Source organism: Sinocyclocheilus grahami, unplaced genomic scaffold, assembly GCF_001515645.1.
Source record: "Sinocyclocheilus grahami isolate Dianchi unplaced genomic scaffold, SAMN03320097.WGS_v1.1 scaffold854.1, whole genome shotgun sequence".
Lineage (NCBI taxonomy): Eukaryota > Metazoa > Chordata > Actinopteri > Cypriniformes > Cyprinidae > Sinocyclocheilus > Sinocyclocheilus grahami.
This window is the reverse complement of record NW_015506033.1, coordinates 335,633-463,922: the sequence shown is the minus strand read 5'-3', so window position 1 is coordinate 463,922 and position 128,290 is coordinate 335,633. Positions and strand designations below refer to the sequence as shown.

Here is a 128,290-nt window from a genome sequence, read left to right as displayed (position 1 = left end):
AAAGAGTACTTTAAAGTAGCTTGTGTCTGGATTTTTACAAAATCGTTTATAGCATTCAATTCAGTAAGACAAGAAAAAGACTTTGAGGCAAAAGTCTTTATGCTATGGGGCTGTTTTCACCAGAAGGGACAGGAAGTCTTGTTAAAATACAAGAGCGGATGCTGGAAAATGTTGCTCAAGTTTTTGGCTGCTAAAAAATGCACTCAGGAAAACAAAGCCAGATTTGTATTGGAATGGCTCCAGATCAAAAGGTTAATGTCCTACAATGGCCATGTCAAAGCCCTGATCCAAAATACACTCTCTGTTTAATATAAACAGTTACAGTTTTGTTCTTAGCAGACAAATATGAAAGTGGCATTTGCAAATCAATTACAAAAAAAAAAAACCCTATATTGTTTCGAGTAGAGTTTAACAGCTTTGGCACTACATTCACATGAAGCTAAAGCACTTTTCTAAAATCACTCACATGGCCAAATGTAATAAATGTTAGTATGTTTTAGTTTAGTTTTTTTGTGTGTGTGTTTTTGTTGCCAGGAGTATTTTTCCTGCCACAGTAACTTTTACTGAGGTTTTAAAGACATTAAGGCTTAAAGCTGCTTTGAAACAACATGGAAAGTGCTACACAAATAAAATGACCTGCCTTGACTTATTAATTCATCATGCTCTTATGTTGGACAATGTTTACATGAACAGGGCTTGGTCTTAAACTGCCATATGCGTTAGATGAGATGACATTGAATGCATTTTGTAAAACCATGCTGTGCTCTCTATGATGCTGTCAACTTGCAGTTCTGTAATATTACCACAACAGTGCTTCATGCATCCAGTACAACAGCTTTGAAAACTGCCTTGTCACAGCATTTACAAGAGCTTTATGAGTAATGCATATAACGTAACAGCTCACACGAGCAACTTTCTAACAGGACTCTTCTCATTTGTATAAGCCCTTTCTTTGTGTGAGTGGGGATAATTATTTTGAGGATATTTTTAAAGAGTGTTTCTTTTTGTACATGTGAAAATCAATGTTATTTTGGACCCCACTGACCTTTCAAAGACAGATGAAACACTTTTCAAAATATCTTCTTTTGAGCTCTGCAAAAGCAACATGAGTTTGGAACAACATGAGTCTGATAGAATTTTCAGTTTTGAAAAGCTTTATCCCTTTAAAAGCATACAGTGTTTTGTCAAAGCACTGCAATGAGGAAATGTGACCTTATGAAAACAAACCACACAGTGTCACGGTGGGCTGCGAACTGGGAGGAAGGCAAATGAATGGAAGAACGGGAAGAACTGGTCGGAGCAGATTTAAGCGTGTTTGCTTGTGAGTTTCAATGAGAGTGAGGTTATATACACAGCAAGACAACATCTGAATGTTGGCAGCCTGCTATTGTGAAGATGTGTGAAGATCTACTCAAACTACCACTTTCTTTCACGTACACCCAGGTGTTGCCGTTTATTCCCAGGTGGATGTTGACAGATTAACTGTGCCTATAAATTGGAATTTGGCATGAATCTAAAGCACCAAACTGTCATCGGCTAAAGTGTGCTGATTATCTTTTGAGATCCGCTCTTCAAAAGGATGAAGACTCAGATAATTTGGGATAACATCTACATCAATGGGGCTTAGTTGTGTTAACCGGACATAAAATGTCACGTGTTATGTATTTGGCATGTAAAGGTCACAACAGGAGTTTTTGCCTCATTACAAAAATCAATAGCAATTGTTTAACAAAGATAAGAAGTATCACAGGATCAATCAGTTATCTACACTCATCAGGCAAAGCATGATACTGAACATTTCAGAAACACTGAAGACTACTGTTCTTGAATCAGAGCGATTCAACTTAAAAGAATAGTTCACTGAAAACTGAAAATTTGCAGACTCACACTCAGGCCATCCATGATGTAAATAAGTTTGTTTCTTCATCGAAAGAAATTGCTCACTTGCTCACCAATGGCTCCTCTGCAGTGAATGGGTGCCGTCCGAATGAGAGTCCCAACAGCTGATAAAAACATCACAATAATCCACAAGTAATGCACACCATTCCAGTCCATCATTTAACATCTTGTGAAGTGAAAAGCTGCATGTTTGTAAAAAACAAATCCCTCATTAAGACGTTTTTAACTTCAAACTTTCTTAGTCCTCTATCCATTGCTTTCGGCAGTGAAAAAGTCATCTTGTCTTCTCAAGAGAAATATGCACAGATCAAACACTGTTTACAAGCAAAACCAGCCCAAAACCGTTCTAAACAATAACATGTCGGTGGCTTTTGATGTGATATTTTTACTGGAGGCCAGAAGCAATAGTTTAAACTTAAAATGCCTTAATGATAGATTTATTTCTTACAAACCACAGCTTTTTTTACTTCACAAGACATTAATTGATGGTCTGGAGTACACCCGTGTACACACATCGTGTGGTTTGCTTGTGGATTATTGGGATGTTTTTATCAGCTGTTTGTACTTTCATTTTGTCGGCACCCATTCACTGCAGAGGATCCATTGTTGAGCAAGTGATGGAATGCTACATTTCTCCAAATCTGTTCTGATGAAGAAACAAACTCATCTACATCTCGGATGGCCTGAGGATGAGTACATTTTCAGCAAATTTTCATTTTGGGGTGATCTACACTCGAGAACTCGAGAGACAATCAAATCTGAAATTCATGAACACATTTAACATTCAGACGAAAACACATAGGTGGTACACTTAAAAAACAAGATAATCTCTCAGATCACATATTGAAATTTTCACGTTTGGTGTTGCTAGAAATGCTGATGCACATGGAAATGCTGTTGCACATGTTTCTGGGTGGGTGATCTAGCCGGTGGCGACACACCCAGTTGTACCAGTATTTGTTTTACAAATGAAATGCTTGTTTTTTTGCAGGATTATCTGAGAGAAACAACACATTGTTTGCTGTTAAAGAAACTGCATTGATGTGTTAATACTTGTAGCAAGTTTGTGGGTCGGGAAGAAGGAAGTGACTCAGGTGGGCGGTTAGAGACTTGTGGATCTTTTATTCATTCACTCAAAGTTAAACAAACACAAAAGTGGCGCTTCCAGTGCGTTTGCAATCTGCCCAGGGCATAAACTCAGTTCTGCCGGTTCTCCTTCTCCAGCTAAGAGATGGCCACGAGTCCCCGTCTCTCTCTCTCCCCTCCACCCTCTCCAGTCTGCCTTTTATCCGGTCTCTCCAGGCCAATTACTGCAATCAGACACAGGTGTTCATCATTTTGCACTTGACCTACTTACTCACCGCTCGTCTCCCATCCCTCTCTCCCGCTGCAGACTTCGCTGAACCACGCCCCCCTTGCCACATACCCCCACCGCCCGACTCAGGCCGGGGAGCCCCCCGGCCTGCAGCCCCCCCCCCTCCATTTCTGGAGAGGAAGTCGGCTACAGCCATCTGTGCACCCGGCCTGTGGACCACCTTGAACTTAAAGGGTTGTAATGCCAGATACCAATGGGGGATCCGAGCGTTGGTATCCTTCATGCAGTGGAGCCACTACAGGGGTGCACACAGGTGAAACGAGCCACGCCCGTCCCCTGCCTCTCTCTCCCGGTGCAGACCTCTCTGAACCACACCCTCCTCGCCACATACCCCCACCGCCCGACTCAGGCCAGGGAGCCCTCCGGCCTGCAGCCCCCCTCCATTTCTGGAGAGGAAGTCGGCTACAGCCATCTGTGCACCCGGCCTGTGGACCACCTTGAACTTAAAGGGTTGTAATGCCAGATACCAATGGGGGATCCGAGCGTTGGTATCCTTCATGCAGTGGAGCCACTACAGGGGTGCGTGGTCCGAACAGAGAGTGAACTCCCGACCCAGGAGATAATAGCGGAGGGTGAGAACAGCCCACCGGATCGCCAAGCATTCCTTCTCAATGGTGCTGTACATCGTCTCTCTCTTAGAGAGCTTCCGACTGATGTTCAGCACCGGCCGTTCCTCACCCTCTATCTCCTGGGCCAGGACGGCCCCCAGCCCCCTGTACGACCCGTCTGTCTGCAACAAGAAGGGGAGAGAAAAGTCAGGAGAGTGTAAGAGCGGCCCCCCACACAGAGCAGCCTTTACCTAGGTGAAAGCCTGCTGACACAGCTCTGTCCACTGGACCGGATCTGGCACTTCCTTTTTAGTGAGGTCAGTCAGCGGGCTGGTAAGGTCAGAATAATTAGGTATAAACCTTCTGTAATATCCTGCCAGCCCCAGGAACTGCCTCACCTCCTTTTTGGTCTTGGGCCTCGGACAGGTTGCAATTGCCGCCGGCTTACTAATTTGGGGACGCACCTGTCCTTGACCCAAGTGGAAGCCCAGATATCTGACCTCCACCCGCCCAACCGCACACTTCTTCAGGTTGGCCATCAGCCCGGCCCCTCTCAGAGCTCGTAGGACAGCCCGCAGATGCGCCATATGACGCTGCCAGTCCTGACTGTAAATAATGATGTCATCTAGATAGGCAGCGGAATAGGCAGCATGCGGGCAGAGGATTCTGTCCATGAGCCGCTGAAAAGTGGCCGGTGCCCTGAACAATCCGAAAGGAAGGGTAACAAATTGGTGTAATCCAAACGGCGTCGTGAAGGCTGTCTTTTCTTTGGATAAGGGCGATAAGGGGATCTGCCAATATCCCTTGGTTAAGTCCAGTGTCGAATAAAAGCGAGCTGCGCCCAGCCGATCCAGCAACTCGTCAACCCACGGCATTGGATAGGCGTCGAATTTTGACACTGCATTCACTTTGTGATAATCCACACAGAACCGAACCGAGCCGTCCGTTTTAGGTACCAAATCTATCGGGCTCGCCTAATCGCTGTGGGATTCTTCTACTACCCCCATCTCCAACATCACCTCTAATTCTGCCTGGACCACTTTCTTTTTGTGTCTGGCAACCGATACGGTCGGCTGCGTACCACCACGCCCGGCTCCCGTCTCAATATGGTGCTGGATGAGATTCATTCGACCAGGCAGGGGAAAGAACACATCTGCAACCTTGGCTTGCAATCTTGCTACATCAGTGAGCTGGGAGGGCGAGAGGTGATCTCCCCCTGGGGCCAGAGCGAGGGATTGGATCTTATTGGTCACCTCTGGCCCGAGATCTTCCTCTCCACTCACTGCCGTCGCCAGCATCCCGGTTCCACCTCACTCTATTTTTTAAGGAGGTTAAGATGGTAAATTTGACGTGCCCCACTCCTGTCCGATCGAATTACCTCATAATTAAGATCTCCCACCCGCCGTGTGACCTCACAGGGTCCTTGCCACTTGGCCAAAAGAATCGGGCCATTAAACGGTTCAAAGTCGCTGCCTGTCCCAAATGTCCTGCCATAGGATTACAATGAGCCGCCTGGAAAAGCATTTCCCGACGGCCTTTAGGAACTAACAACTGGGTTGTATCCTGTTTTGTCTGAGCGTCTTGGGTCACTCGATACAACCTATCTTTTAAAATAGCAAAATAGGGATAAGAAGGGGGCCGTGCCGGCTGGAGCAGCTGTCCGTCGATGGAGCAGACTTGTTCAAACGCATTTTTCAGCGTCTCATCCCGAGACTGCTCCAGGGGAAAATCATCACTCTCCGGGAGGATTAGCCTCTCGGCAGCGCTCGGTTCCCCTGTCGCAGGCTCAGGCAGCTGCGGTACCGCCTCCCTGGCCTGCACGGCTGACTCCCCTCCTTGCTTCTCCTTTTCCCAAGAGACATCCACACACAAATGCCGCAATAAGTGATTAAAAGCTGGCCAATTGGTTCCCAGAATTAGCGGATGCCTGAGGTGCGGGTTAACTGCGACCTCCACTTTATGCTTCTGACCCCGGAACTGGATAGCTAGGAGCACTGGAGGATACCTCACCACTTCCCTGTGTACGCACCGCACCCGAACCACACAGCTCTTATCCAATGCCGCTGGCTGAATTAGGCTATGATGGATCGAGGTCTGGTTACATCCTGAATCCACCAGAGCCCAATAAGTACCCCCCTTAATACTCACAGGTATTTGGTACATGCCGGCTGGGTCGGGGGCAGCCTGTGGGGCGTCCGGGACCTGGATCAGTGTCCCCACCTCCATCACCGGACACGATCAAGAAAGTGCCCTGGGTCCCCGCAACGCCAACAGGCCGGCCAAGACCTCCCCGCTGCCCTGGTGGCAGGAAGCGGATCAAGCATTTGGCCTGGAGAGAGCAGAGGAACGTTAACCCCCGAGGCGCTCAAGCTGGCCGGCCCCACCGCCCTGGAGAGGGGCCTCAGTCCCGCGGACTCCGGTGCCGGACCGCCCCTCCACCGGGGCTGTGCTCGCGGTGGGAGATTCACCCGGGACCTAGGGAGAGGGACAGGTTTAGAGGTAGAAGAGGGGGGGAGAGAGAGAGAAACAGAGGGCAGGGTTTCGCCCCCGGCACGCCACCATCTGGTCCTCCGCCAGTTGAATGGCCAGGTCCAGCGACGCCGGCCGGTGGCACTGGACCACTGTGCGGTGTTCTTCGGCAACCGCGCGGCGAGCTGTTCCAGCACCACACGGTCGATGATCTGGTCGACGTCGCTTCCCCTGGCCAACAGCCATTTGCGGCACGCGTCCCGGAGCTGTTGAGCCATCACGAAGGGCCGGCCATGTTCCCCCAGCTCCAGTGATCGGAAACGCTGATGGTGTTGTTCGGGGGTTCAGGCCGAACCGCTGGAGGATGGCTCGCTTGAGGTCGTCGTAGACCAGGAGGTTCTGAACTGGCAGCTGCTGTGCAGCCATCTGGGCCTCCCCTGACAGCAGCGGGATGAGGCGCACTGGCCAGTTCGTCCGGGGCCACCCACATGCCTCGGCGGTCCTCTCAAAGAGGTTGATGAAGGCCTCCGGATCATCCTGAGGGCTCAGTTTGTTCAATGGCAGGTGGGCTGGCAGGGCCGGGGCAGATGGACTTCCCCCAGCCCGAACCTCCCGGTCCATCCAGCTCCGGAACAGCTCGCGTTCCTCCTGGTGTGTCTGGACGAGGGCCCGGAATCGACGTTCCTGATCCTCCCTCATGTCCAGCAGCACTTGATGGTGCTCTTGATGGAGGCCCGCGAGCGAGTGGATGACCTCCGCAAACGGCGAACTTGACGGAGATGACATGATGGCAGCGGCATTATCACTTCCTTCCCGGGTTTCGGCATCAGTGTAGCAAATGTTTGTGGGTTGGGAAGAAGGAAGTGATTCAGGTGGGCGGTTGGAGACTCGCAGATCTTTTATTCATTCACTTAAAGTTAAACAAACACAAAAGTGGTGCTTCCAGTGCGTTCGCATTCTGCCCAGGGCATAAACTCAGTTATGCCGGTTCTCCTTCTCCGGCTAAGGAATGGCCACGAGTCCCCATCTCTCTCTCTCCTCCACGCTCTCCAGTCCTTTTATACGGTCTCTCCAGGCCAATTACTGCAATCAGACATAGGTGTTCATCATTTTACACTTGACCTACTTACTCACCGCTCGTCTCCCATCTCTTTCTCCCGCTGCAGACTTCGCTGAACCACGCCCCCCTCGCCACAATACTGTCACAGTCAGCCAACTGAAGGGGAATAGAGCTTGGACTACTCAAAGATAATTGGGGAGTGGAAAGGAAAATTCTAGGAAAAAGACTTAATGTGCTCAAATTCTGGAGAGACACATTGAGTTTGTATGTGAAGTCAAGCTTAATTACTGTAAAATCAAAGTGATTCTAAATTTGCATCCTGCAGTGACACATTCATTGTACCTTGAATTTAATTAGACCCTTAAAAATAAAGGCTCCAAAAGAGGTTTTTCACAGCAATGCCAAAGAAGAACCACTGGTTCCCAAAAGAACCTTTCAGTGAACCGTTCTTAAAACCATTTTTCTTTGTATGAATACCTTTTTACACTATAAAGAACCTTTTGTGGAATGGAAAGGTTCCATGGATGTTTAAAGTTCTTCATGGAAACGTCAATACCAATAAAGAACCTTTATTTTTAAGAGTGTACAGATGAAGAAAATACAATTGAAACCACAAAAAGCTCAAAACATTGATAAGAAATAAAAAAATGTAATTGACATTAATTGTATGGTCTTTCTTAGTGTGCGTGACAGTCATGTATGCTTGTTCTTGTGGAAATGGTTTTAAATCCATTCAAGTATGATTCAGCAGGAACACTGTAATCTTCTGTAAGAAAGCACAAGCTGGGCTGACGCTCAGGCTGTGTTACAGCATCTCAAATGCAAGCCAGCTGGAGCCCAGATTTCATTTGTAAAATCGTGCAATAAAGCATCAGGAACATATTTCAAGTCAATAATGAGAGAATTATTTCAAGATATGCACCAAAGACTAAAATTATTCCTCACATAAGCTCCTTTGTTTGTACTGGAGCTTGTGGGGTGTCATTTAGTTAGAAGAGAATGTGTTTTTGCAGACGGTTCGGTCTGAACATGTGTTGCTTATATTACCTTATTCAAATCACCACAATGCAACATTTACTCAGACACATAACCTAGTGATGTTGCCTCATGGTAACAAACTCAGGGTACCTTTTGAGTATTTATGCAACTTCAAGAAACATTTAAATATAAAGTTAACCTAGAAGCCAATTCTCTTAGATTCTGTCATTATACATTATGTTTTTAATAGTATTTGATTAATTATTTTTTTCAAATTGCACATTATGAACACTGAATTAAACCCATTATTTCAATTTATTTTAAAAGAATATGCATGCAATAGAGGGTTTTTACTAAGCCTTTGTTTGCACATTCCTATGGTTCACAGTGTTTTCTGCCTTTGGCACTTCACATCAAGTGTACTGTGACCAGGGCAGGTTTCTGCAACTCTGAGATAACTGCAGCACCTTATAGGGCAATAGTCCTGAGATTTCCCTTAAACCACTGATGGGGGTCAAAGCAAATGTTACAGGGGACACAAAATGTATTTGCATATACACGTTCTGTAAGACTTTTCTAGAAGAAATTAATACTCTTATTCAGCAATGATGCATGCAATTGATCAAAAGTGACAGTAAAGACAATGTTTCAATTCATCCTATTCCCAGAATTCTTTGATTTCATGGTTTTTACAAAAATATGAAGCAGTTCAACTGTTTTTGACATTGATAATAATAATAAATATTTTTTGAGCAGCAAAACAGCATATTAGAATGATTTCTGAAGGATCATGTGACACTGAAGACTGGAGTAATGATGCTGAAATTCAGCTTTGCATCACAGGAAGAAATTTCATTTTTAAATAAATTCAAATAGAAAAGAGTAATTTTAAATAGCAATAATATTATAGAGTGTTATTGCGTTTACTGTATTTTTGATTAAATCAATGCAGTCATGGTGAGCATACTGTAAGAGACTCCTTTCTAAAACATTACAAAATCTTACTGACCACAACCTTTTGAATGGTAGTGCATATTGTGCTGTGTAATGCAACGCCACTCATATTTTCAACTGCTCAAATACTTACTGGGACTATTGTACATGTAGTAGTCTTTTCCTAGTTTAATGCCAACAGTTTGTCTGCAAGCTCACACATTATTCCCAAAATTCACAGGTACACAATAAAAATTAGTTAATGCTCAGAAAGTATTAGCAACTGTTCCTTTCCCTCCCTGGCAACAGCAGTGGAAAAGTGAAGTCTTATATTCCACAGTTCATTCTAATTAACTGGAAGCCCAACAGCAGCATGCAGCTGGATGGCTATGGCGCAAAAATATTGGACATGTGTGAGATATTGGCTTATGTTCCTCTGTTGGACTGCATTTGCAGAACGGTTCCAACAACGGACCTTAAAAGGGCAACTAACTCCTGCAGACAAGCTGAGACAAGCTCTAAGAATATTACTTCAGTATATTTTAGGATATCAGACTAATCTGGGGAGCAAGTCATGAACGTGGACCAGTTTTGGAATGATTTTAGACTTGCATTAAAACATAAAGATGTCAGCATAGGAAAACACTGACAAAACGATGCACATATTTTAGATTTCAAGTATGCACATTTATGTACACTTAAAAATAAAGGTTCCAAAATGAGTTTTTTGTAGTGATGTCATAGAAGAACCTTTCAGTGAACAGTTCTCAAAAGAACCATTTTTCTTAGTGTGAAGAAGGTTTTAATGATCTAAAGACACTTTTTTTTCTTTTCTGAAGTGAAAACATTCTGCATGGAACCATCGATGCCAATAAGGAGCCTTTATTGAATGTACAAGCACAAAACAGAAATGGCAAAAATGGTAATTGCAGAAATTAGAAAGTAATCATTGATATGAAACCATATCAACCCAAAAAGCATTCCTCAGCATTAATTCAACCAAAAAAAAAAAAAAAAAAACATTTTGCAACAATATCTGACAGCAGAGTGTGTGAATGAAGCGGGCGAGTGATTGATGGGAGGGCGTAGGTCACTGATAGCAGCTTTTCTGCTGTCATACCTATGTTTACTATGCCAAACCCTGAGGGAGAAGGAATGAAAGAATCTGTCCCCTAGTCTCTGGATGTTACCCAACCTGCACTTCGAATCATTCCGACACACCCTCTGTTCTCATACGCTCACCTGAGGTTTACGGGCCACATTCACAGCAAGAAACAGAAGGACAATATAAGCATTCCACAAATGAAAAACATAAAAAATTATAATTGGCAGCTATTTAAATTATGTGCATGGTTTGACAAAATGTCAGGATGTGCAGAGATTCACAAAGGTTATGGTTTGTACAAACAGACACTTTGTTTCAACATAATCCCAATATAAACAATTGACTCAGTTATGACTCACAACATTCTACAGAATAAAAGAGTCGCTTTATGAACAAATGCCATGGACAGGTTCTCACAGTTGTCTTCTTTCTTCTTTCCGGTTAGAAGTAACTCTGGTTCATTCTGAATTGTGTTCACCGCAATTGTAGTCTTTGAATATTGTGTAGGTGTCCTATTATTAATAGGACTACAGTTATGTTGTTATAATTACAGACAATTCAGTTACAATAAAACAGATGAATATCTGAGATACCAATTTTGTATTTTTAGTTACATTTATACTGGTATCCTCTAAAACAAACCCAAACTTGGTCTTTGTAACAGTGTTAATTTCGTCGACGAATAATTTTCGTCATAATTTTGGTCTGACATTTTTTCACTGACGAAAACGTGACGATAACGAATTAAAAACAAATTTTGAATGACAAAAACTATGACGCAAATCTATTGAAGTTTTCTTTTAAACTGATATTAAGATGATTTTGGGAAGCGATCTTGTCAGAACTAATCTCCTGCATGGTTGGGAGGTTAGATCAGAGATTTGGTGAATCCGAAAATCAAATGGAGTAGGTACTACATTTGAATTTGAATTTACTTCACGATGGTTAAAAAAGTACATTCTATACAGTATGAATATGCGTAGTATGAATTAAATTTGGACGTACTACATCCGCCATGTTGTTACTGTCACATGACCTACTATTGTCACTTGTGTCGCTTCACGGCCATTCATAAATCCTCTCCCGTGGCCTCATGGGATAGTAAAGTGTCCATTGTATGCACAATTTAGAATCCGGGTGGAAGAATAGGTCATCCGGTTACATTTCACCTACTGTTTTTCGAATACTATGATTTTGGACATACTACTTGCCTCACATAATAATTTTGCATACTATATAGTAGGGAAGTATGTGATTTCAGACACAGCAAATGTCTTACTATTGGTAGATGAGAGGGTCTGTATTATTTACTATTGGAGAAAGCATAACGGTCAAATTGGATCGCGTGTGCCTTGATAACCAATAACATTGTAGCCTTGACGTAATTGAATTTCAGTCAGAGTTGACACTCAATCGCCATTTATGGATACCCACCTGTTGCAAAAAGTCTGTGACTTCTCTTATAAAACAACTTTTTTTTTTGGTGTCAACTCTAAATATAGTTCAATCCAAGACTGTTGTTGAGTGTAAAACAAGCAACTGAAGCAATTGATGAAGAATTTTGGAAGAAATAGTGCAGCACCTAAAATCATCAACCTGCCATCTTGACACACTTCCCACATATTTTTTCAAAAGGGTGCTTAACTGTTTGAAAGCAGATCTCTTAGAAGTGGTTAATGCCTCACTTCTTTCTGGGATGTTTCTAAACTCCCTGAAAACTGCAGTTGTTAAGCCCCTTCTGAAAAAGAGCAATCTTGATAACAACATTTTGAGCAATTATAGACCAATATCAAATCTTCCTTTTATAGGCAAGATTATTGAAAAGGTAGTTTTTAATCAGCTGAACAAATACTTAAACTCAAATGGATACCTAGACAATTTTCAATCTGGTTTCCGACCGCATCACAGCACAGAGACAGCGCTCATTAAGATAATAAATTATATTCGGCAAAATATCAGTGCTGGTACTAGTAGATCTCAGTGCTGCATTTGACACTGTCGATCATAACATACTTCTAGAGAGACTGAAAAACTGGGTTGGGCTTTCTGGGATGGTACTTAAATGGTTCAGGTCATACTTAGAAGGGAGAGGTTATTATGTGAGTATAGGAGAGCATAAGTCTAAGTGGACGTCCATGACATGCGGAGTCCCACAAGGCTCAATTGTTGCACCACTCTTGTTTAGCCTGTATATGCTCCCACTAAGTCAAATAATGAGAAAGAACCAAATTGCCTATCACAGCTATGTTGATGATACCCAGATTTACCTAGCCTTATCTCCAAATGACTACAGCCCCATTGACTCCCTCTGCCAATGCACTGATGAAATTAACAGTTGGATGTGCCAAAAAAAAATTCAGTTAAACAAGGAGAAAACTGAAGTCATTGCATTTGGAAACAAAGATGAAGTTCTCAAGGTGAATGCATACCTTGACTCCAGGGGTCAAACAACTAAAAATCAAGTCAGGAATCTCGTTGTGATTTTGGAGACAGACCTTAGTTTCAGTAGTCATGTCAAAGCCCTAACTAAATCAGTATATTATCATCTCAAAAACATTGCAAGAATGAGATGTTTTGTTTCCAGTCAAAACTTGGAGAAACTTGTTCATGCCTTTGTCACCAGCACGGTAGACTATTGTAATGGTCTCCTCACCGGCCTTCCCAAGAAGACCATTAGACAGCTGCAGCTCATCCAGAACGCTGCTGCCAGAATTCTGACAAGAACCAGAAGATCTGAGCATATCACACCAGTCCTCAGGTCCTTACACTGGCTTCCAGTTACATTTAGGATTGATTTTAAAGTACTTTTACTTGTTTATAAATCACTCAATGGCCTAGGACCTAAATACATTGCAGATATGTTCACTGAATATAAACCTAACCGACCACTCACATCATTAGGATCACGTCAGTTAGAAATACCAAGGGTTCACACAAAACAAGGGGAATCTGCTTTTAGCTATTTTGCCGCCCGCAGCTGGAACCAGCTTCCAGAAGAGATCAGGTGTGCTAAGACCTTAGTCACATCTAATTCTAGACTAAAAGCTTTTCTGTTTAGCTGTGCATTTATTGAATGAGCACTGTGCAATGTCCGAACTGATTGCACTGTATTTTATGTATGTATAATCATTTTCTATTTTTAACTGTCTTAAATTCATTTTCAATCCATTTTTAAATCATCTTCAAAGTTTTAAAATTCCTTGTTTTATTTTTGTGCTTATAATTTTTTTTTATGATTAGTTTACTTTCTTTTATGTAAAGCACTTTGAATTACCATTGTGTACGAAATGTGCTATATAAATAAACTTGCCTTGCCTTAAAACATGTTTAAGATTAGTCGATAGACAGACAGCGCAGGACTACTGGCTTCAGTTCTCTTTCGCGTCTTATCGCACATGAACGGAGGAATGCACGCAAAATAATGTCAAATTGTCCTTTTTGACGAGTATTCACGTAAACACTCTCGGTTACGTCTTGAGTGAACGTAAACAGTTGGAGAATGTCGGATGTGTATCAGTATATTACATCCGTGCATTCGTTTTTAAAGGGACAGCGGCCTAATTTAGTTGCTGTTGTCTGTGTCATTAATGTTAATCAAGCAACAAAAGAAAGAAAGAAAATCACTCTCTGCTAAAGAGAAGTGGTTTTAATTTAATATAAAGGCATGTTGTGTGTCACAGCAGTTAAATCTGTGACTATATTGCATGTTCAAACTTTAATATCATTCATATTACCAGGTTAATAAATGTTTTCTCCAGGAATATATTTTAGAGAAATGCTTAATAAATGCATTACACTGTAACTAAACCTATTAGATTTTAGTTAGCTACAATCTTATGATATTTAGTCGACTTAAACTACACTAAAACAATTCAGCAAGTGACTAAAATATCACTAAAACTAAATGGCATTTTAGTCAAAAGACTATGACTAAAAGTAAATCAAAATTTGCTGTCAAAAGGAACACTGCTTGGTAAACTAATCTTGTAATATCCTGTTTAATAGCATCATGGTAATTTGGTTCTGACTGGTGAATTTAACCCTGTTTACACCAACACAGGGTCACAACTTTGGTCATTATCAGTTTGCTTGTTTATATTGAACAAGTCTATGTAAAATATCAATACTCTTGAGGAGGAAACATGCAGCAAGGGTTAAACTCCAGATTTGTGCCTGTACGCCTCAGTAATGTGAGCTTCGGTGGGTGGAGTGGGGTGGGGATTGGGTGGTCCAATAAAACTAAAGCAAACTGAAATCTCTGTTCAAAAAGCCCCGTACTCTCAATGCTTTAAGACTTACGTAATAGGTTACAGATGAAAAGCTCTTTAAACTTAAGAATAAAAATCAAGGAATTTAGTGTCTTTTCCCCTTAAACTCAGACGTCATGTGGAAAGACAGAAAACATCTAAATACTTGTTGAAACATTCTTGCTAACTTTATGTAACCAAGAATTATTTAAGATTACTGTTATTGGAAGGCACACTTTTGTCAATGCAACACACCCAAACCTCTTCTTTGGTTAATGATATGGTGGTTTCTCACAAGCACGAGTGTTAATGAACCTCTTGACAAGAACACATTTTCCCATTCAGCGACGCCATCAATTTCTGAAAACCACATAAAAACAAAAACTCCCAGCGCAGTCAGAAGGATCAGGTGAAAAGGGAAGATCCTCATTGGTTGAGGGCGAGCAGAAGACTGCATGATGGGCCTGTGCTAGCCTTTGTTTGCACATTCCTGATATGTGTCTTCAGTGCCTCATAGTCAAGACATTCTGACAGACAAATAACACTGAAACAAACGTCTCAACAAGGATTTTAAGTCATAATGTGTAAGGAAAATGTATAGTTTAGTTAAGGTGGCTTCCCACAAATTCCACACAGTTTTTTATCCATTTTAAATCACCTTTTGGCCTTTGACGTACATTAAAAACAATGCTGCAGAAACAAATTTCACTTAGCAATTGCTAGTAAATTTAGCAAAGAAAGACATGTCAGGTAACACACTGAATTAAACATTAAAGTTTGAAGTAGAAAGACTGAAATTATATTTCCCCGTAAAACTTACTCAAGTAATCTTGGTTTTATTTACAACTTTGAAAAATTATTTTTTACAGTCTATATTCCATTTAGTGTCTGGATATATTGTGAGGTCATTATATCTGCATGTACAATAACTTTAGAAAAGGTTCCAATTAAAGAAGTATTTTGTAGATCTCTATCTTCTGCTGTCATGCCTATGTTTACTATGCCAAACCCTGAGGGAGAAGGAATGAAAGAATCTGTCCCCTAGTCTCTGGATGTTACCCAACCTGCACTTCGAATCATTCCGACACACCCTCTGTTCTCAAACGCTCACCTGATGTTCACGGGCCACATTCACAGCAAGAAACAGAGGGACAATATAAGCATTCCATAAATGAAAAACATAAAATAAGATTATTGGCAGCTATTTAAATTCTGTCTACTGCATGGTTTGACAAACAGTCGGGATGTGCAGAGATTCACAAAGGTTATGGTTTGTACAAACAGACACTTTGTTTCAACATAATCCCATTGTAGTAAACAAATGACTCAATTATGACTCACAACATCCTGCAGAATAAAAGAGTCACTTTATGAACAAATGCCATTGACAGGTTCTCACAGGTGTCTTTTTAGATTTTTTTTTTTTATCTTCTTTCCGGTTAGAAGCAACTCTGATTCATTCTGAATTGTATTCACCGCAATTGTAGTCTTTGAATATTGTGTAGGTGTCCTATTGTTAATAGTACTACAGTTATGTTGTTATAATTACAACCAATTCAGTTACAATAAAACAGATGAATATCTGAGATACCAATTTTGTATTTTAGTTACATTTATACTGGTATCCTCTAAAACAAACCCAAACTTGGTCTTTGTAACAGTGTTAATTTCGTCGACGAATAATTTTCGTCATAATTTTGGTCTGACATTTTTTCACTGACGAAAACGTGACGATAACGAATTAAAAACTAATTTTGAATGAAAAAAAACTATGACGAAAATCTATTAACGTTTTCTTCAACGAATAAAAACGAGCCAAAAACATTAGGGAGGGATGATTTTGGGAAGAGATCCTGTCAGAACTAATCTCCTGCATGGTTGGGAGGTTAGATCAGAGATTTGGTGAATCCGAAAATCAAATGGAGTAGGTACTACATTTGAATTTGAATTTGAATTTACTTCACGATGGTTAAAAAAGTACATTCTATACAGTATGAATATGCGTAGTATGAATTAAATTTGGACGTACTACATCCGCCATGTTGTTACTGTCACATGACCTACTAGCGTCAGTTGTGTCACTTCACGTCCATTCATAAATCCTCTCCCGTGGCCTCATGGGATAGTAAAGTGTCCATCGTATGCGCAATTCAGAATCCGGGACGGAAGAATAGGTCATACGGGTACACTGTAAAAAAAAACTGTACAAATGTTACAGTAAAAACCTGTTAAATGGTTAATGGTAAATTCCCTTACTATATACGGTGAAAAACTGCATTGGACATTACATGTATTGGACATTAATTTTACGGTAGTATACCATTTTTGTAAGTGAAAAAGACAGTATAATTGACAGTGAATAACCGTAAATTGACATTCCCAGAATTTCCTGCGTTTAATTTCAAATTTGATTTTTGTTGAAATAACTATGTTTCTTCTTAGTTTTGTCTTATCAGTTTTGTATATTAGGGTTGTGTGTTACACCTATGTTGTTAAATGAATGTTTATTGCATTATTTTAGTTTCATGTGTGTTACCATGATGGTGTTTAGTGTCTGTGTGAATGACACTGTGCACCTTCTATATATGTTAATATTTAAAAGCTGCTTGTGATGGGCTTTGGTTCATCATGTGACTTTCTCATCACCACCTGCATTTGATGATAATCAGTGTATTACAAATGTACAAAACAGATTTCAATACTTCAATAGGTTGGTATATTAACATTATATCAGTTAATGAAATTACAGTATTTAACTGTAAATGTAAGTTAAAACCGTAAAATCAAAAGACTATGACTAAAACTAAATCAAGATTTGCTGTCAAAAGGAACACTGCTTGGTAAACTAATCTTGTAATATCCTGTTTAATAGCATCATGGTAATTTGGTTCTGATTGGTGAATTTAACCCTGTTTACACCAACACCGGGTCACGACCTTGGTCATTATCAGTTTGCTTGTAAAATATCAATACTCTTGAGGAGGAAACATGCAGCAAGGGTTAAACTCCAGATTTGTGCCTGTACGCCTCAGTAATGTGAGCTTCGGTGGGTGGAGTGGGGTGGGGATTGGGTGGTCCAATAAAACTAAAGCAAACTGAAATATCTGTTCAAAACGCCCCGTACTCTCAATGCTTTAAGACTTACGTAATAGGTTACAGATGAAAAGCTCTTTAAACTTAAGAATAAAAATCAAGGAATTTAGTGTCTTTTCCCCTTAAACTCAGACGTCATGGGGAAAGACAGAAAACATCTAAATACTTGTTGAAACATTCTTGCTAACTTTATGTAACCAAGAATTATTTAAGATTACTGTTATTGGAAGGCACACTTTTGTCAATGAAACACACCCAAACCTCCTCTTTGGTTAATGATATGGTGGTTTCTCACAAGCACGAGTGTTAATGAACCTCTTGACAAACACACATTTTCCCATTCAGCGATGCCATCAATTTCTGAAAACCACATAAAAACAAAAACTCCCAGCGCAGTCAGAAGGATCAGGTGAAAAGGGAAGATCCTCATTGGTTGAGGGCGAGCAGAAGACTGCATGATGGGCCTGTGCTAGCCTTTGTTTGCACATTCCTGATATGTGTCTTCGGTGCCTCATAGTCAAGACATTCTGACAGACAAATAACACTGAAACAAACATCTCAACAAGGATTTTAAGTCATAATGTGTAAGGAAAATGTATAGTTTAGTTAAGGTGGCTTACCACAAATTCCACACAGTTTTTTAACCATTTTAAATCACCTTTTGGCCTTTGATGTATATTAAAAACAATGCTGCAGAAACAAATTTCACTTAGAAATTGCTAGTAAATTTGGCAAACAAAGACATTGCAAGTAACACATTGAATTAAACATTACATTTTGAAGTAGAAAGACTGAAATGGTATTTCCTCGTAAAACTCACTCCAGTAATCTTGGTTTTTTATATACAACTCTGAAAAAAAAATTTTTACAGTCTATATTCCATTTAGTCTCTGGATTAATTGTGAGGTCATTAAACCTGCATGTACAATAACTTTAGAAAAGGTTCCAATTAAAGTAGTATTTTGTAGATCTCTATGTCTGCACCTATGTATGTATACTAATATAGCAAAAAAAATATCTTAAATGTAAAAAAACAACTTTATGTTATAGAAACTGATCAAACTGACAGCAAAAATATAATGCATTCTACTTGAAGCAAAGATCAGCACTTTTCGACCAAATAGTTGGAACACATGTGCCCTTACAAAACTATACTTAAATAATCATGTTATTGCACTCATACACTCTAAAAAATGCTGGGTTGTTTCAACCCAACTTTGGGTCAAATATGGACTAACCCAACTGTTGGGTTAAATTTTTACATTACATTTTTAACCCAAAAGTTGGGTTAGTCCATATTTGACGCAAAGTTGGGTTGAAACAACCCAGCATTTTTTAGAGTGTAAGAAGAACAAAATAATTTCTCAAGATCACTTATGAATGAGCGATTGATAGGAGGGCGGAGTGCACTGCTAGCACAGTTTCCCTCATAGTTGCGTATACTTGTCAAACCCTGAGGGAGAAAAATGAAGAAATCTGTCCCCTTGTTAGTCTCTAGATGTTACCTAACCTGCGCTTTGTATTGGTCTGACACACCCTTTGTCCTCAAATGCTTTCCTGGTTCAGGCTCACAAAGCGTCGTATTCACTGTAAGGCTTGGCACAATAGTGCTGCAATAAAAATCTAAATAGAAGGCAAAGAAAGAAAGATTGATTGAAACGCATTCAAAATGCATGCTTTTGTTCAGAGGAAACAAAGAAAAACAAATGCTGCACAGCGAGATATAAAACTATAAACTTATTTTTTTGTCGTTTGACTATGCGAGTCATGTTTAGATTATTTAATTAATGCAATACAAAAGATTGTTAATATTTGTATTGCATTAACAATCCAAATATATGACTCACAAAGTGCAATATATTACAACCATCGCAACATTTTGCAAACACAACACTGAATAAAATTTCACAGGTGTTTCTCCTGTGCATTATGACTATTATAACTAACTTATGTTTACATAAATATTTAATTGTACAGAACAACTACAAAGGAATAAGTCCTATTTACCAGCTGCACACAACCAGCTTTGAATAATTCAGAGAGGAATGACAAATTACTGAAGTGTTAATATGCACATAATTACTATGTTGCACTTAATAGGGAGCAGGCATTCGACTTTAGAGTTTATTTGTCTCAGTTCACGCAACTTTATGTCACGCTCCTCTATTTGTCATGCTAAATGTGCTAGCCTACCATAAAACAATATATCATCCAATAAGCACTTTGCTTGTTTACAGTAAGCGAGTGTTTGTAAAATATAAATAGCCCTGCAGTGAAGCGTAAAACTGTGGTTTCTGGCATGTAAGCTGAAATAATGTGAGCCAGAATGGGTGGAGCAGAAGTTTGGGAGCGGAAAGCCATGCAGACCAACTTAGGCAATGCACTTCAAAACCTCTCAACCTCATTTCAAAACCTATTCGTAAAACAACTGAATTAGATAAGATCCAGTTGCTTGAGTTAGTTTTTTTGTTTAGGAATTATTCAATGCATCAAGCATGATGATTATCAAATAATAAAGAGTTAAAAATGCTTCTGAATCTGTTCACTCACAGTCTCTTCTCCTGCTCAGTTTTTATACAAGGCGTTTCATATCCAACTTTTATTTCTTCACTATAAAACACTCCCTGCTATCAGCCGAAGCTTAATTATTAAAGGGGTGTCTTGTTCTCATGTCAGGCCATCAAAATTTACTGTCTTAACGCCTGTGCTAAAAGTTATTCCCTTTTGTTCTGGTTGCTAGTCTTTGTTTTTGTACTTTGTTCTTGTCACCAAGGCAACAACATTAGGGCTTGCCTTTATACTCTATACAAGCATAGTGTAAAGAATGATTTCATCCTAACAAAATGCATCACTTGAGATGAATAAATAACTGGGTTTTGAATGCTTGTAAAATTTTATTTTTTTTAAATAATAAAGATATTAAACATTCTATTCTATATTCTTATATGTACATAGGATAAAGCTTATTTTCCAATAAAAAGTTATGAAATGTTCTATTCCATATTTGTGTTTGTATATAACTGACACAGTAACCTTTGCTTTGCTGCAGCTTGTTTTCTGGGTGTGTCTCAGTATTGGCACCCTGAGGGCAGACACTCTTACTTTCTAGTTCTTGAATAGTCAATATTTCCTATAAAGTTATCTTATAACTCATCCTTTTAAAACCACTACACACCAAAAAGGGTGGAATTTGAGTGCACAAATGGTCTCTCAAATAAGCGATTAGACCAAGAACAGTGCTGTGCGAATCAAAAACGTATGCATACTGTTTTGGTACCGAGTCATATTCAAACATACAGTTGGCTGAATGCTGTGTGAGTGTGTGTGACCATGTTTGTTTGCCTTGTGTTTGGAGAGCGAGGTAGTTGTTTCTCACTCCACCTCCTTGGCTAACCATCGTTCCCTCCCTCGTTTATCCACATAAAAGGATCACGGGTCATCTGTTCCTCACTTCTCACTCTCTCCAGTCAGAGAACAGAACAACAAGCCTCCTCTACAATCATGTCTTCTTCATACGCTCGTAGTTACATGTCCTCTGGAGGATCCAAGGGAGGATCCCGCTTATCCATGTCCGGTGGTGGTGGTGGAGGTAGTCGTACATCTGGCATGTATGCAGGCAGCATGCACGGGGGAGCTGGAGGATATGGGACACGTATCTCAAGCAGCTCTTCTTCTCTTGCCTTCTCTGCTGGAGGTGGTGGCGGCTATGGAGGTGGTGCTGGTTTTGGTGGCGGTGCTGGTTTTGGTGGTGGTGCTGGCTTCAACCAGTCTGATTCCTTTGATGTGTCCGCAAATGAGAAAGCCACCATGCAAAACCTCAATGACCGTCTGGCCTCCTACCTGGAGAAGGTGCGCTCCCTTGAGAAGGCCAATGCTGATCTTGAGCTGAAGATCCGGCAGTTCCTGGAGAGCAAAACATCCCCCTCTGCTCGTGACTACAGTGCCTATTATGCTACGATCAGTGACCTCCAGAACAAAGTATGTGGTATTGTCAGAAAGAAAAAAGTAAACAGTATTTGTAACTACTGATATATATTTTTGTTAGCTTATCTTCATATGAATACTGTGCTATATGATATAACCATATAATTTTTGTATATAAACATATGGAGATGGATGTAATTAGGACAAATAAGAGATACCACTAAACTCATATAATTCCCAAGAGATATCTTAATTGTATAATATTACTGTTTCCTGAAGATCCAGGATGCCACTCGTATTAATGGAGGCATCTATCTCAGCATTGACAACGCCAAGCTGGCCGCAGATGACTTCAGGGTCAAGTAAGTCCACATAACTAAGAGAATAGCTTACTATAAACATCTAAAATGGGCCTAAGTGTTTACTTAAGGGTTTGATTTCTGCGCAGATATGAGAATGAGCTGAGCATGAGGCAGTCTGTAGAGGCAGACATTGCTGGCCTGAGGAGGGTGCTGGATGAGCTGACAATGTCCAGATCTGACCTGGAGATGCAGATTGAGGGTCTAAAAGAAGAGCTGATCTTCCTCAAGAAGAACCACGAGGAGGTAAGTTGGTGCTTGATTGATAGTCTTCAATAAACCCGTTATTCTTCCTGATGAGGGACATGCTCAGTGGTTTGTTATTGCGTCTTTAGGAACTCTTGGCAGCGCGCGCACAGATGAGCGGACAAGTCAACGTAGAGGTTGACGCGGCACCACAGGAAGACCTGACAAAGATCATGGCTGAAATCCGTGACCAATATGAGGCTGTTGCTAACAAGAACCGCAAAGAACTTGAGGCCTGGTTCCAGGCTAAGGTAAAATGACATTGGTTTGTCTTAAGAAACCAAAACCAAATCAAAACTAAGTGACTTATCTGACTGCTTTCTTGTGCTTTCACAGTCCGAAAACCTCAACAAAGAAGTCGCTGTGAGTACAGAAACCCTTCAGACATCCAAAACAGAAATCACAGAGCTTAAACGCACACTCCAGAGTCTTGAAATCGAGCTACAATCACAACTCAGCATGGTAAGTAGGTCACCAGGTCAATCTTGTTTTTGCTGTTTTGATACATCACACGGCCTTTAGAATAATGACTTTCCCCTCAACAGAAAGCGTCATTGGAAGGCACTTTGGCAGACACACAGGCCCGGTACTCCTCCATGTTAAATGGTTACCAAATGCAAGTGACCAGCATGGAGCAGCAGCTGGTGCAGCTTCGTGGCGATCTGGAGCGTCAACGGCAAGAGTATCAGATGCTTCTGGACATCAAGACCAGACTGGAGATGGAGATTGCAGAGTATAGAAGACTGCTGGATGGAGAGGCTTCTGGGTGAGACATTAACATTAAGACATTTATGTCCTGATTTGTGAGATTAAGATTCTGAGTAGTCTATAAATTTATGTTTTTCCCCATCCTCAGAAGTGTTCAAACCACACAATCCTCATCCACAAGCTCAACTACACGCAAAGTGGTCACCATTGTAGAGGAGGTGAAGGACGGAAAAGTGATCTCCTCCACCCAGGCAGTGACCAAGTCCAAGTGAGATTTCAAACAAGAACAACCAGCCTAAGAACACTCGAGATGAAGCAACCCAACTCAGAGTGATGAAAAATCAATAAACTGGTTTAAATGTACTTTTGTGTTTGAGTCTTATTTTGCTCTCAGATGTTTTAATGTGAAACACATTAATTATTTGAAGGTATCGGAAATGTTATTTGCCCCATTCCAAAAATTTGCTTCACCAGGAATGTTTGCCTTGCTTTTTTATGCTAAGATAAAAGAAAATGAAGCTAAATTAAGCTAATTAAATACATAATACACAGATATACTACTTTCTACTCATCAAAGAATTCTGGAAAAATTAAGCAATGCTTCCAACAATGATAATAAGAAATGTTTCTTGAGCACCAAATCAGCATATCAGAATGATTTCTGAAGGATCGTGTGACACTGAAGACTGGTGTAATGACTAATGGCTAAAATTGAAATCAGTTATTGTAAATTGTAATAATATTTCAAAATAATAATGTTTTACCATATTTTGATCAAATGAATAGCCTTGGGGAACATAAAAGTCTTCTTTCAAAAATGTTAAACCAAAATAAAAACGTACCGATCCCAAACTTTTGAACAGCAGTGTGCTTATTAGTTACATTAAAAAACAAACCAACAAAAAATGTGTGTGAAAGTGTGCAGATCCAGTCCCCCATTTCAATACAAATGACAGTTTTACACTTTTTTTCATTAATACACTGCCTATCAATAATTTATATATGTATATATATATATATATATTTAAATATATATATATAAAAAAACAGTGTGAATTGTGTTAACAGAAAGTCCACTTATATTATCAATGCACTCAATGTTTTACATAAACTATAGCTTTTGGGCTACTATGGACAGTACACTTACATGCCTTTGTACCTTATCTACCCCTAAATAAGGTGTGTATACAGTAAGAAATATGCACCTTTTAGGGGTAGTTAAGGTACAAAAATAGAAACACAACTTCTGCACATTTATGCAGTGCAGGTAGGTATTTTATGTAAGGTTACGTTGGGTTTTAACATTCTCAACACAGACATTTTCATTTCAATCCAATGAGAAACTGACCTACAAATCAATCTTATCTGTAGATATCTATCTATCTATCTATCTATCTATCTATCTATCTATCTATCTATCTATCTATCTATCTGATCTTATCTGTATATCTGCATGCATTAGACCACTGGGTTAGGATGAAGGCAACCTTTGGCATTATAGAGAAGAGGTTTACCTTTGTTTTAGCCCCGCTGATTTATTCAGCGTCTTTTTGGGGGAGCCACCTGATTCTTCAATTTCAGTATGCTTTTGTAGAGTTTGATGCAGGGTTCAGTTTGCGAGATGATTGCAGCTGTGCATTTACATCTTCAACTGCCTCAGAATCCACAATGTGTGCTCATCATATTCGTCAAATATCAACATATTAAAGACATTAACCATGCAGCCATATCACCCTGCAGCCCAAGACTGGTCGCCCACTGAAGCTAAGCAGGGTTGAGCCTGGTCAGTACCTGGATGGGACACCACCTGGGAAAACTAGGTTGCTGCTGGAAGAGGTGCTAGGGAGGCCAGCAGGGGGTGCTCACCCTGTGGTCTGTGTGGGTCCTAACGTCCTAGTGTAGTGACGGGGACACTATACTGACAAAAAGCACCATCTTTCAGATGAGACGTTAAACCGAGGTCCTGACTCTCTGTGGTCATTAAAAACCCCAGGATGTCCTTCGAAAAAGAGTAGGGGTGTAACCCCGGCATCCTGACCAAATTCACCCATTGGCCTCTGACCATCATGGCCTCCTAAACATCCCCATATCTGCTGATTGGCTTCATCACTCTGTCTCCTCTCCACCAATAAGCTGGTGTGTGGTGGACGTTCTGGCGCAATATGGCTGCTGTCGCATCATCCAGGTGGATGCTGCACACTGGTGGTGGTTGAGGAGATTCCCCCCTTCTATGTAAAGTGCTATATATATATGTAAGGAATGATTATTATTATTATTAATAAAGAAAAAAGACATAAATAAATACAGTAGATACTGACCCCTGTGTGGGACCAGCACCCTGGATATAATCCATAATGGTAATCCTACTCTGCCACAGTGTAGTCTGGACTCGCTTTCCTCCAGTTTTGTTTATTCCACACTTTCCCATTTGTTGCACATGATATGTTTGTAATAGCCACAAAAGAAGAAAAAAGAAGTACTATGAACTATATTTTTGGATATTTTAGTCTTTTGCTGTTGCAATCTCTTGGTGCTGGCCTTACATCTTACAACAATGAAAGCCTAGCTTAGTCTACAAACCCTAGGGCTTGTCGGGGCTAATGCATTACACTTGAGAAGTTACATTTTACATGATTATATTAGGCTTGTGACCACAATAACCCATAAATGTCAGCAAAGACCACATCAATCAGATAAGGCCTCAGCAGATACTAAGCGAAGACTGCAACGAGATGAGGTTCCTTGCCGCTGTTGCCTTTGACTTGCTTAGTTGGGGGACACTTAGTACTCAGCAATATGATTGATATGACTGCACTGATACTATCAGATGAGAAGAAAACTTGAATTGAACTAAGTTGAATGACGTCACTGTCCTCTGTAGATCTGCTTTAGAGCTGAATCACTTCTTGTAACATTGACAGTGTTATCCAACTGAATTGAAGCAACATTAAACTTCAGCTGAATAACACCATTGCTGGCTTCTGTTGAGCTACTTAGCTGAATAGAACTCGTTTCAAAACTGATGAACTTTATACCCTTATTCAACTGATCTGAACCAACACTGAACTGACTGGTGCCCAATAGTGACACTGGTGTCTTTTAGAGCTGCTTTACAGAAGAATCGGAAATGTCTAATTGTCGCAGCCATATCACCCTGCAGCCCAAGACTGGTCGCCCACTGAAGCTAAGCAGGGTTGAGCCTGGTCAGTACCTGGATGGGACACCACCTGGGAAAACTAGGTTGCTGCTGGAAGAGGTGCTAGGGAGGCCAGCAGGGGGTGCTCACCCTGTGGTCTGTGTGGGTCCTAACGTCCTAGTGTAGTGACGGGGACACTATACTGACAAAAAGCACCATCTTTCAGATGAGACGTTAAACCGAGGTCCTGACTCTCTGTGGTCATTAAAAACCCCAGGATGTCCTTCGAAAAAGAGTAGGGGTGTAACCCCGGCATCCTGACCAAATTCACCCATTGGCCTCTGACCATCATGGCCTCCTAAACATCCCCATATCTGCTGATTGGCTTCATCACTCTGTCTCCTCTCCACCAATAAGCTGGTGTGTGGTGGACGTTCTGGCGCAATATGGCTGCTGTCGCATCATCCAGGTGGATGCTGCACACTGGTGGTGGTTGAGGAGATTCCCCCCTTCTATGTAAAGTGCTATATATATATGTAAGGAATGATTATTATTATTATTAATAAAGAAAAAAGACATAAATAAATACAGTAGATACTGACCCCTGTGTGGGACCAGCACCCTGGATATAATCCATAATGGTAATCCTACTCTGCCACAGTGTAGTCTGGACTCGCTTTCCTCCAGTTTTGTTTATTCCACACTTTCCCATTTGTTGCACATGATATGTTTGTAATAGCCACAAAAGAAGAAAAAAGAAGTACTATGAACTATATTTTTGGATATTTTAGTCTTTTGCTGTTGCAATCTCTTGGTGCTGGCCTTACATCTTACAACAATGAAAGCCTAGCTTAGTCTACAAACCCTAGGGCTTGTCGGGGCTAATGCATTACACTTGAGAAGTTACATTTTACATGATTATATTAGGCTTGTGACCACAATAACCCATAAATGTCAGCAAAGACCACATCAATCAGATAAGGCCTCAGCAGATACTAAGCGAAGACTGCAACGAGATGAGGTTCCTTGCCGCTGTTGCCTTTGACTTGCTTAGTTGGGGGACACTTAGTACTCAGCAATATGATTGATATGACTGCACTGATACTATCAGATGAGAAGAAAACTTGAATTGAACTAAGTTGAATGACGTCACTGTCCTCTGTAGATCTGCTTTAGAGCTGAATCACTTCTTGTAACATTGACAGTGTTATCCAACTGAATTGAAGCAACATTAAACTTCAGCTGAATAACACCATTGCTGGCTTCTGTTGAGCTACTTAGCTGAATAGAACTCGTTTCAAAACTGATGAACTTTATACCCTTATTCAACTGATCTGAACCAACACTGAACTGACTGGTGCCCAATAGTGACACTGGTGTCTTTTAGAGCTGCTTTACAGAAGAATCGGAAATGTCTAATTGTCCCTGGACGTTTATGTTGAAGTGTTTCCCGTGCCATGTCTGTAGTCAGTTTGTAGTTTTCGCCCTTGATTAGTCTCAGGTGTCTCTAGTGAAGCTTGTTCTCCCTTGTGTATGGCTGTGTCCCAAAGGTGAAAAATGCTGCCTTCGGAGGATGCATTCCAAAGTAGGAAGACATCAAGACACGTCGAAATCCAAAGTCAGCTTTACTTACTGTCTCCTGAGATGCCGTCATCTGATCAATTTTTGAAGGCAGCATAGATGTTATCCTTCGCTGCCTTTGATATCCCACAATCCTGTGTGTGCCATTCCATGATAGATGAGCTAAAAAATAAAGATGAATGTTGTGGTTGGTGGTCAGTTTGTGTAAATGTTTCTGATAAACCCTTTTTCCACTTTTAATGTTATTTGTAACGAGAAATTGCTATTATAGTAACATTTACTTACCAAAGCTCGCTTTGTTGTATTTTGTTGTAGATCAGGGGTTCTCAATTCCAGTCCTCGTGACCCACCGCTCTGCACATTTTGTGTGCAGTTGCTGCCTTAACATTTTGTTAAATCAACTTCAAAGTACAAGTCATTTCAAATCCCTATTTTAAAGGGTGCATCGGATGCCCATTTTCCACAAGTTGATATGATTCTTTAGGGTCTTAATGAAAAGTCTATAACATACTTTGGTTAAAAAACACGCTTTTTACACTGTCAAAATCAACTCTGATTTCAGCCCGCTGTTCTAGTCCATGTTGCTTTAAATGCTAATGAGCTCTTCTGACCCTGCCCCTCTCTTCCGTGGGGTGACGAGCAGACTGTAAACTTCAGCCGAGAAATTGGCTAACTAGCACGTTATTATGAAAGGTGATTTGCTAAGATTCATAAAAAACCCTTATACTCACTTCTTCTGTAGATGAAGCTGGATCACGAATGATTCGCACGAACGTAAACGCATTTAGGCAGATCGGGATTGGCGGATCCCCTTCAAAAACTAAAGTAACGTTAATCCACTGCGTCTTCAGCGGCTCAGATGTCGGGATTAAATGACGACTGCTTTATTCATTATTACATCCAACAACAAAACACCTCAATCGCTTAGGAGACATTCTTGTCTTCCCCTGCACCGGAGTCGACACAATGGCGGACAGCTCACTCAGGGCGGGTCGAAGGTTAGACGGCCTTGTCAATCAACTATCGTGGGATCGGCCTGTGCAGAACTACGTCACTCTGACAGGAATCTCAGAACAGCCTGATTTGAGAAAGGGGATTTAAAAAAAAAACACTGGGTGGATTTTTATCATTATAGGGTGGATGTGTACACACACTTCCAACACACATTTATGTTCAAACAACAACAAAAGTGAATTTTGCATCCGATGACCCCTATAAATCTTGGCTAGTGCTGAACTGCTCTCTTTACGTTAAGTTGACTTTACAATATTTGCAGTTTCAACTTTTTAAATTAATTTCAAATTTTTTAAATGAACTTTCTAGTTATGATAATGTAAACTTTATTTTAGAGATACAGATAAAAATGTACAACATTTGTTTGAAGCAACACAAGCGTCCATTATCCATGAGCCTTTAAAATCAGAAAATAACCTACCTGTAAAAACAGTGTTGCAGAAAAGTACCCAGAGGTACGTATTTTTATGAGACCAGGTTGCAAATAACAGAGTAAGAATTACAAATGGTTGGTTACTCTAACACAGTAGACTGATAAACTGCAATATATACAAATACTTTGATTCAGAAACCCATTCGATATTTTGATTAAAAAAAAGTGATGGTTTAAAGCAGGGGTGTCCAATCCTGCTTCTGGAGGGCCACTGTCCTGCAGAGTTTAGCTCCATCCTTAATTAAACACATCTGAATAACTAAGGTCTTACTGTAGGCAAACCAGCAACTTCCAGGCAGGTGAGTTGAGTCAAGTTATAGCTAAACTCTGCAGGACAGTGGCCCTCCAGGACTGAGTTTGGACACCTCTGGTTTAAAGTTTCCTATGCTAATTGTGTGAGTAATAGGGATGTAATCATGTACTCGGAGTTGGTTGAAAATCGATGCAAATATGTGATGATTCAAGTTGATTGTGACATTAAAGGGGTCCTATGATGCGATTTCAAGTTTTCCTTTCTCTTTGGAGTGTTACAAGCTGATTGTGCATAGATAAGATCCCTGAAGTTGCAAAGACTAAAGTCTCAAAACCAAAGAGATATTCTTTATCAAAATTAAGACTCTGCCACGCCCCCCTAAAACGGCACGTTCTAACACGCCCCCACATATCTACCTCACTATGTGGAAATATTTGCATAATGCGCCCAAATGTTCACGCAGAGAAAGAAGGCGTGGTTTCAGGAACAGCAGTTAGTGTTGAAGCAGCATGTCAGGGAGACGCTGTGTGTTTCTAGGCGAAAGCAAAAGCACTTTATTTGGCCTTCCGAAAGTAGATGCATTTAGGAATCTTTAAGATGACTTACAACAGAACAGCAATGCATTTTATGGACGACCGTTTCGTGAACCTAGGAGAGGAGGTCATTCTGACTTTGCTATGACAATCTGGCGCTTCTGAATCAGCTACTGTTTTGTTATTAGTTTAAGTATTTGCTATTGACTGTTCAAATGCGGAGTTTTGCGCATCGTGTGTGTGTGTGTGTGTGTGTGTGCACGCGCGCGTGTGTGTGTGTGTGTGTGTGTGAGGGGGTTTGTTGAAAACGAAGCGTTTGAGAGAGGTGGGGCATATACGACCAACAATAATGTACAGTATTTAAAAAATAATGTGTTTTTTGAACATTAAAGCATGTCAACATATTCTGATACACCAAATACACAAAATAATGATCTTTAAAAAAAGCATCATATGACCCCTTTAAACAAATCATGATACATGTTTTAAACAGCAGGGGCTGCTGAAGCTGTATGCTGTGACCTCGCTTTACAAGGACTATAGCATATTTTATTATAAAATAAATAAACTCAAATACTGTAGAAATGGAAAGTACTTCCATTGATTTTTCTTTTTCTTTTATTTGGTAGATTATTTAGTAAAAATACACTTAACTTTTAAATGAACTGCCCCCAACTGACTAATATTAAATGCAGCTTGCAGGCGCAATTAAACTTTAAATAAGGTGTTCCTGAATTATTTTTAAATCTCATGATATTGTTTTACCTCAGTCAGTTTATAATATCTAAATATTTTATAATTAAATATTCTATTCATAATAAATTACATTTACTTCCTCACATTAACATATCGTAGGAGAAGCGCTTGAAGCCCTTGAAGCGCTACTTGCTAAAAGGAGCTTGTGAAGTAATCCAAAGGTTTAAAGGTGCTCTTTGGTTGGGTTTGAAACAACTTTTGAAAAAACCAAATCCAAGGCACTTCTTCTGGTCCAAAAAAGGTTTAAAAGCCTTTATTCACATTCTGGCCATCACAATATAGGCATTAAAAGTTCTTAAAACTCTGCACACTGATGCATTTCACCCTTCGGCCTTCCTCAGAGTGTGTCAGGTCACCTTTAGGTCCTTTTTAGTTTTTTTTAGATTAGGTACTTTTAATGTCTATATTGAGATGGAATAATTGCTTTTTTAACTTTTTTGGACAAGAGGAAGTGCCTTGGATTCTCGTTTTCCTTTTTTTTTCTTTTTTAACATATTGTAAGAATTTTTTTTTTTATACATTTAATACAGCTGCATTTTGGACTACCTGTAGCTTGTTTATTGAGGATGCAGGACAACCAGCTAGCAGTGCATTACAATAGTCCAGTCTAGAGGTCATGAATGCATGAACTAGCTTTTCTGCATCAGAAACAGGTAACATGTTCCATAGCTTGGCGATGTTCCTAAGATGAAAGAATGCTGTTTTTGTAACATGAAATATGATTTTCAAAAGACAGGTTGCTGTCTAATATAACACCCAAGTTTTTGACTGTAGAGGAAGTAACAGTACATCCATCTAGTTGCAAATTGTAATCCAAGAGATTCTGTGTACTGCCTTTTGGTCCAATAAGTAATATCTCTGTCTTATCCGAAAATTATTGGTCATCTAATCTTTTACATCTTTAACACACTCTGTTAGCTTAAATAATTTAGAATTTTCACCTGGCCTTGTTGAAATATATAGTTGAGTATCATCAGTATAACAATGAAAACGAATCCCATATTTTCTAATAATTGAGCGTGCACATCATTAAAATGTGATCGGTTCATTTGAGCGTCAAGCTGAGAGACGTATCGAAACACAGGAGGTTATTATCAGCTGGTTCTGATCAGTGTCCAATCATCTGGAATTAGAAAAAATATTATACGTATTATTATAATTATTATATGAAATGTAAGTTTTAGGCTTACAATCAAGATTAGGTGCTTCTACACCCTTGTTAATCAGCTATCATTTCCCTTTGTTTTTAGGAATAAATTATGGGTAAGGTTAGGTTTAGGGGTGGGGATTGGGTTAAGTCTATATTTTTGGACAGTAATGTTGATCCAGGAACATGTCTTACTTGACAAAATCATGGCGACCATGTTTTATTCTAAACAAAACTTTTGGATTGAACTATTTTTACAGTTTACACCGAAAAAAATGTTTTGTTTTATAAGGGCAGGTGCGACAGGTGGGACTCAGTTTACGGTACTTCTCATTCATTACTATGGTATCCGTAAACGGTGATTGAGTGTCTTTTTGTATTTATTTAAATGCAGTCATATTACAGCCAATGAACATAACAGTAGTCATTTCCAACATATAGTATAGAACAATATTGAATATATACTACAATATGTAGAAAATGAGAATATACAGTAAAAAAAACTAATACAAGTAAAAATGTAAAATATAAAATAAGAAAAGAAAAGAAAAAAGAAAAATAAGAAGAAAAAAATGAAAAAGAAAAGAAAGAAAGAAAAGGTATTACAGAGATTGAGTGTCGCACAACTCTGACTGAAATTCAATGAAGTCAAGGCTGTAATGTGATTGGTTATTAAGGCACCGTGATCCAAGTTGACATTACGATTTCTCCAATAGTAAAATACAGACCCTCTAATCTCCCAATAGTAAGATAATCTCTGGCCCTACTTCCTCATTTCCTCGCTCCTATATCTTCCAGCCCATGACCCGGAAACCGATCGAACTCATCTAATGATACAAAAAAACAAAAAAAAACTTTAAAGTGGTTCAACTGTTGACTTATCTTAATAAGATATAGTTTATTTAGAACAGAAACACCAAATTTATCCTTCATCCAGGCTCAGACAGTCAAACAACATGTGCCTATAAAAAAAGAAAAACAATTATGTAACTTAATTAAATATACTTGTAAACAACACACACAAGCAATGATATTTCCTACACAACAGCCTCCTAACCCATTAATCATTCATCTGAGCTGCCTAAAAAATGACTAAAATGACTGGTGATCCTCACTGCAATGTGCTCAGCCATAGCCTACAAAAGGAGGTAAACATGAAATTGTTGGTTACTTGCTAATTACAGTTATGCCCAAAAATTTACACAACCCTTTTACAGACTTTTTGTTCATGATTAAAATATGACCTATTCATTCAACATATATATATAATTTTTTTTTTACTTGTAATCTGTAATCTTGTAATCTGTTACTTGTAAGCAATTTGCAATCGTAAAAACATAAACTTGTATATGAAATATATGATGGCCAATAAAATAAATGGCACTGAAAACGAGGTTGTGATGAGTAACACAGTGCGTTCAATGGATTGCACAGTTTACCAAAATGTAGTTGTTCGGCTGACAAAAACATCTTTAAGTCACAAAAGAAAAACGTTAACAATTGTTTGAATCGTAGTCTCTTAAGTTATATTAAGAAGTTTCTTGTGTTCATCTAGTTTAAATAGAACCAACTTTACTGAAAAAACTGGCGAAGTTTAGTTCATGCTTCGTCAACAGCCATAGAAAACAGCTCTGGGGCCTGTACCATGATGGTGGCTGAACAAACTTGGGGTTACAGGATCAGTTTTGAGTTGACAAAACCAAACCAGTCCAATCCGGCTTTGTTGGTACCATGAAGCTCATCATCAACTTTCTCTGTCAACTAAGGCTTGATCCTGAGTTAATGGAGCATGTGCACACGAAAGAGTGGCATCAGTAATGAACAGCCAATCAGATGCCTTGAAACTGTGATTCACTTCTTGAGAGAGAGTCAGTGCGATTCACTACCAAAGATTAAAATATTGAATAATATGAAGAATTTAAACACATTTACAAGATTAAACGATCTATCCATGAAAGACGAAAACTTAAAGAAAACATCTTGCCTTATAAGTGCAAGAAAAAGTTGTAATGTTAGTTCATAGAGTTGATAATAATTATAGGTATAAAAACAATTAACAATCTAAGCTCATATGTAGTCATGTTTAAAGCTATTGATTCTAAAATGTATTTATATAGCATATTATCTATATGTTTATATAATTTAAAATAAAAGCTTACTAATTACTATTAAACTAGGATTAAGGGTATAATAATTATATAAATCATATAAAATAATTGTAAAAAATAATCAAATTATTTGAAAAATCTGAATTCTGACAATTTTATCTTTAAAATGTTTTACTATGTAGTGTCCTTTAATTTGGCGTAAGAGAAACTGGGGGAGTGGCTTTATTGCGTCAGACATGTGTCACTTTGCTTGAAGCTGATTGGTCAAATTTCACTTTGAGATCTCTAAACCAGAACGTAACCTGCCCCAGAGCAGGTTAGCTGTGGAGTGTAAATTACTAAGGCAATGAATGCCGCTAAAAGCCAAGCCACTTTCATGGTACCTAAAACCCAGGATTGGTGCAAACTAAACTGAAACTTACCTGGCTAGCCAGCCAATCTGGCTTCATGGTACAGGCCCCTGGTGTCGTCTAACTCTAGATAACTCACTTACTTTACTCAGTAACGAATACCAACTCATATGCACGAGGCCTGACTGACTAAACTGCCAGTGGGCAGGAAAATGGCGAGCCTGCTCAGCAAAGCCAACTGATTACACACTTTAACAGGAAAATACACATTTAATCGCTCAAATTTCCCATCTTAACAATGTTTAACAGGCGGAGAAACACATTTTTGTCAAATGGGACTTGTACATTGCAATCTGCAGTGCTAATGCAGCAAAGCATCGTATCAAATGCAAAACTTGAAAGGTAAACACACTTGGAAAAACAATGAAAGAACATACTGAAACTCAGTTTATTTTCTTTATTCACAAGTTGATTCTGCTAAAATGGATGATTATCTCCCTAAAATTATGTTACACAAGTATTCAGATCCTCTTCCACGACACGTTGAATATGTTTCTTTGTGCCAACCCAACGGACAGTTTCAAATTCATGAGTTGTTCATCTGAAATTCCTCCGCCATTTAGTTAGTTCGCTGTATAGTCTGCCCGTGGTGCCTTGTTTGATGTAGCAATGAGATATCTAAGTATAAGTCTAGATTTGCTGAATATGTTTTTTGTTGGTGGAAAGCACTCTGATATTGAATTTACAAATTTGACTCCTGCGCATTAATCCATGTTCAGAGATCTGGCCATTAGTGCCAATAAGTTAGAAATTAAAATGTTAAGTTCATTGAATTAATTTGGGATCCTTGAATTTAAATTACATTAAAGGGGTCATATGATGCTTTTTAAAAGATCATTATTTGGTGTATTTGGTGTAACAGAATATGTTGACATGCTTTAATGTTAAAAAAACACATTATTTTTCAAATACTGTACATTATTGTAGGTCCTCTATGCCCCGCCTCTCTCAAACGCTTCATTTTCTACAAAGTCCCTCCTTCCGACAAGCGCAGTCTGCTCTGATTGGCCAGCTGATCCAGTGTATTGGGATTGGCCGAACACCGCAAGCACTCGTCGGAAATGTAACGCCCCTTACCATAATCACGAGCTTCAGCTTTCAAAATAAATGTAAAGACAGAGCCCGAAAGGGGAACAGAGTCGCGTGACAGACACAGTGATGAAGCTGGTATGTGTTTGCAGTACACAAGCCACGGTTAAGACAGCTGACTCCACTGTGACGTAACCCTCTCTCTCTCGCGCGCGCTTGCTCTCTCTCGCGCTGTCTCTCTCGCTCTCTCTCTCTCTCTCTCTCAATAGCAAATACTTAAACTAATAACAAAACAGTAGCTGATTCAGAAACACCAGATTGTCATAGCAAAGTCAGAATTACCTCCTCTCCTAGGTTCACGAAATGGTCGTCCATAAAATGCATTGCTGTTCTGTTGTAAGTGATCTTAAAGATTCCTAAATGCATCTACTTTCGGAAGGCCAAATAAAGTGCTTTTGCTTTCGCCTAGAAACACACAGCGTCTCCCTGACATGCTGCTTCAACACTAACTGCGGTTACTGAAACCACGCCTTCTTTCTTTGTGTGAACATTTGGGTGGCATTATGCTAATATTTCCACATAGTGAGGTAGATATGTGGGGGCGTGTTAGAACTTTGTGGGGGCGTGTTAGAGTCTTAACTTTGATAAAGAATATCTCTTTGGTTTTGAGACTTTAGTCTTTGCAACTTCAGGGATCTTATCTATGCACAATCAGCTTGTAACACTCCAAAGAGAAAAGAAAACTTGAAATCGCATCAGATGACCCCTTTCAACTGACTTAAAAAAAAATCAAGTCTCATATAACTTATTAAAAAAAAGGTGAAATTGCTTAAAATATTTGTATGATTTAAAGTAACTTAAAAACATATGTTGTCGTGACTTTTTCATCCTATCATAGGGAGCAATGAACACTGTGTAGGGAGCCTGTCAATCGGAACACAGCTCTCTTCTAATGAGCTGGTTATCTAAATCAGGTGCGTTAAGAGAGACATGCAAAATATGCAGAGTGGTGGGTCGCCAGGACTGGATATTGAGAACCACTGTTGTAGATCATTTAACCATTGCTGCCTCAGAAGCCTGTCCGAAATCAGTTTCGTGAGGTACCTTTGTGCATAAACGCTGCCTGTAAAGTCATTGCCTGATAAGGCAGCAAGGCAAGAAGTCAGCAAGTTTGGTGTTAGTTTCTTGTGCCCGTTCCCTCTGAGTCCCATGTTGTTGTTTCATTTGGACTATTAATAAACCCCTTTTCACTTAGTTCCTCATTTTGTCCTGCATTTCTTGTTGCCCACATGACTACCACTATCTATAGACAAAAAATATGTTTCTCCATGTAAGGACATTTACTGTATTTAAGTGAAATAAATGTTTTTGCAAGCAACATATAAATTGGAAAAAACATGAAATGGCCCAAAAATGTCTCCATGAGTGGCTATGAAATGACGGCAGCATTCAAGTTGTGTACGGCTGCATGCACTGCCATTGCAGTGAATGGGATGCTAAACAGACCGCTTTCTTCAGGTATTTTAGACCTCCTTTGTTTAATCCAATGATTTAAGCACTCAGTGGAAATAATGGCATGAAAATGTGTTTCATTTTCATTAACAAGTTCAGTAATAGGCGAATCCTGGTGGCAGAGCAGTGATATTGCAAACTTGCATTCTTAGTGTACTTACCACCGCAGAAACAACGGCAAATAGTTTTTTTGAATGCCTAGTAATTAATGACTGCACATCGTTTTCTTCAGCAACCTTGTTGATCCTGCCTGTAAGATAACACAACATGGCAGAGATACAACAGGTCAGTGCTGAATACTTATACAATCCCATGAGAGTCTGTTACATTGTAGAGAATTGTATAGTCTTTCATTCCATTTGTGAACATCACTCCTGGTCTACTTTAGAGAATCTGTGGAGCTGTGTGGTATTCTTCCGGTTTGGCAGCTGTAATCTGATGCCCCAAGCATTTTTCCTTTAATTAATGACAACTGTTCTTAAAAGCACTCTGCTACACTGACATCTCTACTCACAGTTGAATTATTTTATTTTTATTTTTGTTTTACAAAAGAACTTAAGAAATATTTATACGTTTTATATAGCATTATAAATAAAGTTTAACATGCATTTAATCTTAATATCATTTCAGACCAAGGAAATCCCAAATGTTAAAAAAATTTTAACACATAATTTTAGTAATTCTCTGGCTGCTAAAAATGCATACACAGCAGATTCAGGGCATTGATAAAGCTGACTTAGGCTAAACATTTCATTCAGATCTACAGCGAAAAACAGCTGTTTGTTTAAACTAAAACCGTTTACGTATGCAATATATGGGTTGCATATCCAAATTAGGTTTATGATGATTTATAACTATCTTTGATGTTTCTTGCACGATCACAAGTGAAATTTCAGCATAATTTAAAGGCTTTTGGAGTTACATTATACCTGCCTGTTCACTTTCAACCTGAAGACTAACTCTAACACTTCCTTGTCTGTTTCTGTCATTAAGTTGGTCAGAGTTATTTGCCCAGTGGGTTTATAGGCTGAGGGGTAAGCAATTTAATACATATTGAACAAAAACAGATTAAATCTAAGTTATTCTAATCAATGCATTATGTAACTGAAATAACACAGATAAAATCTAGAGGCCCACATTGTAATGAATCTAATGAAAAGAAAAGTGTTTGTTGTACTGTCATCCTACCGCATTCTCTACAGATACTACCCGTATAAATGATCTGCTCTGGAGTCAAACCTTCACGATGTACACTCAAACATAATGAAATGTGATGTTCAGTAGATAAAACAGGTTTAGCATGCCTGAGGCGGGTTCTGTCTGATCTGATAAGTTTTCTACAAAGGGTGGAAATGGTTTCATTCCAGGCAGAAATTGTAGTTTTATGTGTGACAAATGCTAGAAATTTTGATGTGCAGTTGTTCATTTTCTAAAGTTCTAATTTGAATGTAATTTTTAATTTTAAACGGAAGTGCATTTAACAATTCTACAATCCATTAATTTTAATATCTCTGGATTTTTCATATTTGTCAGAATTTTAAGAAATACAAATAATAACCTACCTACTATGCAACAGAGCAGTGGCTATTACGCATGACGTTACATTTATATAATATATTTTGCAGAGACGGAAAAGTCACAGCAGTGTTTAGACTGACAAGAGGTGACAGGTGAAACTCACATAATTTTTTTCTTGGGAAATTCTAAATGATAACATACCATTCAAATCTGTCTTCAGCCACGCCTACTGCCTTGGGGAACGGAGAAATAGTTTCACTCTCCATCACCTAAGGCAATCTTTACAGTCCCTCCCCCATTTGTCCAGATAAAAGGAACAGGGGTCGTCTTCTCCTCACTCATCCGCTCACTGATTCTCCAGCCAGAGCAGACAACGACAGCAAGCCTCCTTCGAAACGATGTCTTCTTTTTCCACACGTAGCTACATGTCCTCAGGAGCATCTTCTCGCTTCTCTGTCTCTGGTGGCGGAGCTATCACAGCCATGCGTGCCGGAAGTGTGTACGCAGGAGCAGGAGGATCTGGGGTCCGTATCTCTAGTGCCTCTGCTTCTCGTTCCTTCTCTGCTGGTGGTGGTGCTGGCTTCAACTTGTCTGATGCCGTTGATGTGTCCGCAAATGAGAAAGCCACCATGCAAAACCTCAATGACCGTCTGGCCTCCTACCTGGAGAAGGTGCGCTCCCTCGAGAAGGCTAATGCTGATCTTGAGCTGAAGATCCGGCAGTTCCTGGAGAGCAAGGCGACTCCTGCTGCTTGTGACTACAGTGCCTATTACGTTACAATCAGTGACCTTCAGGCCAAGGTATGTGACTTAACTATTGAACATTTTAGTCAAGTCAACCATTAAACTGCCTTTAGACAAAAGTTAACCAAATGCCAATATCCCAACTTTCTTCTTATTAAATTACATGTATTCAAATAGTGTCAAATACATTTCTCAAGTACTCAGGAAAGAGTGATCTAAAACTGCATCTTCATTCTGTGCCCCTGAAGATTCAACATGCCACTGGTGTAAATGGAGGCATCTACTTGAGCACTGACAATGCCAAGCTGGCTGCAGATGACTTCAGGGTCAAGTAAGTCTGCTACTTTAAGGCTTGCACTATAAAAAAAAAACAACAACACATTTTTATTAATGATCCAAAACATTTATAATGAATTCATTTTTGCGCAGATATGAGAATGAGCTGAGCATGAGGCAGTCTGTAGAGGCAGACATTGCTGGCCTGAGGAGGGTGCTGGATGAGCTGACAATGGCCAGATCTGACCTTGAGATGCAGATTGAGGGTCTAAAAGAAGAGCTGATCTTCCTCAAGAAGAACCACGAGGAGGTAAGTTGGTGCTCGGTTCTCACGCGATAGCTGTGAAATGAATGTCAGGCAAATGCTCAGTGGTTTGTTATTGCATCTTTAGGAACTCTTGGCAGCGCGCACACAGATGAGCGGACAGGTCAACGTAGAGGTAGATGCAGCACCACAGCAAGACCTGACAAAGATCATGGCTGAAATCCGTGAGCACTACGAGGCCATTGCTACCAAGAACCGCAAAGATCTTGAGGCTTGGTTCCAGGCTAAGGTAAAATGACAATTAGTCCATAAAATTTGCAAAGTAATATTGTATGCAAATCCAACAAAAGACTTATCTGACTGCTTTCCAATGGATTTCCTCTCATAGAGTGAAACCCTCAACAAGGAAGTTGTTGTGAGCACAGAAACCATTCAAACATCCCGATCTGAAATCACAGAGCTTAAACGCACACTCCAAAGTCTTGAAATCGAGCTACAATCACAACTCAGTATGGTAAGCAAGCAGAGATGACTCTTGTAAACGTTGGTCAACACATTGCATAGAACGCAGAGTAACTAACATTTCCCCAATAGAAAGCATCGTTGGAAGGCACTTTGGCAGAAACACAGGCCCGCTACTCCGCAATGTTGTCCGACTACCAGTTCCATGTGACCAGCATGGAGCAGCAGCTGGTGCAGCTTCGTGCCGATCTGGAGCGTCAACGGCAAGAGTATCAGATGCTTCTGGACATCAAGACCAGACTGGAGATGGAGATTGCAGAGTACAGAAGACTGCTGGATGGAGAGGCTACAAGGTGAGACACAACTACAATACAAAATCTATTAAAATAGCATGTAGATTAAACATTAACTTTATAATTTTTAAGTGAGCATTATTTAATACTCTTTGTTTTCTACCTCTGCAGTGTCACAAGCACAAGCAAAACCTCAACTACACGCAAAGTGGTAACCATTGTGGAACAGGTGGTGGATGGCAAAGTGGTCAGCTCATCCTCACAGTCTAGCGAGTCTGTGTCTCAAAAGCTCTCTTGAGCAAAAGCTATCTACATAAGAGTGATGAAAAGCCAATAAACTGGTCTAACTGTGCATTTTTGTGTCTGTCTTGTTTTGATGTCATTTGCACCCTACATAATATCTACTCATATTTTGACAAATATGAAAATCAATAACTCATATAAATAGGTTGACACAACTAACTCAAAGGGGAGGGATGTTCGTGCGCTTACGCGTGCCTCAAAAGAGGGCTTACAATGACTTACAAAGATACATAATAGCTACAAGTGTATGCACTACTTGCTTTATGCAAGCACTATATAGGATAAATCACTATACAGGATTTACCCTATTATACTTTATCGACACGAATTGATAGGTGAAACAATAAACAGCCAACCACAAATAGTCTATAAACAAAGCATCAGGCTGTCTTTGAGTTCACATGAACAACGGTTAAAGTTACTCATCGTCAGGCTACAGAAGAATACCATAATTCCTCCGTTCAATTAGGCTTAAGACATCGAGAGTCACGCAGACTTCTAACACCCCAGCCACAACACATAATTGCGAATAACATGCCTTACCTTAAAACAGAATCGACCACAGAGTCCAGCATTTATATTTTTTCTACGAACCTTTGAGTTAACATGTACTAAACATGAGTGGAATTTGCACCGCAGCGCCCCCACACCTTGATGCTCATGACAAGAATAGCATGTATAGTTATCTTTATTGAAGTGAATTAGGTTTAAATCGCCGTCATGCATGAATGAATGATATTTTTGCAATTTTACACATAATAATCCACGATGATCACATTACACAAAACTGAAATTGCACGTCAAAATAACACATTGTCAATATTTTTTGAGACCCCCCCCCAAATTTCACAAATCCCGTTTTCAGGAGAGCCCATGTCTTATTAAGGGGAGCCGAGCTCCCCCTAGCTCCCCCGTAGTTGGCACCCTGCTCTAAATCATAAACATCTTAAAGACATCTTCTAAACGTCTATTTGACATCTGATAGGAAGCGTCCAATAGACGTATTGCAGACGAGCAAACACTTTAAAAAAACAAGTCTTGCAGACGTCAAATAGACGTCTCCGTGATGTACAGGGTATCAGGGTATAAACCAAATCATGATATGCAAAACTGAATTCTTTCTACAATTTTTGTCAATTAAGCCAAATCTCATAAATAATAACAATAATAATAATAATAATAAATCTCTGTTCTTCTCTCTATGTTAAATGTCATATGTCAAATGTCACCTGACCAAACCGGAAAGCAAGTCTGTTCATATCCGCTTATCGGGGAAAATATTAACAGCAGTATGAACTGATGGTGATATCTATGCACTTTTAAGGTAATCAGCTAACATACTGTAGCTACTTGGTTTTATTGCTGGCATTTTATTCCATTTTAATATCAGAATGTTAGTGAGAAAAATTAAAATAAACTTTTAGATATCTTTCTGCATACAGTATGTCATGGGTATCGGGTATGATTATCTTTGGTATCTCATTTGAAGGCATCTGTATCTTCAATACATAAGTTTGTTGCACATCACACCCCATCTATTATCATAAGTCTAGCTAACTCTTGACTCATAGTATTGCGCTACTGCAAATATCAATACTCCTGTATGATGTCTCAGTCCCATACATAATGTATGGGAGTCATCACTCCAATGTGATAGTTTGTTTTGTTCTTAATTCATAAAACAAAGTTGTACAAAAACATCCGCGAAATAATTAAATAAAAACTTAGTTGATTACTGGATATGATGAAGACAGTGTTTCACAGCTATACATCACCAGTGTTTAGTAATTTACATAATTACTTGTTTTTTACATGGTCTAATTGCTTGAGGGATGTTTTTTTATCCCCCCAAATTCAGAAACATGGATCGCAAAATCATTTACATTACGTTAACATGGCCACTCTATATTAAGAATATATAGTCAGAGCTAAATGGTATGACACACAGTAAGGTATTTGAAAGGAAGCTTTAAAAGAGAAAAAAAAAATTGAGGAGAATCAATAAATTATGAATAATTTACTGCCATTTTTAGAATATGTAATCCATATAAAAGTAACTGTAACCTGATTATAAGCATTTTAAAATGTAATATAATCCAGTTACAGATTTTTTTAAATTTGATTACATAATCCAGAACATGTAATCAGTTTCTACCCAGCACTGATCTAAGTTTCTCTGATCCTCATCAAATTAAATCAGGTAATCAACAGACCAAGGATGGAAGAAATTAATCAATATTAACATTAGCATGAAGTATATTTAAAACTGTTTGCCTATAAAAGCACTGAAGGTATGTTAGCAATACTTCTGAATTGACATAGGCTGGTAAAGGTTGCAGGGTCAAACCTTAAAGGTCCCCTGAAATGCTTAGAAACACGCAGCGTTACTTTATGTGTTGACGTCATTTTAACTGAAACAGGAAGACAGGGCGGGACATATCAAGCAGCCCCGCCCCTTTTTAAAATAGCCAATAGCATTTATTTACAGGTACATCTCAATAAATTAGAATGTCGTGGAAAAGTTCATTTATTTAAGTAATTCAACTCAAATTGTGAAACCCATGTATTAAATAAATTCAATGCACACAGACTGAAGTAGTTTAAGTCTTTGGTTCTTTTAATTGTGATGATTTTGGCTCACATTTAACAAAAACCCACCAATTCACCATCTCAACAAATTAGAATATGGTGACATGCCAATCAGCTAATCAACTCAAAACACCTGCAAAGTAGTGTTGGGTCGTTCTTGATCTTTAATGTGACTCGGGAAGAACGAATTGTCTCGGGGAGTGATTCGTTCAGTCACGCATGCGCAACATCCTATAGGTTCTAAAGAAATATCTTGGCTTGTTTTCTCAGCTTACAACAAACTTTTTAGTTTTGAGGTAATTAATGCACTATTTTTAATTTGGGAATCAGGATCAAAGGAGCTGGATGATATCTTAAAACTGTTAACTCTTTTTGGCCTATTTCATCTTCACAAATGTAAAGTTACTGATTGTATGCCCAATTTTAGGATTTTTTGTATTGATTTGAAATTATTTTCTTAATCTCTCTGCTCATCACTTAATAAGAAAGCTGTTAAAACTACTGTACTGATGGAAAAAAATATTGACTTTGATGTAAGGGTTACCTCCTGTGTATTCTTTGAAGTTGACATTTTGTGTGTAATTTTCCATTTAAGTTATTTTGTATTTTCATTTATTTATGATTTATTTATATTAAAAAAAAGATGTTTAACTTTTTAATTATTTGTTTTTGTTCTGTTTATATTTCATTTTTATTATTCTTTATGTATTTATTGTTTTGTATTCTGGGTGTGTGTATTTTATTGCTATGACTGTATCCCCTGTGAATGTTATATCTTCAATAAAAATAAAAAAAAGAACTAATCAATTCTCTTTCCGGCGCAGACTGCATTGGTTAAAGCTTACGGGGCTGTCACGTGATGAACGAACAAATCGGAAAACCCGAAGACTTGTCAGATAAGAGGTGAGGTAAACAAATCATAGACTGAAGACTCAGGTAAACAATGAATTAATCTTTTCTGTTACTTATTGCAGTTTTGTATTGTTTGTAGTGTGATCAACGTTTGCGTTAGTAGATGTGTTAGGGAAGTAACACGTAACATTTTAATTGTATTTTGCTAAAATGAACGAAATGACTCCAAAAAAAGTGACTCAAAAAAATGACTCAAAGGTCCGAGTAGGTAAAATGATCCGAACTTCCCATCACTACACCCAAAAAACTTTAATTTTGATTTCATGGGGACTTTAAAGGGTCATAACTCTGTGGCCTTCAGCAAAGGACATAACCCTAGGTAGTGCTATAGGCAGTGTTCGAACTATACCGTGGACTTTGGGACTTTGATTTTTTTTTATAACTGGGTGAGGGGGTGTCGTGCGCTTGCGCGTGCATTTTGAGGGCTTACAATGTCTTATAAAGATACATAACAGCTACAAGTGTATGCACTACTTGCTTATATGCAAGCACTATATATAGGATAAATCACTATACAGGATTTACCCTATTATACTTTTTCGATACAAATTGATAGGTGAAACAATAAACAACCACCCACAAATAGTCTATATACAAAGCATCAGGCTGTCTTTGAGTTCACATGAACAATGGTTAACGTAAAGTTACTCGTCGTCAGGCTACAGAAGAATACCATAATTCCTCCGTTCAATTAGGCCCAAGACATCGAGAGTCACGCAGACCTATAACAACCCAGACACAACACATAATTGCGAATAACATGCCTTACCTTAACACAGAATCGACCACAGACAGAGTCCAACGTTTATATTTTTTCTACGAATCTTCGAGTTAACGTACTAAACATGAGTGGAATTTGCACCGCAGCGCCCCCACACCTTGATGCTCATAACAAGAATAGCATGTATAGTTATCTTTATTGACGTGAATTAGGTTTAAATCGCCGTCATGCATGAATGAATATTTTTGCAATTTTACACATAATAATCCACGATGATCACATTACACAAAACTGAAATTGCACGTCAAAATAACACATTGTCAATATTTTTTTTGAGACCCTCCAAAATTTCACAAATCCCGTTTTCAGGTCTTATTAAGGGGAGCCGAGCTCCCCCTAGCTCCCCCGTAGTTCACACCCTGGCTATAGGCTATCACCAACAATTTCAAACTTTTCCTCAATATAAAAAACCTGATTCAACAATGTGCCTCCAGAAACAGGGTTGGGAAGCTGTAACTGTCTCTAGGTAACTGTCCCTGCAGCAAGTGTTGTGCAACAAAGTCCATTTTGTTGCATGACCACAGTACATGCCGAGAGGGACCCAGCAAAGTTTCTGGACACTGCCTCCTGTTGGTCAAAAGGTGTAACGTAGGGTTGATTCTGTACCTTGAACATAATATGAGTCAGAATAAACTGAGCAAAATCTAAATCACTCAAGAATTAGTTCTAATTGCAAATGTTAGGAATTGATATAATATAACCCCACGCTCAAAATACTTAAAAGTTGCAAAACACAACATTGTTGAACTCAAATATAAAACTTTCTATTTGCCTATTGAAATATAAACATTCCAACCTGTAACAACAAGCCTGATTATCATTAGCAGGTCATCCGAAACCCACTTCAGACAAGCTAAACCTGCTTTTAATTGCTTGGTTTTTAATATAGCTCATTTTGATGCAACAGTAAGGACAGTAGGTAACAAGTGCACTGTTTAAATGTAGTATCTGTAAAAAGGAATTCATATAAAACACACGCAAACTAGGTAATGGATTTTTAATCAATGCCTAGAACTGATCGTTTATATTATTAATAAAATATTCAAAAAAATACTCACTTTGGAAGTCCACATTTGTACATGCTTTAAATGACAGCAACCACCATGCGTAATGGAAAACGGATTTTTATTTTAAAAGAAGTCCAACATTTACCCCACAAATCATTTAAAAATTGGCCAATTATGAACAACTGGAATAAAGAAATGATGAATACCTAGCAAAGAATAATAAAATGTCTGTGTCCAACACACACACACACACACACACACACACAAATCGTATAGGCTTTGATTATGCTTTTTATTTATGTTCAACAACAAAGTGATATATGGGGTCCAATGACTGTTTGCTATATGTATTGAATATATTTAAATATATGACAACCAATATACTGTGCATTCCTAAAGCAAACAGTAAAAGTTTCATTGAAGTAGAAAGAAAGAGTTGATTTAACAAACTAACTTATCCAAAAAAAAAACATTTGAGTCAATCCATGATATCATGCTGATGGCAATCTTTAAGGAATTTCAGAAGAATTTCAGTGAAACTCTAAAACGTTAACATACCATGCAGACCTGTCTTCAGCCACGCCTACTGCCTTAGGGAAAGGGGTAATAGTTTCTTGTTCCACCCCCTTAGGCATTCCATCTAGTCCCTCCCCATTTGTCCATATAAAAGGACAGGGGTCGTCTTCTCCTCACTCATCCGCTCACTCATTCTCCAGTTGAGAACAACAGCAAGCCTCCTTCAAAATGATGACTTCTTCTTCTTCCAGCCGCACCTACATGTCTTCAGGAGGTTCTTCTCACTTTGGTGGTGGAGCTGGTCGTGTCACAGCCATGCGTGCCGGTAGTGTGTATGGAGGAGCAGGAGGATCTGGGGTCCGTATTTCTAGCGCCTCTGCTTCTCGTTCCTTCTCTGCTGGTGGCGGTGCTGGTTTCGGAGGTGGTTTCAACTTGGCTGATGCCATTGATGTGTCTGCAAACGAGAAAGCCACCATGCAAAACCTCAATGACCGTCTGGCCTCCTACCTGGAGAAGGTGCGCTCCCTCGAGAAGGCTAATGCGGATCTTGAGCTGAAGATTCGCCAGTTCCTGGACAGCAAGACGGCCCCCTCTGCTCGTGACTACAGTGCCTATTACGCTACAATCAGTGACCTCCAGGCCAAGGTACATGACTTACCTATAAAACATGATAGTCAAGTTAATCATTAAACTACCTTTAGACAGTAATTAACTAATTTGCAATATCCCATGGTTCCTCATTTCAAAGCATATATTCAAACCATTTGATGCAAATTGAATTTCTTAATTATGCAACTGCAAGAGAGATCTAAATTTGATTACCATAGATTTTCATTTATTAATTTTTTACCAACATGCATCATTATCTCATGGTTCCTAATTTGCAAAGCATGTGAAAAATACTGTATTTCTCAAGAATGTAATTTGACCCTTTTTTTCCATTCTGTGCTGCTGAAGATCCAGGATGCCACTCGTGTTAATGGCGGCCTCTATCTGAGCACTGATAATGCCAAACTGGCTGCTGATGACTTCAGGGTCAAGTACGTATAGCAACCTAAACAAAAAACATTTGTAAAGGGCCCAAAGTATTTAAATCCGTTTCTTTTTTGCGCAGATATGAGAATGAGCTGAGCATGAGGCAGTCTGTAGAGGCAGACATTGCTGGCCTGAGGAGGGTGCTGGATGAGCTGACAATGTCCAGATCTGACCTGGAGATGCAGATTGAGGGTCTAAGAGAAGAGCTGATCTTCCTCAAGAAGAACCACGAGGAGGTCCGTTGGTGCTTGGTTCACACTCGATAGTTCATCTTAAAATGTGTCAGGCAAATGCTCAGTGGTTTGTTATTGCGTCTTTAGGAACTCTTGGCAGCGCGTGCACAGATGAGCGGACAAGTCAACGTAGAGGTAGATGCAGCACCACAGCAAGACCTGACAAAGATCATGGCTGAAATCCGTGAGCACTACGAGGCCATTACTACCAAGAACCGCAAAGATCTTGAGGCTTGGTTCCAGGCTAAGGTAAAATCAGATGTTTTTAAAGAAAGGGCAATATTTTAATGTAAAACAACAGACGACTTATCTGACTGCTTTGCTATGGATTTCCTCTCATAGAGTGAAACCCTCAACAAGGAAGTTGTTGTGAGCACAGAAACCCTTCAAATATCCCGATCTGAAATCACAGAGGTTAAACGCACACTCCAAAGTCTTGAAATCGAGCTACAATCACAACTCAGTATGGTAAGCAAGCAGAGATGACTCTTGTAAACGTTGGTCAACACATTGCATAGAACGCAGAGTAACTAACATTTCCCCAACAGAAAGCATCGCTGGAAGGCACTTTGGCAGACACACAGGCCCGCTACTCCGCAATGTTGTCCGACTACCAGTTCCAGGTGACCAGCATGGAGCAGCAGCTGGTGCAGCTTCGTGGCGATCTGGAGCGTCAACGGCAAGATTATCAGATGCTTCTGGACATCAAGACCAGACTGGAGATGGAGATTGCAGAGTACAGAAGACTGCTGGATGGAGAGGCTACAAGGTAAGAAACAAATAAAACACAGTCTCTTAATAACAACATTTAAATAGTGTCACATTTTTGGTTTATTATAATAAACAGAATTAAAGTGAGATGGAGATTTCTGTAATATTCTTTGTTTTCTACCTCTGCAGCCTCTCTACTTCAAGCACAAGCACAAGCACATCCTCGACTACACGCAAAGTGGTAACCATTGTGGAAGAGGTTGTGGACGGCAAAGTGGTCAGCTCATCCTCCCAGTCTAAAAGCGAGGTCTCGTCTCAGAAGCTCTCTTGAGCAAAAACAGCCAAACTTAGAGTGATGAAAAACCAATAAACTGCACTAATGGTGCACTAACTTTGCATTCCTAGCGTTTGTCTTATTTTCTTCTGTTTTGTTGTCATATTTTATGACACAGTGTGAAAAGACATGCAAAAAGATTTTAAATTAAACTACAGATCTGCTAGTATTATAGCCTAGTTGTGTGTAATATTAACAGTTACAAAAATGAATGAACGTTAACTATAAAGACCAAATTACATTTCTGTTCTCGATTATCAATACAAAACTTGAAATTAGAAAAAGTTGCTGATGCATTAAATGACATTAAATCAGGCTAAAGTTCATTTCTCTACCAAGGAAATGTCTTTTTAATAATTAAATCCAATTACAAAAATAAGCTAAATTTTCACATTTAGAACAATTATTAAATCTCTCTCTAGTGTGTACACATCTTTGAAAACATTTATGCATTACTGGTACAAGAACAGGCTGGGAAATCTGAAATATGACAAATGTCGTAATGCTGTGATATGAGGTCATTTACTTTACTGTGCTGTGCGGGGCAAACACTTGCAAAGGCAATAAAATAAAAGCAAATATAAGTTACACAACCATTCTGTTCACTCGGTACCACCGGTACTTAAAAAAACCTGGTTCCGTAACGTTTTCATTTGTTTAGTACCGACTTGGTACCGAAGTACCGGGTCTTTTGGCAATACTAAGTGATAGAAATTAATCTACCAATAAGCTTATATATATATATACACATATATATTTATTTATTTATAAGCATTTTTACATTTATAAAGCCATTTTTCTTAAAGTGTGCATCATCTTTTTGAGTCAAATTCTTGCATATAATTTGTCAGTTAGAATAACGAGACATTTAGGCTGTTACCAAACAAATGGTATAATTATCAACTAAATTAATCTTTGGAATGCAGAGGAAACACAGAAGCTGCATCTGAAGTGGCATTTAGATATCACACTGTTCAGAGGCGCAAAACAGTGCTGTGGCTTTGTTTGGAGTTATTTTTGTTGTCGAAATAGAGCAAAAACAGGCAATATGGTGTCTAAAACTTAAGTCTCTTAATTAACTTTTTGTTTATTGAACTGTATATTAATATCACATCATTTTAATATCACATTTGAAATCATGTTGATTTTTGAAGAAAATAAATTGCATTGATATATAAATGAGATTTATATAAACTATATTAACTGATATAAATATGATGATATTTGTGAATATGTTTTTTATTTGCAAATCTCATTTTATTTATTTGTGAATTTAATTCATGTCTGTGAAACTTTAAGATTTATTTGTGGATCTCATTCTATTTATTTGTCAATATGTTTCATTTTTGTTAATCTCTTTACATTTATTTGTGGATCATAATCTATTTATTTGGAATTAAGCAACAATTCTATCTCCATAGTCCTATCACATGCATGTTTCACTTTGTGTGTCGGAAAGTTCGAGATGGTCCTCATTGCAGAACACAAGATCCAGGAGGCGTGGTTGGATCCAGCTCTCCCACCTACCAATCTCCACCCCCTAGATGTGGATCCAACCACGCCCCCTGGATCTTGTGTTCTGCAGTGAGGGGCTACTGGAAAGTTCGCACCCCCAGCTATAATATGCCCTGCTATTTCTTTTGCGCACGAGGATTCCTAAACGCACCAAAAGCAGACCTGTGCACATACCATTCTGAGCTCTGCTTAAAGACAGCGCAGCACAAACACTGTTTACTCGCTGACTGATCTCGATCACACGACCACTGAACAGCGCTGTGAGGTTTGGAGCAGAGGTCTGATACAAACCACAGATGTCGCGGGCAGTGTTGGGGAAAGTTACTTTTAAAAGTATTGCATTACTCCATAAAAAAAGTAACTAATTACGTTACTTCGTTACTTTTTTGTGGAAAGTAATGCGTTACGTTACTTTTGCGCTACTTTTTAAATCTGGACAGGGCTTGCTTGTTTGTTTTTAAAACAAAAAAGTTCTATTTTTGGCAAATATAAAAGCCTTTTCGCAGCAAAAGTGAAATGAATAAGCCTCAGGCTGAAGGGAAAGTACATTTACGTGCGTACAGTAGAATGCAGAAGAAGACATTTCAACACACTTCAGCAATAAACAAAGACACAAATGTGTGTCTAGAGTAATTTGTGCTTATTAGTACGGTTGAACTGGATCATCGAAGGTCAGAAGCAAAGACATTTCTTAATAGAATGCGAATAAATACATAAAGGATATTTGTGTTGTTTAACATTTAATTATTGCGGATTTGCGTCATATTCTGAGTTGCATTATTTTTATTCATTTTGAGGAATACTGAATCTGTGTGTTTTTGTGTGAGTGAGATGAATTAATGCATATTCATATTTATTTTAGAACTGCAGTAACATCTTCTGATTTCTCTCAACATGGGGACAGGAGAGCTGTTAATCAATAAATTGGAAAAAAAAGTAAATTGCGTTACTTATTTGAAAAATATTCTCTTGTAAATTAAAAAGTAATGCGTTACTTTACTAGTTACTTGAAAAAAAGTAATCTGATTACGTAACTTGCGTTACTTGAAATATATTACCCCCAACACTGGTCGCGGGGTGATTTTAACTAGTTTAAAGTCAGATGAAACAGCGCTGATTCTCCACAGCACTGACGCGGAAAACAGGAGAAACTTTGTGCGACAACAATCCAAAAATACTTTTCAATCCACAAATCACCAATATTTTCAATGGATTTAATATAGTAACACTGGCTATAGTCATGCCAATTTTTATTATAGCTATTATTAATGTAGACATATAGGCCTATTGAATGTAATGTAAGGGATCAGTAAAATAAGTTAGGTATTTTTGTTATAAGCAGTTTTGTGCATTTCTATATATACAAAATAAATGTCTAAATAGACTAAATAATATAAAGCCATTTTAGATGTTATAGCCTAATTATTCAAAATTCACCTTCAAAACAAGGTTGTTAAAATATTTACAGATTGTTACATCCTCAACTCAACTCAAGCTACTGCTGCTGCAAAAGTCTGGAGACCCCTGATCTATGGAATGTGTGGCTACTTCCTTCAAAGGCTTTTGACTGCTTAATTTTTTTTACTAACCACCAGATAGCGCTGTTTCGGACATTCTCGGAGCTTTGTATTTGCCCATCACTACTCACCTCGTTGAAATGCGCCCCCCCCCCCCCCCCCTTTTAGCAAGGTGCAGTGGTGCCCCCAGAAATTTGTAATAGGGGTGGCCAGAGGAGCCCACAGCAAATCTTGGGGTGGTAAACCAAAATAAATAAATAATATTCAGTGTAATGTGTGTTATCCTTATTTACTTTTGTTTCTGGTTAATGTAACAAGTTTAATAAGCAATGAATGGCTCTTTAAATAGCCTAGTGTAGTTCTTTTCCTTAGGCAAATAGGCATAATTATACATCAAATATATGAGCAAACCAAATAAAATGACAATATTTAGTTTAAAAACAATTTACAGGCCAATTATTTTCCACATACCTTTACTGTACACAAATGCAGCATAGGCCATGTCTAAAATGAATAAAGAAAAATTTATTAATATATAGACAATGTACATTTTAACAGAGTATACTCACAACCAATCCATATTCATTTTTATTTCATGTTTTACTAAGCCACAATCTTATCACTACAGCTTTATTCTTTTACTGCTGTGTCTTTTTGCAAACACATCCACAAAATCATCAAGATTTATGGCCCTTGCCCTGCTTGATACACTTAACACCCCCAAATTGCTCAATCGTTCATCGCTCATTGTATTTCTCAAGACAGTCTTGATTATCTTTAGCATAGAAAAACTGCAAAATTGACATAGCACAGTGTGACTAGTCATAGTTTGAAAGCTAACTTTGCAGCTTAGCAGCGCTAGCATTAATTTTAGCTAATGTTAATTCAACACTGTAAAAGCTTTACTGAGTAACGTTTAGTTAGCAACAAAAAAAAAGTCAACTGAGAACGCTCTGGTTACTAACCTCTGTTCCCTGAGATAAGAGAATGAGCTTTGCATTGTATGCTAATGGAGAAACTCCTGTTTACACTGATAATGAAGCCTGATTTGTTCACGTTTGTGTAGCTGCACAAACAAATGGCGCTTCAACCCGCCAAAAGGTGCTATGTGAGTCAGCTCTGAGTTCCATTTCATCAGAATCTTTCGACTGATCGCGACAGTCATCGACTCGCGTGCAGCCTTATAGTATGGCAGCTTACGCAACGCTCGTTCTCTTATCTCAGGGAACCGATGTTACCAGAGCATTCCCTTTCGAACGGTTTCTCCCATTGCGTTGTATGCTTTTGGGGAATGCATCCAATAGCGCCGTGCAGGAAGCAAGTGCAGAACAAAGCCACTCTGCGAGCCCAGCCCCAGAGCGCCCGTATTGACGGCTCATGTAAGCATGAGTTAATTATGAGACCCAAGCCACTAGACTGTGGTCCATATAACAAAACCTTCTCCACTCACAGAGGGGATTAGGTAAACTTAAGAAGACAAAATCTGTGCCTGAAGGGCCAGGACGTCCAGGTTCTAAGAGACTGAACCGGGCCGAGTAGAGAGCACCTTAGGCACATAACCGTGTCTTAGTTTGAAGACGACTCTACAGTTGTTAGGCCCAAACTCAAGGCATGAAGCACTGACTGACAGTGCTTGTACACTCTTAAAAATAAAGGTGCTTCCCGATGCCACAGTGTGAGGACGAGGGGGGTTCAACCTCCGAGCTCCCCTTAGAACTTAACGACCAGGTCGTTTTTGCCGACTTACTGGCCAGCCACGAGAGCGTGATTCGCCACGATGGCTGCCGCATATGCTTTGAGCTTGGAAGGGATGTGCCCCTTGTTCAGCAGCTCTTGCAGAAAGGTTAACACAGACGACACGTCACAAGAGGACGGGTCTTCGTTCTGTGCTGCACACCAGTCAGAAAGACTGACCATTTGAGGGTATAGAGGCATCTCGTAGATGGGACCCTGGCTCCTAAATGGCGTTAGTCACTCTCGCGGGGAGCTGTAAAGACTCCCGTCAAGGGGCCAAACATGAAGGCTCCGCAGCTTGGGCTGGGGATGCCAAATCATGCCTCTCACTTGAGAGAGGATGTCCTTCATCAATGGTATCGGCCATGGGGCTGCCGACAGCAGCTGAATCAACTCAGGGAACCACATCTGATTCCTCCAGAGTGGGTCCACCAGAAGGACAGAGCACCTGACTTCCCTGACCCGTCTGATGACCTGAGGAAGCAGGGCAATTGGGGGGGAAGGCATACAAGCGAGCGCTTTGGCTTGGGCCATTCGTAGGCAAGGGCATCTTGCTGCCTTGAGTAGTAAATTGGGCAGTGAAATTTGTCTTCTGAGGCAAAGAGGTCTACCTAGAGGAGGTTGCACTGTGCCCATAAAAGGAGGCACTGAGCCATCCTGCAAGGCGAACGTGACATAAGAAAAATTGCACTCTGCCACCCCTTTTGACGGGTTGAAGCGTTATTTGATCCCGCAGCTACAAACAAATCAGGCTTCAGTATCAGAGTAAACAGGAGTTTCCCCCATAAGCGTACAACACAACGGGAGAGACCATTCGAAAGGGAACATACATTCATGTCTTCACTATAAGTCACTATTTTATGGCATACATAACCCATTGTCGTCTCTCCAAAATATGCAGGTACTGTGCTGTGATCAATGAACTTGAATCAGTCCTGCTTCTTGCACTGTGCAGTTAATGATGGGAGGGGGGAGGCCAGTGAAACAGCTACTCCTTGGGGCTGCCCCTGACAATGTGGGATTAGCATTCGTCAAAATCATGTTGTTTTAAGTTGAGTGAGTTAATAAATAAATATTTTTTTTTATAACATATTTTCTATAATTTGTTGAATTATGAAAAACGTGTTTAGAATAGTATCATTGTTTTAGACTTTGAATTACTTTAAAATTGTAAACCTTTTGATTATTGGTAATAAAATATAGCATTCCTAGTGTGTACACTGGTTGTTGGACACAATAAAGATTGAATTATGGATATACAATAGTGAACCATATTTGGGGAATTAATTTATTCACTCAGAACAACATTTAGACAACACTATACATGGAATAGGGACCTTCTGAACAGAGTTTATGACTTGTTGAACATATAATAGAGAGAGGTAACAAAAAAGGGAGGGGTCAGACACTAAATTCCTGCAGCTCAAGCACGATGAACTCTACATTTTTTTAATTAGGGCACACACTTTTTATGGCTATTAATGAACATGAAATTGAGTATAAATACTGACAATGTTGTATTACATTTTCTTAATTACTATTATTACTGAATAATCTTAATTTGAGTTTTAAAAACTGGATTCACGGTATCATCAATCAAATGTACATTCAATTTTTTTTTTATACTAAATATCCATCCATTGAACACTTTTGTGGTGAACTAGAGGCAAACAATAACTAATCAAATGTAACATGAATATCTTGGTAATACAAAGATCTGTTCTTCAGCTCAACAGCCTAAGGAAGGAATTTAAAGTGAAGCTGAACTTGGTGGGAAACATCCTGCTTCATTGTGTAGCGCACACAGGTACATGCACAAACTTGAGTTGTTTCAAACAAGCATCCACTGTTATTGCCCCTTTATAGTAAAATTGTTACGTAATAAGTCGCTGTAGGCAAATCTTAAACTGACAATGAGATCAGCACACCTCCATGTAATTTCATATCTTGTCCAGTTTTATCCGTTTACCCTTTGATAGACTTTCTGCAGTCAAACTTGCTTCTTTCAACACAGCTACATCACTTGCATGATGCAACTGGTGTTCAAATTCTGTAGTGAACTTTTTGTGGCTCAGATTTTAGAGTAATAATCAGTTTTAAATGAGTACATCATTAAAGGAATAATTTCGTCTGCTGGACACAATAGGAGATATTTTGAAGAATGTGAGTAACCAAACAGTTTCTGGTCCCCATTGACCTCCATATCAAAAAGTCATTGGGCACTATAAACTGTTTGGTTATCCACATTTTTCAAAATAACTTCTATTGTGTTCAGCGTAAGAAAGAAACTTGAGGGTTAGTAAATAATGACAGAATTTTCATTCTTGGGTGTACTATCCTTTTAAGTTAACAGTTAACAGGCTATAAGGGTGTTTTAGATTAGAATATTCAAGTTTTAGAGTGCTTAACTACAGTAAAACCAGCAGTGAAAAACAAGAAACTTCCACAAATGTGTGAACATGTACAGAGCTGCTCTCATCTGAGAAAAGTTTGGAGGAGGAATGCAAGCTTCTATCTTACTTACTTCAGGGGCCGATCAATCAACCAATCTTAACTCTTAGCGTCACCTTTCACTTCAGGTGACTGAAGTTGACAGAATTCCTTGGTGTCAGCAAGTTTTTGATGAAATGATGTCAACACGTCCTCCTTTGTAAGCGTCAGTCTCAGTTCCAGCACATATAAGGACCCCGAGTTGCTCTATTTTACTCACTCTCCAGCCAGAGCAGAGTAAGACCACAAACCACCGTCCACATGGCTACCACCTTCTCCAGCGGCAGCTTCATTTCCAGCAGATCCTCAATGGGCTCCTCACGCTTCTCCTCTGCAGGTGGAGGAGGTGGCCGCATCAGCACCATGAGGGCTGGCAGCGTGTACGGAGGCGCAGGAGGTTCAGGGGTCCGTATCTCCAGTGCCTCTCGCTCCATGGCCTCAGCAGGTTCAGGAAGTGGCTTTGGCTTTGGTGCTGCAGGAGGTGCTGGTTCAGGATTCGGTGGTGCTGCAGCTGGAGGAGGATTCAGCATCAGTGGTGGAGCAGATGACAGCATCATTGGCAATGAAAAGCTCACCATGCATAATCTCAATGACCGTCTGGCTGCTTACCTAGAGAAGGTCCACTCCCTTGAAAAGGCCAACACTGACCTTGAGTTGAAGATACACCAATTCCTTGATAACAGAATCTCTCCTACTGGTGCTACTCATAACTACTCTGCCTTCGAAGCTACTATTGGTGACCTCCAGGCTAAAGTAAGTCTAACTAGGTAGATACTTTGTGGTTACTGCTATAAGAAAATAACCTAATAATCTTCATTACCATGAAATAAAGTAAAAAATTTAATAAATTCAAACAATGTTTACTTTTTGTTCGCAGATCTTGAGCGCCATGCAGGAAAGGATCACAGTCCACCTCAGCATTGACAATACCAGCTTGGCTGCAGATGATTTCAGAATGAAGTAATATTTTTCATTTTTTTAATAAAAATTCTGTCATCATTTACTCACCCTCCACTTGTTCCAAATCTGTATGAGTTTCTTTATTCTGCTGAACACAGAAGAACATATTTTGAAAAATGTTGGTAATTAAACAGTTGATGATAGCCATTGACTTCCATAGTATTTTATTCCCATACAATGGAGGTCAATGGCTACCATCAACTGTTTGGTTACCAACATTACTCAAAATACCTTTAACTAGTAATGAACTAGTAAAACTAGTGGGGAAAAACAGCCAATCGTTGCAACAAAAATCTTCATGTTGGTGAAGAAAAAGAACTTGTAATGTTCCTTTCTATTGGACAGATATGAGAACGAGCTGACAATGCGTCAGTCTGTGGAAGCCGACATCGCAGGGTTGAAAATTTTTCTCAGCGAGCTCAACATGAGTCATAAAGACCTCAACCTGCAGATTGAAGGGCTCACCGAGGAGCTGGTCTACATAAAGAAGAATCACGAGGAGGTAGTAAATCATTGCAAAACCTTCAGAATGAAGTAAAGCAAGTTTAAGACACAAGATGTATGCTACGAACTGTTCCAGTGAAACATTTTAGACAGGAGGTCAGGTCACGTAAGGTGCTTTATAGCTTTTAAGCTCTAGATGTCACTGTTTTGTGACATATTTCCATGCCATGACATCTGAATGCAAGAATGAACAGGCGGTTATGGGAAGATGGACATCTGAAAATCATATATGCTATATCTTTAGGACCTCTTGACCTCTCATGATCAGATGAGTGGACAGGTCAACGTGGAGGTTGATGCCGCACCACAGGAAGACCTCATCAAAATTCTAGCTGAGATGCGTGAGCACTACGAAACAGTCGTAGCCAAAAGCCAGAGAGACCTTGAAGGCTGGTTCCAGCAGAAGGTTAGTTCAGTGCAGAACTTCACTCTGTATATGACAAACACAACACGCAGTCAAAAATGTTGGAAATAAAATAATAAAGATGGTCCGATTAATAGTTCAAGAAAGAAAAGGAAAACATCAATACAGAACATCAATGCAAAGATGACGTGTTTTGGAAAGGAGTAGTATGTATATCTCACAAGTTTAAAACATTGTCACAGCTAACCCTATGTTGGGTTTATACATGTATTAAATGAAACAATCGTTTTATGCAATCATTTTTAAACACTTCTTTTGCAGTCCGAGACCTTGAAACAAGAGGTGGTAACAAGCACAGAGACCTTGCAAATTTCGAAAACCGAGGTCAACACAGTGAAGAGCACAGTACAGTCCCTGGAGGTGGAGCTTCAGTCTCTCCTTGCCATGGTGCGTATGTGCAGAAGAAATGTACAGTGGACCCAAAAACTATTTGGACACTTAAGTGACACTTAAAAAATGCATGCCAATTGGTTTGATTGGTTTTATTATCTAATGGGGTGCAGTGAAAACAAGACCAATCGAACAAGTTGGCACACAATTTTCAAGCAAAATGTTTTACATAAAATAAATTTGTTACACTCAAAACCATTTAAAAGTAAGAAAAAGTGTTTGGACATTTTAAAATGAATAGAAAATGTACTATTTTGGTCATTGCTAACATATGTTTCTCTCAATATCCCCACCTCACAGAAATCATCCATGGAAAGCACCCTAAGCGAGACTCAGAATCGCTACGCCCTGAAGCTGTCTGGCTACCAGGCACAGGTGCGTTCCTCAGCATAAGACTATGAATCTCATCAATCTTACAGACAGATCTCTTACTGTAGCCATTTTAAAATGGCCTGTGTTGGGGTTCTCTCTTCTCCCCTCGGGCTTGTAGGTGAGTGGAATGGAGGGTCAACTGGTGCAGCTTCGTGGCGATCTGGAGCGCCAGAGTCAAGAGTACCAGATGCTTCTGGACATCAAGACCAGACTGGAACTGGAGATTGCAGAGTACAGGAGACTGCTAGATGCAGAAGCCAGCGGCAGGTAAATCACAGAGCATGTTTATATAGAAATAAAACAAGCAGTTTACATGCTTTGCTCCATAGTTATTGGAAAATTCTTGAATACATGCAGACTGAGTAACATTCTTTTCCTGCTATGCTATATATATATATATAAAACTATATAATGAACTTATTATTCTTCATATTATAAACAACTATTCTTATTCTAATAATTGCAAACAACACATGAAAGTGCATACCAGAAGTCTGTAGTTCAAAAATTGTTCTTTCACGGAGTTGCTGTGAAAATGCCCTTGGGAATCTTTATTGTTAAAGGAGTAGCTAGTTAGTTTGGGGTTCTGTGGAAGTTTGTGGTTTAAAGCTTGAAAGACCACATCTGTAGTACAAATGAAGCGTTGCAAGTTTAACTGGTTGGGTATTTTTGTTTCCAAACAGCCTCACAATCTCAGGCAACTCTGGCTCCAGCTCGATCACTACCACCAAATCAGCAGTGATCACTGTTGTGGAAGAGGTGGCTGATAGTGGGACGGTGGTTTCTTCAACATCCCTTGTTAAGTGAAGCGCACCGCTCGTGTTGGTTAGAGAACGGAGTTGTAGCTCCTCTCATGCTGTCAGAATATGGTGGTCGTCTTTGAGCATTTACAACAATAAAACTAATGTCAAAGACAAAATGTGTGTGGTTACATCATCTATTCTACATGGATGCAATTTAGAGATTTTTCACTTAAAGTGAGTGAGGGTAGTCCAAGTCCAGTAGTCCAAAGAGGGTATATTAGCATTAGCATTTTAAACAAACAGGTTACCCTCAAATGAAAATGTACTGAAAATGTACTTCCTCTCATGTCATCCAACATCTAGATGAGTTTGTTTCATCATCAGAACAGATTTGGAGAAACCAATGAATCCTCTGCAGTGAATGGGTGCCGTCAGAATGAGAGCCAAAACAACTAATATAAAAATCACAATAATCCACACAACTGAAATCAAATCTAGCATTAATAAGTTTTAACTTTAAAAGGTTTATTCCAGCTCAAATATAAGCCCTCTATACATAATATTGTTTTCTCCAAGTGAAAAAGTTGTCTGAATCAGGAAAGAAATGTGCACAGATAAAGCAGTTTACGAACAAAAACAGTTCTAAAGAAATATGCTGGTAGATTTTGATGTGAGAGGATAGGCAGGACTTTTCACGGTTTGAAGTTAAAATGCCTTAATGATGGATTTATTTATTACAAACATACAGCTTTTCATATCACAAGACTATTTTGATGTCCTGTAGTGGTGTGGATTATTGTGATGTTTTTATCAGCTGTTTGGACTCTCATTCTGACGGCACCCATTCACTGCAGAGGATCCACTGGTGAGCAAGTGATGGAATGCTAAATATCTCCAGATCTGTTCAAATGAAGAAACAAATTCATTTACACCTTTAATGGCATGAGAATTAGCACATTTTCATTTGGAGGTATTCCTTTAACTTGTGGGTAACCAATGCGCATCATTAAACATATCCAATCCCAATCCAATCACATCATCAAATAAATCCAGATGAGAAACATTTACATTACATTAAGTGTATAATGTTTTCAAATGACTGCTTCTCAAATAAAGCTGACTGTCTTTACTTTGTCAAATAGTTTTAAACCACACATAGCGGACAAACAACATTATGAGCTAGGTTAGCATATGTATCAGTACACAAACTATGTAAGCAAGTTACAAAAGAATATACCCTTAACGGACCAGTTTAGCAACACACTTGCACGGATGACAGCATCTGCTGCCTGAATAAATATGAATGTGAATGAACGAAAACTAATGGTAGTGAGAGTAAACATTCATTTCAAGCAGGAATGACTAATCTCACGTTCATGTGTTTTGACGGTCCACCCAAGAAGGCCTGTACAAAACCTGGAGAAATCTATCCATTAACATTCTCAATTCTATTCATCTTACCGGCATTTCTCACCTGTAGGAGACCTCCAAAAAACTGCCATGGATAAAACATCAACTATAATATGTGACCAGTCAAAAAGGTCAATTTTTTTTAAATTGAGATGTATACATCATCTGAAAGCTGAATAAATAAGCTTTTCATTGATGTATGGTTTGTTAGGAAAGGACAATATTTGGCTGAGATACAACTTTGTAAAAATCTGGAATCTGAGGGTGCAAAAAAATCAAAATATTGAGAAAATCACCTTTAAAGTTGTCCAAATCAAGTTCTTAGCAATGCATATTACTAATCAAAAATTAAGTTTTGATATATTTACAGTAAGAAATTTACAAAATATCTTCATGGAACATCTTTACTTAATATCCTAATGATTTTTGGCATAAAAGAAAAATCAATTATTTGGACCCATACAATGTATTTTTGGCTATTGCTACAAATATACCCCAGCGAACCAATGCGCATCATTAAACATATCCAATCCCAATCCAATCACATCATCAAATAAATCCAGATGAGAAACATTTACATTACATTAAGTGTATAATGTTTTCAAATGACTGCTTCTCAAATAAAGCTGACTGTCTTTACTTTGTCAAATAGTTTTAAACCACACATAGCGGACAAACAACATTATGAGCTAGGTTAGCATATGTATCAGTACACAAACTATGTAAGCAAGTTACAAAAGAATATACCCTTAATGGACCAGTTTAGCAACACACTTGCACGGATGACAGCATCTGCTGCCTGAATAAATATGAATGTGAATGAACGAAAACTAATGGTAGTGAGAGTAAACATTCATTTCAAGCAGGAATGACTAATCTCACGTTCATGTGTTTTGACGGTCCACCCAAGAAGGCCTGTACAAAACCTGGAGAAATCTATCCATTAACATTCTCAATTCTATTCATCTTACCGGCATTTCTCACCTGTAGGAGACCTCCAAAAAAGCTGCCATGGATAAAACATCAACTATAATATGTGACCAGTCAAAAAGGTCAATTTTTTTAAAATTGAGATTTATACATCATCTGAAAGCTGAATAAATAAGCTTTTCATTGATGTATGGTTTGTTAGGAAAGGACAATATTTGGCTGAGATACAACTTTGTAAAAATCTGGAATCTGAGGGTGCAAAAAAATCAAAATATTGAGAAAATCACCTTTAAAGTTGTCCAAATCAAGTTCTTAGCAATGCATATTACTAATCAAAAATTAAGTTTTGATATATTTACAGTAAGAAATTTACAAAATATCTTCATGGAACCTCTTTACTTAATATCCTAATGATTTTTGGCATAAAAGAAAAATCAATTATTTGGACCCATACAATGTATTTTTGGCTATTGCTACAAATATACCCCAGCGACTTGAGACTGCTTTTGTGCTCCAGGGTCACATATAATAAAATACTTTCGATTTATACATTGCTCACAAAACATTTCATTACAATATGCAGCTACTTCTGAATGGCTGTCAATAGAGAAATATGCCTTTTGTCCACAGCATGGTACTAAACCAGCAACAAGCAGAATGGTTTAGACATTTATGCATGTCTAATCATGGCTTTTTGCATGGAATTGCTTTTCATATATATATAATATGCAAATAAGTCATTTTTCCCATTTAATTTTATATATATATATACTGTATATATAATTAAATGGGGAAAAATTGCTTCTTGGTTTTTATTTGTTCTTGGTTAGCCTGTCTTTTTTTGTTTAAAATATATATATTAAAAAATCCTATAACAAGCTAAATGTATTAAGAAAATATTTTACAATGCAAATACATTAACGCTTGTTTTCAGAGAATATATTTTTTAAGTGTATTTTGATATTTTTTTCACGTTTAAGGATAAACGAGTTACAAACATAGAAAAACAAGGCAGAATTCAGTATGATACAATCTATGAAAACAAGTTTTAATATCTTGCACAGTTTTGCTTGTCAATGACACATCTTGTTTCAAGGGTCTTAAGATAATTTAACTGAAAAAACAAGACAGAATATGACATTTTTGACATTTAGTACTATTCACAGGGCTGACAATGACTCAATGAAGCAATAATATTAATCACAGATTCTACCAAAGTGTTAGCATTAGTCACACCATCACAATTACTCACTAAAGTCATAGTATTGACTTAAAAGATCAAACTGATTATACTAAAGTAACAATGTTATTCAAACCAACTGCAATGAGTTCACCTCAAGAGAAGAGAAGAGAAGAGAAGAGAAGAGAAGAGAAGAGAAGAGAAGAGAAGAGAAGAGAAGAGAAGAGAAGAGAAGAGAAGAGAAGGGTCAGTATAGGGTCATAGTGTACAATGAAAATGCTGTAAGATCTTGACAAATCACTTCTGCTGTGTTTCAAAAGCACCGAAAAGGTCAAACTGGAATGAAAGATATGTCACTTACTACTAAAATAACAAGTGGCAAACAAACAGATCTGGTTATTCTTCCGATGAACCTGCTTTGATAAACCTCACCTTTCCATGATAATTCTGCTGTACATACAGAAACCGCAAATGTCAAACACATCAAGAGCAGAAGTGTTTCCAGCCCAGCCCATAAAAGAAACGTGGTTTGGTGAGTAAGCAGAATTAATTTTTGTGGTAGCACGCCTGTGGAGGAGGCAATGAAAGGTCTTACCGAAAATGATTGCTACTAACACGTCACATGTTTCTAGGATCTCTTTTCATGAAAACTAATGTGCTGGATTCTCTACACAGGAATTGTTTTTCTACAATTGTTAACCATTTGTAACTCTCCACACAGGCAAAATAACTAAGAAAAGGGAAAGAGAACAGCATAACGCATAATTACTAATAAAAAAATAAGTGAAGAGACTGTCAATGTAAAAAGTGTTTTGCAAAACCATCCTGTGTTATAATTTACCTTCATTCCCTCAATGCAGGAAAAAAAAAAAAAATCTGTATTTTCTTGTTTTCCAGTAAATATCTTATACATCTTAAAAACAAGATGCATTTACTTTTTGGGGTAGGTAAGATTTTTTTTAAATGTTCTAAATGTTTAAAAACTACATTTATTTGATCAAAATACAGAAAGAAAAATATGATAAAATATTTATTTTAATTTAAATAACAGCTTTCTATTTTTATATTTTAAGATGTAATTTATTCCTGTGATGTAAAGCTGAATTTTCAGCATCATTCCTCCAGTCTTCAGTGTCACATGATCCTTCAGAAATCATTCTAATATGCTGATTTGTGCTTATTATATTCTTATAAAATGCTATAATTGATATATTATCATATATCAGTGATTACGGTTGAAAACAGTTGTGCTGAGTAATATTTTAGCAAAAACACACAATTCTTTGATGTATAGAAAGTTCAAAAGAACAGAACGTATTCGAAATAGAATTGTTTAATGTCACGTTTAAACAACTTAAACCATCCTTGCTGAACATTAAAAACTAAATTTAGAGAAGTTTATATATGCTTACATGAAGAAACTACCAGAATACCAGAAGCAATATATCGATGTAAACTATAAACAAGTCTTAATATCCCCTCAAATTTATTTTGTTTTCAAGCATTTGTATGTATGTATGTATGTATGTGTATATATATATATATATATATTACTAGAAAACAAGAAAAATATAATCAAAATTTTTTATTTGTGGATAAAAAACAACAACAACCTGAAACAGAAAGATTTGCAAAGCAGTGTCTTTTATCCTACATTTCACCTTAGGTGTGACCTTTAAGGTCGCTGGAATCGTTCCAGCGCATGCAGTGAGATGACATTTACAGAATTCCAGGTATTGTGTCTTGTATTCAGATTCACTCTATAAAAGAAGCCGGCGTTCTCCTTCCTTCATTTACTGATCTGTCAGAGCAGACACAGACAGAAAGTCTCAGTCAGCATGGCTTCCTCCTACTCCACCCGCAGCAGCTACATGTCTTCCAGCGGCTCCATGCGCATGTCCACGTCTAGTGTGGGAAGCAGCCGTGTGAGCAAAGTGAGGGCCGGGAGTGTGTACGGCGGCGCAGGAGGTTCAGGGGTTCGTATCTCCAAGGCCACTCACTCTGTTGGAGGTTTCAGCATGTCAGGATTGGCAGACAACAGCATCATTGGCAATGAGAAACTCACCATGCAGAGCCTCAATGACCGTCTGGCTACTTACCTGGTCAAAGTGCGCTCACTGGAGAAGGCCAACGCTGATCTGGAGCTGAAGATCCACCAGTTCCTAGATGGCAAAGCCTCCCCTGTTGCACATAACTACAGCACCTACTTTGTCACCATACAGGATCTTCAGGCTAAGGTATATTATGTTTTTCAGGATTACATGCTATAAAAGATCCTAAATATGGAGCAAAAAAGTAAATATATGTTGATTTATATGTCCAGATCATGGCATCCATTCAGATGAAGGGTGGAATCCATCTCAGCATTGACAACACCAGCCTGGCCATTAATGATTTAAAAATCAAGTTAGTCTTTTCAGCAGATTTAGAATGTTTTCAGTCCACATCAATGGAAATCTAGGCTTTTTTTATTTATTTATTGATTGATTAAAGATCCAAACAATATAATTAGTAAATTTTTTATAGAAAAATGCAAACCAGCAGTATTTTCACTTGAGTTATTAAAGTTAACTAAAAATAAAACTATTAAACTGAACTATAAAACTAAAACTATTTACACAAAAAAATACTGTTTCATAAAATTAAAGGGAAATATTTAAAAAATCAGTAATAAAATTTGTTTCAGCATTTCTCATTTTCATTTAGTTTAACTTGTAAAAATTAACCAAAAATAAAACTAACAATTACCGGAAAGTATAGTCATTAAAAACAACAACGATAAAAACGTATAAAAATGACAAAAGCAAAACAAAATTACTAAAACATTTCAATATAAAAATACAAATTAATATACAATTAAATTAATATTAAAATACAAACTAAAAAAAATATTAATAAAAACTATAATTGTATTTCAATGATACTTGAATAACAGTTGTGGTCATAAATAACATTATCTCTGTGACCCTATCAATTACAATATTGTTTGAATTGTTCATTGTTTTGCAAATAAATCATTTATAAAAAATTATAACAAGCTTTGTATTCAATAATATGAGTGTTGCATTGAATTAGTTTGGAGGTGGACATCTTGCAGTAAACTGACTTGTGTCCAGTCAATGTGAGTGTTTTTAAAGAACATGTTTCTGACAGATATGAAACCGAGCTGGCCATGCGTCAGTCAGTGGAAGCAGACATTGTCGGCCTGAAGAGGGTGCTTGATGAGCTCATCATCATCAGAAAAGACCTCACCATGCAGATCGAAGGGCTGAAGGAGGAGCTGGTCTATCTGAAGAAGAATCATGATGAGGTGCATAATGGTTCTGTGTGGAAATTTATAATATAGTAGTAGAATAAGTTATTTGAGTAAAATAATCTGTCAATTAGCGTTCAAATCTAAATCTATACTATGTTGTTACACTGCAAATATATCATAAGGCGTAACTTTTATTCTCGCTGTATTATTGTTGCTGCTGCCATGTCGTGAATACGCTGTGTGTTTCGTTGTGAAAGCGAAACTACTTTGTTTGGCCATCTAAAAGAGCACACAACTAGAAATCAGTGGTTACGTTGTATTTACAACACTGTTCCAGAACAGTTCAAACCAAATATTCAGATGTGTGCAGCGCATTTTACGGAGAACGAGGACTGTTTCCTGGGAGAGTAGCCTACAATGCTGGTGTTCTGACAAATAATGCTGACTCACAGCCTGTAAGTACGTTTTCATATTTAAAGGATTTGCCACTGATGATTCAAACGCGAGTTTTGAGGAGTGTAGAGTAGCACTTGCTGTTTGTCATTTCTCCGATCACAAATGCAGACATGGTTTTATGCTTACGCGGCTCGATACGTAACGCGTAAAAAGACAGTATAAGTCATTATAATCTGTAATTATGTCCCCACTGGATGCAACAAATGCCTCGTTTATAATGGGTTTTATTGGTGTTGTCTCATCGCGCCGGGACACGGCATCACAGTATGGTAAGGGGCGTAACATTTCCGTCACACGCTTGAGGTATTCGGCCAATCACAACGCACTGGATAGCTGGCCAATCAGAGCACACCTCGCTTTTCAGAACGATGAACTTTGTAAAAATCGACGCATTTCAGAAAGGCGGGGCATAGAGGAGAAACAATAATGTACAGTATGTGGAAAATAATGTGTTTTTTTAACCTTAAACCGCATAAGCACATTTCATTACACCAAATACACAACATAATGTTCTTCTTAGCAACGTCATATGACCCCTTTAAAAATTGAAAAATTAGTCCATAAACAGCTGGGTTAGTCCATATTTGACCCAAAGTTGGGTTGAAACAACCCAGCATTTTTTTTCTGAAAACACATCTTAATATTGTATACAGCTTTGCTGCTCAAGTGAAATTCGAGATACATATTGAGGCAGATATTTCCATACATTTTACTGGAAAAACAGTGACTCAAATAATTTTGTATGATTTAAGTATTCTAAAGTGCTGTTAAATATGACAGTGTTTACCAGTGAGGTTACCTGAGACTTGACATGAATATGTATCGACACATATCCTTAGGATCTCTTGGTCACACGTGCACAAATGAGCGGACAGGTTCACGTCGAGGTCGATGCAGCTCCACAGCAAGATCTCACCAAGATCCTGGCAGAAATCCGTGAGCACTACGAAGCAGTTACAGCGAAGAACCAAAGAGATCTGGAGCAATGGTTCAAGACAAAGGTGAGATTTATCAAAACATACAGGGACAGAAACCTTTTAATGTGCTTTTCATGACCAAATGGCGTGAGGCCGCTTGTTTTAACTCATATAATCTCTCTGTACTTTTTATTTCAGACAGAGACTCTGAAACAAGTTGTTGTCACCAGCACTACAGACTTGACAACATCTCACACTGAAGTCAATACAGTCAAATCCAGACTACAGGCTTTGGAAATCGAACTCCAGTCCCTCTTAGCCATGGTCAGTGATTCATAATTGCCCGTTTTTGTGGCACTGACTTGTATTAGTATTTTAATATGACTTTATTCTGAATGTGCATGTTCGTATTACTGTAGAAAGCATCTATGGAGGCCACATTGACTGAAACAAAGAATCGTTATTCCGTAAAGATGTCTGGCTACCAACATCAGGTGAGTAGATTTGCAATTACCGAAACGGATATAAAATTAACATTTTGTCATCATTTACTCGCTCTCATGTCATTCCAAACCTGTATGACTTTCTTTTCTCTGTGGAACACAAGACGGTGTTATTCAGTACATCTTAAGAATGTAAGATACAGGGAACAAAGTTTTAAAGCAACAAAACAATTTGTTTTTTTGGCACACCCAGGTCACCATCCTGGAAGAGCAGATTGTCCAACTCCGTGGTGATCTGGAGCGCCAGAGTCAAGAGTACCAGATACTCCTGGACATCAAGACCAGACTGGAGCTGGAGATCGCCGAGTACAGGAGACTGCTGGACGGAGAAGCCACGTGAGTTTATTTGTTCTCTGTCATTCAAGTTCAGTTCATTCAAAAAGCAGTTAAAACATCCCAGGAACATACTATTATTATTGTTATTATATTGAGAGTTTAAAATGAGAGCCCTATAACTGTTATTGTCCTTCTACAGTGTCAAAACAACCTCCAGTTCCAGCTCGAGGACTAAAGTCATCACAGTCATGCAAGAGGTTGTAGATGGAAAAGTGATCTCCACCTCCACGTCCTCAACCATGTCTGACAGGCGCATAATTTGATTGGCTGTAAGACCCGTTTGTGTTTGCAGCATGCACAAAACTGGAAACCAAATAAAACAATAAAACAGCATTTAAACTATTCTGATTGAGTTTTTTTTATTGTGCATATTCAGTTGAACTACTTAAACTTAAAAGTGTGATTAAAATTTGAATAGGGCTGGGTAAAAAAATATCAATATCTCGATGATAATCGATTCAAATTTTTACGGAATGATATCGATTCTTAAATCCCAAGAATCGATTAGTCTAGCCTGTTTTCAGTTAATGGATGGAACATTGAAGGGCACTTCCCATCCAATACATAGCAATAAGCATTGTGCTTTGGTACTTTTAATATGAAACAAAGTCTCAGATTTCAAATTCTGTCCAATGTATTGCAGTATTACAATAAATGCCGTTTTGGTGCTGTTTAATGGTGAGTGACAGATCGTGTAGCGCCTCAGTTCAACAGACGCTGCAGCGCGAGGCGCACGTGAACTGATGATCTCCTCCACATTAATACCAGTTCTGTCAGGACCACTATTGTCAAAATTATAGATACTTATCATAAAGTTTGGTTTGGCGGTATGGTTCTGTTCTGGGCAAAAACCTCCCTGCCCATCCATGCAGCCTGTCATAAATGAGCAGGGAGAGCAGCAATAATAACCCCCTAGGGTTAACAGAACAGAACAAGGCAGATATCATTAATGTACTTAATGATATTTAAGTGTAACACTTTATTCAAGATAAAGGAGTCTGATTAGCAAGGAATATCAGAAAGCCAAGTCCTGACTGTGGCGAAAGGAGGAGCTGGGGATGGAGGAGGGTAATTTGCTCCTGAGCAAGCTGAAAAGCTGCTGAATAATACTGAATAGAGCTTGACTCACGTGACCTGCCAGAACTAACGCTAGCGCTTAATTTTCAGCACAAAATAAACATGACTAAACATCCGAAGGTAAGTTAAAAGAAAGGGTACAACTTTACAATCCGTATCCTGTCTCATGTAATCGCTCAATCAGTGTTTCAGCCGCGCAAAGACGTCAATATAACGTCTTGTAAACTGTCACGCAAGGTCACATTTACCTCAGAAAAACATATTCGGTGATCATAAACTCTACAGAAAAATAAACTGTAGAGTGGGGCATTTTGCTAAATATATGCACCATATAACATTCATTATAAATTTGACTGTTCTTCAATGTTTAATTTATTTTTGAATAAATCCATCATTTTATGACAGCCACCATTGTTTATATTAAAAAAACAAAACAAATTGAAGTAGAAATATTATGTAATTGTAACTTTATTATTTAAAAAACTTCATTAAGTGAAATTTTAACAAATCAGTTCATTTTAACCTTCAATATTATAATAATGTAGTAGCAACTGACTCTCATATATATTTTACAGCATTAGTTGAGAGATTATTTTTCCTTGAGAAAATTTGGCATGTACTGTACCTGATATATAATAATCCAAAATAATCGATATCGAATCGAATCGAATGGGTAATCGAATCGAATGCTTGTGAATGAAAATTGAGTCGTGAAATTTGTGTCAAAACCCAGCCCTAATTTTGAATAACAAGTTATTCAAAAATATTAATAAATTGAATACAACCGTTTTGTTAAATAATGCAATTTTATCCTGCTGAAAATGATTACTTTGAATTACCCTTATTTGATTATTAAATTCACTTTTTTGCAGAAATTATGCATTTCTATCTATATCAAAGGAAGCAGTAGGCTATAATTACACATCTTATTTTTTTATTTCTATTATCATTTGCTTTTTTATGATAATAGAAATAAAATTCTAACAAATTGCTAATTTTTAAATAAGTAATAAGAAGCTTTTAAATACGTAATAAGAAGTATGTCTTATTTTGATTTAAAATGGCTTTAGTACATAATATATTGGGAAATGGTAATGGCATTTTCTGTTTTTATTATTATTATTATTCTATATATTGTCACATCTTCATTGCATCCAACAATCCACTAGACTAGGCTCTATGGAGGACCAAAGTACTCTAAATGAGAGAATTCAATAAATAATTAATTCAATAAATCAACAAATGTATATATATCAGTTTATTCTGAATAATAACTATTTAATATAATTAAATACATAATTGAATGTATCAATTTCTTTTGTAAAATTCCATGAAAACACACCCTTTATTGTTTAAAATATGTATCCTCAATATGCTCTTTCACACACTACTGCTCTGATGAAATATCGCATTTTTTCACAATAAAATGTGCTTATTGTAAAATTGGCAATACATGATTCATCAAATAGACGTCATTCGTAAATTCAGCAAATTATTATGAAAAACAACTTTTTGAAAAAGCACTTTATTGTGAAAAAAGGAGATATTTAAACAGCAGTAGGCTAGTGTGGGAAAGAGGATATTGTGGAATATTTTAAATAATAAAGGTTGTATTTTCATGGAATTCTACAAAATAAATGGATATTTAATTATTGATTTATTTAATAATTATATAATTATTCCAGAACAAACTGCTACATTTAACTGTTGTTTTATTCAATTCATTATTTATTTAGTTATTTCATTTAAAGTACTTTGCTCCTCCATAAGGCTCATTTTCAATATTTTTCATGATATAAAAAAGACCTATATTGCACAAAGAGCAGGTGGCGCTCGAATGTCAAATAAGATTCGTTTTATCCTTGATGTTCAGCAGCAAACTTTTCTACGAGACATTAATAGTGCTTCATGAACAACTTCAAAAACATTTCTACACGTGCATGCTTTGCTGATATAAATGCGCTCTTCTCGCGAAATTTCGTACCCGCTCACCAGAGCTGACGTTTGGGAAACACAAGCCAACTTCGCCTTATTATAAGTCAGTGCACCATGTACATGATTTTAAAACTTACATCTCAAGGTAAAAACGTACTTACAGTTGCAGTAATATCTTCAACTATGCGCAGCAGATGTGTTGATGACAAACCTCTGATGAGGTGACAGCGACCTCTGGTGGCTGACCTACAAATCCTGGAAATCAAGACGGTGGCATCCTACAGAAGGACATTAACCGTTTTCACCTCTTGTGAAAATCAAACATCACTTTAGGTCAGTATTAAACACTGGAATGGCAGCTTTTATATTAAAAACACCATCTACTTAAGTTCAGCAAGCTATAGCCTATATATCCACGTGGCATTCATTGTGTTGCAAAATACCATAAATATCAGCCAGCAGTGAATACAGATCTGACTCAGAAAAGCATGCTAGGTAAAACACAGCTTGAAGTAATTCTGGTTTGTATGCAACCACTCCTCGAAGATGCATTTAGTTCACTAACTACATGGATAATTACCCTGGAACAGCTGGGAGTCCAGTGGGAATTAAGCCTTGTGCTTTTGAATTATCAATCCACATCCTTAAACATAAAGCTGCTCATCTCACGGTTGCTTACACATTTAAATCATTTAGCATTACTTAATGCAGCTCAAGTAGTTGTACAAGCCATGCATGGACAATAAAAACTGCCTGTAAAATAATAATTTTAAAAAATAACCATGACTTAAGAGGTCAACATCCTTGTTGCCGCAGGCTGTCATTTTAACCCACGCACATCTGGGGGGGGAAAAAAAACTCTAGATCTTTTCAGTTTATGCTAAGTTTACTTTAGCCTACTTTAGACTGGCTCCCTTGTGAAAGAGGAGACTATTGGGACACCAATTAGGTGAGAAACATCCATAATAACTATTTAGAGTCAAACAAAACAAGTTCAGTTATTCTCATAGGATCTGCAAATATCATCAGTGCCAGAGATGAAACATGGGCAGACTGGCCCAGAGAATTAAATTCAAATAAACACACATCAACGCCGCAAAATTAATATGAATAGGCAGAGAGATTACATTTCTGCACAATCAGCTTGTAACACTCCAAAGAGAAAGAAAAACTTGAAATCGCATCATATGACCCCTTTAAATTCTTGGATGAATGCACTTGCAGATTGTTTGCTTTTATTTATACTAAAACATCCAATTCACCAATTTCTTAACTCCAAATGACTCCACAGTTGAGAACTTTATTATTATGATTATTTTTGCAGCTATTAAACTTTACTTTGTATTGCTGATTTACTACTTTTAAAACCCAGTTTGATTGAAAACATATGTGCATTCCCTGTTTCTCTGTAACAAACGCCAAATTCCACAGAGATGATTGAGCTGCAGTCAACAAATTGTTCTAAACATTTTATGACTCATAAGAATGACATGTAAATATAAAAATCACAAAATGTTTGAACAGCAACTGAGACCTAGTAAGAAATGAGAACGAAACTATGTTTTCTACCACTTATGTTAATCTATATCAATGTGCTTGGGCATTAAATCCAGTTTTTACTAGACTTAAAGTAGACCAAAACCTACAGGTGCAGAAGTTGTTAAACTTGTGGTTTAATTGATGCAATTTGAGCAATTGGCCACAAGAGTCACAGATGATATTCTCAATAAATCCCAAAATATCCACACTCAAATATGACTTAAGGAGGCAGCTTCACTAGCATTAAAGGGATAGTTCACCCAAAAATGAAAATTATCCCATGATTTACTCACCCTCAAGGCATCCTAGGTGTATATGAGATTCTTCTTTCAGACGAATGCAAATATATATATATATTATATATATATATATATATAAATGTAATACATCTAAATGTCCTTGCTCTTCCAAGCTTTATAATGGCAGTGGGTAGTAGTCCAGATTTTGAAGCAAAATAAAGTGCATCAATCCACCATCCGCTGGAACGCCACTCTCTCGCGAACGCGTGTACAACAGTTAGCGGAAGCTAGAGATTATGGTTTATAAAGTTGTAAATATGGATATTTTTCTTATACAAACACATCGCTTCGCTTCAGGAGGCCTTTATTAACCCCCCGGAGCCATGTGGAGCACTTTATATGATGGATGGATGCACTTTATTTTGCTTCAAAATCTGGACCACCATTCACTGCCATTATAAAGCTTGGAAGAGCCAGGACATTTTTTAATAACTCTGATCGTATTTGTCTGAAAGAAGAAAGTCGCATACACCTAGGATGGCTTGAGGGTGAGTAAATTATAGGGTAATTTAATTTTTGGGTGAACTATCCCTTTAAGGATAATTCAGCCAAATATGAAAAATCTGTCATTTACTCCACCCAAATTATATTTTCAAATAGAAAACAGTTATTTTAAATAGTAAATATTATATTATATAATTTCAAAATATTAATAATATGTATCTACCGAAATTAAGAAATATATCGTGATATAAATTTTGGCCATATCGTCCAGCCCTACCCTCAACTTGTTCCAAGCTTATATGAGTTTCTTTCAGCTGTTGAACACAAATTATATTTTAAAGAATACTGGTAACCGTACTGTTGATGGTACCTACTGACTTCCATTTGATGGGGGAAAAAATACTATGGAAGTCAATGGCTATCAACTATTTGGTTACCAACATTTTTCGAAATATCTTCTTTTGTGCTCAACAGAAGAAGAAAAACTCATACAGGTTTGGAACTTGAAGGTGAGTAAATGGTAAAAAAAATGGAATATTTTCATTTTTGGGTGTACTATCCCTTTAACTTTATAAGTATTCCTTCTATTTTGTTAATAGATGTACAAGTTAAATCCATATGCAACCAACCATTCTGCACTTGCATTTATCAGACAAAAAAGGGATGGGTGAGAAACTTCTTCAAATGCACAATGGGAATACAGGAACTCAATTACAAATGGTTCCCAAATGAAGCAAATACATGTTTATATTTTGAATTAGAGCAACAAAAAAAAATTTTGCAGATTTTGTTGTTGTTGTTTTACATTAGTTTCTTTAATAATTCATTCCAGTACATGGTTTAAGAATTACATATTATCAATAAACGTGTACACTGAGTATTTTACTGGAGGAAAGAAACTAGAATGGCGCTCACTACAACACAGATCAGACAAGATACGAAGACTCTCTGTAAGCTCACTGATCCCAAACATAGACACTTTCATAAGAGAAAATAAGTCACAACTGTACCCAAAAGAAGATATTAAGAAAAGAAGAGGAGACGTAAAGTATGAAAACATAATGTAACATATATTTTATAATATATATATATATTGTAGCTTTTATATAAAAACAAAGAACAAAAAAAAAAAAAAAAAGTAATACTTTTGAGACATAATGAGGTTTCTTTTAGCTACTATCGTTACTGCCACTGCTGCCACTGCTAAGATCGGGCTGTTCTCTTTTGTGAATCTGCTCGTGTGCTCTGAGATGACCTGATTGGCTGAAATTCTTCCCGCACTGCTGGCAAGTGTACGGCCGTTCGCCCGTGTGAATTTGCTGGTGTGCTTTAAGATGTCCCAAGCGACCGAAACTTTTGCCGCACTGGGTGCAGCCGAACGGTTTTTCCCCGGAGTGAATCTTCTCGTGTGTTCTGAGGACCCCTGAATTGCTGAAAGTTTTGTCACACTGGGAGCAGCTGTACGGCTTCTCGCCCATGTGGATTTGCTGGTGATTGCGGTAACTCGACTCTTTAGTGAAGCTCTTGCCACACAGCGAACAGCAGAAGGGCCGCTCTCCCGTGTGGCTCAACTGGTGGGCTTTGAGTTCCTTCGTTTGACCGAAGCTCTTACCGCACTCGGCGCAACTGAAAGGCTTCTCGCCCGTATGCAGCCGCTGGTGCGAGCGGAGGTCGTCCGCTTTGGTGAAACCCTTTGGGCAGTGTGCGCAAGTGTAAGGTTTTTGCCCCGTGTGGATGAGCTGGTGCCTTTTCAAGTTACCAGCCTGCCCGAAGCTCTTCCCGCACTGGGAGCAGGTGTAAGGCCTCTCGCCGGTATGGATGCGTTGGTGAGTCTTCAGGTTACCCAGGGTGCTGAACTTCTTCTCGCACTGAGTGCAAGAGTACGGCTTCTCACCAATGAGGTTGCGAGGTTTGCGTGGAGTCGGCGCTTGGCCTTTTGTGCTGGTTTGGTTGTGCGCGGCAGTTGCTTTGTTCGCCTGGACGGACGTCAGTTCGTAAAGGTTTCCAGATTGGAAATCCGAGTCCATTTTCCCCATGCTGTCGATGACCGTATCGGGCCGGAGCTTGTTGAGTTCGGTGCGCAGCTCCGCCATGTGAATGGACTCCAAGCCGTTCATCTCGGTCTTGATGTGGCTGGACATGAGGTTGGGTTCGTACTCGGTCTTGATGGCACCAAGCTCGCTGGCGTAGTAGCTGTGGAGGTCCGAATGTTGCTCCGACTTGATGTACTCCAAGCTGTCCGAGACGTGAGTGATGTAGTCGAACACCAGACTGGGTTCGTAGTGTGACTTGTAGGAGTCCAGCTCCGTGCTGTGGAAGGAATGGAGGTCACTGTGGTGCTCTGATTTGATGTAGTCGAGGCCGCTGATTTCCATCTTGATCTGTTCGGAGCCCAGCTCGGCCGTGCTCAGAGGCTGGATCACGGACAGGTCCACTGTGCAGATGGGGGCGAGGTCGGGCTCGCTTTTGATGCACGACAGCATAGCCATGGGCTCCACGATCTCGGAGGCCAGTGAGCTGAGTGTTGGCGTGCTACATTCTGACGACAGCATGGTCAGGGTTGGCGTGGTGCACTCGGGTTCTAGAGGGTCAAGCGGCGGCGTGTCACACTCCGACACCAAATTATTTAGTCCTAAAGTGATGCATTCTGTCTCCAACTCTGCCATCCTGGTGGAAACTACTCCACCACCTGACTGAAACGTCTGTTATGAGTAATATATCTTATGTTCACAGAGATAAAAGCAGGGTCCCTGGGAGGGGATTGTCACTGCTGCTGTGACAGCCTCTGGCTTGGGTTAGGAACAACGGTGATTCCCCTGGCTCCTGGATGGGGAAATAAAACAAAAACATTTCAATGCACAGCATTTAAACACCAAATAAAGGAATGTTCCTTTATTTAGATACAAAATCGTAAAACTATGCAAAACATTTTAAACAATGGAACCAAATTTTCACCATATTTTTTTTGTGCTAAAATTCTTATTATTGCTCATTTGGGTCTAGAATTATGTTTGTTTTTCTTTATTATTTGTAATGAGTATTTGAACTTTCCCCCCCTATATTTGCTGTGTAATTGGAGATGTGGCCTTTATTAGCAGCTTTGGGTACATTCTTAATGCATTTTTTTTTTACATTTACTGAGCCTGAGGAAGTTAATTGTCCAAAAACATTGCTAATAAAATTTCATTATGATGCAAGTTTTATATATTTTTTTGACATTACTGCAAAATGTATTAAAGATGGAAGAGAACCAACACACATCACAATTATTACACGGTCAAGTAATTTTAGTCAGAAAACAGACCTGGTGCCTTTTCTATGGAGGGTGAAGATTAAATCCAATCACTATTTTTAGGGGGGGGGGGGGGGGGGGGGGGGGGGGGCATAAAAGACAAAGGCAATTCAGTACACAGCATTTAAACACCAAATGAATGTTCCTTTATTCTTTACATACAAAATCGTAAAAACTTTGCAAAAGATTTTGAACAATGGAACCAAAGTTTGATATCCTGTTGCTGAAGTGCAATTAAGCCGAAGTCAACATCAATTTTTTGGTGCTAAAATTGTTGTGTTATTAGGGCCTTTCACACCGCTTTATTTCCAGAACTAAATGTACAGTACTAAAGTACTGGGACGGATTTTGCGTGAACTATTTCCCAGTACCATTTAAAGGGTTGCATTCGCACCAACAGTGTGTACTAGGAAGTGACGTACGCCGGTCGACAGCGACGTCATTTGTGCGCAGCGTTCAACAACGGAAACAAAGAAGAACAACGCTAACAACAGGAGGATGGAGGATGCTGTGATCGGAGCGGTGTTTTTGTTGTGTCTCGCGGGTTTCACAATAATGGACATGGAATGTCGACGTATACGTAAAGCGATTGAAAGAACGGAAAGGAGGACTAAGAATCTCCAACGACAACTGGCAGTGCTACATTTGCTACAAGTGCCTGCACTTCAGCGTCCGTCCATCTATCGCTGTTCTCCATACTTGCGAAATAAGTTGACATGCTTACAGTATGTTTACACAGCGTTTTAAATCATGGAGGGTGAGGGCGTTTTCGTACGCTTTTGGCCAATCAATGTCTACTTGCGTCACGGGTAGTACCAGTTGTGCTGGTTAGACCCTGCTCCGGAGTAGGAGCTAATCTGGTTCTCGAAAAAGGCAGTCCGGTACTAAAACCGCACCCAGTTCCGGCAGTGCGGTACTATGAAAAGGTTCCCGCGGTGCGAAAGGCCCTATTGTTTATTTGGGTGTAGAATTATGTTTGCGGTTTCATTTCGATTATTTTTAACGGTATTTCAAGATGTTTTCCTATATTAGCTGCATAATTGGAGGTGTGGCCTTTATTAACAGCTGTAGGTTAGTATTCATAATGTTTTATTTTTTACATTTTCTGAGCCAAGGTCACTACTGAGGACTCTATATTTGTTTTAAAAGCAGTTGTCATCTTTCTATGTAAAGTTTTATGTTTATATATTAATTATTTATTTTTTGCTCTGTACAGCACTTTGTATGTCTGGTAGGTGTTAAAGTGCTTTATAAAGAAAGATTGGGTTGAATTAGACCATTTATATTTCTCTCTTTTTCATTTCCAAACAAACACTGGATGCTTTTTTTTTACCACTAATGCAACATAATGAAAGACAAATGATAAACATTGGGTGTGCCGTTGGATGCTTTTATCCGTTTATTCTGTCATATGATGGGAAATATCCATTTTATCGCAAACCAGCTAATTAGTATTTTCTGGATAGCTTCATTGCTATTATTCTTGAACAATAAACAAATGCATGCAAACTATATTGTACCATCAACATTCAAAATCCTAATTGAAAATCTTCAGTTTTCCATTGTTAATTATGATTTTATGGTGGACATGTGCACTGATCTCACAAATGACTTGAATGCACCTTGTGCAGGACTAAAGCTGTCAAACCTGAATCTACTTTACAGGAAAAAGTCATGCGTTTCAAGTAATGCTCAATTAAACACCGATTCATATAATTTGACATTTTGAAATGTACTTCTAAAGTAATTTCAAAATGGCTGTTGCTTGAATGCATGTGACAAACCGGTTCATACAAAACACGAAATTACAAACCCTTGGTATAATTCTGCTCTGCAGAACACTAATACATGCTTACAGCATATATCATATATGAATGAGAACAATAACCTGACATAAGCATCTACACATCAAGATGTCAAAAGTCAATCTGACACATTGGAGAAGCTTTACAACCAGATGCTCACATCACAATTTATTATTAAAAATATCAAGCAAATCTGTGAGGGAATTAAACAAATGCGAGGGATTCGAGCTTATAAATGCATGATTACAACCTCGTGGTATTTGTGTAATTGCGTGTAGACTGCCTGAAAGTGCACGTTTTAGGCCGGCGAAAAACAGAAAGACAGCTCAAATAAAGAGATAAAGAAACTTGACGTAAATGTGTGGTGTAAAAACGCGCAAAAGCTCGTCGATTTGACTGAAAATCACTAAAGCAACTAGTCATGGTAGCTTCGCTAGTTCGCCACGCATCATGCACTTCTCGGCTGCCTTTCTTGAATCTGGCGGCGTTTTTACACACAATAAATCTTTAGCATTTTTTTTTTCTTATCAGAGAACATTTTATTAATCCACGACGCCCGGGGACGGAGAACGTGCGATGCAAACACGGAACGGGTTGTGAATAGCGGCTATATCGGCATGCAGGGCGCGTTTCGGTGTTTCCAGCGGTGGTGATGAAGAACATACAAAGGCATGAGGGTGCAAATGCCACAGCTTCAGCGCGTGAGAGCCAGTGGCCATCTTGTTTGTAGCTGAACGTCGCTGCATCAGCCAACTGAACGATCCGCTGAGGGAAAGTTGAGCCAGCTGCAACTTTTGAACGCAAACATCTACTCGTTCACCTTTGCATAACAATGCAATCCGCTCGCTGCGATAGAAGCGTAACGAGGTGAGTTGCATGACTTGCGCGGTTCATGCACGCTCTCATCACCACCTATCAGGAGAGACAGGAGGAGGAAAAAAAAAAAAGATGAAAATAGCAGAACGCGAATAAATCCGCTCGGGAGGATGCCTCGGCGATTTTTTTTTTTTTACCTGTTCATTGCTGCTTTTTTTTTTTCGGCCGTCAACGCGCCGTAAGCGGGACCCACAACAAAACCCCTGCCGGACCCGCCACGTCCACCTCGGCCCCAGCGTCCAGCAGCCTCCCTGTCGCACACACTCCTTCACTCTCGCTCTCTCCTCCCTCTCATTGACTAATTCCGCTTCGTTTTCACTCCCGTTGTCGCTTTCCTCCGGGTTTCAACCGTTACACTTCCGTCGTAAAAATGCAAATGCGCGCGCAGCGGTATCGTTGACTGAGCAGAGCTACTTTGTTTACTTCCTACAAACGCGTGTTTTTGTGCGTATTATTCAAGGACGCGCGGCTGAGTGAAATGAAATAAACATCTGCACGGACTAAGAAAATGTGTTTTGTGCAACCAGATGCGTCTTTGCTTCTCTGGCTAATTTAATGCTGTCCTCATGCATCATCTGAAGGAGCAGACACATCAGTAACTCCTAACAGAAGCTCAGGACTAGAGAAGAGAATCACATGCTTGGCACTGCACAGTTGTTAAGGACTGAATGGATAATGGTGCATGATTGTCATTAATCGATGATATGTGAATGATGAGACCTGCATTCCATTGCACACGACAAAGGGGTTGTAAAAAAATAAAACGAGTGTCAGTTCTTTTTATGCATGATAGTACAAGTGTGAAATATAACTATTGATAAGAGAAAAATGCGAAACGGAATCAAATAAAAATGCTTAATAAGGACTATTGACATATGTAAATAAGATGCGTAATAATTACTATTGTGTTTTATGATGAATCGTGTGTTATGACAAAAAAAAATAAACTGAATTAGTATCATTATTAATTGGTTGATTGAACTTTATTGTATTTATATATCATTATTGTTTTTTTATTTAGCTTCTAGAAAGGAGTTATGAAGTTTAAAGATAATAATAAATGGAAAATATGATTTAATTCTGTAAACGTAAATGCACATTACCTGTATGCATAAAATTCCTATAATATGAATAGTTGTAATGCGGAAAATATCAATAATGCAAAATAATGTTATTGCATTAGATACATTAAGAACATATGATGGTGTTTTGCTCCATAATCGACCCCCAGAGGACGAGATGGTAAAAGTGATCCTCTCTCTGAAGGCTAAAGATGCAGATATATGAAAAGTATGAATAATTCCTAGAAATGGTTAATCCTCTTCCCTTACATGTTTGTCTCCATTACACTTTTAGACCACCATTTGGTCATTTGCATGTTTTATTGTTTACAACACTGAAACACAGAGGATTTAAATTGGCTTTTGACTAAGGAAAATTGTCTTATGTAATTGTTAAAATTATTAAAGGAATAGCTCACCCAAAAATTAAACATTTGAAAATGTACTCCATCTCAGGTCATCCAAGATGTAGAAGAGTTTGTTTCTTCATCAGAACAGATTTGGAGAAATGGATTACATCACTTGCTCACCAGTGGATCCTCTGAAGTGAATGGGTGCCGTCAGAATGAGAGTCCGAACAGCTGATAAAAACATCACAATCCACACCACACCAGTGTCTTGTGAAGAGAAAAGCTGCATGTTTCGTAAGAAACAAATCTATCAAGACATTTTCAACTTCAAACCGCTGCTTCCTACTAAAATACAAGTCCTCTATCCGTAATAATGCTTTCTCCAGTAAAAAAAAAAAAAAAAAAGGCTCGTCTGAATCAGGAGAGAAATATGCAGATCAAGCACAATTTACAAGCAAGAACAGTTAAAAACAGTTCTGTCAATATGTCAATGGATTTTCATGTGAGAGGACAACAGGTGATGGACATTCTGGACAAAGCGTTATTATTGATTATGGACTTTTATTCTGCCCAAAAGCAACAGTTTAAAATTAAAACAACTAAATGATGGATTTGTTACTTACAGACAAGAAGCTTTTTGTTACACAAGATGTTAACTGATGGACTGGAGTCTTGTGGATTGTTGTGATGTTTTTATCAGCTGTTTGGACTCTCATTCTGACGGCACCCATTCACTGCAGAGGATCCATTATTATTAAGTAAGTGATGCAATGCTACATTTCTCCACATCTGTTACCATGAAGAAACAAACTCCTACATCTTGGATGGCAGGAGGATGAGAACATTTTCATTTTTGAGTAAACTATTAATTTAAAAACAAAATAGGAGCACATACACTGTACATTCATCTTGTATGTTATTTCATTTGCTGTGAAGGTGTGCTTCACACACTGCAGTGTGCAGCCATTTCCACAACTGATACGAATCAAACTGCAAGCGTCACACAGCTGTTACTGCTCAGAACATCAACAATAGCATCAAACAGGAATCTAGCTGGAGGACTTTACTGTAGAATTTATTAAAAAGCCAAAAAACCTTAGGGCCATTTAATTGGTTGCCTTTTGCCCATCTGTGCATCCAGGTTTAAGAAAAATATTCATTTCTAGCGATCCCAGAATCCATTGAGTTCAGAAACTCATCTGAGAGGTAAACACCCAACTCTACTGTTGCACTGGTAGAAATGAAGCAAGCAGATTTTATGGATACAATTCAAGACGAAAAATGACAAAGCATGTAATCGATGCAATATTACACCTTTTTAATGTATTGCCATAATTGAAATGTACAACGTCTTCCAGTCACATTAAAAGACATTTCAGTAATAGGTAAAATCTTTTTCTTTTTTTCTTTAAAGAAGAAATAATTAAATGCTGGATACAACAACAGGCACTCCTAAAAGATGAAAAAACAACCAAACAAACTTCCCTATAATAACAACTTTTGAAAGTTGACCAAATTTTATGCAACATTTAAAGGAAAAGATTTAGTATTGATTTTCTATGTGGTTCATAATTACCTGGATCACAATGTGCATTTTCTGTAAATTAACTATATTAATTAAATAGAAAGTTTTCATTAATCACCCTATCACTTATTTTTTTTCCCCCAGTGTATAGAGGATTATTTCAACAAAAAATATTACTGAATGTAAACCCAAATTTAACAGAGCTCTTGTATTTGTCTACTTTCGCCATAAATATGCTAAAACTATGTGAATGAGTCCTGAGGTAAGGAACTAAGCAATGCTTTCAGAATACCAACAAAACTGAGGTATGGATGTGTGGAGTAGCAGGAAAACAGTGCAAAATACATACTGGCGTAAAAAATAAACAACAAAAAAAGTAAAAGAAAATGGTACAAAAGTAATACTTGGCATATATTGGTCAAATGCTGAACTCTATAATCCATTCAGTGCTACTATGCCGTAACAAAACAGAAAACTACTAACCATGATCCATGGAAAAGAGTTGATCCAATTGGTCTGTTACAACAAGTGTTCTTTTCAATACATGACAATGCAGATTCTTAAAAAATAATAAAACCGCTAAAAGGAGTCATCATGCATGACAAAACAAAACAGCAAAATGCTCAAGTAGTTCATTAGAATAATGCAGTTCTCCGGGCGAATGTTGGACTGCATCACAAAGCTCATGTGTCAAGACTGTTTGACAAAAGTTGCTGTTCATTTTGCTTCACAAAAAAAAGGTTACAATAAAATAATAAAACAACAGGTGCAGGGTATTAATGACGGCCAATTGAGTTATCATCATGATGCACTTCAAGGAAAGTCACGCACACGCAAACAAACATACCGCAAAGTTGCAATGTCGTTTTTACAAGAGACTGCATCACACATTCGCCAGTACGAACTGAATAAATATCTGCAGCCCAAAGCGATTTTACATGCTAAGATTCTTTAATTCATGGTCATAAATAGATGGGTGTACATGGGGCCGTTTCATTGCATTAAGTCAAATGCAAAATTCAAGTCCTTCAATATTCATTTAAAATGCTTACTGTAACCCAGAACAAATTGACATATACCATGATATTGTCACTCTTTCTAATATCACCAATTCGTGTTCAGTCTTTTGGATCTATGAGCTGTAATTAGCTTGAAGAGACCGGTCACCCAAAAATGAAAATTGTGTCATCATTTACTCACCCTCTAGCTGTTCCAAACCTGTACGAATTTCTTTCTTCGGTTGAACACAAAATTAGATATTTTGAAGAATGTTGGTAGCAAAACAGTTGCTGGTATGTGACACGAGCAACTGTCTGGTAACCAACATATCAAAATATCTTTTCAGTTCAACAGGTTTGGAACAACTTGAGGGTGAGCAAATAATGAGAGAATTTTCATTTTTGGGTGAACTATCCCTTTCCGGTATTGCTCCCAGCAGTCTGAATCAATGAAACATACAGAGTTATTTTGACATTAGTAATTACACAGAAGTCAGATCTGACCAGCTGTAACAATTAAAGAGAACTAGTACAATATCTAGAGTTGACTGTTCTGGTCAAAACACTAAGCACATGAAAGAAGGAGTTCTGGCAAGTTCTTAACAAAAGCAGGGTGCTAAACAACAAATTAACCTCTCAATCCTCACCACCACCTATAAAATCAGCTTATTGAGCGGTTAAATCTAGGCACTAAACAGATTAAGTACTTCATTATAGTCTACTAATGAAGTTAAGATACTCAATACATCTGAAAAGAAGCTTAGGGTTCATAATGTAAAATGTAATGGCCCATATTGTTTAAAAAAAAAGCAATATAATCCTGTAAGAGAATGTACGGTGAATGTAAGATTTCCCTTCATTGTAATCTTTGGGTCGCAAGTTCTTGGTACCTTCCTACAGGGACATATTAGGTAACGTAAAACAAAATAAGCCACATTTTTAAATGCACAATCAAATAATAAGCACGCCAACTGGCCGGTCTCGTTCCATTTGTAAACTTTATTTTTTTTTTTGTGCAGGACCTTTACTCTTGATATTGCAGAAGTCCAGAAAAGATATGGTCCCATCGATGAGGTATTGATCCAATAAGTAACAGTAACACCTTGTACTCCACCCGCACACCCCCCCCCATCCCCCCATCCCCCCATCATGCTTATTACTGACAGGGATATTGTAAAACTTCAGGGTCGAGAGTGGGAATGTGCGTAACAGGTGGGACCTATATCTTTTCAATACAGGGAGTAAATTGTAAGTGCAGAATCCGTCAGCCTCTCTGGAAATGGTAGATAACGATCCATATTCAGATGCATGCCACCGATGCTGGGAAAACCAAATCTCACAACTGGGCATTTCTCCAAGTTCAAGATGTATGCAAAAACCTCACGCAAACAGTACAGGAAGACGCTACTCTAGTTGAGGATACTAAGGAAGTCAGATCCTCTTTTCAAGTCACTGAAATGAGAATATGAAGAGTTAGGAGCTTCTTTCCAATAACCATTTCAATGCACTTTTCTTGTCATAGCATCATCTCCTCTTCAGATTCCTCTTGAAGACCTCCTTGGTTGTGCACGTCATGCAATTGATGACAGTTGTGCAAGTTCAAGTCAAAAATTGTAAGCCATCCTCGATCCATGGCGAAATGTTGAAGAAAACATCTCAAATCTGACATGTACGTCAAGACTTTAATTATATAAAAATCCAGTATGACATCTGAACATAAGAGGTATTCAATGTTGAGTACTAAGTCAGTAGGGACATATTAATAACTGGTTGATTTGATCACAGGAGGCGCTTTACACTATCTCTGGTTCGTTTGATTACATTCAAAAGGTTTGCAAAAAGAAACAAGACCAGCATGCTGCAAGGGACCTATCAAACAGAGACCACCTTTTCCACATGTAGAAAATATTTACAAAGTATTATGATCTATTAAAACCTGTATTATGAAAAAACACCCAATGGAAAAAAGAAATTCTTCGATTCTTATTGTGATGGTCTATACAGCCCTACTATGATATTTACACAGCTTGTTGTTACTGGTATTTGTTTCTTCCAATAATCCTTAAAATTTGGGAAACGAAATGGAGGTAAAAACATCTTAAAGGGTTAGTTCACCCAAAAATGAAAATTAGGCTGCGTTTTACTCACCCCCGAGGCATACTAGGTGTATATGACTTTCTTCTTTCAGACGAATCCAGTCGGAGTTATATTAAAAATTGTCTTTGATCTTTCAAGATCTATCATTGCAGTCAGCGGGTGTTGCATTGCTTCAGTCCAAAAGAAGTTAAATAAAAAGCGCCCATGCATAAAAAAAAAAAGTGTCCCACACGGCTCCGGGGGTGAACAAAGGCCTCCTGTAGCGAATCGATGCATTTTTGTAAGAAAAACATCCATATTCAAAACGTAATAATCCCTTTAATCTAACTTGCGCCAGCAGTTGTACACAGAAGCAGCTCCGGGAGCATGACGTATGAGTTCAGCGTTGCGCATGCGCTGGTGAGTCTCGAGAAAACCAACGTTTGTTAACAGAAGCAAAGGAAGCAAAGTTTCCTTACTTTAGCAAAGGAAAACCAGTCTCCTCTTGGCTTATATCGAAATCCTCTGACATTCTTCTTTACAAATCCTTGTTTTGTACTTCTAATTCTTGACCGTTGTTTTGTCACTTCTGAGTGGCACATGCGCAACGCCGACCTCAAACGTCATTCCCCTGGAACTGCTTCTGTTTACAACAGTGAGCGCAAGCTAGATTCAAGTGATTATTACGTTTTGAATATGGATATTTTTCTTACAAAAACGCATCGATTCGCTACAGGAGGCCTTTGTTCACCCCCCGGAGCTGTGTGAGACACTTTTTTTAATGGATGGGCGCTTTTTATTTCACTTCTTTTGGACTGAAGCAATGCAACACCCGCTGACTGCAATGATAGCGCTTGAAAGATCAAAGACCATTTTTAATATAACTCCAACTGGATTTGTCTGAAAGAAGAAAGTCATATACACCTAGGATGCCTCGGGGGGTGAGTAAAACGCAGCCTAATTTTCATTTTTGGGTGAACTAACCCTTTAAATCGTGTCAGATGACTAATCTGTTTACCTCGGTATACCTTCAAACTAGCAAAAAAGGCGACACATTTCTTGCATTTCCTTCACCAGTACGTGTAATGAAAAAGTTCCACTCACTTCGAGAAGCAATAATCACTGGAAAACCGCTCCTCCTATTCTCCTGAATTTTTTCCCATCTTCGCACTCTCATATCGTTTTGTCCGTGTGTGTCCGTAAGTGAGCCTGGAGCCTTGAAGACTGGGAGAAACTCTTTCCACATTGTGGGCATCGGTTGGGTGTCTCCTCGTGCGTTTGTCGGTGGGCTCTGAGAAGATGTGCTCGGCTGAACTTCCTGCCGCACTCTTTGCAAGCATGGGATTTTCTCCTACCTTTGTGTTTCAAGGACTCAGTCCTGTTCGTCATCTCATCATCATCTTCGTCGTCCTCCTCGTCTTCATCCTCTTCGTTCTTTTTCTTATTCATCTGGTCACTCTTTGAACCCTTACCGTCTTGCGGATCAGCTGGGTCTTTGGACACTTCCAGACTGGGAACGGCATCCATGGACTCATCGTCATCCTCGAGCAGCTGGGAAGGGAGCGTCAGGAGTCTTTGCAACATTGACGGGGATCTGATTTGAGAGTCATCGCCTGTATACACAAAGACATTATAACCGTACTCAGTGCTGGGTAGATTACTTACAAATTGTAGTCCGTTACTAATTACAGATTACATGATTATGTTGTTAGTAACAATCTAGGTTACTCATTTTGGGTAATGTATTCCGACTACTTTTTAGATTACTTTTTTTATCTAATTTGTTTTAAACTTACCATTATTCATATCATATTGATATTAAAAAAGCTAAGAGAAAGCAAATATATTAAATTTTTTATATTAACAACATAAAATGCATTAAACATTACATTACAACAGGGTTTCCCAAACTGGGCTTAATGTAGGAACTGCAGTGGTTTTGTAAGTTAATGAAAATCTAATAATTAATTAAATCATAAAAAATGTAAAATAAAAATAATTTAAACAATTGAACACTAAAAATAGAAACATTTTATTTGTTTACCTGCATGCCAATGTGACCATTAACCGATATCAGATAACTGTAAACATGCGAATCATGTGTTGCTAAATTATAAAGAAACCATTAAATTATTCAGAAACATAGTTTGCAAATTTATTTGCAAGTCATTTCTGAATATAGTCAAAGCTAAATAGTATGACACACAGTAGAATTTTTTTTAAACAAAACTTAAGTGAAAAAAAGAATTAGGAAGCATAATTTACAGCCATTGTGTTAATATGCAATCAATAAAAAGTAACTGTAATCTGATTATTCACATTTTTAAAATGTAATATATTCTAAGTACAAATACTTAATTTTTGGAATTTGATTACGTAAACCAGATAACCCAGCACTGACCGCACTAGATCATCAGCACAACTCAGCCTACCTGTGGAGCTGATGACAGGAACGCCTTTAGTCTCAGAGGTTAGAGAAACAACCTCCATATCGTCTAGTGGCAACCATGGTGGCTGCCCCACCTCCAGCTCCAGCTTCCTCTGAGTGGCCAGGCAAGACGGCATGAGCGCCTCTCGAATTAAGCTGTTCATGTCGGTCACCGAGCCCGAGCTCATCCCGGTGCACTCCTCTTTACTGGTGGTGACCTCTTTGATCTGCCAGAGGTCACTGCACCACTTCTGCCCGAAGACTTTGTCCAGGATGGGCACCCAGTTCTGAGCCACTGCAATGACAGTCTGCTTGTCTGGTTCTGTTGGGGGAGAAAAAAAACAATGTAGAGATGGAAATGAAAAACAATGGCTTATTTTTCAGGTTTAATGAACACCATTTATAGAGCTATACACTAAACTAAATTGGAAAGCCAACTGACCTTTGTTTGCTGATTGCAATTCACTTGTAAATAATGTAGAATTTGCTTTTGAAAGTGATTTTCGCATTTGAAAGCTAGTTAGAATTCAATTAAATTGTTATAATAATTGAAAAACAAGACCATACTTCAGCACAAGCACCTGGGTCTTATTCAATAATTACCTGCAATGCAGGCAATATCTGTCTGCAAACAAGACGTTTATTGTGAGCCGAATCATTGGCCTGGTCTGCTTTGTTTTTACATAACAGCTTAAAAATAGAATTCTGAATGAAACCCAAAGAACAGACGGTAACAGATGGCGTGCCAACATGTGTTAATAAAAGGGGAAATTTCATTTTGGTGTAATACTATCTTTGAACATTGGGCATATTATTCTGAGCACTCACCATTTTACATAAGCTTTTTAATATTAGCGCCACACCAGCCATATTTAAATGAACTCACTGGCATTTTTCAGCACAAACATGCTTTCTATGAAAAATTTCATCTAGATTTCATCTTATTCTCAAAAGCCTGCTACAGTTGATTTCTGCCCATGGAAAGTGGGCATTAAACAGAATTTTATTTAAAAGAAATGTTTGTCTACATTTTTCTATTGATCGTAGGAGCCTAATCACAAGAACAGCTGTATATCCAGCCTGACACCCAATAAAAAAAAATATAGGAACATTGTAAACTTCATTCAGAGACGTTTCAGGTGCCAGGTAGAGCAATGATGGACAGTTACAGTAAAATAAGCCAAATCACAATAGTCTGGTGAATCCTCCGAAACTGAGCACTCAGAAACAGCCCGAAAGTTGGGAAACTGCACCAAACTAATTTGATTTGTACAGTTACCTGGTTTCCATAATTATTTTAGTCAAATGATTGCTAAAACAACACAGACAGTGCATGAACATTTTTATTTGTTTTATTTATTTTAATTTAAGAAATTAATAATTTTATTCAGCAGGGATGCATTCAACTGATTAAAGGTGACACTAAAGATTTTTTTTAATGTTACCAAAACAAAACAAAAAAAAGTACTTCCAGCTATTTTAAAGCTGTAAAAAAATTGCTTGTTTTGCTGCTTCATATTACAAACTGGAGTGTTTTACCGTATTATTTTAATGTATTATCTTAATTCTGGACCCACTGGTTTGTAGTGCAAACAGTTTTACCATTTCCTGTACTTTGTTATTCTTCTTGTTATTTCCCTACAGCGGCTAATGAACCCGGAAGTCTCACACATTCAAAGAAAACAGCTTACTTCCGCATTGGAAAAATAAGGTAGAGAGGTTTTCACAAAAAAAAAAAAAATAATTAAGCAGCACAACTGTTTTCAGCATAGATAATAATATTTATATATAATATAATAATAAACACTGAAGACTGGAGTAATGATGCTGGAAATTCAGCTTTGCATCACAGGAATAAATTACATTTTAAAATAAAAAAAATTGTAATTGTTTACATTTAATAATATTTCACTGTTTTTGATCAAATAACTGTAGCCTTGGTGAGCATAACAGATTCTTCAAAAGCATCTTACAAACCCAAAACTTTTTAACGGTAATGTACATACATTCTAATGATCAACTAACAGATAATAAAACAGTTTGTACCGTTTGTGGTTTCAGTTTTTTCTTTTTTGGGTGAGTGGCCCTGCAGGCCTTTCCACTCTTGCTTTTCTTCTCTGGAACTGCTAGGAGAGGCAGTGTCATTTTTGCGGTCCTCCGTTTCCACAGCAACCGCATCACTGTCCTCCACTATGTTCTTGTCCAGTAACTGCCGTTTCAATATCTGGTTTTCCCGCTCCTTCTTGTTGAACTCCGAGAGCAGGTCGTCAAAGCTGTCTTCCACAATTTTAGTGAGCTCATAAACGGCGAATTCCAGCACGTGCTCCATAACAGATTTTAACTGACCTGTAAATGGAGACAAAACGGGGGACGTTATGATATTATTTACTCAGAAAAATCCATCTGTAAAGTTCTTGTGACACAAACAGGTAGTTATTGCCTGTAGGTTGTCTAATGTCTCTCTGCGGCATCCACTGCACAGAACGGCACAAAATAACGCTGCTGGCTGACATTTATGAGAATCACACCAATTTGCTTGGCTCCCTACTTTCAGCAAGCAAAAGTTTAGATTTAAAGCCTCAATTACGCTAGATCAAGATTTGAAGGCAATCTAAGAAAAATGCCACTATGAATGCGTTTCTGTTGATGCAGAAATGGAACTGATGGACTGTATCAAATTGAGTGGTGTATTTTAGGCCTGACCTATAATAACCTTTGTATACTACCATATTTTATTTACATACTTATGATGGTCACATGCAAAACCAATTAAATAAATTTTTGATTAAAAAAATCCTGCAAAACTAATAAATACAATGCATTTATTGAAAATCATAAATTAACATCCTGAATGAAATCTTAAGATCAGATATAATAATGTTTTACACCATGTTGACAAACTGAGACATTTTTTTTATTAATTTTTTTTATTTAAACCCAACGTGACACAAAACTGTCAACAAACCGTCAAAGTATGACTTTTAAAGTGATACTGAACCTTTCATTTTGAGGTTTTAAAAGGTTTAGGAATCTATAAAAATCAAGGTTCAAGGTTTCTTTATTAATACCCGAAAGTAAATTTGTTGTGCAGACAGGTAATTTTAGGAAAGAAGAGGAACCGTTGGTAATTACCTCAGCACTTCTCATAGTGACGGGGTGTCAGTGGCTTGTATTCAAATCAGAAGGAAGTGCTGCAGGTCTGAATTTTGATTTGGACGCTTTGCTTGTAACTCATACGAAATGCACCTCCCTGCAGAAATACAGCCTTTAAAATGTACAGCATGCAGTCCTCTCCATTCCTCCCTGACTGTAAGGAGCCCATTTTGATCAGACAATTGAAAGATCACATCTAAAAGTCCCTAAATGCCTTACTGTCTAAGCATACTTAAAATATGAACAATATTAACATCTTATTGCAAAAGATGTTATACTAACAGAAGTCAAAGTGGTCAAGTTTTCCTACTAAAGTTATATTACTATAAATATCTAGCAAATATACAGTATCTCACAGAAGTGAGTACACCCCTCACATTTTTGTAAATATTTTATTATATCTTTTCATGTGACAACACTGAAGAAATGACACTTTGCTACAGTGTAAAGTAGTGAGTGTACAGCTTGTATAACAGTGTAAATTTGCTGTCCCCTCAAAATAACTCAACACACAGCCATTAATGTCTAAACCGCTGGCCACAAAAGTGAGTACACCCCTAAGTGAAAATGTCCAAATTGGGCCCAATTAGCCATTTTCTCTCCCCGGTGTCATGTGACTCATTAGTGTTACAAGGTCTCATGTGTGTTAAATTTGGTGTTATCTCTCTCACTCCCTCATACTGGTCACTGGAAGTTCAACATGGCACCCCATGGCAAAGAACTCTCTGAGGAATCTGAATTTTGAGTTCCTTTTGCAATCTAACAAATTGTCTAAAATATTATATTACTGCAGGACAGGGCAGATGCAACATAGAATAAAACTGAAAATAAAAATAAAACCAGTGATGCTGGAAAATGATATTGTAAATCCTCATTAAGAATTAATGTTTAAAGAATTTCACAAATTCAGCCACAGCAAACATATTAGGTTGATGTCAATATAGCATATTGATCTTTGGTCATTAAACTATTAAATGCACTAGCTGTCAATATAAAACTATGCTGTCTAATAAATATTTTATTTTTGCAATTTGCCACCCTGGCTCATACATGATGAAAACATGCAACACTTTTTAAACAACATGAAATGCTATTCACAAGCCATTTTACTTCTGTAATGTGATGCACTGTAGAGTGAAACAGGATAGTCAAGAAAAAGAAATATAGGATATGACTTGATTTTATCCTTCTTTTTGCAATATAATGGATCATGTAAAGTGGTCTCTAAATAACAGGAGAGGCTGAAAAGCAAGAGGACTCTGTGAAATTGATCACAAAGGAAAGTCATTTCAGAGGCTTTAATTTCTTTGGAATAATGTGCACTAATGAATCATTCAGAAGCATTAAAAATGCATTTAAACATCAACAATAAGATTTTTTTCATGGTGGCCCAACATTTTCACTGCACTAAGCACAAAAAACATGACAAAAAGTTATTTACAATTCAAGTTCAACACAACTACTATTTATAGCAAATATAAGAATACTTTTCTGAACATAAAACCAATCAATTTTCACTTTTTGCAAAGTATTTTAATATTTGCCAGAATTGTTTTTGTTCATTAAATGTTAAGCTTTCTTTACATTTTTCCCCACAAATATATTTGTTGTTGCTTTACAAAATAACTTGCAATAGACTGAAAACTACAATGTAACTCCAACTCCATAAATCATTTTTGAGAGAAAGTGAAAGCTTGTATCTATGATTTGGATTTTTTCCAACACATTTTTTCTGATGCTCCCAAAACTATCACAAATCTGCATTGCCTTCTGAAACTCTTTCACAATGGCCATCCTTACTGTTGAGCCCTGATGCTGACTTTAAGAAAGCTGCAATTTAAATTAATTAGGGATGCACGATATATCGGCCACCATATCGGTATCGGCCGATAAATGCTCATTTTTTCAAGAATAATCGGTTATCGGTATCGGCCAAAATTTTCATATCGGTGCATCCCTAAAATTAATAATGATTTACTTATTTAAATGCAATTTTGAAGCATGTGTAACTGTGAGGATGTGCTGAATGGGAATATCTGATCTGGATTCATTTAATTCTAGTGCTGCATCTATATCTAACTAATTAAATTGTGCATTTTGGAAAAAAAACTGTGTGCATGCTGACATGCTATATGGCATCAAAGCAGATCACTGAGCTCTTTTGTGATTTGGCTGCAGTTTCTGCTTATGTAGGATGAAGACTCTCATGATACTCCCCCATCAAACCCTAACCATGGATACCCTCTGCAGTGTCTGGTGGGTGTGGCTTCCTCTAACCACCTCTATTGGTTAAAATGCAATGCAAAGGCACCCTCCCCATGGCTACCGTCACTGCAGTACAAAAAGCAGCGCTAACGAGCACCTCAATGACAGAAGTGTCATCACCCAAACTAGCCATTGGCAGCAGTCATAACAAGTCAGCCAAACTCCAGTCCAAACATTAAAAGGTCTATGAATACATGCCCACACAGGCCTGAAGACTGCTAAGATTCATTTCAAAGACCAGACACCAAAAACTTCCTCCAATCCTCCAATTCCACTCAACAAAGACAAAACATTCGGCCTAAAACAATGAGTTGCTTCTCTACAGTCCCCCATGAAGAATTATGCAGACTTGCACACTTCTTCCAAGAGTAAATGATTGGTTAAAGGGGTCATATTATGCAATTTCAAGTTTTCCTTTCTCTTTGGAATGTTACAAGCTGATTGTGCATAGATAAGATCCCTGAAGTTGCAAAGACTAAAGTCTCAAAAGCAAAGAGATATTCTTTATCAAAGTTAAGACTCTGCCACGCCCCCCTAAAACGGCTCGTTCTAACACGCCCCCACATATCTACCTCACTATGTGGAAATATTTGCATAATGCCGCCCAAATGTGCACGCAAAGAAAGAAGGCGTGGTTTCAGTAACTGCAGTTAGTGTTGAAGCAGCGATGTCAGGGAGACGCTGTGTGTTTCTAGGCGAAAGCAAAAGCACTTTATTTGGCCTTCCGAAAGTAGATGCATTTAGGAATCTTTAAGATTACTTACAACAGAACAGCAATGCATTTTATGGACGACGGTTTCGTGAACCTAGGAGAGGAGGTCAGCTACTGTTTTGTTATTAGTTTAAGTATTTGCTATTGACTGTTCAAATGCAGAGTTTTGCGCATCGTGTGTGTGCGTGCGTGCGCACGTGTGTGAGAGAGAGAGCGAGAGAGAGAGCGAGAGAGAGAGAGAGAGAGAGAGACAGGGTCACATCACAGTAGAGTCAGCTGTCTTAACCGTGGCTTGTGTACTGCAAACACATACCAGCTTCATCACTGTGTCTGTCACGCGACTCTGTTCCCCTTTCGGGCTCTGTCTTTACATTTATTTTGAAAGATGAAGCTCGCGATTATGGTAAGGGGCGTTACATTTCCGACAAGTGCTTGCGGTGTTCGGCCAATCACAATGCTGAGGGTCAGCTGGCCAATCAGAGCAGACTGCGCTTGTCGGAAGGAGGGACTTTGTAGAAAATGAAGCGTTTGAGAGAGGCGGGGCATAGAGGACCTACAATAATGTACAGTATTTGAAAAATAATGTGTTTTTTGAACATTAAAGCATGTCAACATATTCTGTTACACCAAATACACAAAATAATGATCTTTAAAAAAAGCATCATATGACCCCTTTAAAAAAAACAACAACAACAGTGTTCTGTGGACCAGTTTCTCTTAATTATTACATGAGCTGAAGAAAAATTTGAAATTAAACAATTCAGCATATTCTAGTAGTTGTGTATTGCATGGTAGATGGTCTCTAGTTAGTCTAAGAACTTGGTGCTAACTGGTGGACCAGCAAGAAAGCGGTTGGTCAAGCTGGTTTTAGGAACTAGTCAACCAGCTAATGGCCAACTTAGACCACATAGCATGTTTCAAAGCACAGTTACATCTAAAGCTGGGTTTTCCATCAGTGCACGGTTTGGGTTTAACTGCAGGGTCATTCGTGCCACGTCTCTGAACTACAAGCGCGTTTAACCACAATTAGGGAATTGAAATACATGGGTGCAAAAAGACGACTTCCTCCTTCCGTTCAAAATGGTGTTTACCCTTGTTTTTGTAAACCTCGCCACTGCGCAACAAGCCTCAGAGTCAGATTTGCAGTGTAAACACGAGCGTTTTAATAACACCGATTATTGAACACGACCCCCAACACGTTTTGTTCATTTCCATTCACACATTTGCACACAAATAGCCTTACCAACTGCCCGCGCTTTCTGCTCACGCCTGAGCGTTTCGGACTGAACGCCACATCCCGGGATCTGACCGGGGGGGTGTTGCTTTGTTTCGTCGTTCGTGTCTGGTTTTCCTTTAGACGCATTGCTTTTCCCGTTCCCTCCCCGAGACTGAAGGGTAGCCCTCAAACGCTGATTTTCCTGCTCTTTGGTGGCCGTTTCCAACAGCATTGAATTCAAAGTGGCCCCAGCAGTGTTGGTGATTTCTTGCACGGCGAGCTGCACTACCTGCTCCAGCGCGGACTCCAGCTGACCTTGGAAAAACGAAATATACAGGGCACCGTTCATGATTGCGACCGCTCTGTTGGAAGACCTCTTTCATTCTTCTTCTGCCCACCTCCCAAAATAGTGTTAAATATACATAAGTCCTCCAGAACAACTGCCTCGAAATGAACAGTTACCCCTTTCTCGCGAAACACATCGTGGATGTTTACACCCCTCCGTATGCTGTACCGTACTCCACGTAGTCGAGTCGCACCTGGATTCCAAATACTCCACGAGCACATTCCCCAAACGACCACTGCGCCATTTTGCCCCAAATATGAAAACGTTTTGCGAACATAACCCAGCATTGCGAAACACTTTTTAAGTAAAACGCTGCTTTAACGTTCAGTGTAATTTAACCGAGCCGTTTGCGGTTTTTGTTATCCGACGATTTGTAGGCAAGTTGCGCGCATAAATGACCCGATTCATTGAAACTCTTTAGTAGATTACAGCCACTCAGTTATTGCCTGTTATATCTAGTTACGCACTACTTTTGTGGAGCGTAGGCTATTATTTAGATTTTATTGCACATTGACTCCCACTGAAAACAAAAGGTTTATCGTGCGCTCCTCTGTTTTAGTTACGGTAAAGCGGCCGCTGCATTATCTGAGAGGAAGGCGGGAGATTACAGATGTAAAGAGGTGCATTTGGTGTCCAACTCATTATTTTTTAAATTATTTTAATAATTTGTTACTCACTAAAGATAGGCCATAACGATATAATAATTTCTGTCTTGCATTGCTGAAAATCATGATTTATTGTTGTTGGTAATAGTCCGTGTATTTTTTTCCATCACGTATCATTGTGTAATCAAAATATTTTATTTTACTTTTATTTTGGTAATATTTCATTTATTTTATTTATAAAAGGCCCAAATAGTCATTTTCCTAATTCTACAACATTAAATTGTTTAAAAAAAAATTAAAAACTTTTTTCTTATAAAAACGTGTGTCCGTAAATATTGCGTCAACTTTTTTTTCTGGTGATTCTATTTTATTATTTTTTTGTGACATGTTGGTGTATCTTTTACTTGGATGTTATAAGTTGAACTGAGTAAATACAGCTGGATAAAACAAAAACTCTCCGTCTTCATTTCAGAATGTGATTATTTTAAACAAAATGGGATTATTTTAAAGGGGGGTGACACGCACACACCCTGGCAGATTTTATTTATTTATTTATTTAACATAATTTTAGTGTCTAGTAGTGCACATGAAAAGTAATTTAAAAGTAGTTATTATTCATTATAGCCTATTGACCACACCCACAAAAAACACAAACACCCATATGTTTTCAGTTACTGGTGCCATTGTAAAAAGTGCTTATTCATTCCACAAGTGAAAGATATCTGCCCTATTATAAGGGGTCCTATTATGCTCTTTTACAAAGTCTTGATCTTGTTTTGGGGGTGTACTAGAACAGGATCTCATACTAGGTTGTTCGAAATACACACTGTGCCAGTGTGTGCTGTGATTGGCAGCACTCGGCGCCTGGTCGGGAAATGTCACGCCCCTTACCATAGCCGCCTGCAAGCGCGATTTAAACCCGGATGATTGTAACCACTCTAAGTTCGTCTGCCTTGGGAAAGCTAGAATGTCTCCGACATAGTGATAACACTCGTTGGCTTCTCTAGTGCAGCTCAACCAGGTCTCATCCCATTCGTCGATATTTGTGATATCACAAATCCCGGAAAATATGCGTTGTAGTCCAAACGGGTCGTTCGTTGTAGTTTTTGAAAAGGGATTTCTGTTAAATAAAATATCTCCTTTTGAAGTGGACTTTGAGCTTTGTAACTTTGCAGGTCTTTTTTATGCTCAAACAGCAACATTACAGACTAACTAAAGTTGAAAAAGTGAAAAAGCATAATAGGACCCCTTTAATGAATTGGTTCACTCAAAAATTTAAATTGTCATTTAGCTACTCTCATTTACCCCCAAGTTGTTTTAAACCTGTATGAGCTTCTTTCTTCTGTTGAACACAAAATAACATATTTAAAAAAATGTTGGTAACCAAACAGTTGACGTAGCATTGACGTCTTCCAGTATGAAAAAAAAATTCAATGTAGGCCTAAGTCAGTGGCTACCGCCAACTGTTTGGTTACCAACATTCTTTAAAATATCTTCTCTAGTGTTCAACAGAAAAAAAGAACAACAGACGGTTTGGAACAAGGAGAGATTTCAGAATGAAATTCATTTCAGAATTTTCATTTTTGGTTGAACTTTTCCTTTGAACAAAACAAAATAAAACAAAACAAACGTATTACCTACTAATATGATTGCAGTCTTCATCTCCTGTGACTAAATCATTCAAAACATATTTTTTTTCGGAAGTTCAGTTTATTTCGTTATGTGTAAAACCTTTTTTTTTTTTTTAAATGACATCTGTTGGGTTTTTGAAGTTGTAAAACAGCAGGAAAAGAACTCCTCCATCGTGCGTGCGATCTGTGGCTACGAATATACCACAGCCCCGGTTCCTGTTCTTAGCAGCAGAGGAAGAAGAATGTGGGGCAAAAGGAGACACACAAGTCATTTTAGGTATTTTCTGTCGATAAAAATGGCACCCTCTTTTACACTAGGCCATGGTTGATTGTTAGAAGGTTTAAGATCATTATTAGTTATTCATTATTCAATTATTCATTCATTTTGAACAGATGATTTTATCTATAGAGAACTTTTGAGAAAACTGCTCCTCCATCAAGGACACAGTTTTCTAATCTAATACTCTGAATTATGTTTCTAATACTCTGAATTATGTTTCTTTATTGTGTTGCAGCTTGCCTTCTACTGTTGGAGGAGTTCAGTTTTCACTTGTCTTTGTTGCTATGTCACATTCAGTCTATATTCAACTATTAATTACCTTTTTATTCAAGGATTAAAGTTCATTGCAACTTGTGTTCTTGAGAAGTGAGTGTGCAGTAGTGCAAATGACAGCACTAATCAATATCAGTACAGTTATCTATATAGATATGAACATATTCAAATTTGAATAGGAATTGCCAGCGGTATTAAATTAGAAATAATGCTATTAAAATAGAATAGTGTTTGAAAATACATTTTAAGCAATAATTTGGTTTTGTCATTTTCTGTTAGGAAAGTTTCTGCAATGCCTAACAGTTACAGCAGTTAACAACTTCATGCAAACCAAACATATTGCTATTTTAAATATTTATTAATATATTTAAGGATTTAAATTGAATTAAATGATTCAATCAGAATATTCAAGAGAATATTTCATTTAAAATTGACAAATTAAGCAACTTAAGCAGAGAGATAAGCAGACATGTAAGCACAGCATTTTTAATCAGCACTTTATCGGGCTACTTCATTTCACCATGATAATAATATATATATATATATATATATATATTATTATTATTACTATATATATATATATATATATATATATAAGTATTTAAACAGCACATTCTGTTTCAAAGTCTGCCTTAATTATGTTTCTTGTAAAGTATTCAACTAATTAAAATGCAGTTTTCAAACACCAGGGGGTGCAGTATGATAACTACTGTATATCAAATAAAACATAATGTGTTTAATATTGTCATCTCTTCTGGCATGATGGCTAAACTTATTGCATTCAGCTTCTTAACGTAACGCATTACTTTCCATAAAAAAGTAACTAAGTAACGTAATTAGTTACTTTTTTTATGGAGTAATGCAATATTGTAATGCATTACTTTTAAAAGTAACTTTTCCCAACACTGCTGATGCCTTTCTTTTCAAGTTTAAATTTTTCAGGCAGTTCCTTAAAATGAAACCATCTATACATCTACACATGTATTTGTGCCTGCCAGAATTACAAACAAGACAGCTAGACGACGACTCAGAATATCTCACAAAAATTAATAATAGTAGATGCCTGGAGGTAGAACTTGTGATTAATGTTAATAGGCCTAGTTGTGGAGAGTGACACAAAAAAGAATTTACATTGGGCGTGGTCCGCTGTACCGGAAATGAGGAAAGGCTCGGCGCAAAAAAAAAAAGATATGTTCAAAAAAACAAAGGGGGGGAGGGGGGATGCTCATTTGACCCGGTCATTATTGTTTATTTGTCATAAAGCAGATGTTTTTGTGTGGTTGTCGTCTGAGAGGGCACAAGACATTGAGCGCTCCTCATTCATGCGCTTGGGGATCCCTTTAATGACAGGTGACGAGATGCAATAAACACCTGTCCTTCATCCGCGCGCAATATTACCAGACGCACTATGACAGGGCTGCCAAAACTTGGTCCTGGAGGGCCAGTGTCCTGCATAGTTTAGCTCCAACTTGCCTCAACATACCTACCTTTAACTGTCTAGTATGCCTAGTAGGAGCTTGATTAGCTGCTTCAGGTGTGTTTAATTAGGGTTGGAGCTGAACTCTTCAGGACACTGGCCCTCCAGGACCAAGTTTGGACACCCCTGCACTATGACGAAAGCGCAGCGCTTGAATATTAATATGGCCATGTTGCTTCGTAAAATTACACAGGTATTCACGCCACCTATTTAAAAAACATAAGCCCTTTCCTTTCCTGTAGTAGAATTCGTAAATTCACCAGCAGCAGCAGTATAGCGCCTTCTCAGCCAATAGTTTAGTGCAGTGTTTCTCAACCCTGGTCCTGGGCGCCCCCCAACACTGCACATTTTGTGTGTCTCCCTAATCAAACACACCTGATTCAACTCATTAGCTCATTAGAAGAAACTCCAGGACCTGAAATGGGTGTGTCAGACAAGGGAGACATACAAAATGAGCAGTGTTGGGGGGCGCCCAGGACCAGGGTTGAGAAACACTGGTTTAGTGCTACTGTTCGAACGTCTCGTTAAGTTATTCATATTCATGAGCCTCAGGACACCAGTGGTATTCCACTATGTGAGGCTGAGGGGCCATGTCACATCATATTATCGTGATATACTGACCAGTGTGACTCATATAGGCTACTGTAATATGCACCATATAAATAACTGTGTGTTGTGTCAGCTTATTAAATGCATTTACAACCCTAGATTGTGATTTGTTGCTACCCATAACATAATAATGTTTATGCCATGTGGTAGGGATTAATATTATAAGCCCGTTTTCTACCATTGTTCTATGTATTTTAATTTCTAAGATAATAATAATAATAATAATAAAACACTTAGCATTGTTCAGGCAAAACTGAAAGTGACTTGTGTGTGAGCTGTGCTTTATTCATCGCTACACTATTGTCAATAGGCAGTTATGGAAGCCAGTTTCTGCCACAGAATTAAAAAAAAAATGTGATTGTGACTTTTTATCTCGCAATTCTGAGCGTACATCTCACAATTTGGACTTTGTTTCTTGCAGTTCTGTGGAAAAAGTCATAATTGCGAGATATAGCTAAACTCAGAAAAAAGTCAGAATCGTAAGATTTAAACTCAGAATTGCAAGATATAAACTAAGAATTCTGAGAAAAAAGTCAGAAGTGCGAGATATGTGCATCTCAATAAATTAGAATGTCGTGGAAAAGTCGTGAGTTAGGTACGATATGTGGGTGAGTAAATGATGACAATTCTGATTTTGGGTGAGTTATTCATTTATTTGAAATGAAAACATATTCGATCAAATACTGTAAAATCAATACAAATATGTATTTATAGCATTTTTAACACTTGTAAAGCCCTGGGGTCCTGTGTCGCATTGAGATGCAGCTTGGCAGGCATTTAAGATAGACTGCAAGTTTCTCCCTTCGCTGCCGCTGCACTCAGTGACCTGTACGGGGGTCATAAATTGCAGCATAGAATGCAAAACAACAAGCCCTCCTGCAGCAGTGCACTCAACACAGCCTAGCAATCAGTTCAATGGCGTGTTAAAGAAATAGTTCAGCCAAAAAAGAAACATCTGTCATCATTTGCTCACCCTCATGTCATCCCATATGATTTTATTCCTTCATGTGGAACACAAACCAACATACCAACTTGACAAAGACGCAGCATAAAAGTATCATAAAGTAGTCCATATGAGTTTTTCATTTTCATTTCCTGAAATTTTCTTATTCATTTTCTCTGTGTGACGAGCAGATGATACAGGTTTGAACTTACACAAGGATCAAATGTAAAATGTAAAATGTAATTGACAGATTTTCCATTTTTGTGTGAACTGTTACCTTAAATCTTGCATTGCTCATAGTAAAGTAGTAAAGTAAAGGACTTTACAACTGATGTAACATCTGGGTCGGACTGAGCTATGCTTTTGGTGTAAATGGGTTAACCCACATTCCACAGCAAGTGTTCATGGCCTAGATCACAATCGAGACTAAACCAAGATCTGATGCTGCGTGGCATTAGTAACCCAGGTTATAAGTCATATATATTACAAAAGCAATTTGCTATTCGTGTCTTTAAGAAAGTTTAGAGTATGATTTAAAGGGGATTTCTGGTGTGCCAGGGGTACCGTGGCTTTTTTGATAGTTGCTTGAATGAACACAATAAAAAAATAGCAAAAAACATTAGACGCTAAATAGAAAGTGGCCCCTGGCAAACCGAAAACGAGCTTCAGAATAAATTAATCTAATCATATAAAGAGTTTTCATTGCTATGATCCATGGTTGTATAAAACCAGTAGCCAAACCTCATCGTTCTTGAGGATACCATGAACAAAATGTCAGAAACACAATTTTGTCGAAGGTTTGTCAGAGCTTTCTTTCCAGCGGTTTACACACCATTTCTGCAGACACTGCAGACGAGAGGTGTGAAGAACTTCTGTTTCTCTCTAAAACTGTTTAGTCAGATATTCTTCTTTATGAATGCTGATATGTCAAATACTTTCATCAAATGAAGTTGGTAAAGAATACACAAAGAACTTGGTATCATAAAAGGCCTTAAAGGAATAGTTCACCCAAAAAGGAACATTTATTTACCCTTAGCCCATCCAAGATTAGATTGAGTTTGTTTCTTCATCAGAACAGATTTGGAGAAATGTAGCATTACATCACTTGTTCACCAATGGGTGCCGTCAGAATGAGAGTCCAAACAGCTGATAAAAACATCATGATAAACCACAAGTAATCCACACCACTCCAGTCCATCAATTAACATCTTGTAAAGTGAAATCTGCATGTTTTAACTTTAAACTGTTGCTTCTGGCTATAACATGAGTCCTCTATCCATAATAATGCTTTCTCCAGTGAAAAAATCATCTCATCTGAATCAGGAGAGAAATATGCACAGCACCGTTTACAAGCGAAACACAGTTCTAAACAAACTTGTTTGTGGATTTTGATGTGAGAGGACAACAGAGGATGGACTTTTTCACTGGAGGAAGCATATATATACACGTATTTTGGCCAGAAGCAACGGTTAAAAGTTAAAATGCCTTAATGATGGACAAATTCTTACAAATATGCAGCTTTTCACTTCACAAGACGTCAGTTGATGGACTGGAGTTTTGTGGATTACTTGTGGATTATTGTGATGTTTTTATCAGCTGTTTGGACTCTCATTCTGACGACACCCATTTACTGCTGATGATCCATTGGTGAGCAAGTGATGTAATGCTAAATTTCTCCAAATCCATTCTGATGAAGAAAAACTCATCTACACCTTAAATGGCCTGAGGGTGAGTACATTTTAAGCAAATTTTCTTTTTTGAGTGAACTGTTTCTTTAAATATGAGACAATTGCAGAACAAAGCCCAAGTGTCCACAAAAAGAATCATATTGATCCCATTCACAAAGATATGTGTACTAGTAAACTTCCACACTTATTATGAGGTACAGAAATGTAGTATAAGCAGTCGGTTCATTCCTCTTAAATCCCAGAGAGCACAGAGTACCGAGACTGACCCTGTCCAATTGACTGTAGGAATTTTCATCCAAGTAAGATAAGAACCAATCGAGCACAGATCCAGAGATGTCAATCGCAGCCAGTGCGGAGGTCAACAGTCTGCTATTTAATGCATTGAACACAGCAGACAGAATACTGAATCAAGACTGATATCAAATCTTGATTAGTATGACCCTGCAGTGTGAGCTTCACTAGTAGAAGACTGTATGTCATGATTCATTTGCAGTAAGTGCACCTCATTGCTATTGAGAAATACAAGCTACCATAAAAGCGATACAATACGATACGATACGAAAAAGTGTTCTGCTGCTTACGGTTACAACTAGGATGCGGTTATGTTTTCTTATTGCATCTCATACTGAATTAGTTTATGTTATTTTCATGTTGCAGCACCTTTTTACCATCCATCAGGAAAAACCGCAGTGGTATTAGTGAAGTGAAACTACAAAAGTATTATTGATTTTATTAACTGCATGTTATTTTGGCCAGAAGCAACGGTTAAAAGTTAAAATGCCTTAATGATGGACAAATTCTTACAAATATGCAGCTTTTCACTTCACAAGACGTCAGTTGATGGACTGGAGTTTTGTGGATTACTTGTGGATTATTGTGATGTTTTTATCAGCTGTTTGGACTCTCATTCTGACGGCACCCATTCACTGCTGATGATCCATTGGTGAGCAAGTGATGTAATGCTAAATTTCTCCAAATCCATTCTGATGAAGAAAAACTCATCTACACCTTAAATGGCCTGAGGGTGAGTACATTTTAAGCAAATTTTCTTTTTTGAGTGAACTGTTTCTTTAAATATGAGACAATTGCAGAACAAAGCCCAAGTGTCCACAAAAAGAATCATATTGATCCCATTCACAAAGATATGTGTACTAGTAAACTTCCACACTTATTATGAGGTACAGAAATGCAGTATAAGCAGTCGGTTCATTCCTCTTAAATCCCAGAGAGCACAGAGTACCGAGACTGACCCTGTCCAATTGACTGTAGGAATTTTCATCCAAGTAAGATAAGAACCAATAGAGCACAGATCCAGAGATGTCAATCGCAGCCAGTGCGGAGGTCAACAGTCTGCTATTTAATGCATTGAACACAGCAGACAGAATACTGAATCAAGACTGATATCAAATCTTGATTAGTATGACCCTGCAGTGTGAGCTTCACTAGTAGAAGACTGTATGTCATGATTCATTTGCAGTAAGTGCACCTCATTGCTATTGAGAAATACAAGCTACCATAAAAGCGATACAATACGATACGATACGAAAAAGTGTTCTGCTGCTTACGGTTACAACTAGGATGCGGTTATGTTTTCTTATTGCATCTCATACTGAATTAGTTTATGTTATTTTCATGTTGCAGCACCTTTTTACCATCCATCAGGAAAAACCGCAGTGGTATTAGTGAAGTGAAACTACAAAAGTATTATTGATTTTATTAACTGCATGTTAATAGATGGCCTGCCCGAGAAGAGTCTAAATACTGCAAGTCTATACCTCACAGGTCATGCTGGCTGCCTAAAAAAAGAGTTCAGAATCAGTTATTTTCAGATTTCTTTTAACTATAAGAAAGTGAAATGTTTATTGATACCCATAAAGTTACAAAAACGTTAAAAATAATTTCAAGTGTGTGTGTTGAAGTTGTGGGAGGAGAGTGTGAAGGTAACAAATAACTGGCGTTTCTGAATCTGCTCTTTTTGTTCCCTTTTCTTTCTTTTTTTTCTAACATTGATGTTATTTAACTGAGTCGTCCGCCGTTCCCTACCAAGGCTGTTAAGAAACGTCTCAACTAGGTAAATGTCAGCATGCATGGTTTATTATTTGGTTCATTATGTTTGTGTGATACAGTGTAGAATGAATGAATGTTGATCCTCATCTTTTTAAAAGAGTGTTTTTATTTGGCAGATTTTATAATGCTTTGAGTAGCTGCAATTTATTCATTTATTTGATGTGAAGGTTTCACCACTCTGTGTGTTATTTGACTTAACGTTGAGCACTTTATTTTCATTTTAACTTAAATTTTAATCTTAAATTGAAAGCAATGGAATTGCATTGAGAACACGTGAATGTGTTTTTGGGGGTGAATGTCTATTTATTTAGCAGGTATTTTTAATGGCTCACTATGTTTCACTTGCATCATGGTTTGGACACAGTTTAACTGAATATATGTTTCTCATAATTGTTTCAACCTTTTTATCCATTGCCTCCCACTTATATGTTTGAAATTAATCTTGTAACCTGCTAAATATAAAGATAATATTTGCAACCTGCATCCTTCTGAAGTTGATTTCATGATTATATTCCTATGGATGTCATGTAAAAACAGAGAAATTTAAAAATGTAGTAACTTGTCTATACAAGCAGAGCACCAGAGATGGTATTTGACATATTTATTGTTTAATTATCTGTGAAGCCCATGAAGAGCAGACTGTTTTTCGGTGCAGGACAGTGATGGAAACTGCAATAATGCAGAAGTAATATATGTGTTGCACTCAAAATATCTAGTGGCTTTAATGCGGCATCATTTTGTAGCTGAAAAAGTCGCAGTTATCCATCGACCGTCAAAAAATATTAGTACCCTATATATGCTTCATACGCAAATGTATGTGTAGATAAAACACTTAAGTCAGCTAAAATTATATATAAAATGCATATAACTTCATTTGATCTATTTGATATATCAGCATTCATACAGGAGGGCTGAATATCTGATTAAGTCATTTTAGAGAGAAACAGAAGTTGTTCTCATGCAGCTTGAGAATTGCTTTTTCCTTTTTTCCACATTTGATTGGATATTTTGTTATATAATGCAGACACTCAGACATTTTACATGTAAAGTGTCTATATAGTTCTTGGGGCTGTCGTTTTGTCCAAATCTTAGATTGTTTATTAAATCAGAGTTTTATAATTACAATTCCTTTTTCTCTCTCTTTCAGCCAGCATTTGCAAATGGCTCCCCTGCTGTTGTTCCTCTTTCTTCCCATTGCCTTCTGTTGCGAAACGGCCCCCAGCACTGAGTGCGAAAAGCTTCCCTTTGTACCCGGATATAATTTGGTGGGAGAAGGCTTTGACATTGTGCGAATGAAGACCACCGGAGCTTTTGTGGTGGATGTGCGGACCTACATGAGCGGAGGAGAGCATGGGAACTGCACTCAGTGTGAGAACAAACTGCTCAACGAGAAGCAGAAGCTGCCAGCTTCTGTGGTCGACTGGCGGATCAAGGTGCAGTGTCGCCGCAGCCTCAGCGCCAAGTTGTATGAATCGGCCAGCTCGGTTCTTAAGGATACCACCAATTCAGCCAGTGCCAGCTGGAAGATCGGGCTGAGTGTGCCGATGGTGGCAGGTGTGGCTGTTGGCGGCACACATTCGCATTCAGCCAGGTTTGCCAAAAGCCACGCAGCTCAAGACAAGTACTCCTTCACGAGCCACACCTTCTCCTGTCGCTACTACTCGTAAGTCCTGGTATATACAGTGGGTACGGAAAGTATTCAGACCCCCTTACATTTTTCACTCTTTGTTATATTGCAGCCATTTGCTAAAATCATTTAAGTTATTTTTTTTTCCTCATTAATGTACACACAGCACCCCATATTGACAGTAAAACACAGAATTGTTGACATTTTTGCAGATTTATTAAAAAAGAAAACCTGAAATATCACATGGTCCTAAGTATTCAGACCCTTTGCTCAGTATTTAGTAGAAACACCCTTTTGATCTAATACAGCCATGAGTCTTTTTGGGAAAGATGCAACAAGTTTTTCACACCTGGATTTGGGGATCCTCTGCCATTCCTCCTTGCAGATCCTCTCCAGTTCTGTCAGGTTGGGTGGTAAACGTTGGTGGACAGCCATTTTTAGGTCTCTCCAGTACATTAATGAGGAAAAAAATTAACTTAATTTATTTTAGCAAATGGCTGCAATATAACAAAGAGTGAAAATTTTAAGGGGGTCTGAATACTTTCCGTACCCACTGTATGTGAGAGTATGTGTGATTTAACTACAATCTTAAATATAAAGGTTATTCATGGTTCCATTAAGAAACTTTAACATCAATAGAAGCTTTCCATTCCAGAAAAGGTTCTTTACACTCTCAAAAATAAAGCATCCAAAAGGGTTTTTTCACAGCAAATCCCATAGAAGACCATTTTGAGTTCCCAAAAGTTCCGTTTAGTTAATAGTTCTTATAAGAAGGATTTTTTTCTTAGTGTGAAGAACATTTTAATATTCTAAAGAAGCTTTGTCCACTGCAAAGAACCTTTTGTGCAATGGACAGGTTCCATAGATGTTAAAGGTTCTTCATGGGCCCATCAGTGCCAATAAAGAACCTTTATTTTTAAGTGTGAGAAGTGGAAAATGGTTCTGTAGTTATTGGTTTAAAAATGTAACTGGCTACTCTATGATTGGTTGTCTGTTGCCAAACAACTTAAAATTCTAGAATCGCATGCTAAACAGAGCTCAGCTCATTAAATATGCATGAACTCGGTACAGTCATAAAGACTTTCAGGTGAGACGTTTAGTGTCGACGCTCGTGGAAATTGTTCGAAATGTTGTAAATGTACTAACTGGAGTGATGAACAGACAAAAAGTATTATTCTGCAGTATTTCAGCTGATTTATTGACCTCATAAATATGCAAATCAGAACATTAGGGTTTAAAAACGTACACTGTGAAATTTAAAAACTTGACTACCCAGGATTATAAATTGTAAAATCAAATATAATCTCTGTGGAAGCCTGGTTTTTTTTCTGTCATTGTAAAAACATAAAAATAGGTAATTGTGGGAAAGTTTCTAATAAGAAATAGTTACATTGTGAGATAAAAAGCTGCAAGTGTCAGATATATAAAGTCGCAATTATGAGATATGGAGGGGGGGGACTTTCAGTATAGACAAAAACTCCATCAAACAGTTTTGAAAGTGGTGTAGATCACATAAAAATTATGTGATCTACACTCTGAAAAAAAGGTACAAAAGCTCACTGGGGTGGTACCTTTTCAAAATGTACACTTTTGTACCTTTTAGGTCCTGATATGGACCATTTAGATACAAAGGGGAATCTTTTGAAAAGATACCGTCCCAGTGACAGCTTTTGTACCTTTGTGTAGAGCTTTATACAGTGCGTGCAATTGTAAATACTATAATCTATCCCTCACAGCCTTGTTTTAATCTGAATCAAAAATCAAAATTTTAAATCTTTTAAATTTTTAATCAAAAAAGCAATATGCCATCTAATCTGACTATAAATGTCTATAAAGTCACAATTACCTGTTTTAAATTTAAATTTTTTTACTCTACGACAGAAGCAGGTTTCTATATTGAAGAAAGTGAAACGTGTTACAGGATTACATTAGTCTGGGGTTTGGACTGACAATGAAGCATGAAACCCCTATAAAGTCTTTCTTCTCTTCTTTCATCAGATTTCGTCTTCATGCTCGCCCTCCACTGACCAAAGAATTTTTGGGTTCCATCACTTCACTTCCTGCGAAATACGACAGCAAGTCAGAAGGTGCATACAACCATTTCATCTCAATCTACGGGACACACTTCTTGCGGAGAGTCGACCTGGGCGGCCGCGTGCATTCAACCACTGCTGTGAAGACCTGCCAGGTTTCCATGAAGGGTCTGTCGGTACATGACGTGAGCAACTGCTTATCGGCGGAGGCGTCCGGCGTCATCAAGGGCGTGAAGGTGAGTGGGCAAGCAAGCTTCTGCAAAGGCAAACAACAGAAACTGGAGAGGGGCAACAGCTTCAGCGCCTCCTTCTCCGACCGAGTCACTGAAATACTAGGGGGCAACGGTGAGCAGCAAGACATCCTCTTCAGTCCAAGCAACGTTAGTGGTTATGGTGTGTGGCTCAAGTCACTGAAGAAAATCCCTGGAGTGGTTTCCTACACCTTGAGCTCATTGCACATGCTGGTAAACAACGACCCAGCTAGACGAGCCAGTCTACAAGCGGCCATCAGCAAGTACATCACAAAAAGCGCCATGTCTATTGCTTGCCCCTCCAGTTGCAAAGTGGGCCATCGTAGCAATAGCTGCGCATGCAAATGCAGCGGTCATCGAAGCGTTGATAGTAACTGCTGCCCAAGTAATCCAGGAGTGGCCACGTTGACCGTGACTGTGTTGAGCGGTACAGGATTATGGGGAGACTATTTCTCTAAAACCGATGGTTATGTTAAAGTGTTCTACGGAAGCCGTGCAGTTGAGACCCCTGTGATTTGGAACAACAATTTTCCTCAGTGGAACTACAACATAAATTTTGAAACTGTAGATTTGACTAAAAGAAAGTAAGTGGTTATGTTCACAAAACGTAATCTTAGTTTCAGTTTCGGTCATTAAATGCTTCTGAAATTGGTGATAGTGTTTGTAGAAATACCTGTTGTACTTCATATTGTGTCTATGCTCATTTTTCAGGCCCTTGCGATTTGAGGTGTGGGACCGTGACAACCGGTTTGATGATGATCTGTTGGGAAAGTCGTCTCTTGTTCCACAGAAAGGGACCAATCAGAAGCGGTCATTTAAATTAAAGCATGGCTCTTTTTTGATCGCCTATTCTGCAAAGTGTGGCCCAAGTCTTACGGGGTCTTTCTGTGAGAAATACGCTCCTACGCCGGGTGGTGACGGTACTCTAAACTATTACCAGCCCTTTGGTGGAGAACAGCCCATTTTGTTGAAAAAACCCAAGGGTTTTAGAAGAAATGTGTCCTTGCTGTAATAATACAACTGCGGAATGTGAAGATCATGTAAAATACTGGGGAAGGGCCTTCTAATATAAGCTATTTGAGATTTTTCCAAAGATACACATTTAAAACAGTTATTATAAATCAAATATCATTGACTTATTTCTAGAGAAATTTACAAGTCTTATTTCAATAGACACCTAAAATTTTATCAGATTTGTAAAGATTTTTGAAATAATTTTCTCTGATTCTTAAAAAAAATATTCTTCATATGTGACCCTGAAGCACAAAACCAGTCTTAAGTCTCTGGGGGATATTTGTAGCAATAGCCAAAAATACATTGTATGGGTCAGAATGATTGATTTTTCTTTTATGCCAAAAATCATTAGGACATTAAGTAAAGATCATGTTCCATGAAGATATTTTGTAAATTTCCTACTGTAAATATATCAAAACTTCATTTTTGATTAGTAATATGCATTGCTAAGATGTTCATTTGGACAACTTTAAAGGCTATTTTCTCAATATTTAGATGTTTTTGCACCGTTAGATTCCAGATTTTCAAATAGTTGTATCTCGGCCAAATATTGTCCTATCCTAACAAACCATACATCAATGGAAAGCTTATTTGTTCAGCTTTCAGATGATGTATAAATCTCAATTTCGAAAAATTTACACTTATGACTGGTTTTGTGGTCCAGGGTCACAAATACATCTGTTTTATAATTTCATATGTATGTATATGCATGTATTGTATACAATAACCACCATATTGAGATTAAACAAAAAATAAAATCCTTTCAGATGCAATAAAAACTTTCTTGAAAAAAAGTATTCATATTTTGTCTCTAATGCTCACTTCAGTCAAACTTTAGTTTGGCGGCTGCTTATTTCACTCATTATTATTATTAGATTTGTGGGCAATAACTATTTAACTGTAATGTCACAAAAATAGCAGGGAAAAGATAAAACAAAGGTTCTGAGGAATCATGAAAGTAGATTAAGTACGCTCATTCATTGATGGTTTTAATTAAAATTAGCCACTTTCAATGCATGCCGGTAAAAACAAACAGAATGAAGAAAGCTGTACCAGTCACCTTTCTAAATGAGGATGAAGATGGACAAACATTGGGGGTTAAGTGTAAGTAAACAAAATGTAACAATTCTATAGATTTAATGCATTACATAGGTCAACATACTTTGATATAGATTTGATATAAATTAAATAGAGAAATATTTCAAGCCAAAAATATCCCGTGATTGCAGCTTTTCTGAGCCAAACAGCGCCCCCTGTAGAAAATAACATGCTTTACACAGTCAGTCTCTCCTAAAGGTCTTCCATTGTGTTCAGTTCATATTGTCCTATCCTAACAAACCATACATCAATGGAAAGCTTATTTGTTCAGCTTTCAGATGATGTATAAATCTCAATTTCGAAAAATTTACACTTATGACTGGTTTTGTGGTCCAGGGTCACAAATACATCTGTTTTATAATTTCATATGTATGTATATGCATGTATTGTATACAATAACCACCATATTGAGATTAAACAAAAAATAAAATCCTTTCAGATGCAATAAAAACTTTCTTGAAAAAAAGTATTCATATTTTGTCTCTAATGCTCACTTCAGTCAAACTTTAGTTTGGCGGCTGCTTATTTCACTCATTATTATTATTAGATTTGTGGGCAATAACTATTTAACTGTAATGTCACAAAAATAGCAGGGAAAAGATAAAACAAAGGTTCTGAGGAATCATGAAAGTAGATTAAGTACGCTCATTCATTGATGGTTTTAATTAAAATTAGCCACTTTCAATGCATGCCGGTAAAAACAAACAGAATGAAGAAAGCTGTACCAGTCACCTTTCTAGATGAGGATGAAGATGGACAAACATTGGGGGTTAAGTGTAAGTAAACAAAATGTAACAATTCTATAGATTTAATGCATTACATAGGTCAACATACTTTGATATAGATTTGATATAAATTAAATAGAGAAATATTTCAAGCCAAAAATATCCCGTGATTGCAGCTTTTCTGAGCCAAACAGCGCCCCCTGTATAAAATAACATGCTTTACACAGTCAGTCTCTCCTAAAGGTCTTCCATTGTGTTCAGTTTAATCATTTAGGCCCAAACCTCCCAAAAGCTGGTTTGTGAATTACTATCGCTAAAGATCTTATAAAAATGAGTCTGAAATGATAACTACAGTGCACATGCATACTGGTGTTCAATGGGATTTGAAAGCTTTGTGGTCATTAATGCTATTGTTGAACCACCAACTGAATGAGCACAGATGACTGCATGAACATATTTAATGCCATTAAAACTGTCACTTAAATGCAATGGCATTTAAGGGGAAGTCGTGGCCTAATGGTTAGAGAGTCGGCCTCGTAACCCAAAGGTTGCGGGTTCGAGTCTCGTATCGGTAGAGATTGTAGGTGGGGGGAGTGAATGTACAGCGCTCTCTTCCACCTTCAATACCACGACTGAGGTGCCCTTGAGCAAAGCACCGAACCCCCAACTGCTCCCCGGGCGCCGCAGCATAAATGGCTGCCCACTGCTCCGGGTGTGTGTTCACTGCTGTGTGTGTGTGTGCACTTAGGATGGGTTAAACGCAGAGCACTAATTCCTAGTATGGGTAACCATACTTGGCCACATGTCATGTCACTTTAACGAATATTTAGTGTATGCTGCATGAATCTCTTTTTACAGAAACATTTGAAAATATACAGAAAAAAAAACATGTAAAATGTAATTTAACAGACAAAATATCTGCCCTTTAGTACTGTCTTTGTCTGATTTGAGCCATTTGAAACTGGTATTAGCAAAAAAAGTGTTATATTCTTGACTACATCTTTTTTTTAACTAGTTGCCGTTGTTTACATTTCTGAGCTCTGCGGTGTCAGGACAGTGAACTGAGGCACAAAAGATGCATTGAAGATCCCTCCCACTCAGATTATTTGCTCCAGAAGCTTCCCTCTGGCAGATGTTTTAAGCAGTTCAAACCAAGACCAACAGACAACCGCACGGCCAATGCTATATTCCTGCTCAACCGGGCCCTCAGCAGTTAAACTAGTGTAGCTTTGAACATCCATACACATATATTTTCATCCTTTAAAGTTGATTTACTTTTATATTGCATGTTCCTTGTCCTGATCTTGTGGTCTTCAAAACCTTTCATCAAAATGTAATCCATTGTTTTTCCTGTGAAACTATTTTCCTTTTTCACAGACGCCACTGGAAAATGTCCATCAGTCTTGAAACATTTTTAAAATATTTATATTGATACTGATGCTGCATAAACAGAAGCAATATTCATATAAGAAATCCAGTTAAAAATGATAAATATCAATTTTGTATCTTTTTTCTTTTGCTTATTTTAAAGTGTAAAAATGCTGAAAGGCACAAGTCCCAGACAAAAGTTGATAAAACTTTGATAATGTTAGGCTATGCAATTGTTGCTACAGCTCAGGCCATATTAAACGTTAAAGATAATGTTGTTCAAACATAATATTAAATGGCTATAATTAACCATTTTTAACTTCGGAAATCACACACACACACACTTTTTTTTTTTTTGCAGCATCAGTACCGCGTTCGGAATCGCATTCGTGTGCTGGAGTCAGAGCGCGCTGCGGGGCATCACTGCACCGCCACGGAGGACACACCATCACAGAACCAGGAACGGGGAAAAGGGAAAAAGGCGTGAAATAGTGCAGAGGGGGAAGAACAGGGCGCTCTTTTTTTCCCCGAAACCACCTAAGTCTGTGGGAAATTAAACAGGAGCCAGACATTCGCTAATAATAAATCCACGAACGCAGCGGACATCTCAAGCGATATTTTTGGCCAGCACGGCGGGGGAAAATGAAGGATCGCACGCAGGAACTACGAAGTGTAAGTCTGGATTTCTGATGCTTTATCCTTCATCTCCTCCTATATTCTCCGTCTCCTCACCGCAACCGGGCGTCAGCAGCTGACATCTCACTGCTGCTCGCTCACGGTTGAGCATTTATGGGCATAATACGGTTTTCATCAAATTTCCTCCTTCTTTCTTTACGCAGTTACAAATGTCTAACATATCGCGCATAGCCTCTATAACGTTTTGAATAGCGGCTCTCACGCGAGCGCCGTTCCATGTGCGATGGATCGATTTATCGATCAAATCGGGTTATATGGCGTAATTCGCGAAATGAGCCCCCCTACATTAGCATGCATGCAAACAGACTACCTTTGATACATGTCGCCCGGGAGTGTGATCTAGGGGTATACACTGCTGCGGATAGTTAGCCAGTATCCTTACTCTGATACGCACCATCCCAGCATCTAATTCTATGATCACCGCATCATTAAATATTAATAGCGATTTTTTTTGTTGTTAAACGAAAATAACATTCACCCATATTTAGCTCTATTACACCCTGTTAACTCTATTGGCCGTCTGTACCTGGGAATTTTGAGCATCTCCACAAAAGCTCCATTCTGGATACATGCACATCCTCATCGGACGCATTTGGATCGTTGGGTGGGATGTGCGATTATTGCAGCACGCTTTGTTCCGTTCTTAGCCGCTATATTAAATATGAAAGGGTGTAGTAATATTCTTGCATGTATATGAGCTAAACGAATAGCTACAACATGGCCGCCAAAGTATTTCTATTTGTAGTCGCGACGGTATAGCGACTTAATCGCTTTTTTTCCCAATGATATGGAAAGTGGGCCTTGAGGCTTTAATGCGTCGTCCAACCTCCACCAATGTTCTGTTGAAATATCGTAAAGGAAACGCCTGAACCCAGTGCACTGCACTCATCAGTGTATGCGCGAGTGGTGCGCTTGCGGGGGGTGAGGGGTGTAATAGAGAAGTGTACATTAACATGTTTGTGAAATATATATATATAGCCTGTATATCAGCAACCTCAGCACCCAACCCAAAGACGCGCGCCTTCTTCACTTGCTTCATCCTAAAAGTCATTCAGACCGAAATCAGTCCAAGACTTCCCTTATTCCCCCCGGAGACCCGGAGCATCTGATATCAGCCTTTGCTTATCAGACGCAATGTAGAAATGTAATCTACAGATAATTGGATTTACAGAATTCGCAATTATACGTGATGCGCGTGCAGACTCCCCAAAGCCGGGCGCACTCGCTGTACACCCTCACGGAGCTTTTACACATATGCATCATCAGTCTTGCTTCTAAAGGTGTTAATGGCTCAACGCGAATCCGATGCGACATGATTGGGCAATAATCACATTTTATGTAATCGTCAACATCACTGTGACGTATCGGTCGCGTGGTGAGGGAAGTGTAGGGGTTACTTGGACTGTGGGCGTGCGCAGGGCGAGCGTGTCTATGCATAGCAGACAGGAGCAAGGCTAAATCAGACGGAATTCATTGACCTTGCCCCTTTCAGTATTAGGTTTCATTTGTATAGGGGTGAGATCTGACATTAAATGAATGAGTATGATTGAAGGGGATAATTGCAGCCTGAAGTATTGCTCATGAAAGCCGGGTGGGGATGCATTATGATCCAACAGTGGCAACATTTCCAGCATTTCAGATCATAAAGACTGTATATGTATGATTCCAATGAAGAAGTCAACATAGCATCCACATTCTGATAATTAACACGCTTAATGTCTTACGGCTGCGCTGACAAAGGTCTGAAGCAACCTACAGAAAATGGACCAGAATATCAATGGCAGATCATTTGATTCGGATAATAGGCCTGTGGAGACCGGGGCTAGTTGTCACACAGGAGAGGAGCTTTATCTCAGTAACTATAAGGTTTTGAGTCCAATGTTCAGTTAAGCAATTGTGTTCATTGGTTTCAAACACCTAGATCAAAAAATGTAAAAAAATATATAGAGAGAATTTGTTTTCAAAACAGGCTATTTGTTGGTCATAATAATGGTTTGATATTTTATACCTTATACTTTTATCATGCTTCATTCATTGTTTTGCATTTCGTAATTCTAATACTCTTTAAAATATCGCCAAACAACCTATGAAAGCCTGTTTAATGGCAAGTTCTATTGTGACAACTTACCCCATATAGTGCGACAACATGCCTGCTCTGTCGCAAAAGGTCAATGCGGTCGATGCGTCTTCGCTGAACCTTTTTCTTGGCAGAGGAAATGTTCGATAGCTTTTTTTGGAGCAAGACTTGCCTTTTAAATGAACTGACTTGAGAAAATAAATCTACCGTAATATTCACCTGAAAAAATCTCACCTAATTTCTTTAAAATATCGCCAAACAACCTATGAAAGCCTGTTTAATGGCAAGTTCTATTGTGACAACTTACCCCATATAGTGCGACAACATGCCTGCTCTGTCGCAAAAGGTCAATGCGGTCGATGCGTCTTCGCTGAACCTTTTTCTTGGCAGAGGAAATGTTCGATAGCTTTTTTGGAGCAAGACTTGCCTTTTAAATGAACTGACTTGAGAAAATAAATCTACCGTAATATTCACCTGAAAAAATCTCACCTAATATATGTTTGAGACGTAATAATATGTGTGACTAAATCTAAGCTTTCTATACGGTCTACAACAAGAAGTCTTTTCATGAGTGATGTGATGACTGTCTTTTGAAAAGCGGATATGGTTCATGTCAGCGTTAGTGTGACAGAGTAAGCATGCAGACAGTATATATTATTATAGTATATCACTTGAACAATATTATTCCAAATCCTGATACTAAACATGCACAATGTATTGTTGTGCTTCACTGTGCCCTGTGATGTCCTTGAGAGAGGCAAGGTTGAATGTCTGTGTCTCTCGGCCTCTCTCTCTCTTTTTTTTCTCCTCATCTCAGCTAACAGGCTTCAGCAGTAAAGTCATATTTAACACTCCTAATGTAATTTATATAGGCAGTGAATTGAATGCGAGTTATTGAGTGTGAAACACGTTTTGTTGTGCCTTCAGACTAAGGTATATGTAGGGATAGTTCAGCCAAAAATGTAAACCAACTCATTCTAAATCTATGTGACTTTTTTCTACTGTTGAACACAAAAGATGATGTTTTGAGGAACTAACCAAACAGTTCTGGTGACCATTGAATTCTATTGTATGGACAAGAAACATAGAGACAGAAACTTTTCTCAGAATATCTTCTTTGATGTTCCACATTAAAAAAAAAAGAAAGTCATGAGTAAATGATGACAGAATTTTCATTTTTGAGTGAACATTTTATTCCTTTAGGAATAAGTCAGATAGACATGTCATGTACACATGCTCGCCAGACACAAAGTTACAAGATACGCCTGGATGTTGCAGCTTGTCAGTTTAAGCTTGTTGAAATATTGCAAAGTTTGGGAATATTAAATATTAAAATGTATACTCAATATGACTGCCCTGATGAACCTTTCTCAAATCAGTTGAATGTAGGACATGGGTTTCCACATGATATGCATATTTCAGTAAGCTGGCTAATGAATGAGTGAGAATAAACATTGAAATGTGGAAGAAAAAAAACAGCACACGGTCGTTTGATGTTGAGTGCATCAAAATAAATAAACGGACAAGCAAGCAAAACAACATGAAAAATGTATGCAAATGAGTAAGTACCAGTAAATTAAGACCCAAGTTAAAATGTGTTGGATCCACTGACTGTTGTTGAGTGTTGAATTTCATAGTATTTACTAAGATGGCATAAAGACATATTTTAATATGTTTTGCATCTAGCATGATATCCAGTTAATAATTTGTAATAGTGATAAACCACAGGTGTGGTCTGACTGGAAAGCTAATTTACCCAGAAGATCATCTGGCATCACATCTGTATCTTGCCCAGTTTTGTCCAGAAAAGAGGAGGCCAGACACATTGTGCTAATTGATGGTAAACGGAACAGCACACGGTCGTTTGATGTTGAGTGCATCAAAATAAATAAACGGACAAGCAAGCAAAACAACATGAAAAATGTATGCAAATGAGTAAGTACCAGTAAATTAAGACCCAAGTTAAAATGTGTTGGATCCACTGACTGTTGTTGAGTGTTGAATTTCATAGTATTTACTAAGATGGCATAAAGAAGGAATTTCTTTATTTTAATATGTTTTGCATCTAGCATGATATCCAGTTAATAATTTGTAATAGTGATAAACCACAGGTGTGGTCTGACTGGAAAGCTAATTTACCCAGAAGATCATCTGGCATCACATCTGTATCTTGCCCAGTTTTGTCCAGAAAAGAGGAGGCCAGACACATTGTGCTAATAGAACCCACACCATAGACACGTTGTGAACTTTAAACTCAATGGTGCATTTTGATCTGTAACTTTATTCACAGTTCTTAGTGAAGATCTGATATAGTTAGCATATGTTTATATGACCAAGCAAAAAAATTGCTAATGCATATCAGAAGAACCAGGGTTTGCCACAGACTAGAGGAAGCATAATGCTTAATGTAAAAAGTTTTTTTTGAGTGAGTTAACTTGCTAAACGGAGACAGGAAGTGAGCACTATAATAGAAAATAAGAAACGGATTTGATTGCCAATAATTCCTTTTCAGAAATGAAAAAAAAATGTTTTAGCTCACTTCGGCCTAATATGATGTATCAAAAGGGCTGATTTGTGACTTCTTCCAGTTGATCAGTTGTAAACCTGTTAGATACTCAAAATAGTTTTTTTTAGAGCGTGTGGGGGATTAATTCTCTGGACAGATGGGATAGAAGCAGGGAACCCCGTCAGCCGACGCAACACACAGAGAAAGTATCAGAATGATAAGCAGCGAGCAACGCTACAGCTGACTGCAGCAAGAGCTGAGCTCATGGGGAAAGTGAAGTCAGTAGGTGTCTTGTCAGCCGACGGGGCCGGAACAGGTAGATAATAATTGGCAGAGAGAGCGAGAGGGGAATATACGGCTACATATGTGAAGCTGGCCGTTGCCCGACAGCAGATGCAACAGATAGGTCACGATAGGTCACGGATGGAAGGGATGTCCAGACTGCAGGAATGAAGCACTGCAGGTACAAGTGAGGGCCAATGAAAGCACTGTAGGGTTAGAGAGGGAAGTGGAATGTTCCCAAATCTCTGATAGGGGGGAATTGGAAGTGAAGAAAGACATAAAGCAGTAGTGGCCACACGTACTGTAGCAGATGGAGGATAAATGAGATGCACCATAAAGACATTTTGTTAGGAGATAAATGAAGGTTTAATGATTCAGTTGTGGGGTTATTGCAATAAATGAACGCTGGGTAGATTTGCTGATGCGCAGGAATTGGGTAAAACTGCTTTCTAATAGTATAAAATTAATTTTGAGCACTGACACTTGGGCCGGGAGCCTAAACTGATTTGCTTGGCTCTTTTTGCATTTACAAAGCTCAGCAGTAGGTAGTGTAGTAAGGATTTTCAGAGGTTAAACTGAAGGCAAAATGTTTCCACTTAAGACGCACAGTTTTTGTGAATTTGTTAACTGTGTGTAAACTGAGGCTGAATGATTCTGGCAATGACTGTTGACAGTTCGAATGGGTAAATGTCTAGGTTTAGTTCAAGTACTTGTGTCAGAGGATTCTTCACAAAATAAACCAGATTTAGCAACGTGGGCATGGGTGCGGACTATGTGCTAACTATAGTTTAGGACTGGAAGGTTGAGCTTTTCATAAAGAAGTGAATCAGAGTTTCTAATCTGCTGTTAATACTTCTTTTAGCGTACATGTATAAAGCAGCAGCTTCCTCATAGTTTTTTAGTCACACTTTATTCCTGCACGAAAGGTCTCAGACCAGTCTTGAACAAGTCAGTCTTCTACAAGATATGAAGATATCAGCTAGCATGTTTGCTTGTAGTACTAAGCTGCGTCTGCATTTGTCATGGACTACTGATATTTTTACATTTAATCATTTACAGTTTTTTTGTCCAGTTGTCTTCAAAAAAATCTCTTTTGATTGTGTATTTTTAACTACAAGTAGTTCCGACAATTAAGTTATTGTTTGCGAATATGGGCAACACTGCACTGTACTATGTTTGTGGGGACAACGCAATAGAAAGCTGGTTGTATATCTCTTTCTTTCTCTTATCACATTAAATTCAGACAGGGAAAGTACAATACAGCTAAAACAATTACCTTTTGTCATGCAGTCCAGGAAACACAGTCAGTGTACTTCAGTATTCAAATTTGATATGTATTGGAGCCATGTTTCTCTTTAGTTTCTCAAAATAAGTGTTGGATGCATACTTGCATCCTAGAAATAATTAATCCAAAAGTGAAGAATCTTTCATCATTTACTCACCCTCAATCATTTCAAACAGTATGACTAATGCTTTCAAACTTAAAAAATTATGCAAAAGCATCGTAAATGTATAATAAAAGTCAACTTTATGTTGTGTTCCGTGGAAGAAAGAAAGTCATAAAGGTTTGAAACAACATAAGGGTGAGTAAATGATTTGGAAGTTTAATTTCTGTCTTGGGTGGGCACATATGGGTGGGCGACCACTGTAGTAAATGGATGTGTTGTTGTTGTTGCTCCATCATTAACAGTCTTGGTAATTACTGAAGAATTTGAAGGGGGAGGTCCTGTCAATAACAATCATTAGTATTGATCCATTCTATTATTGATCCATTTTCCTTCATTTTTTGGCTTTAAAGAATTACACACAAATGTAAGGCAATTTACTCCAACATCATTAGCATACACAAAGACCTTCACTAGAAATTCACTACAGTGTTCATATGACCTTATATTAAAATGATATTTTAATCCACTTTTTGCTTATTCATTGTTAAAGTACCGATTGCCCCATGGTACATGTGCGTGAACATCTGGTAAGCATCATACATGATAATGTATGTACCATCTGTGGTACATTTTTTCACACCACATAATGGAAATTTCATAATATAAGAGGAGAATCTTTGGCAAGCATCAACATCAAGCAAGATAGACTGAGGTCAGGTTTTAAAAACCATGGGCTTTAGATTTCATTAAGTTCATTAAGTTATTTCATTTAATTACACTTTTCCCTTTCCGACCAGCGTTGATTTAATACCTTTTAGTCATGCCCACAAAATACCGCCCTGGTGGGTAAATTTCAATAGATCGGCAAGATTTGCCATGATTTAAAAGTTACAGGTTGGATTTATGCTTTAACTTGACTGCGGGGCTGTGAATGAGTCAGCAAGTTTGTTGTTCATTCTCCAGTGGCTTGCTGTCATTTGAACCAGATAGTTTTTTTTTCATACCTGAGTCATTATTGACTAATGTGAAAAGACAGCAGCTATTCCAATGGGATACAGGAAGCGGTTTTATCAGTACTAGTAAGGGGTCGAAGTGTCAGTCCCAATCGCCCTGCAAACACGACGTGTTTCTGAATGTTTCTAAGAAGTGCCTTGAGCTGCTTTCTTTGGAGCTGCTGGCATTATTTATGACCCTATTAACATTACTGCGTGTATAGACATGAATGTCAATATCATCATTTTTTTCATGAATTTTTTACTTATTAAAACACTAAATGTGTAAGAAAATGATTAATAACCTAATATTTCGCCTAAGTTGATGGTTTACAGCTTTTGCAATGCATGCATGCTTTAATTTTTATGTAAAATATTCATACATTTAAATATGTATAAATATATAAAATGTATTATATGTTGCATTCCCATAGTTAAGCATGACATTTGATAAAACTATCAATTGAATGTAATTTAACATAAAACAAGCCACATTTTTGGAAGAACTATCACTTTGCTATATATAGATTCAACAGCAACATTTAAGCTAATCTTGTCATCTCTTAATAATAGTTTTTCCTTTTTTATGTATTTTCTATGGTTAGTCTCATGACTTTGCTCCAGATTTTCCTGAAGAATTTAGAGCAATTTTTTTTAGAAGCAACACAATGTCTAACATCAAATATCTTTTGATTCAAATTTCTTCTGATTGGCCCCTATTATGACATCATACATCATGTTTGCATTCAAATGTTTAAAATTCTGCTTGGGTAAAGTGTAATATTTTATTCATGGTCTTATTATTTTAAACTGTTGAAATATTTTTGCAGTTTTTTTTTTTGGAAGAAGAACGTTTTTGAGTGAAGAAATGTGTAACCCTTGATCAATTTTTAGATAGTGATTTATAGCCTTTTATTTAGGCTTCAGCCTCAATTGATTTCTAAGGTCATACAGATCCTTTGAATGAACATGTAAATGCTTTCAGTTCTCTGATAAAGGACTCATCATCTGTCTATTTAGTTTCTTGTTATTAGCCTCGGTTTATAGCACAATTGAACTGGGGATAACCCGTCCCTTGGGTGGAAAGGAGAGAACGTCATGCACCACTAATAGACAACACGAAACACACACTATACTGCATCTTCCTCACCTTTTATACACAGTTATTGCCGGTGTTATTTATTTATTTTTTTCCTGCCTCAATTTTTTTCTAAATGGCCTTTGGAGAAATGCACATCATTTGGTGTTGCTAGACATGATGCAAAATTTAATGCAGTGTTTATTTTTAGCCATAATTAAGGTAGAATTAAATAGAATTAATTAGAAGAACAAAAATCTTTATCTTGTCATCTCTTTATAATATCTTTCCTTTTTTTTGGATTTTCTATAGTTCTCTCTCAGTTTCATGATGGATTGCACATCATTTTGTGTTGCTAGATGTGATGCAAAATTGAATGCAGTCCCTCAAACTTTTTCTATCCCAGAATGCACCTTTATATATTGAAAGAATTCACGGGTTAGAGCAGGAATGCAATTTACTTCCACTTTGGAAACATAATCACATTCTCCACCACTTCTCCTCATGTTTGTCAACAGAAACTAATGCAGTATCATGAGGCTAAAGGAGGTTACTGTCTAATGCTGTAAGGAATTCTGATGCCTGTGGCCAATGGCCATACTCAGCGCAGATGGGCCAACGGCAGGGAGGCAAGATTATAACATTTCTGCATTACCCCCGCACCTGATTTTACACCGCATTATCCCGAGAAAACCCGGCACAGATTTGGGTGTACTTTTCCGAGAGCCTGCCATATACATTGGCAAAGGTCCTCGTCACCTGCTTGGAACGGGATACTTTTCTTAAACGTCCTTTTCCGGTGACAACTTCTTCCGTATCATTCCGGCCTCCCCTCCCCCAGCGCTCCCTCTTTCCCTGTGGAGGTCTGTCTCTCTCCCCATCCCCCTCTGATTGCACTTTCCTGACCCTCCCCCTACAGCTGCACACTTCTTCCTCTTGATTCTCCCTGCCGCACACTCGTTCACACTCGCTTTTGCATCCTAAGCATACTCGCTATTGCTCCATCCCTGCCAAGGGCTTTTTTCCAATCGCAGTGTGGGTAAATAAATCAAAGTAGGAAAAAACTGAAACTAACACACTTTCATTCCGTGGAAAGCACCACTTGAGCAATTCAGTGCATTCTTGAAACTTATGAATGTGGGCAATTTATCTGTCAGAATTTTTTTTAAATTAAATTTAAAAAATCACAAGAGGCGTATATCATACACATTTTAAAAAAGTAATTTTTTTCTTGATACCACATCTTTAAGAACATGACATGATGCAAAATTTTATCCAGTAATTATTTTTAGCCATATTTAAACTAGAATTTAATAATGATCAATTTAGTTATAGATTTAGTTATTTTTAGTTAAATTTAGTTAAAGGGGTCATATGATGCGATTTCAATTTTTCCTTTCTCTTTGGAGTATTACAAGCTCTTGGTGCATAAAGAAGATCTGTAAAGTTGCAAAGACTAAAGTCTCAAATCCAAAGAGATATTCTTTATAAAAGTTAAGAGTCAGCCACACCTACCTAAAACGGCTCGTTCTAACACGCCCCCACATACCTACATCACTATCTGGGAAGATTTGCATAACGCCGCCCAAATGTTCACGCAAAGAAAGAAGGCGTAACTTTTATTCTCTCTGTAGTATTGTTGTTGCCGCTGCCGCCATGTCGTGAAGGCGCTGTGTTTCGTTGTGAAAGCGAAACTACTTTGGTTGGCCTTCCAAAAGAGGACGATATCCGCTTCGTCATGCCTGGAGCTGATCCGTGCTGGTCGCTGAGGAAATACATCAACTTCGCGCTGTGGATCGCCGGATCGGCTTTCACCATGGACGAAGCGGAGTCCAGCCCGGGGTCATCACATGTGGTTGCCGCAAGCCTCCTTCGTTGAATCCGCCGGCCGCTCCGTTCTCAAGCCCGCCGCCTCTGTTCACTCTAGCCCTCCGGCCGTTCCTCACTCTAGGCCCGGCCTCTGCTCACTCTAGGCTGCCGCCGCTCACTCTAGGCCGCAGTGTGTGACGCTGTTTAGTTGTGAAAGCGAAACTACTTTGTTTGGCCTTCCAAAAATGGACACGACTAGAAATCAGTGGTTAAGTTGTATTTACAGCACTGTTCCAGAACACTTCAACCCACCTGAGAGGGCTGAGAGCGCCGCTTCATACGTAACATTACTGAGTTGTTAGGTCCGTCCCTGTCGCCTTCTTGGTCAGTTGCCTCTATGCTGGGACCCTGGTGTTCCCTGTTGAAATTGTGTGATCCCCTTTTAAGATGGATCCTATTTCTGATGTCTCAATTGCGGTCAATATGCTCCCCGGACACTGCGGGAGGGTCTTTTATGAGCTCGCCGGTCCTGGGCAGATTATGTGAGTCCTCCTCTCTACTTGAGAGCTAGGTACTTTGCCCCTGGGCTATTGATCGCTTTGGTCGAGCTGGGTTCCTCTCTCTTTGCTAAGGGTCGAGCCCTCCGCTCTTTGAGCTCTGTGGCAGCGTCATCAGGTAGTTTAGCCGCTTGCTGCCTCCCTGATAAGTTGCCCTTATTTAGTAGAGCCTAGCAGTGCTCCCCTCACCTTGGAGGGTTACCTTTGAGCATGCTGCTCCCAATTGAGCGTCTGACCTCTCATCAGGTCTTCCGCTCTGTGGAGCTCCATTGAGCAGTAACCTCAGGTTGTTAGGCCTCTCTCTGCCTCCCCGTTAGGTTGCTCTCCTTGTTGGCTGAGCTTAGCAGTGCTCCCCTCACCTTAGAGGGTTACCTATGAGCACGCTGCTCCGTTCTGGGTATCTGAGTTTCCTCTCTGAAAAACTGAGATTCGAGTTCTCCGCCCCAGAGCTCCGTGAGTCAGCAACACCAGGTTGTTGGGTCTTTCTGCCTCCCTGATATGTTGCTCTTGTGGTTGAGCTTGTAGTGCTCCCCTCACTCTAGAGGGTTATCTATGAGCACACTGCTTCCAAGTCTAGCATTGGTGTCCCCCTCTTGGTCTGAGAGCTGGGTGCTATGCCCCTTCTAGTTATTGACACACGCTCCGGAGCCTGTTCTGTGATTTCCTTGGTTGAGTTGGCTATACTCCCCTCATATGGGGGGTTTTCTATGAGACACAACGTTTTCAATCCACATGCACTCTGAGCACACGGACTCTCGCTGAATTAAGTACTGCTCCCTGAGCGTGCTACAGTCACATAGGGTTTCTAGGCCTGTCTAAGTAACAGCCTCATTTAAAATCCATATTATGGTAAGTGCACACGCTGAGCTTCTGTGCACTTTCTAAAATCCACACTGTGGTAAGTGTGCACGCTAAGCATCCTGCGCACTTTCTAAAATACTGCATGGTATGGGTTACACGCTGTCAGCCTCGTTCCCTTTCTCTGAATTGGTTCAGGCCCCGGTTTTCACCTTGGGCCCCACTCGACTTATGTATCCCTGGTGATACAATTCTGAGCAGGCTGTTTGCTACAAAAGATCTGTCGAGTCAGTTCCTTTGAGCGAGCTCATTCAGAGCTGGTGGTAGCCCCCTGGGTGGCAGGCCAGGGTCTGGTTTATTGTAACCTAGACGCCTGGCCGTATCCCCTTAAAGGATTCTCTTTCTTCTGATTCCAAGCCTTTTGAGCTCTGCCCCGGGTTCAGGCTTTCCAGCCCAGGCCTTAACAGGTTTTAGGGTATGCAACTCAAGGGATAATGTCACTGACAGCCGTCAAGGTGTCCTAGGGGCAACTCCCATGGCTTGGTAGAGTTGACATTTAATGCTCGCCGTGGTGCTTGGCATGCACTTCCCTCAGCATGGCAGCGCGGGTATGCCATTCCCCATAGGGACCGCTAGAGGATGCAGTTCGATGTTCCCTCGAAAGGAAACGCCTCAGGTTATGTATGTAACCATGGTCCCCTGAGAAGGGAACGAGACAATGCGTCCTCTAGATGTCTTGCCATGCTTCGGACACAAGCTTCAGACGAAGAAGCGGATGACGCGTTCTCCTGGCGCCTTTTATACTGTGGTCGCATGACTGAATGACGTCATTGGCTGTCACCGGCCAATGTTATTGTCGTGTTTAGATGTATGCTTCAGACACTGGTCACGCTGAAGGCATTCCCCATAGCGACCGCTAGAGGATGCAGTGTCTCGTTCCCTTCTCAGGGAACCATGGTTACATATGTAACCTGAGACGTTATTTCTACATTTCTCCATTTTATCCATAGCGAATTGCACTGCATTCAAAGTATTCACTTTATCAGTTCTTGCCAGTGGTGGACAGTAACGAAGTAGTTACTGTACTTAAGTAAATTATTCAAGTATCTGTACTTTACTGGAGTAGTTTTATTTTGAGTAACTTTTACTTCACTACATTCCAAAGCATAAGATCGTACTTTTTACTTCACTACATTTCATAAAACTTATCGTTACTCCTTATAATATATCACGTGCTCCGAGATGCAGAAGCGGTGTCTGATTGATGAACGAACTGATTCTTTTCAATGAACCCGTTAAATCGGTTCGCAAAATGCACCAAATGATTCATTCACAAATTAAAATGATCCGATTGCAGCTGTTCTCGAGTCAAATGAACCGTTTAGTGCGAGTCTCCAGTGAACTGAATTCACAAGTAACAACCGGCAGATCTTGTGAGCGCGCTTGCGACTGATGCTGTTAAAATAAGTTACTAATGTCGAATTTTAGGATTAATTATTGTAACTGAAAATCATATTTAGGTCAAAACTGTCAGTTGTTTGTGAACTAAATCTGCTGTAAAGGGTGATCTGTTTAAGCCCACTGAAATGTTTGAATGCAGACACATTAACATCAGAGTATCTATGTTTTAGGTCAAAAAACATTAAAATAACAGATTAAATAAAATATCTCATGCACGTTCATCTTTCCCGTTGCTGTAATATTAGCAGTTTTACTAAAATACTATGCTTTTAGCCCTGTGTGACGTCTGTTTTTATATTGTTTGTCAGCACACTTTCCTTATTATATTCATTATTTCCTTATTGGTTATTTTGGGAAAATCCCAGGTATTTTGAGCAGTAGGATTATAAAAAAATATATGCTAATATAAAATTAAATGATAAAAGTAACCTATATAAAACTGCAAAATAAACATTAATCTATCGGTACTTTTTACTTAAGTACATAAAAAAATCAAGTCAAGTAAAATTGAAAACTGAGTACTTTTACTTTTACTGGAGTAATATTTTATTATACGGATCAGTACTTTTACTCAAGTACTTGATTTGTGTACTTCGTCCACCTGGTTCTTGCATTCTTGCTCTGCATAAATGCTAGATGGTGTAACGAATCAGCTCATGACAGGAAATATGAATAATTAACCATAACTAGTTATAATTAACTATTCATATTTTAGATCCGCTGTAGATATTTAGCTGACCTCTCAGGGTCAACTGTCTTGTCAATTCTAAGAACGTTAATTTCCTGGTTAAGGGAAATAACTTTCTTACTGTACAATTCTACAAAAGCTTGTAGCATAAATCTGCATGATTAGTGACTCCGGTTATGAGCAAACAATGAACACGTCAAGTGTGATACAAGTAAGGTTATATTAACTACATAAACACTTAAACTAGTCTAACATACTACATAAACACATAAACTGGTCTAACATCCTACATAAACACATAAACTGGTCTAACATACACATACACACACACACACACACACACACAGTTGGTATTGGAAAGGGTTAAAGTTTAGCTCAGTACAGAAAGAGACATAAGGAAT

The 128,290-nt window shown here is 38.4% G+C and overlaps 9 protein-coding genes across 11 annotated transcripts in view; 7 read left to right on the top strand and 2 right to left on the bottom strand.

The window, feature by feature from the left end:
* Nucleotides 1–21,158: 21,158 nt before the first annotated feature.
* On the top strand, nt 21,159–23,307 carry LOC107563033 (keratin, type I cytoskeletal 13-like). Its single transcript, XM_016247806.1, has 7 exons — nt 21,159–21,685; nt 21,911–21,993; nt 22,080–22,236; nt 22,326–22,487; nt 22,573–22,698; nt 22,782–23,002; nt 23,093–23,307. Exons 1-7 carry the CDS (start codon nt 21,209–21,211, stop codon nt 23,214–23,216), a joined length of 1,350 nt encoding a protein of 449 aa, XP_016103292.1. The 5' UTR covers nt 21,159–21,208; the 3' UTR covers nt 23,217–23,307.
* Nucleotides 23,308–38,757: 15,450 nt separating this feature from the next.
* Nucleotides 38,758–48,059, top strand: LOC107563034 (keratin, type I cytoskeletal 13-like). 2 transcript variants are annotated; one of them, XM_016247808.1, is made up of 7 exons: nt 38,758–39,174; nt 39,366–39,448; nt 39,547–39,703; nt 39,786–39,947; nt 40,047–40,172; nt 40,253–40,473; nt 48,049–48,059. In XM_016247808.1, exons 1-7 carry the CDS (start codon nt 38,773–38,775, stop codon nt 48,056–48,058), a joined length of 1,161 nt encoding a protein of 386 aa, XP_016103294.1. In that variant the 5' UTR covers nt 38,758–38,772; the 3' UTR covers nt 48,059. The 2 variants fall into 2 exon arrangements, with proteins under 2 accessions (XP_016103294.1, XP_016103293.1); XM_016247807.1 differs by lacking the exon at nt 48,049–48,059 and adding an exon at nt 40,585–40,765.
* Nucleotides 46,735–48,869, top strand: LOC107563036 (keratin, type I cytoskeletal 13-like). The gene is made up of 7 exons (XM_016247811.1): nt 46,735–47,166; nt 47,479–47,561; nt 47,636–47,792; nt 47,877–48,038; nt 48,132–48,257; nt 48,338–48,558; nt 48,690–48,869. Exons 1-7 carry the CDS (start codon nt 46,750–46,752, stop codon nt 48,829–48,831), a joined length of 1,308 nt encoding a protein of 435 aa, XP_016103297.1. The 5' UTR covers nt 46,735–46,749; the 3' UTR covers nt 48,832–48,869.
* A 4,115-nt stretch (nt 48,870–52,984) lies between these two features.
* Nucleotides 52,985–68,796, top strand: krt1-19d (keratin, type 1, gene 19d). The gene is made up of 9 exons (XM_016247809.1): nt 52,985–52,989; nt 64,814–65,240; nt 65,327–65,409; nt 66,157–66,313; nt 67,555–67,716; nt 67,831–67,956; nt 68,052–68,126; nt 68,329–68,471; nt 68,611–68,796. The coding sequence occupies exons 2-9, from the start codon at nt 64,842–64,844 to the stop codon at nt 68,732–68,734; spliced, it is 1,269 nt and encodes a 422-aa protein (XP_016103295.1). The 5' UTR covers nt 52,985–52,989; nt 64,814–64,841; the 3' UTR covers nt 68,735–68,796.
* Nucleotides 56,302–59,659, top strand: LOC107563031 (keratin, type I cytoskeletal 50 kDa-like). The gene is made up of 8 exons (XM_016247805.1): nt 56,302–56,843; nt 56,968–57,050; nt 57,396–57,552; nt 57,799–57,960; nt 58,240–58,365; nt 58,669–58,743; nt 58,859–59,007; nt 59,424–59,659. The coding sequence occupies exons 1-8, from the start codon at nt 56,352–56,354 to the stop codon at nt 59,545–59,547; spliced, it is 1,368 nt and encodes a 455-aa protein (XP_016103291.1). The 5' UTR covers nt 56,302–56,351; the 3' UTR covers nt 59,548–59,659.
* Nucleotides 68,797–74,605: 5,809 nt separating the features above from the next.
* On the bottom strand, nt 74,606–80,477 carry LOC107563030 (zinc finger protein 551-like). The gene is made up of 2 exons (XM_016247804.1): nt 79,876–80,477; nt 74,606–76,588 (listed from the first exon to the last, which is right to left on the bottom strand). The coding sequence occupies exon 2, from the start codon at nt 76,429–76,431 to the stop codon at nt 74,935–74,937; it is 1,497 nt and encodes a 498-aa protein (XP_016103290.1). The 5' UTR covers nt 76,432–76,588; nt 79,876–80,477; the 3' UTR covers nt 74,606–74,934.
* Nucleotides 80,478–82,531: 2,054 nt separating this feature from the next.
* LOC107563029 (myoneurin) lies at nt 82,532–96,024 on the bottom strand. Of its 2 annotated transcripts, XR_001606067.1 has the most exons (5): nt 95,550–96,024; nt 90,223–90,522; nt 88,181–88,498; nt 86,853–87,361; nt 82,532–85,124 (listed from the first exon to the last, which is right to left on the bottom strand). XR_001606067.1 is itself a non-coding variant. In XM_016247803.1 (4 exons), exons 1-4 carry the CDS (start codon nt 95,869–95,871, stop codon nt 86,922–86,924), a joined length of 1,380 nt encoding a protein of 459 aa, XP_016103289.1. In that variant the 5' UTR covers nt 95,872–96,024; the 3' UTR covers nt 86,688–86,921. The 2 variants fall into 2 exon arrangements, 1 of the variants encoding a protein (XP_016103289.1); XM_016247803.1 differs by lacking the exon at nt 82,532–85,124 and having other exon boundaries at nt 86,688–87,361.
* Nucleotides 96,025–106,601: 10,577 nt separating this feature from the next.
* On the top strand, nt 106,602–110,364 carry LOC107563018 (perforin-1-like). Its single transcript, XM_016247789.1, has 3 exons — nt 106,602–107,104; nt 109,067–109,936; nt 110,064–110,364. The coding sequence occupies exons 1-3, from the start codon at nt 106,602–106,604 to the stop codon at nt 110,362–110,364; spliced, it is 1,674 nt and encodes a 557-aa protein (XP_016103275.1).
* A 3,551-nt stretch (nt 110,365–113,915) lies between these two features.
* Nucleotides 113,916–128,290, top strand: part of LOC107563027 (syntaxin-1B) — a 52,566-nt gene continuing 38,191 nt past the window's right edge. The window contains exon 1 of the mRNA XM_016247802.1: nt 113,916–114,229. Coding sequence (XP_016103288.1) covers nt 114,200–114,229 — 30 coding nt within the window. The 5' untranslated portion in view covers nt 113,916–114,199. The remainder of the gene's footprint in view (nt 114,230–128,290) is intronic.

What these genes read in the sequence shown, in the direction of transcription:
- LOC107563036 (XM_016247811.1), top strand. Translation starts at nt 46,750, where the DNA reads ATGATGACTTCTTCTTCTTCCAGCCGCACCTACATGTCTTCAGGAGGT. An exon ending in GCTGATGACTTCAGGGTCAA is followed by an intron (nt 47,562 to 47,635) that starts GTACGTATAGCA and finishes TTTTTTGCGCAG; the next exon opens with ATATGAGAATGAGCTGAGCA. An exon ending in TACAATCACAACTCAGTATG is followed by an intron (nt 48,258 to 48,337) that starts GTAAGCAAGCAG and finishes TTTCCCCAACAG; the next exon opens with AAAGCATCGCTGGAAGGCAC.
- LOC107563029 (XM_016247803.1), bottom strand. Translation starts at nt 95,871, where the DNA reads ATGAACGGTGCCCTGTATATTTCGTTTTTCCAAGGTCAGCTGGAGTCC. An exon ending in GCAGAAAGCGCGGGCAGTTG is followed by an intron (nt 90,523 to 95,549) that starts GTAAGGCTATTT and finishes CTCCATTTACAG; the next exon opens with GTCAGTTAAAATCTGTTATG. An exon ending in AAAAACTGAAACCACAAACG is followed by an intron (nt 88,499 to 90,222) that starts GTACAAACTGTT and finishes CTCCCCCAACAG; the next exon opens with AACCAGACAAGCAGACTGTC.
- LOC107563018 (XM_016247789.1), top strand. Translation starts at nt 106,602, where the DNA reads ATGGCTCCCCTGCTGTTGTTCCTCTTTCTTCCCATTGCCTTCTGTTGC. An exon ending in TTCTCCTGTCGCTACTACTC is followed by an intron (nt 107,105 to 109,066) that starts GTAAGTCCTGGT and finishes TTCTTTCATCAG; the next exon opens with ATTTCGTCTTCATGCTCGCC. An exon ending in GTAGATTTGACTAAAAGAAA is followed by an intron (nt 109,937 to 110,063) that starts GTAAGTGGTTAT and finishes CTCATTTTTCAG; the next exon opens with GCCCTTGCGATTTGAGGTGT.
- LOC107563033 (XM_016247806.1), top strand. Translation starts at nt 21,209, where the DNA reads ATGTCTTCTTCATACGCTCGTAGTTACATGTCCTCTGGAGGATCCAAG. An exon ending in TCAGTGACCTCCAGAACAAA is followed by an intron (nt 21,686 to 21,910) that starts GTATGTGGTATT and finishes TGTTTCCTGAAG; the next exon opens with ATCCAGGATGCCACTCGTAT. An exon ending in TCAAGAAGAACCACGAGGAG is followed by an intron (nt 22,237 to 22,325) that starts GTAAGTTGGTGC and finishes TTGCGTCTTTAG; the next exon opens with GAACTCTTGGCAGCGCGCGC.
- LOC107563030 (XM_016247804.1), bottom strand. Translation starts at nt 76,431, where the DNA reads ATGGCAGAGTTGGAGACAGAATGCATCACTTTAGGACTAAATAATTTG.
- LOC107563034 (XM_016247807.1), top strand. Translation starts at nt 38,773, where the DNA reads ATGTCTTCTTTTTCCACACGTAGCTACATGTCCTCAGGAGCATCTTCT. An exon ending in TCAAGAAGAACCACGAGGAG is followed by an intron (nt 39,704 to 39,785) that starts GTAAGTTGGTGC and finishes TTGCATCTTTAG; the next exon opens with GAACTCTTGGCAGCGCGCAC. An exon ending in TACAATCACAACTCAGTATG is followed by an intron (nt 40,173 to 40,252) that starts GTAAGCAAGCAG and finishes TTTCCCCAATAG; the next exon opens with AAAGCATCGTTGGAAGGCAC.
- LOC107563031 (XM_016247805.1), top strand. Translation starts at nt 56,352, where the DNA reads ATGGCTACCACCTTCTCCAGCGGCAGCTTCATTTCCAGCAGATCCTCA. An exon ending in TTGGTGACCTCCAGGCTAAA is followed by an intron (nt 56,844 to 56,967) that starts GTAAGTCTAACT and finishes TTTTGTTCGCAG; the next exon opens with ATCTTGAGCGCCATGCAGGA. An exon ending in GATGCAGAAGCCAGCGGCAG is followed by an intron (nt 59,008 to 59,423) that starts GTAAATCACAGA and finishes GTTTCCAAACAG; the next exon opens with CCTCACAATCTCAGGCAACT.
- krt1-19d (XM_016247809.1), top strand. Translation starts at nt 64,842, where the DNA reads ATGGCTTCCTCCTACTCCACCCGCAGCAGCTACATGTCTTCCAGCGGC. An exon ending in TACAGGATCTTCAGGCTAAG is followed by an intron (nt 65,241 to 65,326) that starts GTATATTATGTT and finishes TTATATGTCCAG; the next exon opens with ATCATGGCATCCATTCAGAT. An exon ending in AGCAATGGTTCAAGACAAAG is followed by an intron (nt 67,717 to 67,830) that starts GTGAGATTTATC and finishes TTTTTATTTCAG; the next exon opens with ACAGAGACTCTGAAACAAGT.